We start from the raw sequence: 121896 nt of genomic DNA, 5'->3' as shown, positions 1-121896 counted from the left end.
TCCCTGTCCCTGACTGAGGGTCTACTTGAGCTTTGACGAGACGTCAAGACTCCTGAATTCCTCTTCTACTCCCATAAAGATATGTGTTCCTTACCTCTTTTCCCATAATGGCAAGGACATGGTTTTTACATTTTCCCGCATGTTCTCTGCTGCTGAGCGGCCACTCCAGATAGAACTTATTGTTGTTGTTACGCCAGTACAGGGATACACGAGTCTATTTTATCCTGTATTTCACCTGAATACACCCAGGCCTGGGCAGCAGTGGTCCTGCACCTCCCACCAGCCACATCTCCCTGCAGCCCCCTGCTGAGAGGGTCACCATCTTCCTTCCTTGTCCTTCCTCCTCCCTCAGACTCCACCAGCTGGCAAAAGGCATATTATGGAACCCAAAGCATTTGTAATACCTCCCCCAGGAGCTCATAAATCTCACTTGCAAAGAAGAGAACATACCCATTGCCTAAAGTAATTCAAAGCCCTGCACTTAAATCTGGTGTCATCATCTTTCCTATCAAATCTTGAGGGAACATGGTACGGACATACAGACAAATAATTGCAACATAAACCTGAGGGAGTGAGGAGGGCAGGTTAGAGATGATCACCAAAGCCGAGTGAGTGGGAGTTACCTAGTCCCTAGGCTGAGGAGAGGGGCTGGAATGAGGAAACACATTCTCCTTGGACACAACAGCATGCGGGCTGGAGGTAAGGAATGGCAAATGCAAGCAACGGGCACAGGCAGTATTGTTGTGCTAGAGAGTGAATGCAGACAGTCACTGAGGAAGCAGCCCCTGCGAAAGGCACTTGCTAGATAGAGGGCCTCTTGTGCCAGAGGGAAAGGCTAGGCCTCTGGCTCTAAGTGGTGAACTGAACCACTGAAGAGTTTGATAAGGACAGTTTATATTCTATTTTTTAATTAAAAATTTTTCATGTTTATTTATTTTGAGAGAGAAAGAAAGAGAGAGAGAGAGAGCAGGGAAGAGGCAGAGAGAGAGGGAGAGAGAGAGAATCCCAAGCTCGATCTCACAAATGATGAGATCACGATTTGAGCCGAAATCAAGAGTCAAATGCTTAAGCGACCGAGCCACCCAGGCACCCCACGACACTTTATATTTCAAATAAGCTGCTCTTCCTCTAAGATGAAGGACAGATTTAGGAAAGATATTCCTGTGTCCTGGGAAACCAGTCGGGATGCTATTGCAGTAATTCAAGCAGGAGATGATGTGGCCTGAACTAGGACAGTAGTGAAGGCAGAGAGGAGCATTGAGAAGGTCCATATAAGAGGACCCCGTCAACCAACTGAATGTGAGGGACCAGGGCAGACCCCTAAGTGTCCAGCTTACAAGAGTAAGGAGATGTGGGATCAAGAGGGAGAGCTGATTTGGAAGGAAGGTGATAAAATAGGACGTGTGCATGTTGAATCTGAAGTGCTCAGAGGACATCCAGCTGGAGATGACCAGCAGGCAGGTGCAGCCAAAACCTGATCAAGGGCCTGGGCCAGCAATATTTATTTGGGAGATAGCAACAGATGAGTGTGGTTAATTTTTTTTTTAACGTTTTTATTTATTTTTGAGACAGAGAGAGACAGAGCATGAATGGGGGAAGGGCAGAGAGAGAGGGAGACACAGAATCGGAAGCAGGCTCCAGGCTCTGAGCCATCAGCCCAGAGCCCGATGCGGGGCTCGAACTCACGGACCGTGAGATCGTGACCTGAGCTGAAGTCGGACGCTTAACTGACTGAGCCACCCAGGCGCCCCCAGATGAGTGTGGTTAAAACCAGGACAGTGGATGACCTTGTTCTGGCACGGAGTGAAGAGGAAGAAAAGCAGAGGGTCAAGGAGTGGGTCAGTGTTGATTCCTTTACCATTGACATTGAGGGGATAAGTAGCAAAAGAGAAGCTATTGGAAAGAGAAATCCATAAGGGAGACAGAGAAGAAATGGCCAGGGAGGTGTAAGTGGGAGCAGGAAAGTGCTTTGCAATAGACTCCAAATGAATAGAAGGAAGGGGTCAATGCATTCAGTGCAGCAGAGAGGCCCAGCAAGGGGAGGAGTGTGGACTCTCCACACTGTCTGGTGACGGGGAGGCTGCAGAAGACTGATGGCAGCGGACTGGAGAGCCAAGGGAGCTTGAGAAAGTGGAGACAGCGAGGGCAGATTACCTTCTGGGCGCACTAGCTGAGAAGGGGAGGAGAGAGGTGGGCGATGGGGTGGTGGCCCTGGGATGGGGGCCTAGCAGGGCTGAACTGAATATAAGGCAATGAAGCTTCTGTTACTTGCTTGATTTTAAAGTACAGGCATTTATTTTTTACCTTGTCTTTTGAAATCATTATAGATTCACAGGAAGTTGCAAAAACAGAACAGAGAGATTCTACGTGTCCATCACCCAGCTTCACCCAATAGTAACAGCTTACTTTGCTGTCGTATATATTATCAAAACCAGGAAATTGACATTGCTAAAACCTATAGACCTTCAACAGTTTTTACATGCACTTATGTGTGCATGAACAGTTCTGTGCAACTTTACCATCAGTATAGATTTGTGCCACCACCACCGCAATCAAATACAGAACTGTTCCAGCACCACAAAGGACTCCCTCAAATTATCTAACCTCTGGTGACCATGAATCACTGTAATTGTCATTTTGAAAATATTAAAGGAATGCCATTACATAGTATTAACACTTAGAGACTGTCTTCTGTCACTCAGTCTAATGTCCTTGAGACCATCAATGTTGTTGCAGTTATCAAGAGTTTGTTTCTTTTTATTATGGGGTAGCATGCGTTATATGGGAATATCACCCTTAGTTCAGCCATTTACTTCTTTTGAAAGAAGTAAAGGCATTTGGGGTGTTTTTAGTTTGGGATTATTAAGGATAAAAGCTGCTGTGAACATTGTATAGAAGTACGGGAGACATTTTTGTGATATCAGTTTACATTTCTCTGAAATATTTGCCATATTTGTATCGTATGTTAAGTGTATGTGTAGTTTCATAAGAAACACCAAACTATCTTCCAAAAGACTATACCATTTTGCGCTTTCAATAGCAATTTATGAGTGATCCAATTTTTCCATATTCTCACCAGCACTTGGTATTGTCAGTATTTTTCGTGTTAGCATTTCTAATAGGTGTAGGATATAGGAAGCTTTTGTCTGTGTTGTGTTTTGTTTGTTTGAAGGTTTTTTAGCAAAGGTGAGCCTTCGGCATGTCTGTGGGCAGAGGGGAAGCAATGAGCAGTGATAATGGATCGGAGGTCCAGGAGAAAGGAGATGAGCGGATGTAGTCCAGAGAAGAAGGAAGAGGCGGGGCAGGATGAGCTTGGACAGCAGGATGTGAGCCTTACTCTCCGACACCACAGGAAAGAATGTCAGGATGGCTAAGTGGGTAGAGATAAGCTGTAGGTGAGAGGGTAAAGAGTTGACTCTAAGCAACACGGCAGATGAGACAAGATTAGAGGTGGAAGGCCCTGGAGAACATTGTCACCTGGTGGGTAGCAGCGTAGGCTCTGGAGTCGCGCTGATCTGGACTCCAATACCAGTTCCCCCAGGGCTCACCAGCTATGTGACCTCGGGCACACTACCCTATGTCCCCAAGTACTCGGTGTCCTCATGCATAAAACGGGACAGTAACAGGCCCTCTCTTATAGGACTACTGAGAGAACTAAGGTTCTCTGCACCCTACCAGTGTAGAGTGGCAATGATGATGGTCATGCAGCAAATCAAAGAACTACATATGCCAGAGAAATTCATGGTCCAAACAGTTTGATAATTCGGGGTTTCTCTGTCTTTCTACTGCTTCTCACCAACTAAAAATAACTTGAGGGTAGGCAGCATATGTCTTCCTTTTCTTTGTTTCCTAAGTATCCAGTTCAATGCATTCCTCCTAGAGGGCTGTCAGTAAAATGCGTTAGGTGATGGAATAAATGGGTGGCAGTCATCCGGGCAACAGCTCAGACTCCTGACTCTCAGGCTGCGTTCTCTTTCCACCACACCACCCCTCCTGGTGGGGCTCTCACTTCTGTGGTTGCTACCCCGACACACTAATCTCTCTCTGTGATCACCAGACGAATAATGAGTCCTTGAGCTGGGCTCTAGATCAGTTCTGAAGATGCAAAACTCTATTATTATACACGATTAAAGTCAAGTGACCTATTTGTGTTGGTTACAAATTACCCAGTATTAAAAACGAAAAAGGAAAGACAGATTGTTGGACAGACTTCTTTGAAATTCCTGTTTTTTTGTCTTAAGTTTATTTATTTTGAGAGAAAGAGAGTATGAGCAGGGGAGGAGCGAAGAGAGAGAAAACCCAAGCAGGCTCTGCACTGTGCGGAGCATGGGGGGGCTCCAACTCACAAACTCGTGAGGTCATGATGTGAGCCGAAATCAAGAGTCCCACGTTTCACTGACTGAACCACCCAGGCGCCCCTTGAATTACCTGTTTTTAGGACCACTTGCATCCTGGGAGGGCTTTAACTTCAGCAAGTTCAACAGGTTCAATGTCCGAGGGTTGAGTAGACCCAGCTCGCTGGGTTGCATCCTCAGTGGGTTCAGGTGCGCAGACAGGTGATGGCCGAGTGCGGTCTAGGCCAAGGAGAGAAAGGCCGCGGCCCGAATATAGCCGAACCCATGCACACCTGTGTCGAGTTACGTTTTTTCAACCTTCATCCCCACCCCAACCTTCAAAAAAGTTAATGTCTTGTAAAAACACCCAACTTCCTGTCTCTGTCTCTCTGTCTCTCTCTCTCTCTCTCTCTCTCCCTCTCTCTCTCCCTCTCTCCCTCTCTCCCTCTCCCTCTCTCTCTCTCTCTCTGCCCCCCCCTCCCTCCTCCCTCGGATGAGGGAGGGATGCAGCTAAAATGCCGCCTGCAGGCGTTCAGGGGAGAGGGACTCCGACAAAACGCGTAAGCAATGGAGGCAAATCAAAGAAGTTGGAAAATCCACAAACTGCAGACCACCCCCTCCTCACAACGTTCCAGTCTTGTCAATAGAGGCTCCGCCGGCGGAGGTGGAATTTAACTTTTCCCGGGACTCTCTACAGCCCCAAAGCACCGAGTCCTGCCCAGCCAACCACTCGCTCTGGCCACCAGGGGTCAGGCTGCGGCCGGGACACCCCCGGGCTGAGCTCCGCCCCCGCTGTCCCCCAGGCCCCGCCCGCGTCCCGGAGAGCTCACCCACACTGGGCCCAGCGCGCCCAGCCCTGGCCTGTGGGATTCCTTTCCCGTTTGTCACAGAGGCTGCCTGGGGTTGAGTTAGGTCCGCGAGGGAATCGTGCCCTCATTTCCATTTAAGTTTGAGAACCACTCACCTAAGGATCACTTGGGGCGGGGGAGGGGGCGGAGGCGGCGCTTATTTTGGGTCCTGCTTATGGAGGCAGACTCGGTAGGAGGGTTTGGGCCCCAGAATCTGAGTTTTAGCAAACTCTTTTGAGTAGTTCTGAGGCGGGTGGTGCAGGGCCACACTTTGACAAGACGCTGCTTTAAGCGATTGTTCAAACGAGGGCAATCCCTAAGTGGAGGGATTTGGCTCTGTGCCTTGCCCTGGACTTAAGTAGGCAGGTGGGGTGAGGCATCAGATGTGTGGTCTCTGGCCACTTGAATAAACAACCAAGGTGAGGGGCGCCTGGGTGGCTCAGGCTGTTGGGCGTCTGACTTTGGCCAGGGTCATGATCTCGCGGTTGGTGAGTTTGAGCCCTGCGTGGGGCTCTGTCCTGACAGCTGGGAGCCTGGAGCCTGCTTGGGATTCTGTGTGCACCCCCCCCCCACCCTTCCTCTGCCTGCGCGCTCTCTCTTAAAAATAAATAAATAAACATTAAACACACACACACACACACACACACACACACACCACCCAAGGTGGGATGAAGGAGGGTGAGGATGAAGGAAAATTCTTACTCCCTGGTGCCAGATGAAGACCACCACTGTCGCTGCCTCTTGCCCTCTCTTGATGTCCTTCATGGTCTGTGTTCCTTCTAATTTCCGGGCACCGGTTTCCTTGTTTCATCCCCTTTGATGTGCCTCTCTCCTCCTCATTGCTCAGCAAAAGCATCCTGGATTAGAGGCAGCCAAGCTCTCCGCTCAGGAAAATGTGTGTTGTCCTCATCTGGTGCTAAGATACAATTTACTCCCGGAGCGCCCTGATGTCCTAACTGCTTTGCAGGGCGGAGTGGGGGGTGAAATACAGCATCAAATATGCTCATCCATGGTAAGATGCAGCTCAGTTCCAGAAATCAATAAAAAAACAATATATGTTTTAGAATTGAGAGAAGTTTCTCTCTTCTTCTCATCATCTGATGTTACTGTATTCATTCAACTCAGATTCACAGAGTACCTTCTGTGCCAAGAAGCTGCTCCAAGCGCTGTGGGAGAGTTAAGCCAGATTCATAGTGTGGTTGCCCTCACATGGCTGAAAATGAAAGAATAATAAATGAATTAGTGAATCAGAGTTGGAGGTTGTGACCGGTGCTATTAAAGAAATAAATAGTATTATGTGGCAGAAATGCCATGGAGGGACCCATTTCAGCTGGGTGTTCGGGAACTTTCTGCGGAGGGGTCATGGAATTGAGGTTGAAATGAGGAGAAGGACTTGAGGTAGAATATTCCAGGTAGAGAGTACTTTCTTGTGGTTCCAGCTAAGCTCACCCGGCAGCTTGGCCTATGGTGGCAGAATTTCAACTCATTGCTTAACATGTTTTGAGTCACATGATGCTAGTTCGTCAGGATGCAGCTGTGAGCAAGAATGCCATGGTTTCTGCCCTCCTAACACTGATAAATTGGTGCAATTTTTATTTGTTTATTTTTAAGTGTTTATTTTGAGAAAGAGCTTGAGAGAGCAGGGGGGTAGGCAGAACGAGAGGAAGAGAGAGAGAATTCCAAGCAGGCTCCATGCTCAACGCAGAGTGTGGGCTTGATCTCAAACTGTGAGATTATGACCTGAGCCGAAATCAAGAGTTGAATGCTTGATTGACTATGCTACCCAGGCGCCCCTAACCTGGTGTAATTTTTTTAATTTTTTTTTTTTTGAGAGAGATTATGTGAGCGGGGGCAGGGCAAAGAGAGAGGGGCAGAGAGAGAGGGGGACAGAGGATACGAAGCAGGCTTTGGGTTGACAGCAGAGACCCCAACGTGGGGCTCGAACTCATGAACTGCAAGATCAGATACTCAACTAACTGAGCCACTCAGGTGCGCCACCTGGTGTAATTTTTAAAGATAAGGTTCTGCTGATGTTCAGTTTCTACATTTACCATTTATCTTCTTCATCATAGAAAATCTATTTTAGTTTGGGACAGTGTGGCCCTTCTGGGGAGGCCTTTGTGACTACAAATACCAAAACCCAATGGGAAAATCATCTGTTGGAGGTCTCCAAGAAACTGAATACAATGTCTGGTGACTCATATTAAAGAAAGAAAAGCCACGGATCACAACCTGCCCATTTTGGGGGGAAGCAAGCTTTTCTTTGCTCTCTAGCATTCCCTTCATACCATCCCATCTCACCAGTTCTGGGTGAGAAGAAATGTGTTCCCAAAGTAGAGCTCATATCTTCCATAACTGAATTCAGCCCATTCAGGCATTGTCATTTTGGGAGCCATCTATTGGAGCTGGGCAAAAGCACAATGGCCACGCCTGCCCAGACTTCTCAGACCTCGGAGGGGAAAGAACTCTTTGCCTTTGAATCCCTCAGTTGCCTTTCTGAGTTTCTGACTGAAGATTAGTGATGGGATAAAAGTAGCAACAATCAATAGCAGAGCTTTGTTCCCACCCTTCCCAGGAAGCCCCGGCTACTCCTACAGCATGAATTGGTAACTGACAGGTGCTGTCAACCCCCTGGCAAAAAGCAGATTTTTACCTCTGGGTTTCAGAAAGTTCCTGCTGCTTCTGAATTGCTAATAAGGAAGAAGAGAAAGCTGAAGTAGGGAGAGGACTGCCCCGAGGCCACAGGCAGGCCAGGCTTGGTCTGGAACTGGCACAGCGGGGCTTGTGGGGGTGGCCGTGGTGGAGGAATGAGTGGGAGAAACAGAATCCTGGGCCTTAAAACGCCTGCAGGTTCTGATCAGCTGGTGTGCTGCGAGGCCTGGAAATAAATCTATCTTAAAAAAAAAAAAAAGTCTTTGGAGCTTCTGAAAATCATTCAGGTTTGTGAACACTTGAACTAGGGGATAGACTGATCAACAATCTCCTGCTTATCATTGTCTCCCATCCAGACAGGCTCCGTGTCTCCACCCACTCCCTCCCAATACAAGACCTCCGGTTCCATCTTCTGCCCCACTTTTTGTCTTAGCCCCCTGAGACTGGAGGCTGAAACCTGAGTCAGCCCCAAGCCCATGCCAGGTGGAGGAATTGCCTTGGTCCGTTTCAGTAAAGGCTTTGAGTTACCAGACACCCATCTGCTGGCTGTTCTCACCAAGGAAACGGCAGCCAGATCACTTTCACTGGGCATCAATCCCACATGTCCCAGTGTGCAGGGAGGAAGGGAGATTCGTCCCACCTTCTGGCGCTTTCACTACAAACAACTCCCATGTGGCTGCCCAAAGCCTTTTTCATTAATAGGCCAACACCTCCCAGAATAGCCTGCAAGGCGTTGTCAGGAAGAGTCCATGCCCAAAGGAAAAGCCTCCCTCTTCCATTCTACCTCCTGGGCTCACATCCATACCGTGTTCATTGGAGATAAACTTAACAGCCCGTTGCTCAAAGCGAAGACTGACGCCCACCACACTTGCTTCCATTTGCTGATTCTTTTCTCTTTATGGTCTCTGGGAACCCAGGGTTCTGTGCTAGTGACTGAAATCACTTTTTAAATTCTTAAAAAGAATTAAAAAAAATTTTAAGTTAATAAGTCTACATTATTTGAAAGTGCTATCATGCCTCTAACAAAAAATAGCAGCTTCCTCTTCCCTCCCCAGATGCTAACACTTTCAGTTCTTAAGGTGGTTCTAGAAGTAAAGTATTTACCTCCATATTTTAAAGTAACATTCTCACAAATATTTGTACACTGCTTTTTCAATTTGGAATGTTCTCTGTCAACTTCTTGTTATGAAAGTTGAGAAGATACCACTTGTATACACATTCACTCTGTCTTCTAACACTGAGGGTTCTCTGGTCCTATCCAACAGAGCTTAAAAAGCAAGCCTTTAAATATTGAAAGAAAAGGGCTGTTCAGTACTATACCCAGCAAAAATCTCTTTCAAAAACAAAAACGAAATTAAAAAAATGAAAAATGGAAATCTTTCAGGCAAAAAGAAAATACCAGATGAAACACTTTATCTGCACAAAGAATGAAGAACCCTAGAAATGGTATATATGTGGGTAAAGATAAAACACAATTTTTTTTCGTATTTTAAATCTCTTTAAAAAATAACTGGCCATTTTAAGCAAAAATAAGAACAATGTATTATGAAGTTTATAACATACGTAAAAAGTCACATGTACTGCAATAACAAAAAGACCCGTATAAATTTCTTATACTATATTTGAAGTGGTGTAATATTATTTTTTTTAAGTTTATTTTTAAATTTTTTTTAACGTTTTTATTTATTTTTGAGACAGAGAGAGACAGAGCATGAACAGGGGGTCAGAGAGAGGGAGACACAGAATCTGAAACAGGCTCCAGGCTCTGAGCTGTCAGCACAGAGCCCGACGCGGGGCTCGAACTCACGGACCGCGAGATCGTGACCTGAGCCGAAGTCGGCCGCTTAACCGACTGAGCCACCCAGGCGCCCCTAAGTTTATTTTTGAGAGAGAGAGAGACAGAGCATGAGTGGGGAAGGGGCAGAGAGAGAGAGGGAGATACAGAATCCAAAGCAGGCTCCAATGGTCCGAGCCATGAGCACAGATCCCGATGTGAGGCTCGAACCCAAGAACCATGAGATCATGACCAGAGCTGAAGTCGACACTTAACTCAGCCACCCAGGCACCCCTGACGTAGTGTAATATTATTTGAAGGTGGATTATGATAGCTTAATGGTGTATACCATAAACTTTAAAGAAACTACTAAAAATAAACAAAGAGGCATAGGAGAGAAAATGAAATAAAAATCACTAAGCCCAAAGAAGGCAAAGGGGAAAAAAAAAAGAACAAATAGGACAAGTGAAAGCAAAGAGAACATTGGAACATTTAAACCCAATCATATCAATAATCAATTAAGTGCAAAATTCACCAGAGACATTTACAAGGAATAGCCTAGAATTTTTTTTTGAAATACAGACCCAATGAGAACACGTTCACTTTTCCAGATGCAGAAAACACCACAGAATTCCTGTTATTAATGGTAGTGATGACGAATTGGCAAATGTTTTCTACAAAGGCCAAACAGTAATATTCAGGCTTTGCAGGCTCTATGGCTCCGCTGATAGCTACTTCTCTCTGCCCTTGTAGCCTGAAAGTGGGCCTAGATGATAAATCAGCAAAGTGCTAGCCGAGTGCCGCTGAGGAGGGAGAGAAACCAGGGCTTGCTCTCTCCATTTGCTCTCCCTCTCCTGCTTCTTCCCGCTCTGTGCAGCTCTTTTCTGGGACTCAGCCCTGTGAACTCTAGCTACCTTGGCCTCCTCAAATTCCCACCCTGTTTTCTCAATTCTGGGAGACCACTGGGGTCTGCTTGGTTCCTCCTCCCTCATTGAGGCCTGGAAACCCTCTCTGGGCCGTAAGCTGGGCAGTGATAACTTGTTTGTCCTTCTGGGGCTTCCTCTGCCGCACTACGGTAGAAGGTTTAAACATTTTTTCATACATATTTTTTCTCTTTTTAAAGTTGTTTAAGGTGAGAGGGTAGCACTGCTCCTATTTCTCCATCATGGTTACGATGTTTCATCGTTGGGATTTTGATTGAAATTGATGGGAAAAAATGATATTATTGAGTCTTTCCTTTTAGGAACATGGGGTATTAATTTAGGCCTTTTTAAAATTTCCCCAGTAGCTTTCGTGGTCTTCCACACTCTGCTGTTGCCTTTAAAGGCCCCGATAGAGTCTCCTTCGCTTCTCTCTTAGCATCTTATTTATACCCTGTAGCAATGCAGGGACAGAGTTTCAACAAGACCCTGGGGCTTCTGCTTCTTCCCACCTGTAGATCAGAAGAAGGTCTGTGACTTGATCTTAGGGGTTGGCTTCATTCCAGCTGACTCTCATGATGGCAGAGCAGGATTGAGCAGCTCTGGACTGGGGCCTGGCTTGTGGATGGGAAAACCCTAGAAACATCCCTCGTGGAACCGCAAGGCAGAAACTGGCTTAGAGCTGCTTCGTTTTGGCATAGCTTACCTGAAGCCTTTTTCTACTTTTAGCTACAGTTGGGCATGGATGTACCCTGAGACGTAAAACCTGAAGATTGAATTATTGGTCTACTGGGGGTGCTATCTTCTGTATCTGGTTGTCAGGTCACTCCATCTATCTTATTTATACTCTGGGGCTCTTTGTTGGTGGTTACTAATGCACAGGAAAAAATCATCTCTAATAATATCTCTGGGATAAACAGGCATTTGTGGGCTAGTTAGGGAACTTGGCCACGTTGTGTTCTAAATACCAAACAACCAATTTAGAAGCAAACTTGGAACATAATTCCTTTCTAAGTTGGGAACTATCTGTTTTTATAAAATCCATCTCTCGCCATAATAACAGTAATAAAGTGAGGAGACCTTCACAGACTAGGGTTCACACCAGATGGGTAAACACCCATCGTAAGTAATGAGTTGGTTAATTATAGCTGTGCCCTGTTTATAGACCTTCGATTAATCTCTTGAGTGTACATAACTCCATCACCCACAATGTCTCACAGCATTTGAGGAGGACTTTCCAGAGGTCAGGCTCCTCCATTAATTCAAAATGAATGTGTTAAGAATCAAAGAGCTAGGTGGAATTTAGCTTACTTCTTTCCATTATTCTCAGTAGCGATCAACTCATACAAAGCACCAGAGGAATGACAAGGCAAATGAAAGTGGCAGGGAGGAGATTTGGAAGTATTTTACTGTACTCACATAACCTCCACTCTCATACTTAGCAAAATAGTTATGTGTATGTAACGCCCAGCTCTCTAGAATGTGGGTGTATTCAGACTTCCTGGGATGGTGAGTTCAGTGCCTCACCTGAACATTGGTCCACTCTCTGACCTCTTTATCAGTAAAAACATTATCATTCTCACAAAATGCAATATGCTGGGACACTCTGGAGACCCAACGCACCCCAACTGTGGATCATGCTAGTTCAGAGCAAGTAGCCTGCTTGGTCTGTATTGCTGGGGCTCACTGTAGACCAGTGGGTGCACATTAGCCTCCCTTGCTGAACTTTTCCTAGTACCGTATGCCCACCCAGACCAAACAAATGACAAGCTCTGGTCTGGGCCCTAGGCATCGCTGTTTTAAATTCTCCAGGTCAGTCTTCTGTGCAGCCCAGCTTGAGGACCTATAGACTAGAGTAGTTGTGGCCATTGTGCCAATTTTTAACATTGGAAGCATCTGTGCAGAGTAGATTGTAATTCATTCTATAAAGCAGTAGTGAGCTTTCTGGTCTTCCCAGGGACGTTGCCAAGTATGGAAACTTGCCTATTTCTCCAGTATTTAGCTTAGAACATAATGTGTGTGTGTGGGTGAGAGGGAGACATGAGACGGGGGGGGGGGGGGGGGGGGGAGAGAGAGAGAGGTGAGTGAGGCATAGCTACATAAGTTTTGAATTTTTCTTCTCCCTGCTGCCACATCCTTGTTCAGATCATCATCTCTCCAGTCCTGCTCCCCTGTCCCTATCTTCTACTGGCACTGATCCCATTATTTCTCTCAAATAATGTCTCTCAAACATGTCTCTTTCCGTTTATAACCCCCTTCAATGGCTCCCTGTCCAGAAAAAACAAAACAAAACAAAACAAAACTCAGTGTCCTCCTCTGGGCACCCAGAGCCTTTCACAACTAGTCTGGAGAGAGTCGTTACTCAAGCCTAAAGGCCCCTGAATGAGCACTGTCGTCCAAGGCTTCTAATCTTTGCGTGGACAGTTTGTACCTCACTCCCATCTGCCAGAAGGCCCCCTTCAAGGCTCCTCTATGTTCTTCCCACCTCCCACTCCCTACTACCCCCCCCCAGGTCTCCACTGCTTCTGTACCAGAGTACTACCCAAATAATGCTTCTATAGGTCTGGCATAGGGGTGCTTTAAAAAGGTGGGCAGGGGTGCTTGGGTGGTCAGTCGGTTAAGCATCTGACTTCGGCTCTGGTGGATGGTTGAGTTGAAGCCTCACATCAGAGCTCTGTGCTGACTGCATGGGGCCTGCTTGGAATTCTCTCTCTCTCTCTCTCTCTCTCTCTCTCTCTGCTTCTCCCCTGCTCATGCACTGTCTCAAAATAATTTTTTTTTTTTCTTTTTAGAAGTGTGCAGGGACACCTGGGTGGCTTGGTGAAGCATCAGACTTCAGCTCAGGTCATGATCTTGTGGTTCATGAGTTCAAGCACCACGTCGGGCTCTGCGTGGACAGCTCAGAGGCCGGAGCCTGCTTCGGATTCCGTGTCTCTCTCTCTCTCTCTCTCTCTGCCCTCCCCTGCTTGTACTCTCTCAAAAATAAATGAAACATTAAAAACAATTTTAAAAACAGTGTGCAAATAAATGTCATTTATCACATTATCCAAATCGTAAGTCTGTCTTCCCTATTAGATTCTGAGCTTTCTCTGAGTGTAATGGATAACGTGGTATGTGTAGTAGAAAAAGCAAAGCTTTTGGACATGGATTTGGGCTTAAAACTCTGCTATTTACGAACTGTAGGATCTTGGGGAAGTTTAATCGTTTCCTCAGCTGTAACATGAGTTGACTACCTGAAGGGCTGTGAAGGTTAGACTTGACGTGTGTAATGGCAGATACAGAGCAGGTGACCAGAAATGTTTTTCTTCCTTGACTCCAATTTACTCACAATTTACCAGATACACTGCAAAATTCATGAGTTAACCCCTCAGCAGAAAGCTTTTGTTTTGGACTGTAGGCTTCCGAATGGCCACATGGCTCAATTCTACACAAGTTAAAGGCTCGTTAGAAGATCGGAAAACACCCACCCTCCTTTCTCCCACCTTAGTGATCAGGGGCATGTTATAACTATTATGTTATTAATCCCCCAAATAGTCCTTTGAATTATTAATCCCACGAGAGCCAAGAAAACTGGAGTAACGAGAAGATAATGGACGTTCTTTCACAAGGATGCCAGGCTTTTTGGTGCTTTCGACGCCTGTCTACTACTGACTGCCAGCTCCAGCCTCTCCCCCTGATGCCGCTTTGCTCTCACGCCCAGCCTTGCGATAGGCATGCTTTTAAATGTAACCACTTACTTTTTTAAAATTAAAACTAACACGCCAATGATGATTATTTTGAGGGAAAAGTTAAAGTAGTCATTTTAATTTAAAAAAATAAAATATTGTATCTTATCGAGTGCTTTTAGCCCCACAGCTCAGGCCTGCACAGCGGCTGGCTGCCACTGCCTCTCTCAGCTTCGGTTCCTTCGTCTCTAGGTCGAGAATGAGAACAGACCCCGCCGTATGTAAACAGGAGGATGAAGGAGTTAATATGTGAACTCCTCACACACGCAGAGCAGGAGCAGGGGCAGCTCAGTCCCCACCAGCTCTGCCACGGGGGGCTCCGGGCTCAGAATCCTACCACCGTGGACCCTTACATTGTTCCTCAACATGGCCTATTATAAGAAAGAAGAACATAAAGAAAACATTCACTCTTTAATGCTTCTTGCTTAATTGAGAAGTCTAAAAAAAAAAAAAAAGGCACTTTAAAGACAAATAAAAAGTAACTTTATTGACTGCTAATCTTACCATGAAATGCCTATAAGAAATCATTACAAAATAATGCAGTTTTCTTTTACACACTTTTGGTATCTTCCTGATATGATGATCCTTTCACAGAAAGGATTATTTACAGTTTATGTAGATATAAAGCTCATTGTTGCAAATACAAATGTCGCTGTATCGAGGCAGTATATACCAAACTGGTATACCGACTAGCGATGATATTAACAAATGCAGAATAAATAACAGCTTCATACGTTTCTTTTCCTTTTTTATTTTTTAAAACAGTTTCCAAATACAAAACGTAGATAACCAAAATGGATTTTCATATACATATATATAATTCTGCCGCAAATAGAGGATCAAAAAGCAAAAATGTTCCTTAGCATGTTTCATTTTTGAAAACCCACAAGACTATGCATAAACCCAATTAGAAAGAGGGTGTGCAAAACCACCAATAATGCTGGCAAAACCCTGAAGACCTGATTCTGGCTGAAGCACAGAGAAACTAAAGCGCTACATACTGAATTAAATATGCTTTTGCCTCGATGTTGCAAGAAACACTAAGAGCTAAGGAAACGCACCACATTATGATCTGGGCTCTTGAGAGTTAAACTTCCTAGGATTTGTCCCTTAAGCATCTATAAGAAATGGTGGACTATTTAACGACTTACTTATAAGTGAAGCTGTCATTAGATGATCCTTCTACCCTTTCATACAGAAGACTGAGACACTTGTACATTCTGGTATCTGAAAACTTTGGTTCTTTTAAAACTTTTGATAAAAACAAAATAATCACATGACTACAAAACTCTATAGAACTTCTGTTCCTTTTTCCAAGTGTCGGGTTGAACTGATTCGATTGGGATTGCAGTGTCCACACTGGCCTGCCCCATCCGCACGTGGGCGTCCGAGCACAGCACAGGTGAGGCTTGTCCACACTCCCCTTATGTTCATAATACTGACTCCCGCCCCCGGGGAACACTGCATGTTCTGCTGTACCCTAAATCGATTTCTTTGTTACCTGAAAACTTAATTTTGTATAAAAATATGACTGTTTCTTTAGAAAATAATATATAGTTTTTTTTTAAGAAAACCTGGCAGATAGAAAAAATGGTGTATCAAAATATGGTAAACAAATGTTGTTAAATACGAAATCATTACAAACATCTCGTAGAAAGACATTGTGCTAAAGTTCTCTCCTGAAGTGTGAACAACATTGTTACTGTACATCTAAAGGTTGATCAATTCACTCTCCTGACGAGGTTTCATTATATATCCTAATAGCAGTGGCAGTAACTGTCTTAAAAATGGTCCTTCCTCAAACACTGACATTTTCTGTATACCTTAACTTCAAAATTAAGAAAAAGACACCCTCTGGAGCAGTGGTTTTAAACCCTGTAGCATATTAGCTCCATCTGGAGAGCTTTAAAGGAAAAGGCAATTCCACCTGGACCTCACTGCAACAGACTGATTTTATTGGTCTGAAGTGGGATCCAGACAGTGTTATTGTTTTTAAAGCTCCCCAAATAATTCTAGTGTGCAACCAGGGTTGAGAATCATGGCAAAAGACACATGGGAAAACAGTTGTTCTTAACTCTGCATATATTAACTGATTGTCTGTAGGTATCATTCATTCAGTGACACCTCCTCCATATTAAACAAGAATGACTATGTACACAAAACAGTCATGGAAGCCAAAATGAAGCGTTAGTAAGCTGTAAACACATATGAACACATACAATCTCAGGTATTTATATATGTATAACATATATGTATAGTTAGGGTGTTTTGCTTAAGCAGAAACAAGCATTACTACAATTTGTTGTTGATTTAAAAAAAACAAAACAAAACACCAAGCACAAACATTTTCTAAGACGTTTCCATAGTTTTAACAGAAACTGGTTTTACAAACTCTACAAAACGCACGAAGACGTGAACACAACTGATGAGTTACTCGCACGAGAAACTAGCTGGGTCCCAGAGCTTTCTCGAAGAGCAGGAGGAGGACAGGGCACTGACCAGGCATGAAGGAGTCACAAGGCATCACAGCACACATAGCCTTCTGGTTATTGCTTCATTCATGTCTTCTTGGCCCCGGGCTGCATTTCTGTTATGTACATATCTTTGGCTTGCTAGAACTACAAGATTTTGACCACTTCATTAGTGTTCACTTTGGGACAGCCCCAGCGAGGCGGCAATGGCTATGTACCAGGCAATGGTTTCTCCCTTAAGAGGAGAGACTCTCCTTTCTCTCCTCCCTCAAACGACGTGCATGAGGGAGTGACACACACACACACACACACACACACACACACACACACATTTACAAGCAAACAAATCAATCTAATAACATCTTTCACATGATAAAAAATGTGATGTCTTATGATCAAACTGAAAAACAACGAGGGACAAACACACCACAATTCAATATTCCGAAGGCTTGGTAACCAGTGAAGCGCGTTTCCTTCCAAAGGGTCACGAACTTCCGGGCACTTGTCTTGCTGTACCTTCTCTGCAGTTCTTTTCTATCTGTGTAATACTTAAAGTGCAATTGTCCCAAGGCTTTTATTTCCATTGCAAATATCATAAAGAAAGAGCTATGTGGTGGGGTGAAGAAAATATGGCACGATACTTAAAGAGAGAACCCGTGGCTTCTCCGGCCTCCAGCAGACAGCAGGCTGCCTGTGTGGCTAGCTACACGCAGACATACTTTATACAACGAACTCTGGAACTTCGTCATGAGTGAGATCCAGAGAAAAGTACTTGCTGGTTCTTTTGACTGGAAAAGCATCTTGAATGTTGACACACTGCTGAGCCAAGCAGCTGTTGCAGTAGAGGCCTTCCTCATCCAGTTCGTGGCCACACCCGAAAGTGTAGCTCTGAGCAGTGTCTTGACATAGACCTGCAATGCGCAGGAAGTCTTTCTGGTAAAGCCTGATGTCATCAAGGCTCAAGCTGTGCCGATCGGTGGAGGTCTTTGGTTTTCGACATATGGTCTGAAAAATAAAGTAAGGTTAAAACCACTTCAAGAGGATGACTAAAGTGACAGGTTAGTGCTATTTTGCCCTTGTAAAGAGCGACACTGCAAAATCATAAAAGGTTATGGAATCCTTATATGTTAGAAAGTGATTTCTGGTCTGAGGTCCTGCGGGGGAAAACAGCACCACTACCAACAGTCAGAGTGGCTAACATTTACTGAGCCCTGATTATGTGCAAGGCTCTCACCTAAACACAATATTATGTATTTACTTGTTTACTCTTCCCATCTGCCCTATGAGCCCAGTGCTATTATTCTCCCCATTTTACAGATGAATAATCCAAGGCAAAGGAAGTAAATGCAACAGAAGCCTGTCTCTAGCATCTCAGAAGTCAAGAAAATGTCTTAAAAGGAGGCTAGATACGTACAGATATAGTTTCTTTTCTTTTTTCTTTCTACTAGAATATGACAATTCAACATATTCTATACAGTAATACTTTCATGCTGAGCTCTATTATTATTTTCATAAGAAATGCGGAAATGAACCAATTACTCAAGGAATACAATTTGAAGAACGTGTTTTTGGGGTTTTTTTTTTTTTTTTTTTTTTGGTTTTTTTAAAGCTAGAGTTCTTGGATAGAAAAATAATACAAAGTACGGAAAGGTTGGGAGGCAAGAGGCAGCTCCCAAACACTGTAGGAGGTGCTGTGCCAAATACTCCACACAGCGGGCAACAGACTTACAGAACTCATTATCCCCAGAAGTGGTACTGGCTGAAAACATAAATAGGTTAAAAAATGGCTCAGATAATTACATGAACGAAAGACGCTTAATGGGTTATTTAAGGAAACAGGGCACTGTACCTCTCAGCTTTTGCTGCCGAACACCACAAAAGCCAACCTCATTAGAATAAGAGATCACTTTTTGCTAAAGGCAAAAGCACCAGGAGGAGAGAACAGGGTCTGAGCCCAAAACCATTTTATTCAGAAGTATCACATCCGAGCACTCCCTGAAGAAGGTCCCCTGGACCCACACGGCTTCCCAGGTACCAACGGGCTTTCCCACACAGAATTCATTAGGTCATCCTCACAAATCCACACAGCAGGCACGCAAATGCGCTTCCCATTTTGCAGGCATGGAATCTGATCCTCAGCTGTGCACCACAAGCACTTACGTACAGGAAGATCTAACACCGGGTGACAGAACTGGGTGCAAACCCGGGCAGTGGACCCTGGGATTTGTAATCATCATGCTACACATACTGCTTTAGAAATTATTCACTGGAGTATTCAAAAAAATACGTAATAAAACATCATGTGCACATAGAAATGAAAAAGAAAAAAGGGAAGAGAGAAGCACACACAGAAAGCAAAAAGACAAAACCCAAAAAAGACAGAGATGGACCAAGAAAGAGAGTCATAAAGGAGAGAGAAAGAGAACGCACAGGAAATAGAGGTGAGTATATCAGCTGTGGAATAGATCCAGACGCTACAACCATGAATTTCAGAGTATTTTATCTTTTGATATTTTAATAGTCTAGCAAGTGATCACAGGTTATCAAACAGTCTCACTCAGCATACTTTGAAAACGCAATCTGAATGGAATAATCAGCATGGAAACGTTTCTGCCATAACACGCCTGACAAGAAAATTACTCTCTCAGTTGTTGAGGTTCACACACACAACCTGAAGTCTGAAGTTACACACTTCCCACCTCTATAAAGTGGGAAACAAAGTATATAATTTATCCAAATGAAAATCAACTCAGAGATGAATGGAACTAGCAAACACAATGGTTATCAACTGAGGATAAAACTAGAATGTACCTAAGAAGAATCAATGCCTTATGGTTCTTAATTTTTGCTCATTTATATAAATATAAACGTTAAGTTCCAATTTAACATTTTCTGTAACTTCAGTGCACAACTTAAACATTTCGATTCCTTCTGTACCTGTGGAAGAGAGTCCGTACTCTGGCCACGAAGCTTCACAACTGTTTCTGAGGAGCTAGAGGTGGAAGAACCAATTTCTTTCACAATCAACCCTGAAGTAAAACACAGAAAAACAACAACAATGAAGACTTCCTTATTCATACTTTTTGCCACCTATCTGACACATGCTACCACCAAGACTGAAAGGTCAAGCATTAACCGTTCCTGAAAAATCTCACTGTGACTCATCCGTGGTAAACAACCAGCCTAGGACACATCCCATCTCCTGTCTCACAGTAAATAGGGGGGGAGAGGGATAAATGTGGGGTCAGCGTACAGGAAGGAGTTTAGAGCCTGCCTTTTCTAAGGTGAACTACAACTTCTAATTAAGCTATTTATGATGAAATTAGTAACAAAAACAAAGACCGTAGATGTAAAGCAGTCTCCCTCCTAAAGCTAAACTGTGACACGGCCGTCTAGGTTTGGGTCCCTTTATTTACTTTAAAAAATTTTTTTTAACGTTTATTTATTTTTGAGACAGAGAGAGACAGAGCATGAATGGGGGAGGGTCAGAGAGAGAGGGAGACACAGAATTGGAAGCAGGCTCCAGGCTCTGGGCCATCATCAGCCCAGAGCCCGACTCGGGGCTCGAACTCACAGACCGTGAGATCGTGACCTGAGCTGAAGTCGGACACTTAACCGACTGAGCCACCCAGGTGCCCCTAGGGTCCCTTTAGATGGACGGTTAAAGTGTAGTGTGGGGCTTGACCTCCAGAGTCACACGGATCTGAGCCGGAAGCAGGCCCAGAAAAGTAATTAACTGTGTATGCTGGCCAGTGACTTAGCCCCCCTATGTTTCGGTCTCATCTTACAAAGTGGGCCTGACAGCAGTGTCTATCCAACAGAGTTTAATGACGACTGAAGAGTAAATGCATGGAAAGGGCGAGGTACAGGGCCTGCACATGGGACACACCCAGCTCAGAGCTCCTCGGGCTGACAGGGGCCCTGTGGCACTTGCCTCCTACAACAAATCCTGCTGGGGAGAGGCCACGAGTGGGAGGCCACCCTAAGCATTCAGTTCTGGATCTCTGAGAGTGACAGGGCCCTAAATCACCCCAGTGCCCAGGAGTCACCTCCTAATACTTTGGAAACAGAAATCCAGGGCTGAAACTTCCCTCTGTGGCTCTAGCATGTTGAGTGAAGCACCAGGAAAAAATGTTTCGTAAGATAAAACTGCTAACAAGAATTGGATATGGAAGTGGAGATCACTGACATTTTTCTTGCAAATAGATGAAGCAGGTCAGTCAAACCCCAGATTCTTAAGGCCAAATGGCTTCTCAGATAAAGCACATTCTCACCTTATAAAAAAGGAACCTGGAGTGCAATGTGATTTTTATTTAGCTACTTGCTGATAACCTCAGAAATGGCCTTTTGTGTTTTATCCCTTAACTCTTTAGAAGTGACGCCTAATGATTCAGTGACGAGTATATACCTTGTATATATTAAGTGTTTGATATTTTGTTCAATTGAAACATGGAAGGAGGACATTCTTGGTTTACATGTAGACAGTTTAAAAGCCTTCAGGTGGGTACTTATGTTTTGGGGGTTGGTACAGACTGCTTTAGTAGGGGGTCTTTCTTGAGAATATCTTTATCTTTTAAAAAGCTTTAAACTTTTAACAAATCCTCAGAGGATGATGTGGACTGGTGTCCTTGGTTGGCACTTGGGATGGGTCCTTCTGGACTTCCTGGTAAATGTGTCCTTGGCCACCATGTCTGTAAATTATGTGCTCCCAAACCCAAACTCCGCATTAGACAAGTCAGCAAGTCAGCAGCAAGTCTGGTGCTGAGAACACTAACCTGACTTGTACCAAACTTCCATCCCTATTCAATCTCAGCTCCATGCTTGAGAAACAATGTTTAAATGCTCAAATTGTAGGGGCACCTGGGTGGCTCAGTCAGTTAAGCATCCAATTTCAGCTCAGTTCATGATCTCATGGTTTGAGTTTGAGCCCCGCATTGGGCTCTGTGCTGACAGCTCAAAGCCTGGAGACTGCTTCGGATTCTGTGTCTCCCTCTCTCTCTGCCCCTCCCCTGCTCACGCTGTCTCTGTCTCTGTCTCTCTCTCTCTCTCTCTCTCTCTCTCTCTCAAAAATAAATAAATGTTAAAAAAAAGTAAATGCTCAAATTGTAGAGAATTTGGAAGAGGAGGATGATGCGAGGAAGAAAATAAGATCATCACAACCCCATCATCCAGAGAAAGGCTATTAATATTTTTATGTATTTTTTCATATACATATATACATTTTTGTAATTTGAGAGCATCCTGATTATACAATTTGTGCTGTTTTTCTTACCTATCTTTCTTATATTATTAAATATTCTTTAAAAGTGTCATTAGTTAATGGCTGTACGATATTTCACTATATGGACAGCATATAACTGCTCATTGTTAACCATTCAGGTTCTTTTTCAATAAATAACATTTCAGAAAGCATTTTTTTTTGTATAAAAACCTCTTTAAACAGCCACCCTATTTATTTAAATTTTATTTCTATTTAAAATTACAAAATCTTATTATAAAAATTAAACATAGAAATATATAAATAAAAAGCCAAAGTCTGTTTCCCTCATCTCCCCTCCTCCCATGGACACTTTGGTGTATATGGTTTGGACAGTTTTCTTTCCACAAAAATACACATGCACATATCGAGTGAGAGCATGATATCCATGTACATATAATGTGCATAAAATTGTAAATTTATATTTAATATATGTGTTAAAATGTATTTGTGAGGGAAGACATCTAGGTAAGAAAGTAAATGGGCAAAGAAACAAGGGTAAAGTTTGGTTTGAGAACTCTAAGCCTGAAGCATGACCAGAGCAAGCAGCCTGACGGATCTGTGTTTGCTTAGGCAGAGCGGTTCTCTGTAACCACTGGCAGGTCTATTCCCCGCAGAGCATCTGGAGGCCATGCTTCTGCTAGGTGAGCAGAGGAAATTCTGCAATAAAAGGAGCCTTGTGCTCTTACAGATTCAATGCCAGGATGAGGGGACCATGTGTACTGTGGTCTTGTTTCTCTCTCGTTCCCAGCACCTGTTGCATGGGAGAGGCTCACTTATCAGGGACCGTGGGTCTTGACACAGCAATGGCAGGTCACCCCAGTTGTAAACAGGGTCTTTCACTCAAAGCTCAAAGCGGCTGATCAGTAAGTACCTGGGCCATTTTGACTTCATTCCTAAGGTATGTTTTTTAGACAGAACGGAGACCAATTCATAAAATGTGGCGAGAGCAGTTAGGAGTGACTGAGGTTTAAAAACAAAACCTGGGGCGCCTGGGTGGCTCAGTCGGTTAAGGGTCTGACTTTGGCTCAGGTCATGATCTCGTGGTTCGGGAGTTCGAGCTCTGTGTCGGGCTCTGTGCTGACAGCTCGGAGCCTGGAGCCTACTTTGGATTCTGTGTCTCCTTCTCTCTCTGGCCCTTCCCCTCTGGAGCTCTGTTTCTCTCTCTCTCTCAAAAATAAATAAACATTAAAAAAAAATTGAAAACAAAACCCATACTGTGGTTTTTTGCAGTAATATTGAAGGGTAATATCTTTTATTTGATAGAAATAGATTATTACATATCATATTATATAATCCCATAATAGGTTTACAGTGAATGCAAGTGTCCTAGTAGAGTTAATGAAATACAGAATATAATAGGAATGCCTTTTTACGCCAACATTTATTGACACTTTTTCCTCCACACTCCCATACCCACTCTGATCTAGTTGGGGAAAAACAATACAAACTAAACTTGGAGACCTGACTTCTGTTTCTAGCCACCTAAGCGTCTGTCCCCCTCATCTATGGGTTTTCTCATCTGTAAAAAGGAGGTCTCCGAGGTCCCTTCTAGATGTATTCTAGGATTCTCTGATTATCATTTGTAATAGCGAAACAAAACAACAGCAACAAAGAGAAAACTGTGTTTTACCACTTTGTGCTGAGCACAGGGGAGAAGATGCTAACTCCCCATCCTAGATGCTTCTCCCCTTCTGTTCTCTTTTTTCCTCACGAAGTACTCGACCCTGCAGTCTATGGCACTGACTTGGAAAGGTTCTGATTCCAGCCCTGTTTGTGATCGAGAACCCCACCCTGACCCTTCTGTTTTCTGAGGCACCTGCTCCTCAGTCCAAGACCATCCACTAGCTCAGGAGAAGAACTTCCCACAAGAGCTCACCAGAGTGTCCATTCAGCTTCCGTGACATGAGCATGTCCTCGGTGATGTAGATGCACATGTCTGGGCTGACTTCCAGAGACTCTTCATTCATCTGTTCCAGGTCCCTGGGGTCATCAACCAACATCTCTATTTCTGACACAGAAGAAGAAAGAGACCTTTAGTGACACGAAGGGAAATGGATGCCAGCATTTGTAGCCACACTTTGCGGAAGGCTCTGTAATTATTCAGATTTTAAAATACATTTGCTAATGAGAATCTACAATAGGAAACTCTAGGACAATTCTCAACTAGATGTATTTGCTCTCTTTTTTCACAGGGTTGCTGTGTTATCTACATGTCTTCTAATGCCACGATTGAACTGTGTTATTCTTTCCTCTGTGAGAAAGAAGGAAAGAGCTATACCACCTTGCTGAGATGACAAAGGGCAACTGAGACTGATGGGCCACATGCCTAAGCCAGAGCAGACTGCTGTCACCTGCACAAGGAGTAGTTCATGAAGCTCCCCATTTCCAGACCTGCCTGCCTGCAGGGCATTCAGTTGACTTCACTAGAGATCCACATGAATTCTACAGTAAGCAAGCAAATGGGCTTCCTTAATGAAGTCACTACCCTTTCCCCAAACCCGAATGCTATAGCACTTGAGGCATAAAAATAATAAAAAAGATGCCCACATATGTTAAGTTTGGCTGAGACAGTCTGGTTTTTCTCTCCTTAACAGAGTTAAGCATCCAGGTGCTAACTTTCTTTTACATTCCCAGAGTTCTGGCTGCATAGGAGGAATTGAAGAAATACTAAATAACCAATGGCCTGGGCTCAAGTCTTTTTTTTTTTTTCCCTCTGCAAAGTTTAAGACATTTCTGTCGCTATCACTGCGTCTCTGCTGTTGTCCTCACCGATGCCTATTTAATCTGGGAACCAGAAATGCAGACACGAGTTCTGCGGCACCGATCTCTCCTCTACTTGGGCTAAACCGCCAGGACTCAGCCTCCACTGGCGTCCAACCCTGTGGCGGCAAAGGACCAGAGGGATGCTTTGTTCACTGACACGAGCAACTCCCCCAAATCACGGGGGAAGGTGCAGGACACCTGTCCATTACTACCCCCCGGCTGTGCCCTACACAGCAGTTCTCCAGAAGGGATGCTTGGGGAAAAAAAACCAGAAACAAGACGAGGCAAGAGGAAGAAGGGGGCGAGCGACAGCGGCTCAGCGCTGCCAGCTTGGAAAGCCGCGGCGAGAGGCTTACCATCGTCCTGCGAGTCCTCTTCCGGCCGGTCCTTGCCGCTGCTCTCCACCCCGGAGGTGTGGGAGCTGCCGTGGCTGGTCGTGGAGCTGCAGGTCTTCAGCTTGCGGTGGATGGCGCTGCCAGAGTAGCTGTCCTCCGGCCCTGCGTCTCGGGGCTTGGTGTCCGCCTCGATGCCCGACGTGTGCGAGCTGCCGTGGCTGGCGGTGGAGTGGCGGGACAGGCGCTTGTGCTTGGCGCTGCCCGCGCTGCTGCCGCTGGCCCGGGACCGCTTCTCCAGCTGGTCCACGTCCAGGTCCAGGCTGTCGCTGATGTAGGACTCCCGGTACTGCTTCTTCTCTGCGAGGTGAGGAGCACATTCACGCAGGACGGCGGGAGGGGGGGAGGGGGAGACACGCCTGGTTAGCCTACAGGGCACATCAGGCTAAGAACGCGTACAAGTTCACACCCAGGATCTAGTTAAGCAGGATCACACCCAGGATCTAGGCGCCGTGAGGGTTCTGACCCGGGTGGGTGGGAGGGGGTCAATTAACGAAGATGAGCAAAAACCAGTACAACGGATTTGAGCGAGTACTGAGACTACTCAAAGGGTTTTGACGCTTCAAAACTCGGAAAAGTGCTATTTGAAGTAGAGTCGCCAGACCACCTCTTGTCTGCAAGTTGTTATTGGTCCACAGCGATGTAAGCTCAGTAAGTGAGAATAAATACTTATAGATTTTCAGAGCAATCTGACAGTGCCGTGACAGCCACTAAGGTGATTTTGTATTTTGTAAAAGTATCAGTCCATGGTGGATGAGGAATGTTAAAAATCTGGTCCTTCCCCACAAATAGTTTCAGAAGCACTGCTATGGAAGACTGTTTGATAAATATAATTACACTAATTGCCAATGATTTCATTTATTCAATTTGGCCCATTATTAGCTCAGTTCTGACTGTTGAATATAATTTAAAATAAAACTATTCTTCTCTAAATTTCCTTCAAAGAGTTCTAACATTTAGTTTTTCATTAGTGGAAACTGCTTTTCTCCATTTGGGGTGAACTAGTGAGGTTTTACCATCTACTTAGAAAACACAGTCATCACTACTGGTTTGATGATTTATACCTATGTGGCCTCTGACTGACAAAACTGTTCTTTGATTTAACATGTCAGTGCCATTCTTTAACACCAAGACGCAATGTTAGAAAGTCCCTTTTATCAAATGCTAAAGCAACGATCACATCAAGGCACAAAGTTACAACTGAGTTGCAGGTATACAATACTTTTGTGTCTCAGGTCAGAACTGTAAAACAGAGAAATAGTTTAGATTCTTTGTATTCTTAATACTGATGACAAATAACACATTAGAACAATGTTAAAGATGGAGAATGCATTTGAGGAATGTTAAATTGATATTATTTCAGAAATTGCTAACTTGTAGACTAATTGGGTTCTCAGAGGCCTGCTGATGAATTTAATTGTCTTGTTTCTTGGGTAAGTGAAATCACCTGCACTCCTGGTGTCTGAAGTATAATCTACACAGCCTCCTCAGGGAGGGAAGAAGCATTAGCAGAAAGAGAAGATGCGCTTTCCAGGATGCAAAATGCAAAAATGCTTGCAGAAGGCGATGTGTACATTTTTGGGCTCCAGCCATTCATGTCAATTCTAGGGAATCAGGCTGCATCACAACAGCAAGAATGCACAGCCACACAGAAAGCAGACTGGGGCAGGACACCAGAGCCCAAAACACACATCTGAGACAGATGTGCATCATCTAAAATCCATGTTTTAGGGCTAGACTGGGTTATAAACATTCCTGTTTTCTGAAGACAACAGGGGTTGAGATGAAGACAGAGAGATAAAAGGGTTTGCAAAATTCTCATACAATTTCTATTCACTGTGGTTTCAAAATACTAGCCACGTGGCACTTGGAAAGGTGGAAAGTGAAAAAAACAGTTTTCTAAAAAGTTCTTTAGGGTGCCAGAGTTCTAAGACAAGTGGGAATTGTGGCTCTAATAACTTAAAAGCTTTCTGCCTCTTTACAAATAGCCCTTTTACTCCCAACCCTTCCCAGCAGGTTCGGAGTCTATTACGGTTACTCTAGTAACAGAAGGCAAGCGCTCGCCGAACTGTGGTCTACCTCACTGGAGCCTAGCGTAAATCTGCTTCGTGTCAGCGTGTCAGCACGGCCTTACTGTTCTACGTGGCTGGCCAGTGTTCCCTTCCCAGAGCTGTATCACTTAGACCTGGTACAAATAAAAAGTGTCATGAAGGAAATGCTGACATGATTATGAAGTTTATTCTGAGACCTGGGAAATGCAACCTCTTACCTCCCTAGTAATCACCGGAGTCAAGAGCACAGATTACCAATGTGTTGGTATTCTTTGGATTCCCTCTGTTGTAAAAGCCCGGAGACCACAGACCTTTTCATATATTATTTTGGAACAGAATGCAGTGTGACCTCTTGGCATATGGCCTAAGAATAAGCTCCCACTGTTGAATAAAGTTGGGTTAAAAAAAAAACTTTTGTTTTTAAACTTTTTTAATGACAAAGGCATTCTCCCCCTTCTAAATGCTATGGAATAATTCTTGTGATCATTTTCTACCATAAGATGCTAAAAGAGTATCTCAGACAAGATGGATCTAAATTAAATTTAAGAAAAATACACTCTCTTTCTGTGCTGTTTTTTTGCTAAGAAAAGGGCTTTATTGTAAAAGTGAGGAAGACTTTAAGCGTGAGTGAAATAACTGGCATCAGGCCAAAGCTGGCCCAGAGAAACTTAATTTTGGGTGTTCTTTAGACTGTGAGGGATCTCTAAGTAGAAGAAAAGAAGTATGTTTTCTTTAGAAGAAAAAAAAGAGATATCCGCCCAACTCTATCTACATTTACCCAAATAACAAATACAATCCACACCTTTATCATTCCTTCATTGCCCTAATCGCATAAGCCCCCAAATGCACTTGATACTACTAGGCGCGGTAACAGACAAAACCCTGCCCTCTAAGAACTGAAAATTCTTTGTCGTTTTACCTGAGAACCTATAGGGGTTCTGGAATTCATTCAGGCTCTAAAGGGCTCCCCTTACGGTCATCTAAGCAAGAATCTGCTAAAATGCTGGCAAAGCTGATGAAATAAAGAAACTTCTCAAGGCGCTATAAGCTGGCCATTTAGGAATGTGACCCATTTGGCACATGATGGGCTCTGCACATAAGTCGCCTATTCTTACAAGTTCCCTTGGCGCTTCTGTCCCATCTCGAGTCCTCCTAATAATCATGTCAGCATTGGAGAGAGGTGCTTCTTATCGCAATGAGTCATCGTGGGGAAGAAGGGGCAGCCTGGCAGCAAAGGAAGCCCATACACCTGGTGGTTATACACCAGTTCTCTCCAAAGACAAGAAAGCAGTTTGGTGGCAGACTGTGCAAAATGATTCATGTTCTAATGGCTACTTAAGATGCAGTGGCATCCCCAAACTGGGTCTCATTTAGTTAGAGAGATAGGTTTTGAGAGAAATTGATTAGATGTGCAAGCTTCTTTCAGGTTTTTTCTTAAGAGGACAAGTATTTGTGTTTCTGTGAGAAAGCTGGGGTCTGAGAGGTCGAAATCTGTTTCAGACACGGACCTAAGGATATGAATCTGCATCCAAATGTTCATGCAGATATCCTAAATCTAATCCAATTGAATTATAAGAACTACCACAATGGGAATCTACAAAACAAATGGAAGACATTGAAATAGGCAGGGGCGCCTGGGTGGCTCAGAGCCTGGAGCCTGCTTCTCATTCTGTCTCTCTCTCTCTCTGCCATCTCCCCACTCATACTCTATCTCTCTGTCAAAAGTAAATAAACATTAAGGAAAAAAAATTTTTTTTAAAGAAATAGGCAAATGAGCACAGTAGCATTTTGGGGGATCAGAAGTTCGTATGTGTTAAATGGAATAACCCTGGGTGCCATGACTTAAGATGAAGGGCTAACCAGTAGAGTTGAAGCCTGCTCTGAGAGGCCCCAATCCCTGCCTTCCTCTTCCTTACCGTGACTCATTCTCCTTTTCAGGGGCCCCAAATGTATCTCAGCAAAGCCCCCACAGGACTGGCTGATATAATCCTCAAATGGAAACTTCTTTCAGGACGCTTAGGTGGCTCAGTTGGTTAAGCGTCGGACTCTTGTTTCAGGTCAGGTCATGATCTCACAGTTTGTGGGGTTGAGAACCGTGTTGGGCTCTGTGCTGTCAGCGTGGAAACTGACTGGGATTCTCTCTCTCTCCTTCACCTTCTGCCTCTCCCCCGTTCTCCCTCTCTCTCTCAAAATAAATAAGCATTAAAAAAAAAGAAGAAAACTTCTTTCTCCTTTGTCATTCCTGCTGACCCAGACCTGGGGTCCTCTCAGCAGTCAATAAGAGAGACTGGAGACATTTCTGTCTCCCACCTTTATTGTTACTTTAATCTAAGGAGTAATTGCACTGGAAAAAATTCCAGATTCCAAGGTGCTCGGAGTCGCAGATAAATCTTGCCCTGCATCTTCATGTGGTGGCTTTTTGCAAGGATTTTCAAAGCAAATGTGGGGAAACGTTAAAGAGACTGTACTCGGGGATAGCTAAATGATAGGGATGACCTCAGATATTTGGGACAGGTGCTGGGACAGTGGTGAGATGTGAGGCGGAACACGGCCCTGAATCTGGAGAGGCTCAGCCCTCGAATCCCATTTTGCAGGGGTCTAAAGCCCCAACTGATGGCAGCTACAGACTAAGGGGCCAGAGGTGGCCAAGGCACTGTGTGTGCTTCTCCCCCCCCAACACTCTGCCATACCTTCGTTCTCCTCCAGCTTCCGGATGTGGCGCAAGACAGGCTGCAGATTCATGTAGAGGCGGTGGCTGTTACTCAGGAGCTGGAGGAGGTGTCGGGAGCGCATGGGGCACCCTGTGTAGTAGATGAGCTTCCTGGCGGAGGGCAAGCCATCTGGCAAAATCTCAAATTTCTTACCCTGTGGAGCAAAAGCATGAGTCAGCTTTTGGAAGGTAAGTATCTAATTTGCCAAGGTCCCCTTCATTTTCTCTTTAGTAAGGAGAAGTGCAGATTCAAAAAGAGATGTATAAAGCTGCATTCAAAATTCAGCGAGAGATAAACTGCTGTTTTCCTTTTCAAAAATGTCCCAGGACAAGGATTACCAAAAACTCAGGGAAGTGTCTAGCCGGGGTCATCCGGTCGACACCGACTGGGTATGACGGTGGAGGAATATCTTTGGTTTCTCTGGCTAGTCAGGCCATTTATACAATGGAGAAGAGAAGGGCTCATCATGAAAGCATCTTCAAATGCAATTCCAACACCCTAATTCAGCAAACAAGATGACATTCTAGAAGCGTGATGTATTCAAATATTTGTGAAACACTAGGTACCAAACACTGTGCTAGTCACCAAGAAAATAACAGTGAATAGGACAGACGAGGTTGCTACCTTCACAGAAATACATTCTGGTGGGAGAGATGGCAAATAAACATAAATATATAAAATAACTATAGTTTGTGGTAAACTCTGAGGAGGAAATAAATGAGGAGTTGTAAGAACAAACACTATAAATATCTTTTTAGGGTTAAGAAAATATGGAAAACTTCTTCAGCTGGATAAAAGAGGGAGGCTGGGTGGGGGGCACCTGGCTAGCTCAGTTGGTAGAACATGAAATTCGTGATCTCAGGATTGTTAAGTTCAAGCCCCACACTGGGTATACGGTTTATTTAAAAAAGGGTGGTGGGGGTGGGAGGGGATAGGTGGAAGCTAGAGGGACAGCTCAAGGGATGAGACAGGAAAGAGAAAGGAAGAGATATAAGTACCGTTAAGTATTTCTATCAGAGATACCAGGAATCTCATTGTTTAAGTTTGGGATCATTAACATAAAGTTCATTAACATAAGCTGAGGGTGAGAGCTTGGCAGTTTTTTATAGTTATGGAAAACTGTAAGTTTATTTATTTTGAGAGAGAGAGCACACACATATCTGAGCTAGGGAGGGGCAGAGAATGTGAGAAAGAAACCCAAGCAAGCAGGCTCTGCACTGTCAGCACAAAGCCTGGCCTGGGGCTGGACCTTACAAAACTGTGAGATCATGTGACCTGAGCTGAAATCAAGAGCTTAACCAACGGAGCCATCCAGATGCCCCAGAAATGGAATTATTAATTCCTTCACCTTTCCTATGAATGAACAGGGCAGCAGGACTGCATAAGGAATACTACGGACATAATGATTCTCAGCCAGAAGGGAGAAGTAAAGCAGAGAGAGGCATCTTCTAACCACACACTTAAAGTCAATAAAAAACAATATGGCTCTGTGTATCTCGGTTGGGAATGGATTTTTCACCTCTTGATTTTTCATTTTAAAGGAACCACCAGTGGATCCCAATGCTCGAATGGTAATAACTGACACTGAATGAGCACTAGGCAGGTATTGACTCATTTAATCCTCAGAATCAGTCTATGGGGGAGGACCAATTATCTCCATTTGGGAACAAAGAAACCAATGCACAGAGGTTAAGTAACTTGCTCAAGGTCACACGACTGGGGCAGAACTGGGCTGGCTGTGAGAAGAATCATCTGGGAAGTTCATTAAAATAGATGCCTGGTCCTCAACCCACACCCTCTGAATCAAAACTCTCTTAGGGGAGGAGGATGAGGCCCAGAAATCTTTATCTTAAACCAACTCCTCAGATGAGACCGATGCAAAACTAGATTCAGGAACCACTATGTCCAGGACCCTTAAGACACTCAATTTCATAAATGCATTTTATGTCTACTCAATTTGGGACATGACTGGGGTAATGGGCTAATAATTTGCTCATTTTCATACAGCTCAGATCCTTTCACAAAGGGCCTAAATGAGAGAGAGCAAGTGAGGAGGAAGCAGGTAGGGCCCCATTTGATGTATGAGTGAAGTGAAATCAGATTGAACTGGGCCCAAGTAATTAAAATAATGTAAAGTCAGGAACAGGTCTTTGACTTCACAGGACAGTATGGAGTCAGAACCCAAATGCTCTTTGCCAATACAGCCCTTTATTTATATAGGCCATCTTCTTTATTTGCGTATGTGTACAAATCCTTATCTTCCTCCTTTGTGTATTTTTTTCCAACAATTTCTGAACAAAGAAAAAAATATGGATTTTAATGACCACCAGATATACATATTATTAACTGTAATTCTTTGAACCCTGCCCCAAACCGGATAGAGCCAGCAAAGCAGAGAAACAGCTGGGAAAAATCATGAATTTGCTCTTATAACAAAAAAGAGGATACTATTCTCAATATTCTAAAAATAACACCATTTTTTTCCTGTTAAGAATTGTAGACCTTTCTTTATAATGATGAGTTTCAAAGAGTTAGATATTAATAGAAACATCTTTTTATATCACTCTTTATTCTTTGCTCAAAAGAAGTAACTTCCAAAAGAACTGGCCTACCCCCACGCCAAGAGTAATTTATCCTGTGATTATGGCTTTCCGTTTTCTGATCCCTCTGATGTAGGCTTTTGAAAATCATTCTCTTTGCTGAAGTCATCTTGCACATTCCCCCACTACATTTCTTCTGCAACTAGAATAACTTAGGATAGCACGGTGGGGACCAGACTCACAAATTAAATAAATAATTTCTTTTGCTGTAAAATTCCTTAATTTTAGATTCATGACCTATGAGTGGCAACGAAGAGAGCACATACATAAGAATGTAAGAAAGTGAGTTGTCTTCATTTTCAACTTTTTAAAAAAAATATCAGCTTTTGTGCCTGTCACAGCATTATTTTTAAAAACAAAACAGGTTGGGGTGCCTGGGTGGCGCAGTCGGTTAAGCGTCCGACTTCAGCCAGGTCACGATCTCGCGGTCCGTGAGTTCGAGCCCCGCGTCAGGCTCTGGGCTGATGGCTCGGAGCCTGGAGCCTGTTTCCGATTCTGTGTCTCCCTCTCTCTCTGTCCCTCCCCCGTTCATGCTCTGTCTCTCTCTGTCCCAAAAATAAATAAAAAAACGTTGAAAAAAAAAAAAAAAACAAAAAAAACAGGGAACGAAAATCCACAAAAACAAACAACTGAGCAATTTTTCTTTAGTCAGTTACTTTAAACTTACCACAAATACCAACTTTCCAACATTTGTCCAGGGGAAATCATAAAGTAATTGTTTCTCTTCATCTAAATTCTGTGGAAAAAAATTTTAATGCATACAGAGTTACTGAGGAAACTGCCAGACACTTTAAAATGGCTCTAACTTCTCTCCCAGAAAACTAAAATACAGTAATTAAAATCTGAAAGAGGTCCTCAACTCTCTTTGGAGATGTTCAGACAGTAATTAAAAGATTAGTGAGACAATTCTGTAGCTTTGGGTTCCTGAGTGACTGCATTAACTGGCCTTTCAAGGCAACCTTTTCCCTTTGAGCCTATCCATAAATTTAAATAAAAAATCCAAAAAGACTCAGGCATTGGAGAGATAAGGCACTCAGACTTTCATAATTGGATATTGTGCCTACATCAAGATAAGAGATGCTTATATTCTCCCTGGTCTCACAGAAAGAGGGATTCTCTCTTTCTTGTTGATGGCTGTGGTATAATACCATCCCACCTGCAAAAGCGTGACAGGGACAGGGGACAGGCTGTATCGGAAAAGTGTAATGAAAATTAAAATACAGTGGTCTGCCACTGTATTAAGATGTCATTTTTTTTTTTCTTTACACAGTTGTAACGCTCCAGAGGAGCATTATAATCAGGATATTTAAAATCAGTAACACACAAAGAAAAATGTTTGGATGTTAATGATCTGTTAGTGATGAACCTGAGCCAATCTTGAGCTTATTACTTTCTATTCTAGAGGACTTATTACTGTCAAGGTTTGGTCTGTATCACTTCATTTATCCTACATCATCCCCATTTGTACTAGACAAATAGGAAGTAATGGCCAGTCAATGGCCAGAAATGAACCAGTGCACCTGTCCAAGGACCACACAGGTACACTGTCAACATGAGACATGGTGGATGCCACTTGACAGTCATTTCTCATTTACTGACCTGAAAAATCTGTATTCCCCGCATGGTCAGTCCAAGCATCAGAGAAGCTTCAATTTCCCTTTTATCCTATAGAAAGAAAATAATATGAAACAGTAGTGTTTTTTTTTTTTTTGTACAATGGACAATTAAACACCAAAGGGAAAAAACAGAAGGAGAAATCCGATTAGAAAATTTTTGATTTAAAATAACTTCATTCAGGGGCATCTGGGTGGCTCAGTCCATTAAGGATCCGACTTCAGCTCAGGTCATGATCTCACAGCTCCTGAGTTCGAGCCCCACATCAGGCTCTGTGCTAACAGCTCAGTGCCTGGAGCCTGCTTCGGATTCTGTGTCCCTCTCTCACTCTGTCCCTCCCCATCTTGTGCTCTGTCTCTCTCTCAAGAATAAACATTAAAAACAAAATTTAAATAACTTTGTTCATCTTTTTGCATCCCTAGCTTACCATAAGCTTTAAGAAAATCATGAGCACATACACATGAGCAAGGATATATTCTACTTTTTAAACCACTGAGATTTCAAAGGATTAGTGTTTTTACTATATTATATACACTTTCATATCTGACAATATTCTAAAGACCGCCATCGCTGAAAACTCTAGTAAACAATACTATTTTTGCTGCTTATTTATTTATTAGTTCTCTTCCTTTTCCCAGATGTCAGAATCTTGAATCTAATATCATAGATATATTCTGAGATGCATTCGATTTTATAGGTTTCAAACTATGTAACTCTCCTGCCTCTGAAGCCAAAATCAGAGGCACGCCTAAATATTTAAGACTGTCATCCCATGAGGATAAAAAACTGTAAAAGCTTTATATTCAGTTTGTTTGGAAAGAAAATACTTATTTCTAAAAAGTTCAATTGTCACTTGCCAATATGATATACATTCTACCAGCTAAACTATAAAAAATCAACTACAATGAGTGTAGGGGAAAAAAAACCCTGAAATGTTCTCTGAATTTTAAATGTACTCTGAAATTTGACCACATCTTTGGAGTGCTCATATGTAATAATGGGATATAAGGTATGAAGTTCAAAATAGAAGATAAATAAAATCACAAAGTAACTAAAATATTTTCATTATGAAATTCCTCAATAAAAATAAATGAGTATGTTTAGTGCCAGCATTCCCAAGAATATGGGAAGAAATATTTTTAGAAAATGCATCCTCATCTGGTATAGTAAAGACAAGATATGGCCTATTTTCACTATTTGGACTGTTTTCTCCAACTACTATGCTTTTACATCAAGAAAGGCACATACAGCAGGAGAAATCAATCTATCACTGTGAGTTTAGGTCAATTTCCTCTTCAAGGCTACTCTGATTGCTTCCTGAAATAAGATTGTGCTCATAAAAATGCTGGCTGTGCAGGCACAAGGCATGTACTACTGGGAGAGGGACACAGAAGTTTTTCCCCCCAGAATGTTTCCTGTCCTCTGTCTACCTTATTTCCACTTTACGAGCAGTTTTAATGGCTGCCACTTGATTTCTCTAAAGAATGAAAACTCCGCCCATGAGGTAACAATATCTATTTCCCCACTTCATTCAGTTTCATTATTATTATCTTGCTTTAAGAAGATAAGAAAGTCATTTTGTTTTTTTTTAATTTTTTAACATTTATTGATCTTTTGAGAGAGAGAGAGAGAGACAGAGCACAAGTGGGGGAGGGGAGAGACAGAGGGAGACAGAATACGAAACAGGCTCCGGGCTCTGAGCTGTCAGCACAGAGCCTGATGCGGGGCTCGAACTCATGGCCTGTGAGATCATGACCTGAGCCAAAATCCAACACTTAACACGGACTGAGCCACCCAGGTGCCCTAAGAGAGTCATTTTCTATGCCATGTAGAAGTACCACATCGTAAGCAAATAAAAGATAAATCTTTTAAGCAAAAGATAAATTCCTAACAGGATTCTTTAAAATACTATGTTTCCCTATCAAATGAGAAGCACTTGATATTTATTGAGCACTGATTAATGTACCAGACATTCCACCTGGTTATTTCAGATTCATTACATCATAGAATTTTCCCAACCTTGTGAGATGTATTGAACCATTCCCACTTAATAGTTGGTCCAGAATTATAGTTCTATCTGCCTAGGATCCCATAACAGTAGTGATGCAGGGTTTCTGATATCTGACTCTAAAGCTATACTCACTCCTTCTTATACACCATTCATATTTCCTGTACATTTTAAAATATAAACTGATTGTCAAATGCCATTTATTTGCATTTTCTCATATAAACTGAGGTGTCACAAATGAAATCTCTCAAGGAAACAAACAAACAACTCCGTCCTTCAGGAATTTGGCCAAAGAGATCTTATAGAACTCAATTATGCCTCTCAAGGATGACAGGACATTAACAATTTCATCTCTTGGGCACAGAAGTGAGAAAAAAAAAAAATACCATTCTTTGGTACCTAATTAAGTTTTCTGAACCAGCCAAGAAGATCATCCAGTAACATATCCAAACTACAGCCTAGTCTCCAATGGTCTAGTTAGGCTAAACTTACCACAAAGGGTATAGTAGTAATAAGAAGCACATTAATAACAATGATAATGGTAACAACTTAACATCATTCTTAACATGTGCTGGGCACTATTTTTATCCACGAATTCCTTTAGTCAAGTAGACCTGGGTTGAATCCTGGCTCTGCCCCTTGCTAGTTTTGTGGTCTTTGGTCTGTTTCCTCATCTGTACAATGAATATTACAGCTTCTATTTTATAGAACTGTGAGGATTTAAAAAAGAAAATAAAGCGTGCCCCATAAAAACAATACTCAGTAAACACTAGCTGTTGTGGTCGTTCTTCTAATTAATGGATACAGTGCAGGTACGGCTTCACTTAGAGGAACTTTAAAAATTACTGATCAAAAAAGTTGCAAATGTTAGTCCCCAAGGCAGAGATGCAGATTTGGAAAGGAGAAAAATAACTATTTCATAGTCACTGAAAAGCCAGACTCATGATTTGAAGCCACTTGGCATCTCAGTATTAGAACCATTATAAAGGGACTCTATCATGCTCCCAGGCCTGAGGAAAAGCATCATTAACTCGAAGACTGAACTACCATGAGAAACAGTTCACATGAATCCTTTTTAAAAAAAAAAAAAAAGCAAAAAAGCCCACTAAAAAATGAAATGACAACTTTTAATAAAAGCTTCTTTAAATCATGAAGGTATTTTGTCTTCAGAAGCTGCAGACTTGGGTGCGTGGGTGGCTCAGTGGGTTAAGTCTCTGACTTGGGCTTAGGTCATGATCTCACAGCTCTTTAATGAGTTCAAGCCCCACATTAGGCTCTTTGCTGTCAGCGCAGAGCCTGCTTTGGATCCTCTGTCCTCCCTCTCTGCCCTTCCCCCACTCACTCTCTCTCAAAAATAAACAAACATTTCACAACAACAACCAAAAGCTGCAGGCTGACTGCAGTTTTGTACCTTATACAATCTGTAGTAATGAACGGCAACATCATCCAGTCGGACGGCCTCTTTGATGTATTTAAGATGAGCCTCGGAAGCTGTCAGCGCAAACTGATCTTTGTGCATGTTTGGAATGTGCTTCAGGATGTAGTCCTTCCCTCTCTTGGAAACAACCTGTTGGAATACAATGGGTATGCACTGCCACATCTGTTGGAGTGATGGGAGACCTACCCTTGTCCCCCAAATGATGAAAGGACAAGGACCTAACATAGGTCATGGAAACTGGCTAATTTCCACCAGGAAATTTCCCACTTGTATTCTGTTTTCACCATCTGTTATGTTACTAGGCTGAATCAGCTAGTACCAGAAGCTCCAAAGTCAATTTAGCTGTATATCTGAGAAGAAAAATCACAAGAAATGAGAAAAATATGTTCTCTTGGCTTTAAACTCACCAAGAAAAAAAAAAACATGCAAACTTGCAAAATTTTGTACACATCACTGTTTATACTTGCAAAATTATTGGTACTATGAAATACATCTACTGTCAACACATCTTCAGGTTCTGGATCCTACTTAACTCTTCTAAAATTACAGCCACAGAGTGGGAGGTTCTAAATGTTAATCCAAAGAAGGCAGGGGACTGGGAGGAATTCTCTGAAACATTTTTGGTTTTTGCATAAAAGGCTGATGTGAACACTCTATTTGAGTATTTGTGAGGAAACAATTTCATTCAAACATTCATTGCAATTCACTATGGCTTAGTTTTTCAACGGACAGTAGCCTGGGCCTTTCAATGCCCAAAACATATAGTATCCAGCAGCTGCAGGCTAAGATTAGTTAAAAATCTTAGCCGAGGGGCGCCTGGGTGGTTCAGTTGGTTAAGCGTCCAACTTCAGCTCAGGTGATGATCTCATAGTCCGTGAGTTCGAGCCCCATGTCAGGCTTTGTGCTGATGGCTCAGAGCCTGAAGCCTGCTTTGGATTCTGTATCTCCTTCTCTCTCTGCCCCTCCCCTGCTGATGCTCTGTCTCTCTCTGTCTCAAAAATAAATAAAAATATTTAAAAAATTGAAAAAAAAATCTTAGCCAATTTCATAAGGATTATAAAACATGGAAAGGATTATGCAAAGAGAGCAAAAAGAGTAGTGCTTAAAATCATCAGAATAAAAAATAATTAAAGAATTTTTAGTTTTAAATGTTTTTATAGATATTGACATTTTGTTTCTTCCTATTGTTTAAACATGATAGATTGCTGGCTATTTAATATTGCTGAGAACTCAAGGTACAGATTTTTCTTTCAGACTCCTCTTACATGGAGATCACCTAAATTAGTATTTGTTAACTTTTCTCAGCTCAAAGAACACACAGAAAATAATATTTGCAAGGGCACTGAAGTAAGTGGCTTTGGTGATCCCAAAGGTTGAAGAAAACTTGTATCTCAGTGCTCTGGAAGCTATGGCGCACTGACTGGGAAGATCTGATTTAAAAGACGGAGATTCAGCAAGTACGTGATGACAACTTACCGGATGTAAACATAGGCTAATTTGGGTTCCACAGACACTGATATGTAAAAGCTTGATACCTTTTGTGGTTTCTCTTTAACAACTGACATGCTGGCAGTCAGTTCACAAAAATTTATATTGAGCACCTCAATGTGAAGTGCTGAAGAAACAGAAAAGGTGTAGTTTAAGCCTGTCCTTTAGAATATACTAATAAACAGTTCACTGGAGGCAAAAGATAAACAGAAAATAAGATGTAAAACACTATGCGTAGCGGGGGCTTCTAGAGCCCAGAGGAGGGGCACTGGGTACCTAGCCAGTCTGCCCAGAAGGAAATACATCTGAGCAGAGTCTTGGAGAATGAACAGGAGTTGGCCAGGTCAAACAGGGAGAGGGGTTCTGTTGGCTAAGGGAACTTCAGGAAGAAAGGCCAGAGGTGCAAAATACCACAGGGCGTTTGGAGACATAGGGATTGTTGGATGTTGTTAGAGCATAAAATTCAAGGTGCAGGACAACCTGAAAGGAAGCTGGAAAGGCTGGCAGAGATCAGATCCTGGAAAATTCCTCGGTTATGTGTGGGAGCCTGGCTTTCACTCTGTAGGTGAGAGGGAAGCCCCTGAAGATTTAAATCAGGAGCAAAATCCACTCATCTGCAAGCTCTAAAGACAGAGGCAAAGACAACAAGCCCCCTCAGCAGTGCTGCTGAGTGCTGATGAGAGCTGGAACCTGGGGGACGGGAGCAAGGACGCTGGGGAGGGCACACGACAAACATTCAGGAAGTCTACCACAAGGAAACTTCAAGAGAATTTGATTTCTTAAGCTGGTGACGGGTAATCAAGTATTTTATGTTCTAGGTTGTTCCGGTTGGTTTGGGCAGGGCAGGGAGAAAGAAGGGTGATGGGGAGAGCTCTGCAGGAGACTCAAGTTTCTGGGTGACTGGGTGGATGGCAGTGCTACTAGCTGACATTAGGGACACAGAGGCAGGAATACATGAAATCAGGTGGGAGAAAGATGAAATTGACTTGGGACATTTTGAGTTTGAGGTGCCTATGGGTAAACAGCTGTCTCATGGACACAGAGGAGAGAAACAGATTTGGGAGCCACCTGGTTGTTAAAAAAAAAAAAAAGCATTCATTTGGAGGAGATCTCCAAATGAGAGTGGTTCTATGTCAAATGCAGCCGAGAAAAGAAGTGGAAAGTGTCCACAGAATTTGGCAACTTAAAGGTCACTGGTGACCATAGGGACAGCATGAGGAGTGGAGGGGAGCGTCGGGGACAGAAAGCAGATGGAATTGTGTTGAGGAGTGTATCTGGGAAATAAGGTAAAAAAATCAGATTTTCAACAGAGGCCTGGAGGAAGGGTGGGAATAGACATGGGCAGGGTTGGGCGGAGAAAGGACAGTTGAGACAGTTCGAATAACCTAAATTTGCCCGCTGACGCTGACGTAAAGGCGTGGTTCCTCTCTCGAGAGTGGAGGAGATGGCGGTCAGGGCAAAGTGACTACTTAATTTGTTTTCTCAACATAAGAAAAGCTGTGAATGATGTTACTTTTCAAAGTGTAATGTTTTTCTCCCTTCAAAGGGAGGAAAACGATGCTTGAGTTAAGAGTAAATAAGAAAGTAAAGACCAAGCAACTGCCAAAAGAAGGCTGGTAAGTTCCAAGTTCCACCACATTTAGGATGGACAGAAATCCTCTTCCCCTTTAACTGGAAGGAGCAGATCAAATATATCAAGAGATCATGTGTACAATGCTCTTAAGTGTTAAACTTCTATCTGGGCATCACGAAGGGTTTTACTGGCCACAAACATCTGTGTTCCCATTTCTTGAAGCAACCTGAGTAGCAGCATAATGAACTAGAAATGTGCTAGAGAAAACACTTTATAACTTGAAAACAGTGCCTACCCAAGATGGGAAGTAAGCCTCCGGCTCAAAGTATTTTCCATAGTGCTTATTCCTTTTGAAGTTCCCAAGATCAGCCTGCAGGGCAAAGGCTGCCAGCAGGAAATAGGCCTCTTCTCGGAGCACACACTGAGAATGAAGAACTTGTTTTCTCAGGTGCCAGTAATAATAGTATCTTGCTGCTCTGTCACTAGGAAAATAAAAGAAAACAGAACTCACATTTGATGGAACAATCCAATGGCGTGTAAACAGAACCCAAATCCTGCTATCCATCTGGTGACAAGAGCTCTTCTGTTTCTGTTCCCTCTTCCTCCCTCCACACTCCTTGAAAAAAAGTGGGTGGGGGGTTGAGGCTAATACCTGATTGCTGCCCCACCCAGGTTGCAGGGAGGTAGGACTCCCAAGTCTGACTACCCCAACAGGCAAAAATAACATTTCCTGAGGCCTATAACATTTAATTCATTCAGAGAATGGAAGCAAGATCTGAATCATCCATTCCAACATGGTAAATATTTCATTGAAACAAGTATTACTCTAGAAGCCTGGGCATTTGTTGTCTGCGTTAAAGTAACTTTGCTGCAATAATGCGGCACGTATGACAGAAACAAGGACAAATCTGAGGGGACAATCCTGGCTTTAATGTTTTGCTCCTCTGTTTTGTTTTGTTTTTCAGCTGAGCACATTACAAATACCCTAAGGTCCTTATAAAAAAATTTCTGTTTAAATGCCCATTAAAAAAAACTATAGTGTTTTGTTTTCTCAGAATGAACTGGAAAAAAAAAGCTTGCTTTAAATCTCTCTCTCCCTCTCTCTTTCTCTTTTTTTTTTTTAATTAAGTGGATGTTACTTTATGGGTGTGGTTTTATAGGAACATGTTATGACAGTCATGATACTCCTCACAGATGGAAATCCTACTAGTGCACTCATTACAATCCGTTGAAGTCAGAAATAAATATAGTTCCCATTAAATACATTGAATAAGAAGTGCTGACTGGGGAAAAACATGGTCAAGCTCCAAAAAATGTCACAGGCAAATGGGATGCCTTTGTGATCAAAGTAAAAATGCAAGAAAAAAAAAGTGTGTGTGTGTGTGTGTGTGTGTGTATTTAATGAGCTTACTTGCCTCCCCTATTAGTTTAAGTCAAAGGTTTACCTGAGATTTATAATGCATTACCTGATGACAATAAAAACATGAGTTTATTTTAACTAAGATCATGTTTAAGTATGATGAGTTTAAAAATAAAGCATTTATGTAATTTTTTCCCCATGGGACAGAGTACTTTTCAAGGCATTTCTTTTTATAATGCTGACCACACAGTGTTTGGACTAGTTCATCCCTGGGGAAAAGAGCAGAAGTACAGGGATGAATTAAACATTCATTAGCCCCAGGGGGTTAATTTGTGGCTAAATAATGTATTTTCCTTCTTTTCAGCACATTCCATACTTAGTAGGTAAATTGAGCAAAAATTTTACATAAACTCCAAATAACTAAGAAAGTTTCTTGGCCTTTAGAAAAAATTATTTATGGGCTAATATTTTTTACTTTTTAATTTACATATGGCAATAACACAAATATTAAGAGCAGATCTCACATATAACTTATTAGCCAAATGTATCTTTGTATCTTTTAATGGAGTTTCTCAGAGTTTGAAAGTAAATAAGGAAAACAGAGTTCACATTTCTAGTATTTTCCATCAGCATTTTCTATCCATTAACAAAACCAACTTTGAAAGCTTTCCAGCACTGAATCCTCCTATACAAATGATAAACTGAGCTTTTGAAATGGTAAATTCTGAGTCTGTATCAGTAGCATAGAATTGCTCATGCACCCACCTCCAGAAGAAGAATCAATTACCTGCCCTTGCCAAACTGCATCTAAGATTCTCACAGGATAGCTCCACTGGGTGTAATCTTAGCTTTAAGGCCCCTGCCAAGAACAGAAGCAAGACCCCAAAGGTGGAAAGAAAACCAGGCTATATCGACACCATTTTTACAGGAGAGAGTTCTTGCTGCTGCCCTACTCCCCATCTCACCACCAGAAAAGAATACAGTCCTTTAATTAATTTCTCCATTCTTCACAAAAGTGCTAGTTCCTTCTTGAATGAAATATCTTCTTTTTGGTGAATGACTGGTTATCGAAAATGGGGAGTACAATGTGAGGCAGTGACATTGTTAACATTTTCATCAATAGTCTAACATTATCATTCATCCATTCATTCATTCATTCATTCATTCCACAAATATTTAGAGCGCTTACTGTGCCTCTTTTCTAGGAACTGAGGATACATGAGTGTACACAAAGATTTCTTTTAAAATCCTTGCTCTTTTGAAATGTGTATTCTAGCAGATGGAGACAAACACACACAAGAACTTTATATGGTTATGTTAGAAGGTGAGTGCTTGTGGAAGTGAAGGTTTAGAGTCTCTCCCTGTCCTCATACCTGATCAATCTGCCATTTTCCACATAGTACTGCACACGGAAGTGAATGATCATAGGAGGTCCAAATTGGTCAATACCCTAAAACAAGGACACATATAAAAAGAGAGCTATTTTTGGTAACTGCAAAACGGGTTTTAAATGCAACAAAATACCATTACTTACAAGATACTTTTAAACCTTGAAAGGTTTTGTCTACTTCTAATGCAGCTGGGTGGTGGTGGTGGCTAGGCAGAGGGTAGACAGTTGTCCGTTATGGATATTAAGTTCATACAAAACTGGGAAGTTATAAAGCACCATCATGTATTTGATACTCATTCACTGTAATGCCAATGACAACATAAGGGAAGATAAAAATAAATGCCAGTGGAAATTTCTAGTTGAGATCCAGTTCCTCTCTCAGCTCTATCCCCTGTGGTGACCATTTGCTCCTCATTACAAATGTTCTCTTGTTCCTCTGACATTCCACATACCAAATTCTAATATGCTGTTTGTTTATTTAGACTTTAATGTTCCTTACTTTGTAGTTAGCTTCCAAGTAGCCTTCCCGTTTATTCCAAGAATTCTTAAATGCAAATCGGAGGATCTAGGATTAGACATTGGGGACTTATTCTTGATTAATATGGTGGAAACACTAGGCAAATTCCCTGTGAATGATGTCCCATGTAAATGAAATTGATGTTTATTAAATAAAGGCACCAGTATAATAAAGTAATAAAGTATCAAAGGTAAGTACAGTAAAAGTAGATTTAAAAATTAGGAATAACTTCTAGAACATCAGTTTTGATGGCTAACATAGCCACAGAAGAGAAGCAAGTTCTTTTTCCATGGTTCTTGTTTCAAAGTATTATCCCCAAATTACTAAAAAGTTATTATCCAACATGATTTAAACAGATACCCAAAATCTATCATACACTATAAGCTATTAATACTTTATTAATGTGACATTTTAGAACTTACACATTTCCCTTTTTCATTCTCTACTTCATAGTGTTTTTATGAATTAAAATTTAAAAAATTAAATATTTTTCTAATGTATAATAGCTAAAATAAACCTTTTAAAAAAATCAAAATAGTTTTGCTCATAAATGTAATCTCACCCAAGTGACTTCGTATTGTCGTACCTTGCTGGCCTCTTTCTTCCATTCTTTTGGACAGTATTTATACAGCTTTTGTGACAACTCCATATAGACATGTTCATTATCTGCACATTAAAAAAGGAGGTAATATGAAAAAGAAAAGATGATTTTTTTTAAAGAAAATACACACAAAAACGGGTTCTTTAAAAAAGCCTCACAATTTGTGAATGTGCTCTGAATTCACACACAAAACGTGAACAATCAACAAGATACTAAAAGTCAAAAAGTTGGCTAGACATTAATGAGATTCTTTATAAACTATTTTGAGTTCGCAATACAGAACACATCTTATTAAAAATATGTAGTATTTAGAAGAAATACTAGCTTCCACATCCTGCTTTTACTAAGTTTCTATGGTCAATCCTAATGCATAGTCAAACTTCCAACTCTGTGCTTACTTGCTCTTAGAGAAACATGCTTTTGCTTAGCTCACAGAGGACTCCTGTCATAGCTGCAGAATAACGAAACAGGGCAGAAACACCATCCTAACTGCTATGTAAGAAATGAGACAACATTGAGGATAATTGACTATTTCCAAGTGACAGGTCTGACCCACGCTTCGTGAAGAACATTCTTTAAGACAATTTCTTCTCTGTGTTTTCCACATAAAACACACCCTGGTAAAACACAGTCTTTGGACTGATCCCATGGAAAGATGAGAAGAATCTCATGCAAAAAAAATAATGCTAAAGTATTTCTTCAGGGAGATGATGTTCTTAAGATGAACAGAAACCATGATTGCTAAAAACCCGTGTAAAAATGATCTAAACATATGAAGACAAGTTGTTAAAAAATATTAAAATTTTCAGATTTCCCCAAGAGAATATTTTAAAAGAGAGATATTTCACAACAGAAACCTTCAGCATTCCTATCTTGTACAAAGTTGTAAATCTTTTTAAAATAGTTTAGTCCTTTTTCTCTAACCATCACTAAGGCAGCATCCTCATGGAAAGCTCTGCATAAAAATGTACTCACTCTGGAGGGGAAGGGTGTCTCTTTGACTTCTCCAAGGATAACAGACCTGACTACACTGTCACTCCTGACTGAATGCTGGAGAGGTTTGCTTGAAAAAGAGCCATAAGAGAACAGGAAGGGTAGAGTTTCTCTGTCTATAAATGGCATATTAAGCCAGCCAATTTGAATGAAAGGGATAAGAGGTCCCAGAGACCAAAACAAAACAAAAACAAAACAAAAAAAACCCCCAAAAGGATGCTACTTAAATCCACTTATCAGATCAGCCAAATTATCTCCCATATCTCACATGCTACCAGTTAAACATGAAGTGAACAAGACCAGACAACCTTCCTGTTGAATATGGTTTGTGTTTGGCTTGAATTCCCATCTGAAGAAGCAATATAATGAACAGAATGGAGACTGTTCACCGTAATAGCACATACTTTTAAACTACCACCGTATCTCTGCCATCTGACAGTCTGATCATGGCTTTATATTTTAAGAATTCTAAAGCATATATCAGAAGTCTGCAAAGTGGGTGAAGTAATCTCCAGCTGACACCTGAGAAAACTGAAGTCGAGAGAAGTCAAGTGACATTTCTAAAGCTACATAGCTAGCTAGTGGTAGAACTAGAATTGGAACAAGGTCATCTGTGTCCTTTTCCAATGTTCTTTCACCACACTACAATCTTTCTTTTAAAAAAGAGATCTTAAAATCTAAGGAAGCCATAAACTGGTTTTATTAGACTGACTTGTTAAACAACACAGATCAACAATCTGGCTGTCGTGGTAGTAAGAAAGAATTAATTTTGAGTTTAGAATAAAAGAAACAATTTTTGGAATCTATAGAGCATCTTATTTCTCCCAAACTTTTCCTTGAAAGAATGACTGAGGGATGTACTAATAGAAACACGGAGCTAAGCATCTGTGCTTTTATTGCTTTAACTACTACAGGAAAAAAACTGAAGAGCAAATGGTTGATTCATTGGTTCCTAAGGTGTTCCCTGCTCCAAGCTCTCTGGCTTCTCCTAAAAAAAGACAGCTGAAGATGGTTCATATTTTGGAGGAGAAGGGCTGATCATGATACACTTTTCAACTTGGCAGATCTAAGCTTTTTATGGTACTAACCAGATTCTCAAGATGTCATAAGCCTTTAAATTTAAGCCGATTCCAGTAGTAGAATATGATTCATCTACAAGTATAAAATGTAATTAAATACATTTCACACAAAAAAAGTATTCCTGAAAAACTGAGCGAGGATAGAAAAGGTTTTTTGCATAAGGGTAAATTAGAGAAATTTAAACATATGACTTGAAAGAAAAAGCTTATAAGGAAAGGCTGCAGGTAAACCCTGGGAACTTAACTCTAAGGTATTATGGGAGTGGGCAGGTGGAGGAGGCTTCATGTGAAGAAAGCCTTCACATAAAGTAAAAGTAGAAACTGATCCCCCATCTTTAAGTCTTATAGTCTGATTGGAAGAAAAGGAGAAGGTGTTAAGAAGGAAAAACAGGAAACAAGAGCAAATTAATAGATCACTTTGTTATACTATATGGTCAACAGCAAGAAAACTTGAATAGACGAAAGCCATTTTTCTTATGCCTAAGTTTTTTAATGTCAAAAATTATGAAACAAATTACAAAAACATGCAAGATAATTTCCTACTAGCTACAGCTGTTCCCTGAGTGCAAGGAAACAAAAATCAAGCATGGTTCATTAAAACAGAAAAGAACAAATACAAAATTTAGACTCCTGAAAAGGAACCGATTTTTAAGTTCAAACTATGATACACAGCCTAAAATTCTAAGTCTTGTAAGAAATACACAACAGTTAAGATCAAAACACGAATAGTAGACTAAAAATGATGATGAATTTATGGGTATTTTGCCAATCACAATCTTATCACAATACACCCAAATCAAGTCACAGCCAGCTATAAAATATCACTTCCTCGGTGACAGCTGGCTAAATCTATCAGAGATGGGACTAAGACCTACTTTGTATAACACTGAGTCCAAACAGGTGACAGTCCTTTAGCCTGAGTAGGTCACACACCTGGACCAGCAACTGGTGACACAGAATTTTAACCTGTAGAGAAAAACAAACAAGCACACAAAAAACACAACTTGAGACAACAAGTCACTCAAACCCAAATACTGAGCCACAATCAGGCAATTTAATACACCCTGAATATATGCCTTGAAAGGACAAGCCGACACTAGCAAAAACTGCTGTTGGTTCATGGAAATTGCTTTAATCTGCGTTGTGTTTCAATACTGATTATCACAATATGAATTTTTACAACATGGCAATAAAGTACCAATGCAATCTTGTACAAGACTCATAAATCTTATGACACATTGACGAGGCCTTAATTCTAAACCCATGGCGCATGGTAAATATTTCAGAAGGTACCCAAAACAGCCTATTCAGATTATCAGAAGCATGAATTAGGCAGGTATCTTTACAAGGAAGGTTTTCTTCTTGATGGTCTAAGCAAAATACTTAGATATTATTACAATGAGTGAATAACTAGCTTTTATTTATCTTACTTTTATTGTTTTATACCTTTTAAGTACCTAAACAAGGGTCCTTTCTAAGTCCTAGTATAATTCAACCATAAAAAATCATATCAATTTGGAACTCTGAATAGGCTATCCTGAAAAGTCACATGTTGAATAATAACATAGTCTTTAACAGACACAGTTTTAATGATTTCTCCAATATTTAATAAAGTATTTTGGGGGACAGTAATTCTGTTGGGTCTGTCTCATTGAATTCAGAATCACTAAAGCTTAGAGCTGACTTTAAGAGACCATACAGGTCAATTTCTTCATGTTATGGATGATTTCTTCATGTTATGGTCAATTTCTTCATGTTATGTCATGTTCTTCAGTAGGTTAAATGTCCAACTGGTGATTTCAGCTCAGGTCATGATCTCATGGTTCATGAGTTCAAGCCCCGCATCAGGCTCTGTGCTGACAGTGCACAGCCTGCTTAGTATTCTCTCTCTCTGCCCCTACCCTGCTCTCTCTGAAAGAAAGAAAGAAAGAGAAAGAAAGAAAGAAAGAAAGAAAGAAAAAGAAAGAAAGAACAACCCACAAAGCTTAAAGTCATATAAGCTAGTAATGGCAAAAGCAGCAACTCACAACTTTGCTCATTTAAGTATTAAAATATTTCCAAATGTGTATTTTAAAATACATACAACATGACAGTTTATCATTTCAGCTATATATATTATGTGGGGCATTTGTCCCTCACTTGTACTATACTTGCAATGATACTGATGCCACTTACAGTTTTAATAATAAATTCTAAATTAACTCTGAATTCATGACTTTTTATCATACCTTAATATGTGACTCAGATTCAGAAAATAAGAGACCCCTGAAACCCCTTGATAACTGAAAGCCAAACAATGCAGAATGGTGATAATTCCAAGTGAAGGTTTACTGCTTTTTCCACATTATTAAATGGCAACTAATCTGAAGCACCTTATCTAATGGAAAGAGCAAAAGGTATTTATTTAAGACCAAAAGCACCAATTCCACTGCTTAGAAGCACCAGGAACTCAATGAAGCTGGGATCGTGTCTTATCTTATTTTTAGGATATATAGTTGGCACTCAGTAAACGTCTGATGGATGAAAGCAGGTGTCTGATGCCCATTTGGGCCTCTTGCTTTTGTTCTGTACCAGGACTATGGGCTAGTCTCTGGCCCACTGAGCACATCACTTTATGAATGTGCCACTGAAGAATTTAGGGAAAATGAAGAATTGCAAACTCACAAACACCACTGGGAGACTATATTTGCCAATAGGAAATCATCCTCTTTGTTCATTAAAAAAAACTGTGTATTTTTGAGTTCTATATTGTCTTAATTCTACTTTACAAATAAGCTTAACCAACATGATAAAGTAAGGGGAAAACTATCAAACGTTATATAAAGTTGAAATACACACTGCAAATTTGAGACTTAAGATGCCATACCATCTAGGATACCTTTAATCCTTAGTTTTTACTGTATTTTAAAATGTTATAAACAAAGCAATTGGGATAAAATGTGATAAAAAGTTAGCAGAAAACTTCCAAACCACAAACCATACATAAAACAAACCATGTTGTAACTGTAACTGTTGTTCAAATAATGCTGTACATTTCTTCCATATATCCCATATACTTATTATTGTTCTGCTAATTTAAATCAAGTATCTGGGGCCTACTGATAAAGCTCTGTAACAACTATGGAGTAAGTAGTGTTCTTGTTTAAAATTATGACTCTTCTTTGAAAAAAGGCTTGAGTTTTTTGTATTTGCATATTATGAGTCTTGAAGGCTACATTTTAGCTGATTGTGAAATTTTCTTAAATTTTTTTTTTTTAACGTTTATTTTTGAGACAGAGACAGAGCATGAACGGGGGAGGGTCAGAGAGAGGGAGACACAGAATCTGAAACAGGCTCCAGGCTCTGAGCTGTCAGCACAGAGCCCGACGCGGGGCTCGAACTCACGGACCATGAGATCATGACCTGAGCCGAAGTCAGACGCTTAACCGACCAAGCCACCCAGGTGCCCCTATTGTGAAATTTTTCAAGTTCTTTAACCTTCAGGAGCAATGGAGCTTTAAAAAGTGCTACAGAGTATATGAAGTATTAAGAATAAGAATTAAAATATTATCTAAAAATATCCTCTATATGGACCTTTTTAATAAAAAAAAAAAAAAAAGCATTTGGTCCTAAATGTCAATGGTTATTGAGCAAGCACATTTAAAATATATTCCAGGGGCATCCGGGTGGCTCAGTTGGTTAAGCATCCGACTTCAGCTCAGGTCATGATCCCGTGGTTTGTGGGTTTGAGCCCCGCATCAGGCTCTGTGTGGACAGCTCAGAGCCTGGAGCCTGTTTCGGATTCTGTGTCTCCTCCTCTCTCTCTGCTCCTCATGCTCATGCTCTGTCTCTCTTTCTCTCAACAATAAATAATTGTTAAAAAAATTTTTTAAAATATATTCCAGAAAAAAAAGAATTGTTTACCTTAGTTTTAGTGAACAAGTATAAACTCTTGGCCACTATTTATATCACTCAAAAATTTTGTGGCTCTTACATTTACCATAATTTTATTTCCAAAATTTTCCAAGTTTCCATATTTAGTATTTCTCTGATGATTAAAATCATTTAAAACAGCCCCTATTAGTTCAACCTCATGGAGAAACTAGAATGATCAGACATTAATATACCTCACATGTAGAAAGACAACATTCTACCAACTACACGTCAAGGAATAAATCATCTTTGTGTAAAAAATATTTAGAAATGATGAAACAAATGAAACCATTGATAAAACTGGTTTTGTTACAGTTAATTTGCTATGTTACAGCCATACAAATAACAATTACTATTTTATGAATGCAGAGATAACATTGGAAGGAAAAGGCAGAGCTCTGGCAGTCCTGCACTGGCTTTCCAGCAATGAGGGGCCTCCATACTACTTAACTGAGTCCCTCCTCCCTCCTTTGTTCAATTACTTGCTAGAGAAGGGTCTGGACATGGCAGCGGGGTCTACATGCCCTGGAATAAGAAGATCTCAACAGGCCCACAGGGGGTTCGGATTCTCTATTTGAGTTTCATTAACAGAGCTCCCAAATGAAATGCACAAACATAGCTCAAAGAAATGAAAACAAGTGCTACTCTGTTAAGGGTTCACGTACTGAGCAATGCTCAGCTGCCACACACTACAATGAACAGTTTATTCATGTCACGTCTTTAAATCCTTACAACGACCCTGATGAGGACAGTAAGATCATCTCTACTATACAGAAGAGGAAACTGGAGTAAAAAACCAACTTGCCCAAGGCTGCAGAGTATGTCAAGGAGTAGAGATTTCAACTTCAGTCCCTGTGACTCTAAAATCCTCCTTTTTTTTTTTTTTTTTTTAAATGTTTGTTTATTTTTGACAGAGAGAGAGAGAGAGAGACAGAGCATGAGCCGGGGAGGGGCAGAGAAAGAGGGAGACATAGAATCTGAAGCAGACTCCAGGCTCTGAGCTGCCAGCACAGAGCCTGACGCGGGGCTCGAACTCACCAACCGCGATATCATGACCTGAGCCGAAGTCGGACGCTCAACCGACTGAGCCACCCAGGCACCCCGACTCTAAAACCCTCCTTAATGATGATGATGTGTGGCTGTGCAATTCATGATCACAGTCCTGCCCATCCTGTAGGGGTATTACACTAATGTTACAAAATAAGGAAAGTGAAGAGATGTAACATGAATCTCTGATGAGGAATTAAAGTAATAATAGCAGCTACTATGTTGGGAATGATGCTATGCACTAACAATATACACAATTACATAGTATGATTGTAGTATGGTTGTTATTCATAATTATCTTCCTTAGCTGAGATTTTAGGACAAGTTAATTTCTTTGAAAATTCTAGCTGGCTCTCGGTATTCTTCATGAAGCCAGATTAGTCTTCCTTCCACTCACCTGAGGTCAGTAAGGTTTTGTTCCGTATCCTGTATGTGCGCATAGATGCACACATGAACACAAGGATATACAACTCTCTGGGTGGAAACATATAAATGGAACTGAGAGAAGTTTCTTAACTTCTTATAGCTTAGGCTATATGCCCTGGATTTTGAATTTTAAAAAAATTTAGTATCTCTTTATATAACTGCATATAAAAACTGAAATAGCATATTCACCTGTATAAGAAAAATTATATTTCATATATTTTGACCATGACCACACTAAAAAAGATAAGCTGCCAAGTTTTATTAGATTAAAAAAAAAAAAAAACCCAAATGTTGTAAAAATGATAGCCTATCACTTCACATACTCAAAAACAACTTTGGGTACAACATTGCAATAGCAATGTTGCTGATGAACAGAAATTCTGCCCCACAGATGATAAAATTCATCCAAGAGGTAGGTTTGATGCTCAGACAATCCCTATAAGCAAAAACGAGGTTATATCAGTAAATCAAGAAACTAAAACCCAGAAACTGTGGTGGTTGTCAGAATAAAACCAAAATAATTACGGTGATAAGCAGAGCCATTTCCTGTGTAAATTTTGTAATGAAGCTATTTAAATGCCATATATATTCAGTATAACACTTAGAAATATTCTTTTATATAGCAATTGGGTTAACAAAGAAAACTAAGGGGTGCCTTGGTGGCTCAGTAGGTTAACCATCTGACTGTGGCTCAGGTCATGATCTCGCAGTTCGTGAGTTTGAGCCCCACATTGGACTCTGTGCTGATAGCTTGGAGCCTGGAGCCTGTTTCCGATTCTGTGTCCCCCTCTCTCTCTGCCTCTCCCCTGCTCATACTCTGTCTCTGTCTCTATCAAAAATAAAGATCAAAGAAGAAAAAGAAAAAGGAAAAAAAGAAAACTAATTTAAGGCATTGCACTGAGGCAGTATTTTTCCTAATTCCATCTGAATACAATCAGTAAAAGGAAGAATATGAAAGTCGATAACAGGGAGAGGAGCTGAAAAGTGCTAGGCATGATTCTGATTACCATAAAACTGTTTGGCAGTGTCTACCAAAGCTAAACACAGGTATCCTTTATGATTCACAGTTCAGCTCTTAGGTGAGGCTCAGAAATGTATACACATGTGCATATACATAAAATGCTCTTAACACTTTTACTCATAGTAATAGCCCAATACTTACAACAACCCAATATCCATCAACAATAAATGGATAAACAAATTGGGCATATTCATACAATGGAATATTACACAAGAATGAAAAAGAATTAGTGTTATGTGCAATAACATAAGTGAATTTCATAGGCCAAGTTGACTGAAAGAAGCTACATATAAAAGAAAACACACCATGTAATTCCAGCTGCATGAAGTTCAGAAATAAGCAAACTACTCTATAGGGGAGGGAATACTTATTACCCTTTGGGTAGAGATGACTGACAAGGAGAAGTCATAAAAGATCTTTCTGGGATGCTGGAAATATACTGTATCTCAAGCTGGATGATGGTTATAGGGGTGTATACACTTGTAAAAATTCTCTGAGCTGCATGCTTATGATTCCTATACTTTGCTGTATGTAGATTACAACTCAGTTTTAGAAGTTAAGAAAAACAGTACCATATTCCTCAATGTCCAGGTCAACTAAGAGAGTTACCCTTGACTCCTGAACCATAGCAACAGCTTAGTGCTCAAGTGCACAGCCTGTCCTTAAAATTGGCTAGACTTAGGCTACGATTAATGATCAAGATGCATATTAAGAAGCTAGCAATTATTACCTTATCATGTGTGTGACAACTCAAAAACATTTAAAAAGCAAAATCATATTATATATTCATAAAAATTTATATTTCAAGACACAGCTTTAAAATAGCAAGGTGTTTGTTTTTCTATAATATAGTAACCAAAATTCTGTAATTCCGCCCTCCCCAGGTGAAAGAATATTGAGGGCAGTCGCTCTAAAGCCATAATTCAAAGTTTGTAGACAACTTTAACCCCCCACTTCTGTCACATTATTAATGGTCTCATTCTGTAACGCTCTCACCCTTCACCAGGTAATAACTTGAATGTGGCCACTGGTGGGAACAGGACATTCAAACATTTCTCAAGTCGAATCTACTTACATTTATGATGATGTTCAGAGATTCATCATTGGGAAGGAAGATACACACACTCCGGCGGTCTTGCATGACTCTGTTGTTGTGGAAATTCAATTTGTTCATCGTGTTGTGGGCTCTCCAGTGGTCAGGGCTGGGCTCCGAGTCCTCGGCAATTCCTCTGGTTCCGAGCACTCCAAAGCCAAACTCCGTTCCTCATCACACGCCCTACGGGAGAAGCAGCGTGATGTTCCACTACGTAGGTTTCATAGCTGTAAAAAAGCCCAAAAGCCAGCCATAAATGAAGGCAGTGAGATTGGTGAGGAGAGAGACAGGGACATGAGCAGCAGCACAACTGCTTCTGTTGGCACAAAGACAGCACGTCTCAACGCGAGGGCTGCCTGCTTTAATAAATGAGAACTCACTGAAATTCATTCTGTATTTTGCCCACTATCAACTCTTTCAAAACTTTCATTCATCGTCATGAATTAAACATAGAGCCAATGAGCGCCTCATACATTCGAGGCTGTGCTGTGTCCTCCAGGGCTCACAGAAGCAGAGAGAGCCTGCCTTTGAGAAGTTTCCAGTCTCGCATGGGAGATAACAAAGGGTTCCATAAACAAACAGAATGACAAACCAGCAACAACAACAAAATTCTCAATCTTTTTTCCCATCGCAAACTCAAATAAATGCCTTGGCTCTTACATCACATTCCTTCTTTAACTGCTGTGGTCTGGCTTTCACTTCCTTCACTTCACCACCATGGCTCTGCCAAAGGAAGCCAGTGACCTCCAGACCATCAGCAGAATCTGGGATTCACTTCAACCGATCTCACTCTTACCAAGGTTAAGCCCTCCTGACAACTTTTTTTCTCCCTGAGATTTTATGGTGCTGCTCTCTCTCCCGATTCTTTAACCTGACAATGCAAACAATTTTTCTGTTTCTTTTCACCAACCAATTAATACCTAGAAATAACAAAACTATCTATCAAACCATGTTTGTATACAAAAGAACTGTGGATTTTGTAGATACCCTCTCATATCTATTCAGTTTATTAAACACATTTTTAAATTTCTCTCAGGTTTTCAATATATGCAATTTTTTTTTGCAAGTAATGAAGATTTTATCTCTAATCTCAACACTCACACCCTTTGTTTCATGTCTTATTGCATTGGCAAGACTTTGCAGAATAATTTTAAAACAGCGGGGGATATATTCTACTTTTAATGGGTGTGTCTACTTTTTCATATATTATTGCTAATATAACAATATTCAGCCAAGATTAAGACTAGTTGCTTCTCAAACAGTAATTATTTTTCCCCAATAGTAATTATTTATATTGTCTCTTTCCAGCTATATTTGTATGATGCAGAAAAGAATTTCTAAGAATACAAAATTGTTTTGCCAGAGAGTATAACCACACATTTTCTTTCTTTTTTTATCATCACTTATATTCAACACCCAGTGCTCATCACAAGTGCCCACCTTAATACCCATCATCCATCTAGCCCATCTCTCACCCACCTCCCACCATCAACCCTCTACCATTAAGAATCTCTTGGGGTTTGTTTCCCTCTCTCTTCTTCCCTACCCCCCTTCCCATATGTTCATCTGTTTTGTCTTTTAAGTTCCACATGAGTGAAATCATATGGTATTTGTCTTCCTCTGATTGACTTATTTTGCTTAACATAATACATTCTAGCTCCATCGACGTCATTGCAAATGTGTGTAATACACCCCCCCCCCCCCCACACACACACCATCTTCTTTATCCATTCATCAGCTGATGGACATTTGGGCTTTCTCTGTAGTTTCACTATTGTTGATAATGCTGCTGAAAACCTTGGAGTACATGTACCCCATTGAATCTGTATTTTTGTATCCTTTGGGTAAATACTTAATAGTGTAATTGCTGGATCGTAGGGTAATCCTATTTTTAGTTTTTTGAGGAACCTCCATACTGTTCTTTCGAATGGCTGCACCAGTTTGCATTCACACCAAAAATGAAAGAGGGCTCTCCTTTCTCTGCATCCTCACCAACATCTGCTGTTTCTTGTGTTGTTAATTTTAGTCATTCTGACAGGTGTGAGGTGGTATCTCATTGTGGTTTTGATTTGTATTTCCCTGATGATGAGTGATGTTGAACATGTTTGCATGTGTCTGTTAGACATCCGGATGTCTTCTTTGGAAAAGTGTCTATTCATGTCTTCTGCACATTTCTTAACTGGGTTATTTGTTTTTTGGGTGTTGAGTTTGGTAAGCTCTTTATAGATTTTGGATACTAACCTTTTATCAGATATGCCATTTGCAAATATCTTCTCCCATTCCATAAGCTGCCTTTTAATTTTGTTGATTGTCTCTTTCACTATGCAGAAGGTTTTTATTTTGATGAAGTCCCAATAGTTCATGTTTACTTTTGTTTCCCTTGCCTCCAGCAATGTGTCTAGTAAGAAACTGCTCTGGCCAAGGTCAAAGAGGTTGCTGCCTGTGTTCTCCTCTGGGATTTTGATGGTTTCCTGTCTCACATTTAGATCGTTCATCCATTTTGAATTTATTTTTGTGTATGGTGTAAGAAAGTGGTCCAGTTTCATTCTTCTGCATGTCGCCGTCTACTTTTCCCAACACTATTCATTAAAGAGACCGTCTTTTTTCCATTGGATATTCTTTCCTGCTTTGTCGAAGATTAGTTGATCATATAGTTGTGGGTCCATTTCTGGCTTTTCTATTCTGCTCCACTGTATCTATGTGTCTGTTTTTGTACCAGTACCATACTGTCTTGATGACTACAGCTTTGTAATATAGCTTGAAATCCGGGTTTGTGATGCTTCCAGTTTTGTTTTGTTTTTTTCAGGATTGCATAAACTGTGTAGATTGCTTTGGGTAGTATAGACATTTTAACAATGTTTGTTCTTCTAATCCATGAGCATGGAATGCTCTTCCATTTCTTTGTGTCCTCTTCAATTTCCTTAGGCGTAAGTATTCTATAGTTTTCCGAGTACATAACCACACAGTTCTAACAGAAAAGCTACTGTCAGTGCTCACATAAATCAACGCATAAATGAGATATAATCTGGTCTATTTGCTTAAGGTTAAATGTCCATCTGTTATAAGCAGGAAGATGGGAGAGAATATAATCTTATATGGCACTATGAGTAAATACAAACTAGCATTTCTTTTTTTTTTTTTTTTTTTAAACGTTTATTTAATTTGACACAGAGAGAGACAGAGCATGAACAGGGGAGGGTCAGAGAGAGGGAGACACAGAATCTGAAACAGGCTCCAGGCTCTGAGCTGTCAGCACAGAGCCTGACGCAGGGCTTGAACTCACGGACCGCGAGATCATGACCTGAGCCGAAGTCGGACGCTCAACCAACTGAGCCACCCAGGCGCCCCTAGCATTTCTTTTTAAAGTATGAATAAAATGCCACCAACAAGGAAGCTACTTAAATTAAATAAAAACAAATGGTAATCTTACATACAGTATTTCCTTATTAGGAAGGTGACTGAAAGCCCCCTTACAATTCTATTCTGTTTTTCTTAAAGGATAATAGCAATTCTTTCACATTAAGATTGTAGCCAGCACATCACCCTATAGGGTCACTGGAGGTCAACACTGAAGTTTATCTCCAGTATGGGATGGTTAGCCCATGTGTTATACGACCACAAACTAAGTACACGCCAAATCCAATCACTGGTCTGACAGATGCACACTTTCAGTTCAACAGTTCCAAAGCACCAATTGGAAGACCCATTTTGGCTGCATCAGAATCACTTCAGTGTCTGTAAGAAATACAGAATCCTGAGTGCAGTGACATTTCTACTCACTCAGAATCTCCCAGGTCAGGACTCAGGAATCTTAATCTTTTAAAAAAAGCTCCCAGGTATTTCTGACACATAGTAATGTATAAAGACCGCACTTGAGTTAACAGAAGGAAGGTACTGTGCAAACAGCTGAATATAATACTTTCATAGCATACACTGGGAAAACATCATGAGGTACAGAATGAGGAATAAGCAACATATAAGGACTTCTGAAAAGTACTCAATATTTTCAAAGGTATAAATTCCTAAAACAGGTCAAATTTTTGTATTAGAACACTTCCCTGAAAAGTGTTACTAGGTGACCTAGGGATAAATAAGTTGGAGAAACAGAGGACCCTATATATACCTTCTCTGAAACAAAGTGTTTAAGGCTCTGAGGAATACTGCAGGCAACTTCCTAAATTTGTTTAACTTAATATTTCTCATATTTACTTGGTCACCGAATACTTTCCCCACCTCTAAGATTTATCTATTAAGGTTCTATAGAATAATATTCTTAAACATACTATTTGAGAAATATGGTTGTAAAACAATCTCCTTGTCAATTTCATGGCAAATTTTTTTCCTACATATTGATCTATTCTAATACTTAGGTCTCCTCTCTGCTATTAAAATCTTTTCAAGAAGAAATACTAAGCTATGACTAAACAAATCTTATTTAAATTCAAACCCTTAAGTGATATTAATCCCAGTGTAATTCTTATTTAAATCTACACTTCAAATTGAGTTATTCCTATAATTTTCCATTCCTAATTAAAACAGTTAAAAGAGGGATATTTCTACTGACCTACTTTCTAGAATTTAAAAAATAAACTAAGGAAAAAAACATCTTCTGGTGTTTGAGATGTTTCTAGAGCTTCATTAAAATAATTTTCAAATTTCATTTGAGTACAATTTTTACTTATTTTATGATTTAAATAATGTAATAAAAAAAAGGTCTGGAAGAGGATTACTGAAGAAAAATTAATGAAAAGCAGTCTTTAAGAAGCAGCACTGCCTCATTGCTGCCTTTTCTGCTTTGAGGATGGCAAACTAAAATGTCCTAAAAGAGAGATAGGATTACGTTTTTATTTTACCCAGGACTGCATTAAAACTGATTAAAAGATTCCAGTGAAACAGCAAAATGCCTATGTCTCTAATACACTCCAGTATAAAATTTAATCTGAAATTGGACATTCCTAGGGAAAAGAATTAGGCTAAATTTATACCAATTTGAGTTGTTGAAATTAGCCTGTGAGCCATTGGCTACCTCTGCTGTGTCCTCAGCTAAGTCCCAACTCGGCCCCAGGAGGGCACATTTCCTACTCCAGGCAGTCCTTTTCTGCCCAGTGATCTTAGGATAGATTATTGATTTTAAGACAGGTATCCATGAACATACCATGTTGTAGGATCAGATTTCCAGGCAACAAAAACACACCTTTAATAATGATCAAACCCCACATCCTGTCGTCTTTATTAATACCCAACTTACAAATAAAATATGTTAAGCTATTAGATTCCCCCACTTGAATTTTAAACCCACGTTATTATAAGTCCCTTACTTCCTGATAAGCCGCACTGGGTAGTTACTTTGTTTCTTTTAAGAAACAGGAAGCTACCACCTGGTATATGTGTACAATGAATAGAGATTTTCATTTTTTTTTTTTTTTTTTAGAAATTATTAGAATTAACCTTTAAAACTGGGTCATCCCAGAATGAAAGTATGACCTTTAGTTTATTATCATGCATCAATAATGGTTATTAGTTGTGATAAATATAGCACACTCATGTAAGATGTTACCAACAGGGGGAAGTGGGTACATGTGGGTATGTAGGGACTCCTATACTCTTTGCAACTCCTATATATTTGAAAGTATTCTATATTAAAAAGGTTAATTAAAAATAAAAGAACTAAGTTACCAGAAATTTCCAACACACATAATATAGTCTCACTTTGAATGGAAGCAAAGGAGGATTCTCAATTCTGAGACTGTCACCCTGAAAAAAGTGAAAGGTGGTAATGTGCTACGGTGATTACTATAAGGCAAGCATGGTTAGTAGTCATATTTCAACAGTCAATAAGGTATCTTTACTACCTAACAAAAACAAGATGAAAAATTATCTTGGAAAGCTGGATCACAAAAAGCCCTTTTAATTTAATGACTATACATTTAGGAAGCTCAGGTTACACACACAGTATTGTATTTATTTGCTGAAAAGCAGAATACAACAGCAATAGAAGACGTGCCCCTGCATCCTTGAGTTGAAATGTAGTTAGGAACATACCACTGCCAAGAAACTTAAGATGATGATATTGCCTCTGCTTCCCAAGAACACACGTATCCTGACGGATTAACTCTCATGGGATGACATAATAGCGGACAGCATTAAGTATATGAATACTGTGGCTAATATCATTTTGGAATAAATAGTATATGGTCTTTCAATGTATGGTATCCTAAAAGTGATATCAAAATGCCTTTGGTAAAATGAGTTGGGTTTTTTCCTCATTCATTTATTCATTCATTCATTCCATGTATATACATTGAACACCTACAATGTACTAAGTGTTGTCGTAGGCACTGAGTATATAACACTGAACAAAACAAATATCCTGCCATGATGGAGAAAGACAAATATATAATGTAGATGGTGATATGTACTGTGAGGAAAAATAAACTCAGAGTAGATGACAGAGTTGATGGAGATAAGGTGGTAGTGTAGATGCTATTTCATACAGGGTAATCAGGGGAAGCATTTCTGGTAAGTAGATATATGAACTGATAACAGAATTAAGAGAGGGATGCCATTTTCTTCCTCCCTTCCTTCCTTCCTTCCTTCCATTTATCCATCCATCCATGCCTCCATCCATCCACCTCGGGAAGACTTTTCCAAATAGAGGAAACAGCAAATGCCAAGGTTCACCTACTGTTCAGAAAAGGCACTGATTATAGCTAACATTTAGTACACACTTACTATGTGCCAGGTGCTCCTGTTAAGGACTTATGCTATATTAAAGAAAACTGTAAACTCTTTGCCATGCTTCCCATTAAGAGATGGGATCTATTTCCCCTTCCCTTGAATTTGGGCTGGCCCTGTGACTGACACATATTCAGTTAGAAATACTGCTTCATGGATGACTCATTTGCGCGAATACACTTTGTTATTTCAAAGCACTATCTTTACACTAACAGTTCAGTAGCTTATGTTTCTTGTCTGTCTCCCCTACTCAGACTTCATTTAACCTCCGATTGGCAGGTGTAGTATATGCTCATTAAGGGAGGGATGTTTCACTTACTACATACATGTCCTTGGACAAGGAAGATTCTATAGCAGGGTTTCTTAACCTTGGCATTATTGACATCATGGGTAAAATATCCTTTGCACTGTGGGACATCCTGTGCATTGTAGGACGTTCAGCAGCATCCCTGGCCTCTACTCACTAGATGTCAGGAGAATCCCCCCACCTCCCAGTTGTGACAATCCAAAATTTCTTTGGACATTGTCGAATGCCCCCTTGGGGAAAAATCCCCCACTGTTGAGAACAAGTTTCCTTAGAGTCATTACTTTTTAGCATCCAGTTGTTTTTAAAATACATACACATCTTGTTTTATTGCACTTTGCTTTACTGGACTTCACAGATGATGTTTGTGTGTGTATGGTTTTGTTTGCTTGTTGACAAATTTAAGGTTTGTGGCAAATCTGGTTGGCATCACTTTTCCAACAGCATTTGCTACCTTTGTGTCTCTGCATCACATTTTGGTAATCCTCACAATATTTCAAACTTTTTCATCATTATTATATTTATAACGGTGATCTATGATTAAAGATCAGTGATCTTTAATGTAACTATTGTAACTTTGGGGGAGGGGTGCCATAAACTGTGCCCAGATAAGACAATGAATTTAATCGATAAATGTGGGTGCTCTGACTGCTCCACCAACCAGCCATTCCCCATCTCCCTGGCCTCTCCATTCCCCATGAAACAATATTGGAATAAGGACAATTAACAATCCTACAATGGTCTCCAAGCGTTCATATGAAAGGAGGAGTTGCACGTCTCTCACTTTAAATCAAAAACTAGAAATGATCAAACTTAGTAAGCAAGGCATGTCAACAACCAAGATAGGACGAAAGCTAGGCCTCCTATACCAGTTAGCCAAGTTATAAACGCAAAGGAGGAGTTATCAAAGGAAAAGTGCTATTCCAGCGAACACACAAATGATAAAAAAGCAAAAAAGCTTTACTTAGAGGTCTGGATAGATCAAGCCAGCCACAACATTCTTTTAAGTCAAAGAGTAATCCAGAGCAAGGCCTTAACTCTCTTTAAGTCTGTGAAGGCTAAAGGAGCTGAGGAAGCTGCAGATGAAATGTATGAAGCTAGCAGAGGTTGGTTCATGAAGTTTAAAGAAAGAAGCCGTCTCCATAACATGAAAGTACAAAGTAAAGTAGCAGGTGATGATGTAGAAGCTGTAGCAAGTTATCTAGAAGATCTAGCTCAGGTGGCTACACGAAACAGATTTTCAGTGTAGACAAAACAGCCTTCTATTGGAATAAGATGCCATCTAGGATTCTCATAACGAGAGAGGAGAAGTCAATGCATGGCTTCAAAGCTTCCAAGGACAGGCTGACTCCTCTCCAGGGGCTAATGCAGCTAGCAGGTGACTTTAAGTTTAAGCCAATCCTCATTTAGCATTCTGAGAATCCTAGGGCCCTTAAGAATAATGCTAACTCTACTCTGCCTGTCCTCTATAAGTGGAACAACAAAGCCTGGATGACAGCCCATCTGTTTACAACATGGTTTATGGAGTATTTTAAGCCCACTATTGAGACCTACCACTCAGGAAAAGATTCTTTTTAAAATATTACTGCTCATTGACAGTACATCTGGTCACTCAAGAGTTCTGATGGAGATGTACACTGAGGTTAATGTGCTTTCATGCCTGCTAACACAACATCCTTTCTAAAGCTCATGGATCAAGGAGTCGTTTCGACTTCCAGGTTTTATTATTTAAGAAATACTTCCCATAAAACTAATGTTACCATGGATAGTGAGTCCTCTGATGGACCTGGGCAAAGTCAACTGAAAACCTAGAAAGGAGTCACCATTCTAGATGCCATTAAGAACATTCGTACTTCATTGGAATAGGTCAAAATATCAATAAGAACAGGACTTTCGAGGCAGCTGATTTTAACCCTCATGGATGACTTTGACGGGTTCAGTGGAGGAAGTAACTGCAGAGGCAGCAGAAATAGCAAGAGGACTAGAATTAGAAGTGGAGTCTGAAGATGGGACTGAATTGCTGCAATCTCAGGATAAAACTTGAGCGGATGAGGAGTTGTTTCTTATAAATGAGCAAAGAAAGCGATTTCTTGAGATGGAACCTATGCCTGGCAAAGATGCTGTGGCAATGACAACAAAGTATTTAGAATAGGATACAAGTTTAGTTGATAAAGCAGCAGGAGGGTTTGAGAGGACTGACTCCAATTTTGAAAGAAGTTCTACTGTGGATAAAATGCTATCAAACAGCATTGCATGAGACAGAGAAACTGTTCGTGAAAGGAAGAGTAAACTGATTTGGCAAACTTCATTGTCTTATTGTAAGAAATTGCCACAGTCACCCCAACCTTCAGCAATCACCATGCTCATCAGTCAGCAGCCATCAATGCAGACGCAAGACCCTCCAGCAGCAAAAGAATTACGACCTGATAAAAGCTGAGATGATAATTAGCATTTTTTAGCAATAAAGTATTTTTAATTTAGGTGTGTATATTTTTAATACATAACAATATTGTGTACTTAACAGACAACAGTATAGTGTAAACATAACTTTTATATGACCTGGGAAACGAAAAAGTTCATCTGACTCACTTTATCACAATATTCGCTTTTCTGCAGTGGTCTGAAACCTAACCTGTGATAGTTTGAGGTAATGTATGAGTAATATACAAGTTAGAATAACTACATTTGAAATGTAGTTATTGAATTGATAAAAATGATAAGCTTGTAAAGTGGGGATATAGTAAGAGTTAATATGATGTGCTACTTAAGAGCATGGAGAGGGGCGCCTGGGTGGCTCAGTCGGTTAAGCGTCCGACTTCAGCTCAGGTCATGATCTCACGGTGTGTGAGTTCGAGCCCCGCGTTGGGCTCTGTGCTGACAGCTCAGAGCCTGGAGCCCGTTTCAGATTCTGTGTCTCCCTCTCTCTCTGCCCCTCCCCTGTTCATGCTCTGTCTCTCTCTGTCTCAAAAATAAACAAACATTAAAAAAAAAAAATTTTAAAAGAGCAAGGAGAGACTGCCTAGATTTGGATCCACCTGAAACACCGGAAACCCAGGTGCCCGTGGGCAAGTCTCTTTACTTCTTCGTGTCCATTTTTCTCACCTCTGAAATCAAATTGTCGTGAAGATTATTAAATTGGCTACTCATTTACTACCAGGTAACATTATTGACATCATATTACAGAAAGTAAGTGGAAGAATGGCTTTTTGTGTAATACGTGGTGTTGAGTTCTAAAAGAAATTGTGTTTTTCTCTTGTTCGTAGCTAATAGATTATCTCATTTCTAAATTTAATGATGACATTTGCTAGACACACCGTGGGGCTGGGAATGGCAAAGCACCTTCCAATTAAAGTGGACTTGAATTGGTGCCAACTAATACTTAACATACTCTAAGGAATAAAACTATGCAGCCAGTCCTACAAATGTTTGTACCTTTGACCCAAGAATCTGACTTCTGGGGACAAAATGTGTAAGAAGGAAACAACCAAAACACATCACACTTTTGATCAAAATTACTCACTGAACTATTATCCATCAGAGTAAAAACTGGGAAAAAAACTAAATAGTCTAACAATAGGAATTGATTAGTAAATTATAGTACATCAATAAAAAGTACCATTTATTGAACACATTCTTCCCAAATCACAAATACCCACTGTAGCCCCAAATTACTCTTTAACTACATTTTCAGAATAGAACTAGCAGGAATAAAGAAAGCCCCTAAATCAAATAGGTACAAAGAAAGACAGTAAAAAGACAGTAAGACAAGGAAGGAAGGAAGGAAGGAAGGAAGGAAGGAAAGAAGGAAGGAAAGAAGGAAGGAAAGAAAGAAAGAGAAAGATAGAAAGAAAGAAAGAAAGAAAGAAAGAAAGAAAGAAAGAAAGAAAGAAAAGGAAACAAAACAAAATGAAACAGGGAGGGAAGGGGGGAGGGAAGGGGGGAGGGAAGGAGGGAGATCCAGAGTATTCTGTTAGTCGGACAGCATGTAAACTAACTGGAATTTGAGTCCTCCAGCACTTCGTTTAAGTATGCTTCTTCTCGTCTCTCACATCATTTCTAAATTCTGGCCTTAGAGACCTTATAATCTCTATTAACACAGTAGGAACAATAGGAAGGAATACAACTGTATTTTAAGTTCAATGCTAAAGTGTGTGGTAAAAAGAAGATTGTATCTGGATTTGTGGAAAGGCTGTGAACAGAGGGAAGTGCAGCACAGAGGAAAAATGTCACAGAGGGAGGTAAAATGGCTTGTATGCAGTGGGGAGAAAAAGAAAGAATTACAAGGGTGTAAAGTCATACAGATAAGGGCCCCGGCTAGGGAGGCAGGACAGAGGACCGAGCCCCTCAAAAATTCAGTGTTGCTGTCCCATGATGCAAACTCAGACTGGACAGATGAGAAATCAGGCTGTGGAATGTTCCCCTCAATGATAAGGCATTTCCTTCAGTACCCTGACCAGGTTTCTGAGGAGACTCAGAATGAGGAAAAGACAGTCTCTTCAGTAAACAGGGCTGGGAAAACTGGATGGCTATAGGCAAAAGAATGAAACTGGGACACTTTCTTACACGATACAGAAAAATAAACTCAAAATGCATTAAAGACCTAAATGTAAGACCTGAAACCATAAAACTCCTGGAAGGAAACTTAGGCAGTAATTTCTTCAACACTGCATTTAGCAACATTTTTCTAGATGCCTCCTAAAGCAAGGGAAACAAAACAAAATTAAACCATTGGGACTACACCAAAATAAAAAGCTTTTGCCCGGTGAAGGAAACCATCAACAAAACAAAAAGGCAACCTAATGAACGGGAAAAGATATTTGCAAATGATATATCCAGTAAGGGATTAATATCATATATAATGAACTTGTGCAACTCAACACCAAAACCCTCAAATAACCCAATTAAAAAATAGGCAGAGGACCTCAATAGACATTTTCTGAAAGAAGACATATAGTGATGCTCAACATCACTAATCATTAGGAAAATACAAATCAAAACCATGAGATATCACCTTACACCTGTTAAAATGGCTAAAATCAAAAAGACAAGAAATAACGAGTGTTGGCAAGGATGTGGAGAAAAAGGAACCCTCATGCACTGTGGGCAGGAATGCAAACGGGTACAGCCACTGTGGAAAAGAGTATGGAGGTTCCTCAAAAAATTAAACATAGAATTACCCTATGACTCTGTAATTCCACTACTGGGTATTTACCCAAAGAAAACAAAAACACTAACTCAAAGGGTGCAGTCATGCACCCTTCTGTCTGTTGCAGCACTATTTACAACAGCCAAAATATGGAAGTAGCCCAAGTGTTCATCCACAGATAAGTAGATAAAGAAGATGTGGTACATATGCATACAATGGAGTAAAAGCCACAAACAGGGATGAGATCTTGCCATTTGCAAAAATATGGATGGACCTCGAGCGTATTATACTAAGTGAAGTAAGTCAGACAGAAAAAGCCAAACACCGTATGATTTCACTTATGTGTAGAATCTAAAAAACAAAACAAACAACCAAAAAGTAGAAATAGATCCAAAAATACAAGAACTGGTGGTTGCTAGAGGAAAAGGGGGTGGAGGAATGGGCAAAATGGGCGAAGGAACATGGAATGAACAAGTCACAGGTATAAAAGGGACAGCATACCGTAAAAGCATTGTATAGTGACAGAGGATAGCTATGCTTGTGGCGAACATAGCATAACGCAGAAACTTGCCGAATCACTATGTAGTACGCCTGAAATAATGCAACAGTGCATGTCAACCATACTTCAATTGAACAGAAAAAGCAATGGGATCTTTACAATTATTTTAGATATTTCAAAACCCCTGATAAAAGCTGGTATATTTATCCATGGTAGTATTTCAAAGAAAACTAAAAGATCATTCACTTAAGTCATTTTCATACCAGTTTTCAAGTGCTTATTTTGACGGCACATTTGGTTTTACCCGCCAGATTTAAAAAATGAAAATTCACTTTGACAGACAATCTTTTCATAAGGCCCAAGGAAGGTGGGGGAGAGGAAGGGCGACAAAAATGATCCCAGGGGTCGAAAGGCTGTGATATAGTTGCTACATATACACTTAAAAATACTCTTAGTTACAAAAAATGTATATATATTCTTCCTGTGTCTAGTCTACCATTCTAGTGCCTTTCTCCTCTCCCGTACATCGTCACTGTACTCTCTCCTTTGGATTTCTAACTGTTCGGTCTTGTTTCACTCTTCAAGGCCGCCACCCCCTCAAGGCTGCCAAGGTGACCTCATGAAACTGCACATTAAATTTTGCATATCACATCCCAGCTCGCACATTCTTTCATGCCACAGCACTTCCACAGGACAACTCCTAAACTCTAAGGCACAACCTTTCACCTTCGCGTTGTATCCAGCCTCCACGTGGCCGTTCTGTCAACTCGTGTTGTACATTACTACAGTTGTTTTCCTCAGAGTTCTCTGAACAAATCTTACTGTCATATGTCTATGCTTTTGAGCATCCTGTTCCCCCTGCCTGGATATCCTCCCTCACATAGTATTCACCCATGTCCAAAAGAAGAAGAACAAAATACTGTATCTTCGTTCTCTCCAGAAAACTCAAGATACTTGTCCGGGCAGCATGCCTCCACATGGCTAGGCAGCTGAGGGGCATTTCACTTGCACTCTTATCACCCTTGTACTTGTTGGCAAGTTGTCCCCCCCACAGAGAACTGGAATGTCCTCCAGGATAGGATGAATGTCTGTGGTAGGCAGAGACATTGGGTCTCTAATAGGCACACAGCAGGACGCCATGAGTAAATTATTTATCAATTCACCAGAAATGTGAATTCTCTAGCAATTAAGATTAAAATTATGTTTTTAAAGAAGCACTCTCCAATCCCCACCCTAGAAATGGGAGTCAGTATTGGTCACAGCTTCTTGAATATTTTCTGCATGTTAGTTACAGAAGAAAAGGTGCATATTTTTCCTCATCTTTAAATGTGATAGCCAAACATAAAAGAAAATAATCTCCAAAACTATCAACAAAATACAGTTTCTAGGAAAGTCTCCCTGTATATCAAGTTAAGCCAACTTACGTGAAAGCAAATATATAGAAAGATACATTGGCTGGGATGCATTATATTGTAAGTACCAAAAATATCAAACTGAAACTTGAACTCTGTAGCCAAGTTGCCTGGGTCTGACTATTAGCCATCTACTTCCTAGCTATGTGACCTTGGACAAATGCCTTTGCCTCTCTCTACATCTCAGCTTCCATATCTGTAAAATGGGAATAACAACAGTAACTACTTCAAAGGATGATATAAGGTATATGGTATACACTACAGACATGTTAACTATTAGTAGTTAGGCTAGTTAAATGCTATAAGGGAAATTTATAAAAACCAAAGTAACTTGAAGGCAACAAGCAGGATGAAAGGCCCCGTGGGTAGTTTGATGTGGTAGTTTGAGATGTCATCCAGAACCTAGTTTCCTCTTGGTACCTTGGAATCACTCCACTTTAAGGCTTGCTTCTCTCAAAGTGGCCAAATAAACCAGAATGCGGAGGCAAACAGGAGTAATGATACTAATCCTAACTGAATGTCTCAAGTCACCAGCACGCACCACCCCCCCCCCCCCCACTCCTGACACACACACAATATAGGGCAGGGGCCTGCATGGATTAGCTGAGGCCACCCAGGGCCCACCTCTAGAGCTAGAGGTAGGATCAACTTCCCCTCAAGTACATAGACATCAAAACAAAAATCTGAGTACATTGGAAAGCCTGGGAGATGAGGGGAGATGCTAGATAGGAACCAACAAGAAGAACAAAGTCAAGGGTAAAATTCATGAATTTTAAGCCAGAGAAACTTGATTTTGCATAGCCATCTGAATTCAAAAGTCATATCGGGTTTAGCAACCAGGCACAAAAATTCCTTTCAACCAAGATGGATTTCTAGCATGACATCGCCAACAAAAAGTGCTGTTCTCAGGGAAAATCCTCCAACTTAGAAGCATCTGCTTCTAATTTCCACAATGAAATCTTTGATTCCTTCATTCATGGGACTTGCGCTCAATTCTCTCTGACAGTGGAACTGCAATTTTCTTGATAATGATTTTGCTGTGAAATTCTCATTATCTGGTAGAAATATAGAAATCCTTCTATTACATAGGAACCTTAACATTAACTTTACTTATTTTTCCTCTGAAATATATATTTTTTTTTTCCAAAGAGACTTTAGCACCCCTCAGAAAGACTGAATTAAGGATTTGGAAAGTTTCTAGCTTTAACACTGCAGAAGGACTTTTCATGTTATTAAACAGTTCTTAACAACAACAAAGTAAACACACACACCAGAGAGGCAAAAGTCCATTGACAGAATAAATAAAATACGGTACATTAAGGCAATTCAGCAGTGAACATTAATGAACCACAGCCACACGTGAACAACTGTGAATCTCAAAGACAATGTTCAGTGAAAAAACAAGTTACAAAAGAATATATACAATTCTTTCCTGTGAATAGAAGTTCAAAAATCAGGTGATGAAACAATAACTCATTCAGGGATACAGAATATATATTGGTAAAACTGTTAAGAAAGGTAATGAGTAAGTTCAAAATGGTGCTGGATGGGGTAGTCTGGGAGCAGGAGATGTCTTCAGAAAGGGACAGGAGCTACAAAGGAGCTAGAGAATTATTTTTCTTATACTTGATAGTGGATATAATGGTGTTGATTACTATTACTGTTTAAAATGTACACAGACATTACAGGCATTTTTCTATGTGTGTATTTCATAATTAAAAAAAATTATCAGAGGTACTGTTGTTTAAAATGCTGTAAACAACTACATATTGGTGACTAAACTTGAAAAAGATATATAAAGTACGACAAGTATGCAATCCTGTTAAAATAAATAGCCTGTTACTTTTAACATAAATTGAATCCTTTGAGGATCCTATGCAAAGACTTTACAGCAAACTAAAATAATCTTTATAAAATATTATTGTACCCACTACATAAGTGTTTTCATGGCCCAGAAGTGGGAAAAAGCCTTAGATATTCTGGTGTTGTTAATGAATTTTTACAGTATTTACAAGTTAGTAGTAGGCATATGTATTAATTTCTAAGATTCTATCTACTACTAAATGGAATAATAATGCAATAGAAGAACAACCAAATGAAAATTTGACCACTGTATCGGATCTCACAGATGATCTACTCCAATCCCTTAATTCAATTTTATTTTGTAAGTTTATTCATTCATTTTTGAGAGCCAGCAAGTGAGAGCACGCACAAGCGAGGGAGGGGCAGAGAGAGAGGGAGACACAGAATCCGAAGCAGACTCCAGGCTCTTCTGAGCTGTCAGCACAGGGCCTGATGCAGGGCTCGAACTGACAAATTGTGAGATCACGACCTGAGCTGAAGTCGGACACTTAACCGACTGAGCCACCCACGCACCCCCCAACCCCATAATTTTATAGGTGAAGAAACCAATGTGGTGAGAGAATGATCTGCCAAGGTAATACCAGTTAGTTTTAGGTACCCAGTATCCTTTTTTTTTCCCCAGGATTTTTCTTCTCTAAATTCTGTTCAAAAACTCCCATGAGTAGGAAACAATTTAATTTAATCTAGTCTCTCTTCAAAAAGTTCATTTTGATATAAAGTTAAGAAATATGTTAAAATGATTTACTAAAGTGAATGTACTCAAATGCTAATAAGACCTGCCTTCCACCCTGACAGTTGTAGCATTATATGTAAAGAAGTTTATGAAGCCAGAAAAAGAGTGTGAGGTGCTAGGAATCCAATTTTTACCTTGATACACATAAATGATGGGCTGCAATTACTCTGTTAACCAAAGGGTAGCATTTGCATCAGGGCACACCCTCACACATGTGCCCATACTGTTCATGTGCCAAACGTGCAGAAGGGCATGAAGTAAAACTCATGGGTCCAGGTACTCTTTACAGTAAAAGATCAAAAGCACAATCTACAGACTTCAAAGTAAGCAATTCCTCTGGACATTCTAACAAGGCTTTATACTGCTACAAAAGTTCTTATTCAACACCTCTTTGGGGGTTTTGCTGTGAGTAAGGTAGAGACAAAGTTGTCACGTAAACTTATAAAGATATCTGAAAATACCAATTTAAAAAGTCAGAGAAAACAGCTATTACTATTATTATTATTATTTATTTATTTTTTTTTTTTAGTGAGAGAGAAAGAGAGAGCACACATGTGCACGCAGAAGCAAGGGAGGGGCAGAGACAAAGAGACAGAGACAGAGAGAGAGAGAGAGAGAGAGAGACAGAGAGAGAGAATCCCAAGCAGGCTCCATGCCCAGTGTGGAGCCCAGTGTAGGGCTTGATCTCACGATCACAAGAGCACGACCTGAGCTGAAATCGACAGTTGTACGCTCAACTGACTGAGCCATCTGGGCACCCCAACAATGATTATTTTAATCATTAAAAAAAAAAAGTCTAAAACTCTGACTTACAGTTTTAAAAGTCCTTGCTTAAGAAAACTGATAAAAATGTTCATTTTATATAGGGCTTCCCAGTTATATATAGCTACCCCATCCCCCCTGGGGCATCATCCAGTCATTAGCTAATCTTCTCCAAGGAGACTGAGGTGATTTGTGCTATTCTGGAGAAACACAAATCCAAGACTGTTAAGATGAATGTGAGGAACATCACTGGGAGCCACGGCTGCATCCCTTAGGTTTTCCCCAAGGTAACCTTCAATCAGAAGTTGGCTCTCTTCTACCTGTCATCCAGCGTTTAATTCCCTTAGCTTACTTGTAGAAGATAACCACCATAAATTTGCCAGGTCCATCAAGTGTGAAATCTCATTTTCAAGTAGTATTTACCTATATAGTAATATTCTATTTCCCATACACCAACTCACAGACCTTGTTTCTAGAACTCTTCTCAACCAGGTTTTGAAATAAGAGACCAAAGCCAACCTGAGTGTTACCTTATATCCCAAAGAGAATAGAAAAAAAAGTCATTTAACAGTGAATCTCTGCACTCTCTGGTGAAGTCCACACTGTCGAACAGTGAGTCACTGAATAGCCCAGTCAAGTTGTCTCCATTTGACCTACCTGTTCATTGGATTTTCTGGTTCTGTGATGTGCATCCCTCTGCATACTGCCAAAAGACAACATTCCTCCTGATACTAATCATCCTCTAATGCTGTGAGAGAGACTTAAAAGCCTGATTTTTAAAGGGTGTGGAGGAAGGAAATCAGAATTACAAGTTACCCTACAGTGACAGGGTTAATCCTCCATGAAAAATGGAACCACAACTCAACGCTGAAGTTAAAAACAAACCAATCAAACAAAAAACAGAAACCAACCTATCTCTGTTTAGCATTGCTTTTTTTTTTTTTCCAAATGGCTCTAATCATCCTGGAAAGGCAGCTAGTTCTGAGGCTGACCTACAGACTATTATCCTGAGTAAACCAGAAGAGCAGCCTACTCCAAGGTCAGCCATTCTTCATGGAAGGACTACTGCCCAATACCAGTGGTCCATCACTGTCCTCCTACTGCCTTAATTCTACCAAGAAAATGTTACATACTGCCAACAAATGCCATAGAATCATTATCACCTCAGATCCAGAGGCAAAACTATTCAAGTATTCAAAAAGTCCTCATTAAGAGATGAGTGCCTATTTTCCTTCATGACCTTCACATTTGGAAAAGTGAATTAAGAAAATACGTTGTTGGTACTAATCATGGGCTCTCTAGGGAAAGCTGGATGAAAATTCTTTTTCAGATAAGATTTGGAAAGTTGTAGGTTGTCTGCTGGTAACCCTCGATACAGTTGGCGATAATGAAGAGACAAAATCCTGAAAATCCTTCTAAGGAGTCTTTCAAAAACATCTTCCAATTGCGTTACTCTGTCTGGAATTTGGAAATTACTTGCTCCTAGAAGTCATGACAGTTTAAGAAAAATCTACAGTTAATATTACACTTAATGGTGAAAAAGTAAATGGTTTTTCCCTAATATTGGAACAAAGCAAGTATGTCTGCCCTTTCGACTCAAATTCAAAGTTGGAAGACTTAATATCTGATTTTTCAGACTTACTGTAAAGAGTACATACATTACTTAAAGCAGTATATATTTTTACTTTTTTTTAAGTTTATTTTGAGAGAAAGAGAGCATGTGTGCATGTGTGAGCAGAGGAGGGGCAGAGAGAGAGAGAGAGAGAGAGAGAGAGAGAGAGAATCCCAAGCAGGCTCTGTGCTGTCAGCATGGAGGCCCATGTGGGGCTCAATCTCATGAACTGTGAGATCATGACCTGAACTAAAATCAAGACTCAGACGCTTAATGATAGCCACCCAGGTGCCCCTAAAGCAATACAATATTGGCCTAAAGATATGTCAGTCGATGGAATAAAGAGTCCAGATACAAACCATATATCAAAAGTCATTTGATTTTTGATAAAGGTGCCAAGGTACTTTACTGAGGGAATAAACTTAGAATTGATTTCGGCCCTAATACAAAGATTAACTTGAATCATAGATCCAAATATAAAGGCTAAAACTGTGAAACTTACAGAAAACTTCTAAGAGATCTTTGTGATCAAAAATTTTTTTAAAGGAAAAATTGGACTTCTTTACAATTAAAATTTCTGCTCTTTGCAAGTCAGTTTAAAAATGGCAATGCAATCCTCAGACTGAAAAAAATATTTTTAAACATTTATCTAATTAAAGACTTAAATCCAGAATACATAAATAGCTCTTACTAACAGAAGAAAACTCACTTAAAAATATGGCCAAAAGATTTAAACAGTCACTTCACAGGAAAAGATACACAAATGGCAAGTAAGCATTTGAAATGATGCTCAATATTATTAGTCATTAGGAAAATGCAATTAAAAACTACAGTGAGGGGTGCCTGGGTGGCTCAGTTGGCTGAGTATCTGACTCTTGATTTAGGCTCATGTCATGATCCCAGGGTTGTGGGATCAAGTCCCACAGTGGGCTCCATGCTGAGCACGGGGCCTGCTTGGGATTGTCACTCTCTCTCCCTCTGTCCCTCTCCCATACTCACACATGTGCGCTCTCTCTCTAATAAAAAAATAAAAAACAAACTACAGTGAGATACCACAATGCACACCCCTAGAATGTTTAAAATTGAAAAGACAGAGAATACCAAACCTTGGTGAGAATATGGAGCAAATAGAACTCTCAGACACTGCTGGTGAGAGTGTTAAATGATATATAACTACTTTGGAAAACAATTAATAGCTTCTTATAAGGTCAAACATTCATTTATCATAGAACTCATTCTTAGGTACTTGAGTAAGATAAACGAAAAGATACATCCACCAAAGACTTACACTTGCAACCCTTATCAAAATACCTATAACACTTTTCACAGAACTAGAACAAATAATACCACATGGAACCACAGACTCCAAATAGCCAAAGTAATCTTGAAAAAGAACAAGGCTGGAAGCATCACCATCCCAGATTTCAAGATATACTACGAAGCTGTAGTAATCTAAACAGTATGGTACCAACATAAAAACAGACACATAGATCAATGGAACAGAATAGAGTCCAGAAATAAACACATGCTTATATAGTCAATCTATCACAAAGGAGGCAAGAATATACAATGAGAAAAAGACCATCTCGTCTCTTCAATAAATGGTGCTGAGAAAACTAGAATGTTACATGCAAAAGAATGAAACTGGGCCACTTTTTAACACTATATACAATAGGACTAAGGACCTAAATGTGAAGCCTGTAACCTTAAAGCTCCTGAAAGAAAATATAGACAGCAGTTTCTTGGACATCAGCCTTAGCAACATTTTTCTAGATATGTCTCCTGAGGCAAGAGAAACAAAAGCAAAACGAAACTACTGGGACTACACCATATCAAAAGCTTTTGCAGAATGAAGGAAACCATCAACAAAACAAAAAAGGCGACTTAATGAATGGGAGAACATATTTGCAAATGATATACCAGAGAAAGAGTTCTATCCAAAATATACAAAGAACTCATACAACCCAACATCAACCCCCCAATAATCCAATCAATCAAGAATGGGCAGAAGACATGAATAGATATTTTCCCAAAGAAAATATGCAGGTGGCCAACTGACACATGAAAAGATGCTCAATGTCACTAATCATCAAGGAAATGCACATCAAAGAAATGTCAGCTTACACCTGTTAGAATGGCTAGATTCAAAAGACGAGAAGTAAGTGTTGGTAAGGATGTAGAGAAAAAGGAATCCTTACGCACTATTGGTGGGAATGCAAATTGGTAGAGCCACTGTGGAAAACAGTATGGAGGTTCCTCAAAAAGTTAAAAACAGTTAAAAAAAAGTTATTATGACCCAGTAATTCCACTACTGGGTATTTACCCAAAGAAAACAAAGACACTAATTCAAAAAAATATATGCACCCCTATGGTTGTTGTAGCATTATTTCCAATAGCCAAGTATGGAAGCAACCCAAGTTCCATCCATAGATGATAAAGAAGGTGTGGTATATGTGCACAATGGAGTATTACTCGGCCATAAAAAAAAAAAAAAAGAATGAAATCTTGCCATTTGCAAAAAAATATAGATAGACCTAGAGGGTATAATGCTAAATAAAATAAGTAGGACAGAGAAAGACAAATACTGTGTGATTTCACTCACAGAGAATTTCATTCATGGAATTTAAGAAACAAAACAAACAAAGAAAAAACAAAAAGAGAGAAACAAAAAACCAGACTTTTAAATACAGAGAACAGGGGAGCCTGAGTGGCTCAGTCAGTTAAGCTTCTGACTTTGGCTCAGGTCATGATCTCACGGTTTGTGAGTTTGGACCCTGCATTGGGCTCTGTGCTGGCAGCATGGAGCCTGCTTCGGATCCTCTTTCTCCCGGTCTCTCTGCCCCTTCCCTTCTCTCTCTCTCTCTCTCACTCTCTGTCTCAAAAATAAACAAACACTTAAAAATAAATAAATACAGAGAACAAACTGGTGGCTGCCAGAGGGGAGGTGGGTGGAGGGATGGGTGAAATAAATACAGGGAATTAAAAGTACACGTATCTTGATGAGCATTGAGAAATGTATAGAATTGTTCTATTATATTGTACACCTGAAACTAATGTAAAATCATATATTATACTTGAATAAAAATTTTAAAAATATAAATGAACTGGTGTGCCTCAAATTAAAAAAAAATTTATACATGAACATTCATAGTAACTTCATTCATAATAAACTTCCATTCCCAACTGGAAACTATCCAAATATCCATTAATAGCAGATGAATGAACAAGTTGTGACAACTTAATATTACCCAATTAAAAAAAAAAAAAAACTTGATATATGCAACAAAATGCATGAATCCAGAAAGCATTATGCTAAGGGACAGAAGCCAGATACAAAAGCAAAGCACAAAAAAACTACAGGTCACATGATTCGATTTACATGAAATTCTATAAAAGGCAAAACTAAAGATCAGTAGTTGTCATGGATAACTGGGGTGGGAGGAAGGAGAAAAAGGAGAAAGTGGTGGAAGAGAAGAGGACTAACTAAAAAGGGGCTGAAGAAAACTTTTTGGCATGACAAAAATGTTCTATATCTTGACTTTGACACTGGTTACATAATTATACACATTTCTCAAAAGTTACCAAATTATCTACTTAAAATTTGTGAACTTTATTTTTATTGCATGCAATTTATATAACTAAAGATTTAATTTAAACAAATATAATGAATCTACATGTTCATTGAAGCGCCTTATGTGTTTAAGTAACACCACATTACTTCAAACCCTTTGCTGCATGATGCTGGTATTATTACCTAAACTGGCTAAACCCATGGCTTCCGAAAGTTTAAACTTGACCTTAAAAATTGAAAGGTAGGAATTCATGGTGATTTGGAAAAAACACTACAATTTTAAACGATACTAAGTAAAACCAAAAGTTAGGGCCTTTTGATGTTTACCAATGGTATTACCTAGCAAGAATTCCGGAGAGATAAAAGAAAATTTCTTGTTAAACAAAAATAGCACAGCAGAGTTTTAAACAGGTAGCATTTCACATATCACATGGTTTAAGTGTTCACTGGTTTGTCTGTCTCCCTCATCAACCAGGCTCTAATTTCCAGAGGACAGGTCCATGCCTTGTTCATCATTGAATTTCCAGCAAAATGCTTGGCATATAAATAAGAGTTGAATGAAAGAAAGATTTGCAGATGTTCTCATGCTAAATTCGGGTTCATTTACAAAGTCCACATGTCTAAAACTTCCTACAGAAAGGCCTGTAGTATGTTTCCATAAAACACTAGCACTTAAAGATTATAATGTTCTAAAGGGAAATCAAGCAAATGTATTTAATGTCTCACCTTTAAATGTACAATGTGCCATCATTCCAAAAACACCTTTACTCTAATTTTCCTTTATTAACCAATCCTACAAATTACTAGAGGTTTTTTTCAAGGTAACAGCTGCTCTGAACAAAGGATTAATAGTGTGAAATTTTATGCATGTCTTGCTGTCTTCTAATAAAATCCAATGATCAGGAATTTTGTGTCAAGTTAAATGCATTATCACAGGAAGTATAGTATGTTTGAAAAGACTACCCTATCTAGTTCGGACTGACACAAAAAATTCTCTACGGCAACATCAGTGTAAGCTAATTAAGGAACAAAAGTTGATTTAGCATTGGGCAGAAACCAAAATTGACTTAAAAAAATACTAAAAAAAAAAAAGAAATCAAAATGTCACACCGTATTTTGCAAATACTCTAGAAATATTTTATCAACAGGATGACTGGTAGCAAGAAAAAAGAGCACAGGCCTCAGAGTCAGAAGAGTATCATGTTCTGGTTTTTCACCAACTATTTCAGGTAAAGTTGTCAAGTCATACAAATTATTTAACCTTCTCATCTGTAAAACAGGGACTACTACTCTGAGGATCAAATAAAGTAACCTACAAAATGTCACATAGAGATAAATTATGATGATGCTGGAATATCTAGTTAAAGGAAAGACATGCTCACCTTCCTTTAATTTTTGAGAAAGGTAATATATACAAATCATGGTTCTTAATCTGATAAATACCATGTATCCTTGCCCCACAAGTACGCATCAATGTTTCATTTTCCAGTGTCAGAGTCTCCCGCTCACCACCTGCAGTCCAGGGTAAACGCTGTAACAATCGCTTCTTTCTCCTGCCCACACCTATGGGTAGTAAATGACCACCCAGATAACATCTATGATAAGACCCTGAGGTGTCTCCATGGGATACCACATTTACAGAGCACTTTCAAATGCATTATTTCATCTCAGTAGTATATCCCATTATCTAACAATACTTTAAGATGTGTGACCTTGGCATCTGCGTGGCTCAGTGGGTTGGGTATCCCTCTTGATTTGGGCTCAGGTCATAATCCCAAGGTTGTGAGATTGAGCCCAGTGTCCAGCTCTGCACTGAGCATGGAGCCTGCTTAAGATTTTCTTCTCTCTCTCCCTCTGCCCCTCTCCCCTGCTCATGAGCTCTCCCTCTCTAAAAAATAAAAAAAAAAAAAAAATCTGTGACCTCACTCAAATATCAGATGTAATTCAACTTCTCAACAATGACTTATTATAATACCAAACTCTAATGACAGAATTCTTAATCGTGCTGTATAGCTACATTTCTATCTGCATTTAGGTAGAAAAACCTTATCAATTAATATGCATACACCATTATGAAATTCTATTATTTTACTTTACATTTTAGCATCTCAAAGAGAATTGAGAGAACACTATTTATAGTTATTCTTATGATTACATAATTATTCCCATAATCAAATACTTATATATATGTATATATATACATATATATACATATATTTATATGTATATTTATTTTTAAATAAATAAATATGTATATACATATATATACACATATATTTATATTTATATATATTTATATTTATATATATTTATATACATATATACATATATTTATATGTTTGTATATATATACACATATATATGTATATATATATATACATATATATGTATATATACATATATATGTGTATATATATATATACATATATATATAAATTATCATAGGAAGCTAATCAATGACATCTTGATTTGTTTCTTTGAGGAAAATGTCCTACTTCATAACTACACTCTATTGGTAATTTTCAAAATTCAATCTTTGTTTAGTTTTTGAAAACTTTAAATTTATATTTTTCACACAGATACAATTTATATTTTTCAGTGTGACATTAAATCTAACTACATATTACTGTTATGAAAGTTATATTTTGTTCATATGTCAGATTTGGGAGATACACAACATGGATTTTTATAAACACAGTTTTTAGTTTGTTTTATGGATCAACTGCTCCTGGCCTGTGAAAGGTTTAAATTCATAAAGATACTTATAAAATAACTTTATTAATATCCTCAGGGGAAACACACACACACACACACACACACACACACGCACGCACACGCACAATTTGAGTAGAAAAGAAACTAGGAAGGAGTAGAATCCTTGTACATGATTTTAGTTAAATTCTTGTCTGTGAGCCTTTTCATCCCATTATAGAACATACGACATGCAGAGTTGTTTTTTTCTTTGTAATAGAGGATACATAGGCGATCAGATGAAGCAGGAACAGAACACAGAGGGTTGAAGAAACAGAAGGCAGGGGAAGTTAAAACTCACATTCATAAGGAGGTCAAGACAACAGCAAAGATGGGTGGCGCAGCAAATATAAAAATTTCATTTAGAAATAATCCCAACTTTTTGACCCCACCCCCAATATGAAAGTAAGATAAGACTATATCAACTATTTTATAAGAAATTATGAGGTCCGTTATCATCTCGCTCCTAGGCACAGGGCCAAGCACATCAACTCAAATGGTGGGAGGGTCGTGTCATTTCAGGACTACCTCCTCACAGGCAATTCGATCATCACAACGAGGGTGGACACCACCACATGTCAAACCAAGGAGGAAAAACTGCAAGAATGGTTGAATGGGCGTTTCCAGTGGATTAGGCTCGTGTCTTGGGCCCCAGTGCGTGGTGTACCATCACTAAGAAGACATCTGGCATGAGGAAACAAGAAACGTTGTTCTGATGCAGGCTGGGAGGAAATCCCTAATTGAGGTATTTCAAGAGACCTTGTTTTCTTGCACTGAGAAATCACATAATTTCTATTGCTGCATTCTATTATTAATGCTTAAAATCCAATCTGTATTTATGGTCTTTTGAAAGTTTACGGAACAAAATTTGTATTCTTTATGGCCTTTTGAATGTTTAAGCAACAAAATGTGTATTTCCAACGCCAATATTAAATATGAATACATGTCACTATTGTGCTATTGATATACATCATTTATACATCAGACTCGGGAGATACACACAAACACAATTCTGTTAACTTTTTTTAATGGGTCAGATGCTTCCTGGACTTGCTGAAGGCTTAAATCTAGACGGCAGCTCTCTCACATCATACAGATCAGAAAGAATAAAGCCACAACACTGTTGGGCTGAAGTCAAGAGTCAACAGTTTTATAGGAGCTATGAAAGAATTCAAGAGAGTAGAAATCACCTCTTATGTGTCCTCAAACAGTACTGCCTACCTGGGAAGACATGACTAACATCCATAACACAGACAATAATATCATACCAGAAAAAGATACACAAACTCAGTCACCACTGCAACATGTCTGGTCAGGATTCAAGCACTAGAAAATGGAATTCAGTTGACCACAACCAGGCTACACAAGCCCCCAAACATTTCAGAGCCTTTCCCAACCCCTTGGCAATTGAGAATTTGTTTCAGGCCCCTCAACTGAAAATAGTTCATACATTAAAATGCATTAATTTAGATCCTTTATCTATAATATGGTGACTACAAATTTCCTGAAAACGTATTGGTCAATTACGAGTCTAGTTCAAGAATACATAAGCCAACCAATCATTAAAGGCAACTTTGTTTTATAAGTTAACTAACTTTCATCAGCTTTCCCTGCTAGTTTTTACTCTACAACTAAAATTCATGAAAACTTCTCTTTATATTTCTGTAGGCACCAGTAAAAGCAAATAATTTAGTAAATAACATATCATCTGTTAAACACCCTCTTCACAACTTAAAACTGACATGGGCTCAGTTAATGAATATTTAAGGTTAAAAAGATTTATCTGGTACTTATTTTAAATTCTACATGACATTTGACATTTCTTAAAAACTATTTCCTGATCTGATTTCCTTAAATTTCCTTAAGCTCACATCTGAAAATCTTGGGTGAATTTGAACTAAAACTTACTTCAGTATGTTAATTTTTCTGAGTCTCTTTCTATAATTACCAGTAACATGAGTTTCTCAACAGAAATTTCAGACATGGCACCACTACAGCTGACCTTTGTTTCAGTGTGATGCAAAGCTATGCAAAAAATTAACTTTACCACTATATTTAGATGGATTTAGTTAAGTATAGAATTCTATTTTCTTTGGGGGGAAAAATGCCTAAAGCATTTCTGATTGCTGTGATAAAATATATACACCACACAAAATTCCACTCTATTTTTTGGCTCACATATGCTACTAACGTTACCTCTGAGGTTTTTCATAATACCCTATTACATCACTCCAAGATCATACTAATAAACTATTAGTATTTTTTAGTCACGGGCTTGGAAATATAAAATAAAGGTACGATCCACTACTCACTCTTGAGGGAATAAGTCAGTTTATTTTTTATATCCTACTTTCGGAAGCCATAAGAAATGTCCTCACTGTAAACATCTTTAAAATAATTACAGTTTCATAAAATAAAAGTTAGTTTACGAGTTAGCTATATCTGAAATTTCTAGCCCAAATTCCTTTTTGTCTTTCATTTACTTATTTAAATAGAGTTCAATTCAGGTACCAAACAAAGTAAACTCTAGAGTTATAAAATATAATTCATTCTTCATGGGGCACCTGGGTGGCTCAGTCAGTTAAGCATCCGACTCCAGCTCAGGTCATGAGCTCGCAGTTCATGGGTTTGAGCCCCGTGTGGGGCTCTGTGCTGACAGCTCAGAGCCTGGTGCCTGCTTTGGATTCTGTGTCTCCTTCTCTCTCTGTTCCTCCCTCACTTACACTCTGTCTCTGTCTGTCTCTCTCTCTCAAAAATAAAGATTAAAGAAAATAAATAATTCATTCTTCCTCATTAAAGTAATGACTGTAGCCAATGGTAAGTTCCTTAGAGATTTTTTTAACTCTTATTTTGTCACAGAAATTACCACTTATTTGTTTCTAAGGTTAATTTTTTTTTTTAATTTTAACGTTTATTTTTGAGAGAGAGCGAGACAGAGCATGAGCAGAGGCGGGGAGAGAGAAAGAGAGACAGAATCTGAAGCAGGCTCTAGGCTCTGAGCTGTCAGCACAGAGGCAGACACGGGGCTTGAACTCACGAACCGTGAGATCATGACCTGAGCCAAAGTTGGACACTTAACCGACTGAGCCACCCAGTGCCCCTCTAAAGTTAAATTTTTACATTTAGAGTATTTTATAAACTGCTATGGCATTATGAGAAAGTCAAGGAGTTTAGAATTCAGTTATGTTATACTCCCTATTACAGCCCCACCCTCAGACCAGACTGCTGTTAGGAGGTCTCAGAGAACCCCCCAGTTCTTGGTAATACTTACCAAAATTAAACAATTATACATTCTGTTTTCTGATATCTGCCTTTCTGGCTAATGGGTTAAAGCTTCAGGAGAGCAGGTACCATCATGCCTGTTGAATTCATACTATCTCCAGGGCCTTCTACATAGGGTACTCACTATTTGTCAAATGAATGAAAAAATAAGACATTTAAAACAGTATTAGCCTTAGAAAGAAGCATATCTAAAATTATAAAATGGTATGTAATAAAGTTCCCCTTATTTGGAAACGTCATCCACCTACATAACAGAATCTAAACTGGCAATACATGAGGTGGTGACTTAATACTCAAATAAATGATATAAATCTTGCTACAAAGAAATCAATATAGTAAATTAAGATTGCCCTGTCTGAGGAAATAGATTTTATACGAGTTTTGGGTATTTTCTAATTCTTCTCAATCACCACTATAATTATATATACCTTCCACCATTACTGGAAGGTAACTCTAAACAATAATTAATCTAGTAAATCTAGAGTAAATTTGCTAGGCACTAGTAAATAAGATATGGTGGTTGTCCTCGAGAAACTTCGAGCTGGTAAGTTAGAATATATAAAAAGATGACAATATAAAGCAGGATGTACTAAGTTCCAGTGAAGTGACACAAGCATTCTGCAGCTCACTTGAGTGCAAGAATAGCAAGCATGACCCAGACTAAGTATGTATGTCGTAGTTAGCCTGGTAATGGAGACAACTGGGGACTACGAGGAGAACTGGGATAGACTGACGGATCTGTGAGATGACATTATGAAGAATCCAAGTGACTACAACACACGGATAGTCAATTCCCATGCCTACAGGGGCAGGCAAGAAAGGAGTGAAGCCTGCAGGATGAAAATGCCGACAGCAATTTGGTCTCAACGTTGGGGCCAAGAGGATCTCTTCTGGGGAGTATGGTGGGCTACAGAGTACAAACCCCATATAAAAGGGGAAGTTGTTACCTTGCTCCCCAAAACTCATTGCCAGGCCTTCCGGCTTTTCAAAAGAAGATATAAAATTCAATTTTTTTTAAGTGAAAAGTTTCAACTTTTAAAAGTTGGCAAATAATTATTTTCATGCTATGTTAAAAACCAAAATACGTCTGTAGCCAGTCTTCCCGGTGGGCCACAGGTTTGGAGCTCTGGTTTGGGATATTGAATTCCATGCTCAAGAGATCTGGACTTCATCCTGTAGTCACTGACTTAAGAGACTTAACGTTTATTCCAAAATTTGCTTAGTTTTATACCTCTGCACACTCCAGTATTTTACCACGTACAACTCTCAACACTGCCAAATTATTTCACAGTGGTCTTGTGTATTTCTCCGTTACAAGCCAATTATGTTCATTTAACAAACTGTAGAGTGACTTATAAGTTTCAGCTGAAAAAACATTCAAAATGATACTAATAAAGCAGTGTTGACAGAGCAGTGCCTAAGAGAATGCTGACATTATGTTACACCACAACCCACTAGAAACACACACGCACAGTCCCTGGAGCTCCACTTCTCAAAAAACATGCACCATAATCCAGTGCAAAAGAAGAGTCTTTGCTCTTTCCAGCATTTTCCCATACTTAGCAACTTTCTAAAGACTATTACTACACTTTCTTTTATCACCAAACAACACTTGAACACATGTAGCAAAGTTTTAATTCTACCATTCACTGTAAGCTTTTAACTATCCAAAAACAATATTTAAGTACTAAAGGCTGATGTGTTAACATTTTAATAAGCTTAGGGAAAGAAAAGATAATTAGTATCAGAGACTTGTTGATTCGTTTTGATGACAGTATTACAGAAAGTTAGCATTATAATTCAAAGGTAATTCCCAGAAGAGAAAATTCTTGGTGCATAATTATGATATACAATACAGAACTATGAAAATTGCTTAATCACATGCTTTGAAATAATATTCAGAGTGGAAGCTATCAACAAAGTATAAAAGAACTATTAAACAAGCAATGTTTCTATTACTTAAATTCTTCTGGCTCTTGGGAACCCCTACCCTGAGCCATCCATTCTGTGAACAAAGGCCTCCAGGTTCGTGGGGCACTACGATGTGTGCCTGGTCAGCTCAAATCTATCACCATTGCCGAAAAAGAGGCTAACTCAAAGCACATGTCTCACAGGAGCTCTCTTATACCCTTTTCATGTAAAGGATCAATGGGTTGAAGTAAGGAACACGTCTTTACTAGAAACAGAAAAGTCTCAACACAAAGTGACAGTGCTTCCAGGATATAGTTCTTATCTAAAGGGATGCAACATAGAATAAAGACACTGCATTACAACTGATTTTCTATTTCAAAAGAAACAGACTACAATCTATACGCTGGGAGCTTTCCCAATAATAACCAGAGGGAAGCTCAAAGGCTCCCCATTACCCCCATCCCTGTCAGAGCCTGCTGAAGACCCCTCATGGCCTCTAGTATTCTGAAGTTCTACCCCACATTCTATCAGACATATTAAAAAGTACTCACATTCAATACTGTTTATAAGAAACTGAACAGAAAATAAGAATTATCAGGGTACCTGGGTGGCTCAGTGGGTTGAGTGTACAACTCTTGATTTCAGCACAGATCATGATCCCAGGATTATGCCATCAAGCCCCATGTCAGGCTCCTAGCTCAGTGTGGAGCCTGCTTAAGATTCTCTTTCTCTCTCTCTCCCTCTCTCTGCCTCTTTCCCCTGCTCTCATGCTCTCTCTCTCTCTCTCTCTCTCTCTCAAATAAATAAATAAAAGGAAAATTATAATTCTCTTTCATAAGCTTTTTATTCTCTCTTGAGCCCACTCCAGTCACGTTTTGCCCCACCCCTCCACTAACACAGCACTTGTCAAGGTAACCAATGACTTCCCTTGCTAAATCCAATGAGCAACTCGGTCCTCACCCTACCTGACCTCTCAGTAACCTATGACGCCACTGATTCACTCTCTCCTCCCTGAGACACCTCCTTTACTTGACTTCAAGGATATTCTTCCCATTTCCCTCCTATCCATCTGGCTGCTCCTTCTCATTCTCCTTTACTGGTCCCTTCTTACCAACTCAATCTTTAAAGGCTGAAATACCTCAGGTTCAGCCCAAGTGCCTTATCATAGAAAAATAACTCTCAGTTCATTCTTCCCATTTTGTGGGTCAACAGAAATAAGAGTATCTTCTAATAATAACACTTATTTAGGAAATGGAGACAATTAGATCCACTATGTTAGAAATGTGTGCATAATTCCTATGTCGTAAGATAATTTCTTAGGAGATTTCTTCTCTTCTTCAACAAACTGTAAATACTAGCATGACCCAAAGCTTGGTCCATGGACTGTTTTCTCTGTCTATTCACATTCCCCAAGGGATCTCATCCAAATTCTCTCGGCACCTGCCAAATTTGAATCTCTAGCCTGGGCATCTGAAACTCCAGAATGCTATCGAACAACACACTCAACCTCTCTACCTGGAAGTCGAAGATAACGTGTTTACAACAGCTCCTTGTTATCTTTCCCAAACCAACCTCAATCAGATCCCCACCTCAATTCATGGCAACTCCATAATTATGCAAAAAGCCTTGATGTTATCCTTACTCTGATCTCTCTCATATTCCTCAAACAGCTGGCCAAGAAATCTAGGTGGTGTGATCTACAAAATAAACCCTGGTTATTTCTCACCACCTCCTCCACTGCTATTGGCATTTCTCAACTGGATTGTTATCAACAACTGCTAACCTGTATCCCTGATTTTGCCCTTGACCGACCACCCTGCTCCATTTTTCTACCTCAACACAGCAGCCAGTGATTCTATTAAAATGTAAATCAAACCCTTACTCCTCAGCTCAAAGCTTTCCAATGATTCCCCATTTCACTCAGAGTAAAAGCCTAAGTTCTTAAAATGGTCCACCAAACGGGCCCTACGTGACATGCCCCCTAAACTTCTCTGACCTCATCTATTACTGTTTTGTGACCTTCTCATTGTTCCGGGAACACACCAGGCACACTTCCACCTGAGACCTTTGCCGGTCTCTCTGCTGAACAATGTTCTCCAGGTATCTCTGTGTGGCCAACTTCCTCTCTCGAGTCATCTTCTCGGTAAGTCCTACTGTGGCCATTGTATTTCAAATCGCCAACACGGTCCCAGGATACTTCATAGAGACATAAAACCTATTTCTGATGGGCTTAGGAAACTTAATGTTTTAAAAACATTCATAAGTTCAAGATATTATTCAACACATAACAAGCATGGGTTGTGCAGGGTAGGTCCTGCTTTTAAAGAACACAGTGGGATGATACATCACAATTATTCTGGAGGATCCTGTGCCTATTTTGACTGGCTTCTAATTATGCTGTTTAGATGTAAATGTGTCTTTTTCTAATATGCTTAACTCTTTCTTAAATGTTCCTTTTGAAACTTCCAGACTATTAATTTCCATTGAATGAGTGGTTTAAAATCTTAAGCTTTGGGCCTACTGAGAGAAAATTATAAAGGGGTCTGACCCACATTATAGAAACTATGCCAATGGTGGGGATGGGGAGGGGAGAAATAAACAATAATTGCTTTATACCAATAATAGTGGTTTTCTTTATTTTTTTTTATGTTTATTTATTTATTTTTAAGGTGGGGAGAGGCAGAGAGAGAAAGAGAGAGAATCCCAAGCAGGGTCCACACTGTCAGCGCAGAGCCTGATGCGGGGCTTGAATTCACAGACTGTGAGATCATGACCTGAGCTGAAATCAAGAGTTGGATGCTTAACTGACTGAGCCACCCAGGCAGGTGCCCCAGTAGTAGTTTTCTTTAAAAGCACATGTAGTTTATAGGGTACAAGAGCAAAAGACATGGGCCACTGGTAGTCTTTAAGTTTAAAAATACTTTGTTCGGCCTTCATTATCATAAAGAGAGATTATTTTTTAATCTGTAGATTTACTTTTTAGCATCTGGAAAGGCATATATATCTAGCAAGCAGAAGCTGAGAGCCTGAGTAAGACTACTGGAAATCAGAAGAGAAATAGGAAAAATAACTCAATCAATTAGTGGTCAACGGGATAGGCCAGCAGATATTCTCAGTGCTGTGATATAGACTGCCCAGTATCTGTAACTGAGAAACACTAGGTTTTGTTGCCTGTTGAAGGTCATCGAAAACAAAATATAATACCATCCCATGAGCTGCTTATAAATTAAAGGCTCAGGGACTTCCAAAAAAACTGTAAATCCTATACATCATTTTTTTTTTTTTTTGTCTTAAGTAGTAAGAGCTAACATCAGTTGACAGTTTGCTATGTGTCAGACCACGCCATTGTTTTCTACGTACTCTTTCATATAGTAATCAAAACAACACTGTGGGATAGTTACTATCATTATCCTCATTTTACTGGTAAGAAAAAAGAGGTTCGGAGAACGAAGTAACTTCCTCAAGGTTACACACAGGAAAATAGTGGAGCCTGGATCTGTGCCCCAGAGGATTGATTCAAAGATCTTGTTGTTACCGTTAGACTTTTCTGCTTCTCTTCCATGTTGCCTCTGAAATGTACTATTCTTTTCTGCAGTAATTTCAGTGAGGAACTTGTCAGAGACATGACCCTATGGTGAGCACATTTTTTTAATTTTCTAAGATTGCACATGCTAGGTTTTTGCTGTTCTAAGCAGTATTTCATTGAGCAGAATATATTTACTACCCATTTGTAACACTTCTGCTATTTTACTTGTTTTTCACTTTCCTCATGAGCCTAAGTCAAAATTCTGAGCCTTTTCTTAAACCATGAAAAATGCCCTTTTCCCCTTTAGGGAAACATAAAAGAAAAAAAAAAACATCTACATCATTTGTTTTCCTTTGTAAGCACTTTATCTGTTAGATTTCTCATAATCCTCTGTTTTACAGTAAATGCTTCCTGGAGACTGCCACAGACATCAGCATCAGAATTTCACTGTTGTTTTAGGTAGAGACAGGATGTTTCCACAGATATTTATGAAAAGATAACTTGAAGGAGGGGGAAGCGTGTCCAAGGGAGGAGAAAAGTGTATAACCAGTGAGGACATAATGGCAGGAAGAGGCAAACAAACAAAGACTTTTTCATAGTATCTTCTTAAGAGTGAACTACTCTGAAAATATTTAGAAAGCAGTCCTTTGAAACTGAGTTCCAGCCTAGATCACTTGTGGATCAATGAAACACTGAGTCAAGAGGGACCTCAAGATGTCACCTACCTGGCACCTGACACCCAACCTCTCACTAGAAAGTCCTAGAACACAGGAAGAAGGAGAAAAGGGCTCTGCATGGGAGCAGAGGCAGACCAGCCTAGAGGAGGTAAAATTCTTCCTCACTGGACCACTGCCCTGTTTTCTCCGGGCAGGTCTGAGTCTATCTGAACAAAGCCACACAATCCCTTTGTGTTGACAGAAAAAAGCACCCCATCCTGAGGCCAGTGGACTCACTGCAGAGCAGAGGGCCGGCTGTCAGCCCTCAGATGGCGCGAACCTAGACCAGACTGAGCGTGAGAAGGAGCTTGTTCACTTGGTGCTGTCATTACCTGTGAGACTCTGAGTCACTCAACCTCACAGGGCTTCAGTCCCTTCACTTCTAAAACCTGATGAGGCTGTCTGCCACCTATGGCCTCCTCCCTCTTTCCAGTTCTCAGTTAAAATCTGGCAAGATCCAGTTGGTATGTTCCTGTGTCCCTGAAACAATAGGATTCCGTGGACTGAGCTGAGACTTCAGTGTTTTTGTAATGTTCCTTTCTCTTTTTTTCCCTTACGTTTTTGAAGTAATTTTCTCTTTTAATCTTAAGACTATACTCTCCTTTCAACTCCAAGGTGCTCGACTTTTCTTGAGCCTTCAAAAGGTCCTACCCCACATATTAGTCCCATCCCCAAGTGTCCATCGACAGAATGGATAAATACACTGGATATATTCATGCACAGAAAAAAAGAAAAAAGAACGGCTACCTGCATCAATGTGGACATGACGCTATGCTGAGCTGAAGAAGACACAAGAGAGAACTTCTATTTGATTGCACTTACGTGCAGTCTGAGTGGGGCGGCTGGGTGGCTCAGTCAGGTAAGCGTCTGACTCCTGATTTTGGCTCAGGTCATCATCTCAGGGTTCGCAGGTTTGAGGCCTGAGGGGCTGCCAGAGTGGAGCCTGCTTGGGAATCCCTCTCTCCCTCTCTCTCTCAAAATAACCATTTTTTAAAAAACCATCTAAGGGGCGCCTGGGTGGCTCAGTCGGTTGAGCGCCAACTTCGGCTCAGGTCACGATCTCGCGGTCCGTGAGTTCGAGCCCTGCATCGGGCCCCTGTGCTGACAGCTCAGAGCCCGGAGCCTGTTTCAGATTCTGTGTCTCCCTCTCTCTGACCCTCCCCCATTCATGCTCTGTCTCTCTCTGTCTCAAAAATAAATAAACGTTAAAAAAAAAATTTTTTTTTAAAACCATCTAACCTATGGCAATGAAAGAACAGTGGTTATCCCTGGGGCAGGGACTGTGAATGTAAAGATAGGCTTCTGGGGAGCAGATAATGATGTTTTTTCGGCTTGGATGCCAGCTGCCTGCATATGACCACTTCGTGATATACTTCTGATCCGTGCATTTGCCTGGTTGTATCTACTGAGACTGGATAGTACAAGTGCCACTACTAAATAATTACTCATTTGATGTAAGTACACAAAGAACTACCCAAAAAGCTAAGTGAGCTTTTCATTAATTTCCTAAAATCTTCATCCGGAATTTGCTTAATTTTTATAATCATTTCCTCCTTCATATGAAACTGTGGCTAGAAGACAGTATAAAATAATTGTTTTTCTCTCTGTCTTCATGTACCTATAAAATGTTACTACTCAAAGTTGTATCGTATCTATGTACAAAGGCAGAGTTATTCGAAAACAGCTGAAAATATCCCTGGATAATCAATTAGGAATACTGAGGTTCTAAATAGATCTTTTTGGTCCAAATTATCCCAGTTACCACATTAATGAAATACACTGGGTCATGGCAAAAATCTCTTAGTTTCTTGCTGTGCAGACTAAACTCTGCTAGGAAAAGGCCACACGAGTGGGAAAAGGCATTGGAGAAAATGCTGTGCTACACACAGCTCCAAGAAAGCTCTAGTCAACACTGCTGTCTCCTTTGGCCTGTAACTGGTTCATCTGAATTTGATGCAGTGCTACATTTTTCTCCTCCTGAGACGATTCTTCATGTCAGATCAGAGATTTCTTTCCTTTCCCCCTCCCACTGTTGTATGATATCGTTTTGATCAGTATGGTATACTGCATGATTGATTCCACTTGATACGTATCAAGAGTGATATCATACTCTGATGCATTACTTGCATCCGAAGTAATTACACCACCAAATCATGTCAGATAATCTGGAAGCACTGATAGCTTGTTTTCACTCAAAATCTTATCATAACTATGGCCATTATTACTGTAGAGCCCCTCTGGTCTTACAGCATGGCAGGCAGGCTGTCGCTCTCACAAATGCTGGGGGAGTAATTAAATATTTGTAGAACCAGGGGCACCTGGGTGGCTCAGGGAATGACCTTATGGTCCGTGAGTTCGAGCCCCGTGTCGGGCTCTGTGCTGACAGCTCAGAGCCTAGAGCCTGCTTTGGTTCTGTGTCTCCCTCTCTCTCTGCCCCTCCCCTGCTCCCACTCTGTCTCTCTGTCCCTCAAAAATAAACATTAAAAAAAAATTAAGTATTTGTAGAATCATTAGAGTTTAGACAAAAAAATGTTTTTAATCTTCAAAATGAGAAGTGGCATGGGTGGTGGTGGGGCACAATAATAAGCATCCAGTCCCTAAACACTATTTAAGACCAAAGCAGCAATTTAACACAAATGCACACAAGCTTTCCAGGATGAGTAGCACATAACAGCACCATTTCATATTGTATGCAGATTTTGTAGGGCACTTTAACATGAATCCTTTTTTTCTCTGCTAAAAAAGATCTTGCTTTTTAATTTCCACTTTTAAATACAAAGTTTTCTCTACTTCAGCCTTGTTTTAAATATGCATCCTTCTAAGTTCAGATTTTCCTTGCAACTCATTGTCCAGTATTCTACTTCCTCCTTCCTCTCAAATTATTCCCTTAACCTGTTTCTACTTATTTTTATAGGCCCCCAAAGCCTCTTCCTCAGGATAATGTGCAATTCAAAAAACCCTCTCAACTACCCCCTGTATCAAAGTTTAACTGCAGAAGCCAACAATACTATTTTTCCTGTTTGGGTTTTAGGAAAGATATGTTTTAACTAAAATTTCACCACTCATAAAATTCCATCACTATTTCTTTTCCATTCCCCCCTCCTACATTCAACTGTTTAATATGCAATCACAATGTAATCAAACTCTTAAATGTATAATTACATAAACAAAGACTTCTTAAAAATATATAATTTTAAGTGTGTAACACACACCCTTAGTAACACTTAGTAACTTTAGTGTTGGAAGTACAGATTTTTTTTTAAGTACTGAAGTTTTCTTCTAAGTTGTTTGTTCTTTCTTGGTGTGGGAGCAGGGTACAGGATCATCATATGAGGACCAACTGCTTTATCAGAAACCACAAACTGTGTTACAACAGGATCCTATTAAAGACTGAGAACGCACTTATAACTCTTTATAAAAATAAAGTTGGAATTGGGGCGCCTGGGTGGCTCAGTCGATTGAGCATCTGACTTTGGCTCAGGTCATGATCTCACCATTCATGAGTTCAAGCCCCACATTGGGCTGGCCACTGTCAGCCTATCAGCTCAGAACCTGTTTCAGATCCTCTGTCCCCCTCTCTCTGACCCTCCCCTGCTCATGCTCTCCCGGCAAATAAATAAATATATTTTTTTAAAAAGTTGGAATTGCATAAATGAAAGCCAACGTTTCTATGCTTTGTTCATAAGGATACACAATACTGAATACCTCTGGTTTTCCTACTTATGAAACACACAGGCTCATTTACCAAACCAGGGCATTTATAAGGTTTGCATTCATGTGGAATAGGAAAAACCTATCTCTGCATAAATAGAGAAAACTTTCTATCCTTGAGAATGCTTAAAACAATTTTCAAGTGACTTTACAGAAGGCCCCTAAAATTTAGTTCTGAACTCAGAAAACCACCTAAGGGACAGTTTGTGAATGCCATCTGGGATCCAGGCAGTTTCATCAACAAAAGGGAAAACTTGTTGAGATCATCCAAATCTAAAATTCACATACATTTTTACATCTGGACTGAATTAATCTTTTCTTGGTACTGGCTTTCATGTAATAAAATAATTGTTTGCAGGTTTTATTTTTTTTTTTTAAACCCACAGTCTCAGAAATCAAAATGTGCAGCATCCACGCTGAAAACTACAAAGAACTCCTTTATCAAAAAAGTTAGCTGTGAGACAGGACTCATTTACACTAAACTCTGAACTTGACAGTTCAGTCAAAAGCAATTCTGTTTGAAACTTTCATTTCAAGCATCTGCCACAAAAGGCTACACAGTCTATTATGTCATAAGTTCTGAAAGCCAAAGGCTTTATAAGTGTAGTTAAAAGTGAAAACAAAGTCCAGAAACCAGAAAAGCTCTACAACCCCCTTCTCTGGATTCAGCTAGCCCAACTGGATGAGTTTTTACAGAACTTGTTGCCAGAAGTGATCACCTAGCACATGGGCACTTTGCTTTCAAACAAGCAGGGTCTTCCTCCTAGCTCCTATTGTTTCACTGCAGAGCTAGGAGCATCTTCAACCAGCAAGTTCAAATTATGTACTTGAAGCTGGTAGCTTACCCAGGGTGCCCCCCAAAAAGGAGGGAGTGGAAACACGGAAAGATTTCCTTTCCCTTAAGATGTTTTGAGTTCTGCAAGGACTGCTGATTACTGTGGTCCATCAGTGTCAGATCTCCGGCATTTTTACAAGCAATTCAAAAGGGGGAAAATTAGTTCCTATTACAGTCAGTCTGCTTTCTGGAGAAGATATCCTGCAGATAACTTGATAGAAGATATCCCCTGGGGGACCCTTCTCATCTAATGATCCCAAAGGTCCATTTTAATTTGAAATATAAATCCAATATGTTTACAAACATACGGAAAGAGCATTTAAATGTCAGCTGCCTCATATTGTGCAGTATTTTCCTTTTTAACGTAATACTTTTATTTCTCAAAACCACACCCAAGGAAAATGATTAACTGCTACAAGTTTTGTACTACAAAGGACAACAGCAAAAGCATCTGTTTTCCTGTCTCTCTCCTCTGGTCTTCTCCCCTCCCCCATCTCGATGGTGCAGGCTGTAAGTCTTGGTGGTTGTTAAAATTACTTTCTACAAGACTCTCATAATACTGCAGTTTCTGACAAACTTCTTATCCTTCAACATTGCTGAGCCTAAATTTATGTGCTGCTCTAAGAAGACAAAATCCAAAAGTCAAAAGCCTTTTTAATGACAGATGTATTACGGAAAATTTTCCCCACAAAGTTTTGATGCTGTGAAATATCAACTCCCTGAAATCACAGAAAGGAAATGACTTACATTCTTGGAAAATGAAGCCACTAGCAGCTTTCTCCAACAGTATTTTCTAATCCCTAAACTACACCCTGTGGCAACGGGGAGTATTTCGTGCAAAAACTGAATTTAAATAGATGCTTATAAACCCAATAAACAAACATCGTCGGATCCCAGAGAAAAACAGAATCAGACACTTTTTCTGCACACTCAAAAAACCTGGAGAGCACAGGCTTGAAGTCAAAAGCAACCTGAGAACGCTTGCTCAAGTTTTCCTGCCCCACTGTGGGCCATGCAAAGCTCCTGAGGGAAATTCTGGCAAAACAGATTTTTGCCAAAAAATAAAAACGAAAAGGGTGTAAAAGAGCTAATATTTCTTTGGACACTTAACTTCACAACTGCACGACCTGAAAATCTGCCAGTTTTCGTTTCAACTTTAAAATATGCTTATTTTGACACCTTTCCATTTATTCATGCCCTAAAGAAAACGCCCTCACTATTAGGTTACGCTGTCCCAGGACTCGAGGTACTGTTATTAAGCCCTGTGGATCTCACAAGGGTGGCCCCCAGCGGTCCATACGTGACAGTTCCCGGTCCTCCTCGAGGACAGGCTGGTGGTCTCTGCTGCCCCGGGCCGGGCCTGCGCGCCGCAAGCACCTCCAGGAACCCAAATTCTGCAGGCCGCGCCCCCCACTAGCATCCCACCGAGGCCCCCTTCTGGCGCCGCCGAGCCCCAGCTCAATCTCGGGCTCCCCGATTAGACACTTTCAGGGTCCGTGGGGCAGAGGCTGCTCTCGGGTCCCTTCCCGCAGCCGGGCTGCCCTCCCCCGGAGCACGCACAACAGGCGGCAGGGCACCCAGGAATTCAGGGTTCACGCGCTGGCCCCGGCGCCCCGTCAAAGTGGCGACCGATGGGGCGCAACCGACAAGCGCCCCCGGAACAGCGCGCCAGAGACCACTGGGGAGCCGAGCGCGGCACCGTGAGCCCGGGGAGCAGCCCGCAGCCCCGGCCGGCCTCCCGCCCTCGCCGCAGAGGCGGCCCCGGAGCTCCGCGCCTCCCCCGCTGCCTGGCTCGGCTGCCCCGGGGCCCCGGCCTCCCGCCCCGGCGTGGGCGAGCTCTGACCCGCGGAGAGGCGACCTTCCAGCCCGGTGCCCGAAGCCCAGAGTCGAGGAAGCAAAAAGAAGGCGAAGAAAGACGCAGGGAAGACACTGCTTTGGCTAGGGCTCTCGACTCCCAGAAACCCTCCCAAAGTCCCGTCCAGCCGCCGCCGCCGCCCGGCCGGCAGGGGGCACAGTGGGTAGCCGGGGCGCGGTGGCCGGGCCAGGGGACAGACTGGGAGGCCCCCAAGCGCCGAGCTCCCGCTCATACCTCCCAGAAAGCCCGGAGCACCAGGCGTCGGACTCTTCCCAGGTCCTCGTCCCTTCCTGCCTGCGCCGCGCCAGCCCGGCTCCTCTCAGCCCCTCTGCCCCGGCAGCTTGTCGAGCGCTCCGCGTCCGCCCCGCCCCCCCGCCCACGCCTCCCGCCCCGCCCCCAGAGGCTCCGCCCCCACGCCCGCCCCGAGGTGGCGGGGGTGGCCGCCGGGCCGCGGGAGCAGAGCGCCTAGCTCGCGGCCGCACGTGGAGTGCCTGTCGGCCCCGCCCCGGACCCAACCAAGCGTCCCGCGGAGGGGTGCCGCGACACGAAGGTGGGAGCAAACGGAGGGAGCCACTCCTCTCGGGTCCTGAGGAAGGAGGAGAACCCAGAAGGGCACCGTACGTGGACCACTGCCATCTAGCCCTTACCCTCACGCGACAGATGCGGGAGGGGACACTGTCAGCTCCCCCCTTCTGGCCGAATGGCCCTCTCCGACGCTCGGCCCCGCTCCCCGGGAACCCTCCCTCCCGAGCCCAAGTCTGGGTGGGCGGGGGCGGCTGTTTGGCCTGAGCACCGTTTTACTAATTCTGAACGACGGAGTGGAGGGAGGCCACTCTAAGAGGAGGCGATCCCAGCGGAGGAGGCTTCGTGACTCCTAGCTTCCCTCCCGTCTTTCTGTCCCGCACCCACCGGCCCACCCACCACTCGGGACGCCGCGCCCTCGCGGGTTTTATCCTAGATGGTGGGGGCGCCGCCCGGAAGCCAAGCCTCCCCTGCTGAGTCTCTCCAGTTGTGAAGGTAGACACAGCCTCTATTGGCTGTGCTTTTAGTGTCCGTGACCCCTCAGAAATTTTATTTGCCCGCTCCTGGAGGTGGCTGGAGAGAGCGCCGGGTGATGCAAAGGGCCCCCGGAAGGTGTTTTTACGGAATTTTCTTGGGTCTGGGAAAGAGCTACGCCTCTTTGGTCAACCTGTGCCCACTAGGACCTGCTGCTGGGAACTGGAGCCAAGGGAGAGTCACGTCGTCCCCAGACCCCTGGTGCACAGTGCTCCCGCCTCTCGGGCTTCTGCCCTCCTAGGTCTTATGTTGATTGCTGACCCAGTGACCCCTGGCCAGTGTAGCAGTAATACCCCACAGGGCCCTTCACTAAAGGAGTAAGGCTGTGTATGTTTCTGGGTCTGACAAATGGGTGAAGAGACCAGAAGAGGAGGACCTGAGAAAGGACAATACCCAAAATCAGATTTATGCTTACAGAAGCCAACTTAAAAATTGCTCTGCTCTTTTAGTCCAAACATAAATATGTAAAGCTGGCTGTTACTGGTCGAAAGTATGCCTGTCTGTGTGCCTCGTTTGCTTGGCAAAAGAAATTCACTTTTGTGTTCATTAGGGCTGAAGCTAACTTGGAATAGTTGCCTCATTGACAGCTTTTACAATGGAGGAACTATGACACTGGAACTGAATCTTAGAAGCAGCTGTGATCTTTTTTCACAATTGATAATACATTCAGAGCTTATTTCTGATAAAGCAAAGCAGCAGTGTCTAAGGGTATTGCATTTAAAGTCATAATTCCGTTATGGAAAAAAGGACCAGAACTACATTTCAATGACTGCCTTCTAAAGTAGTTGTATTTAATTAACAGTAAAATTAAAAATTGGCTTACACTGGTTGACGACAATGTAGGCATTTAAACGTGGAGGCTCACACTTTTCTCTCGCTTTTTTAGATGCATTCAGAATGAGTGCACAGTAAACACTGGTTGATAAGATCTTAAATTAATTTGATGTCTAATGAGATAATCCAGCATTTCATAAGTAAAGATAAACGAGATAAAGGAGTAATACATTACTATCTTGGAAAACAGTTCCTAAATCTGATTTCTTTTCAGGCTTTCTGCATCTAGTGGATAAAGAACAACATACTGTAGGGTACCTGGGTGGTTCAGTTGGTTAAGCGTCCGCTCTTGATTTTGGTTCAGTACATCTCACAGTTCAGGAGTTGGAGCCCTGAGCCCCACATGGGGCTCTGCACCGACAGTGCGGAGCCTGCTTGGGATTCTCTCTCTCTCTCCCTCTCTCTGCCCCTCCCCAACTTGCACATGTGCTCTTTCTCCCAAAAATAAACTTAAAAGAAAAAAGAACAACATGTTGTTAGATTGTGAAACATTGCTGCAATATAAAGTAATTAGGTAATCCAAGGAGCAAAATATTTTAAACAGCTTTTTAAAAAACATGTTTAAGATTGGGTTTATTGTCTAGAATTAGCTTGTCACAAAATTTACTGTGTGGGTATTTTTTTACTCATAATGATCATATTAATAGTGAATACCAATAAACATACATTCTTACATAATGCATTTTGTAAACTAAGTAACACTCTTAAAAACCACTTTATAGCCCCGTGAAACATAAATTTCTGAAAGGATTGCTTTGGAAAACAACACATAATCCACTCAAAATGGAGGTGGAGCTGAGAAAGGATGGGTTGTTTTAGATAGTTCTTACCACAGGACATGTTTTTTTGCACTTATTACAGTAAAGAATGCAAATTCATAGGTAAAGTTATATTTTATGGTTCTTTTTGATGTTTAGGTATGGATCTATTTTCACCAATATGATGTTTTCCTAAATATGAGACATTGCCCATCAGTGAAACATCACCTTGAGCACATCTGAAATGACAACTTTCTCCATGGCATGTAAACATTAACATAACTCCATATTTTTGCTTTTTTTTTAGGGGGAAATTATTCATTCCATAAATTTATTGAGTACTTCCATACACCAGGCACAGGGTTAGACTCTGGGATCTGAAGGTAAAAATACTCCTGAATTTTACAGTGGTTTGAGGGAGCAGGCATGTGAGTCAGCAGTTACAATATACTTTAATGCTTGCCAGGCTAGGGATATGCAGGAGGCATAGTGGGAAGGCCTGGCCCCTTCAGGGCAGGCATCAGACCTCTGTCTGGGTGAGAAGGATGAACTGAGATGGGAAGGATGAGCAGAAGTTTGCCAAGGAACAAGTTGGTCAAGGTGGTGGTTCTCAAACTTGGAAGTACCCTGAATCACCTGGGGACCTTCAAAAACTGTGTCCCAGGTATGTGAGTTAATTGGTCTGAGATGTAGCCTGGGGTTGGGAATGTTTTTAAATCCCCAGATTATTTTAAGTGGAGACACATGTGGATATGGTATCCCAGGTAGAGGGCACAAGAGTGAGCACGTGTACTGGGGTGTGAGTTTAAAGCATGATGGCCATAGCCTCATTTTATAATTCAAGAGGCTTAAGCTTTGGTGGCTGATATTTACACATTTTTGGTATAAAGAACACAATTACATAGAAGGGAAAGAGCCGTAAACTGCTATAATTCACACCCCTTTACAAGTATCTTCCAAACACTGGAATAGTATTTTGAGAATTAAGATCATTCAGAATATTAAAAGACAAAAAAATTAGTTCTTTTTAATCCTTTCTATACAATTCAGGGTTATTTGGGACTCAAAGTATGTTTTAATGCTGAAATATAAGTTCTAGTCAGAGAAAGAAGTCGGTCATTTGACATACTGGCTTTTAAAGAAGACCTTCCCCAAGTTAAATACTGTTCATCATTCTGGATGAAGGTCATAATACGGAAATTAGGTTCATTTTTCTTTTTGGTAATTGCTGAAGTGCAATTTAAAAAGCAAAACAAAATGCATTTGAAAGCATTCAAAATACATTTAAAGTCCTACTCTGAGGTCTTAAATCTCCACTTAGTTAATGTATATTACTTTGAGAGACAAACTAATCACATATGGAAACTTAACAGTGCAGTGATATAGTTTTGGTTTTCACTGCCTAACATTTAAAATGCTCTTTTTTATTATTCTCATTGGTATATCACTATATTCTGCAAAACAAAAACACCAAAAGATTTTAAGGGGTGCCTGGGTGGCTCAGTTGGTTAAGCCTCTGACATTGGCTCGGATCATGATCTCACAGTACGTGGGTTCAAGCCCCACATTGGGCTCTGTGCTGATAGCTCAGAGCCTGGAGCCTGCTTCCGATTCTGTGTCTCCCTCTTTCTCTGCCCCTCCCCTCTCATGCTCTGTCTCTCTCTGTCTCTCAAAAATAAACATTGAAAAAAAATTTTAATAAAAAAAAAGATTTTAATACTCAGGAAACTTGCTTATCAGTTATTTAATCCAGCTGTCTCATTAGTATGCACCAGGAGCCCCTAACCAGGAATGCAAATAATTATTTTGCAGAGGTAGCACAGCATAGCAATATATTAGCATGCATAACATATTATGTAGCAATCTAACACAGATGTACCTTTCCCCAATTTAGAGACACAAAGTTACAAAAATTAAATTAATTGATTCTGCTCTTTTGGCCATCAAATTTTGAGAAAATATTAAAAACAGGATAACTTAGGGGCGCCTGGGTGGCTCAGTCGGTTGAATGTCCGACTTCAGCTCAGGTCATGATCTTACTGCTCGTGAATTTAAGCTTCACTTGGGGCTCTGTGCTGACAGCTCGGAACCTGGAGCCTGCTGCAGATTCTGTCTCCCTCTCTCTCTGCCCCTCCCCTGCTCACACACACTCTCTCTCTCTCAACAATAAATAAACATTAAAAAAAATTTTTTTTAATAGGATAAATTAATTATCCTAGTATAAAGTTTGGTTTTAATGCAACATGTAAAACTCTACAGGAGACATATTCAAAGAGCTACTTTTCTTTCCATTCTTTTAAGGCTCTAGTTTTGCCAAAACATCACATTACTATTCCTTGAGGGCTTACATACTTGAACACTCCAGACAAAAGATTTGATAAGACTGGGAGGGTCAAGCCAGGCCCTTCACTCTTGAGAAGTGGGGCAGTGAAGGTGTTAGCTGCACAAGGTAGGATAACTGAGTACTGAGGTCTTGGAGGTGAAAGGCATAATGGCAGAGAGGCCATGCTTTTTTGGGGGATACTGTTGTGAATTAAAATAGAGTGAGGAATTAAGTGTGCGCATAGCATTTCTGCTTTTGCATGGGGCTTCACATTCCAGAGAAGATTGAGGACAAGTACAGAAAAATGTCTAGTAGAAGGGACGAGACAAGGGGTAGACTCCCTGTAGGATAAAGCTTCCTGATGTATACCATTTGTGTTTATACAACAGGCCTCAATGTCCCAGAGCAGTTTTTTGGCTCTGATTCCTTGATTACTCTCTGAAAAGCTGAAAGAAAACATTCCTACCCCCAGAGATGAAGGCGACTCCCTCCATTCCCCACTGGGGGAGACAGATGGGAAAGGAAAGGAAGTAGGACCAGTTACTCCAAGTTAGGCCTCAGGCACACTCTGATTATCTTTATCTGAGATAATATTCCTGGAAGAGTCACTTTCAAACACAAATGACACCATTACAGATGTCACTGAAATTCTCTTCAGTATTTTATGACGTCTTACCAATTTGTGCCAGAGACACACGGAACTAGAACAGGAGATGTGAATATCCATCTTCCGGAACACAGGCTTACAGCCTAGCTGACACTGGTTTTCTTGAGAATACCCACAAAAGCTTCATTTATGAAGAGGATTCGTGAAATGTATCCATTTGGTTTTAATTCGGTTACCTTGAGTCATATTTGAAGCACAACAAACGTGCCCTTAAGCTTCTTTTTAGTTCCTTGAAAAGGAAGGATGAACAAAAATACAAGTAAGAAATGCTGGTTCTGGAATCCCACGGGAAGCTCACTGACACTAACGGCCTCTGTTGGCGGGGCCTCCAAGGAACACCCTATCCATCTGTGGTGGCTGGGATTTTGGTTATAACACAAAGTCCTGATCCGCTGGCTACATTACCCAGTTGTACGCAAGGGAAAAAAACATTTATGAACACCCGCATTAGATCCCTGTTTTCCTCTCACCCGATCCTAGATGAGAAACAAAATCTACATTCGCTCTTGTTTGGATTGGCTATGGAACCAAATGCCAAAAAAAAATCTTAAGGAATTCTTCCATAGGCAAGGCAGTGGTTATATTTTTCTTTTACAAGAGTAGGCTAATGTATCATTCAATTAGCCTAAACAGAATTCTTATGCTTTAGTTCTTTGAAGAAAGAACACTGGTAATTAGGCATGGAGTTTGAATTAGAAACCGAGGATTGTAAGATTGTTCTCAAATGGCCTCAGATTCCAATGTTTAGTTTTGACAGGCCTGGAGAAGAAAGTGCTGGGTGATAGCATTCTTAACTAGATCTAGCTTGGAAGGTAAGACTCTTGGGGTGGAGGGGTAGGGCCAGTCCTTAAACATGCTTTTCTTTAAAAACTTGATTATGTATTTATAATTCATCTGTGTGAGTTCTTGAGCAGAAAAATAGAATCAGCAAATCAGTGATTTTCCATTCTGCCCATAGTTCTGTATTAGATAATAATTTTTGTCCTTTACACCCCAATTTCTTAAGAGATAATGGGATATATACTTAATATATTATTTTATGTATATATAGACCTCATATTATATATGCATCAATATATTTTATCACATCACTTACTTTTTTCATAGCACTTTGCTCATTATCTGAAATTATTTATAAATATGTTCACTTGTTTGTCCATGTCTCTCCCTTTAGAATTTAAGCTTCATCCGAACATAGACCTAATCTCACTAACCGCTGTGGCCCCGGCATCTAGAACAGCGTCTGGAGTATATCTCTTGATATTCCTTAATGGGTATTTTATTTCTGTTTGCACCTTTCCCTCTATCTTTAACTACTCAGACTACAGACTTTTGAAAGTGTAAGAAGAACATGAGAGGGATCTTACTAGAGCAGTGAATTATCGAATTCCTTGCCAGCAAAGCATTTTGATGAGATACCCTTGGGAACAGAGTGGTTTGAGTTGAGCAAGGGAAAAAGAAGTGGCCTTGCTTCCATTTGGTCAATGTCCTCACCTCCACGTGAAGGTATCCTAGTGTCGTCTGGAGCTGCTCTATCTCTAACATATGAAGCTGCTCTGTCCACCACGTCCTGCCCTTCCACCCCTCCCACCAGAGCTGTTGTTTGGCTTGAGACTTCCAGTCACCAAAAACCCTCCCAGTTCTTCCCGTTTATTGGCCGTTTTTGGCCTCTCTTCTTTTATTTTGAATTTAATGCCTAGGCTCACCATTTTGACTTTATTTTCCCCCGTAGTCTATGCCCCATATCTCCTTGCCCTTCTACTACAGCTTTCTTAACAGCCCTAACAGGTCAACTCAGTTGCCCATTTTCTTGCATTTTGCTTTAAAGTCACCAAGGAAGACTACAGAAAATAATGAATGCGTTGATCAGTCACATCACCAAGACAATGGTTGTAGCAGTGGAGCACTTAACACAGATTCTTATGTCTCTCTTCAGGTCCCTCATCCCAGTCCAAAAAAACCCTGCTGCTGTGAAGGCTCAGCCTAGCACGTCTCTCATGGTCACTGGTCTGAAAGGTTTATAAGTATTACCTTGTTGAATCCTTACAACAGCCCTTGGAGGGAGGCACTGTCATTATCCCTGGTTTACAGATGCCTAAGATCTTCAAGAAAGTAGGTGCTGGATCTGAAACTCAGGAAATCTGTCTCTAAGCTCACACTCTCTCCCTAAACTGTCTTGTCAGTGACTTTTTGTCAGCGATTTAGGAAGGTTTGGAAAACTAACCCTTGGCCATTACTGACTGATTGACTATTTGCACTTTAACTGAAATTATTCCCACCAAAGTTACCTCAGACTGGTACCTGTGGTTTAAGCCTTATAATCTATGATTGTGAAAAGAAAGACACAATCTGATTAAAGGAATTTCAGCATTTGTAAGGGGCGGGGGAGATATTTGTAAAACAAGGCACTTTTTAAACCCATATTTTGCAACTTTTAATCTAGTAGTTCTCTGGGCACCTGGGTGGCTCAGTTGGTTGAGCATCCGACTCTTGATTTCAGTTCAGGTCATGATCCCAGGGTCGTGGGATCAAGCCCTGTGTTGGGCTCCACGCTAAGCATGGAGCCTGCTTAAGATGTTCCCTCTCTCTCTTTCCCTGCCCCCTTCCCCACTCCCTCTCTCTCTAAAATAAATTTTTAAAAAATCTAGTAGTTCTCAACTAGAGGGTGATTTTTCCCCAGAAGAACATTTGGCAGTGTCTGGAGATGTTTCTGGTTGTCCCAAGTCAGGGTTGGGGGTAAGTGGGTCATTGCTACCAGCGTCTAGTAGATAGAGGCTAGGGATGCCACTAAGCATCCTACAACACAGGCACCTCAAAACAAAGAATTAATTGCTCCTAGTTGATAACCATTGGTCTAAACTTGACCGGAACATTTAGCTGCCCTGTAAGTTGGGTTGAAGGAAGGGTCCCTTTGGGGATTCTGGCTAAGCCTGCTGAAGGTCTGTCGAAGAGTGACTAGAGATGAAGAATCATTTGGAACCTACAGAGTAAGCTGTTTGGGCTGAGTTTCTCTGTCTGCTCTCCCCCAAACTTTACCTGAGTCTTTCTCTTAGTTCCAAGACACTTCATGCACATTTTATGATGTCTTGCATCACCTATTTTAGTGTATGGGGACTTGGAGAGGGAGAAGTAAGTAGGATAATCCCTGTATCAGACAAAAGCATTTTTTTACATTAGCGAAATTTCTACCTCTGGCTATAAAATTACCAATGTGGTAGAACACCATGCTCTTTGTCAACAGAGGTATAGCAAGATTTATCTCAATCCAAATTAAACAATAGGCCAAAGAAGAAAAAAGCTGGAAACACTAAAGCTTTTCACTGACATCAGTGAAGAATCAACTTTTGAGCAATTTTAGTCTTACGGATATTATTAATAAAGTATAAAGTTTATAATTTAACTAGACCTGACTAGTTATTAGCTCTTATAGTGAATAATAACTGTAATTGCTTAAATAATTCACGAAATTTTATTTTTAAGTAGTATAAATGCATATGATAGAATAAACAAATCTTTTGAACAAATAGCCACTGCCAAATATATAGAAATAAACTTTGAAAGGATCATTAGGGCTATCAATTACTTGCGGGAATCATATTCATCACATTTATATTGACTAAAGCCATTTCCTAACCCTATACTTCCATTATTCTTCATATTACTAGCATTTATAATAAAGGATATATGTATGTATTCAAATATATTCAAATTTCATGAAAGCAAACCCAAGAATAGCTATAAGAAGTATATCGTTAACCACCATTTTCAAATATTACCTGATTTCCACTTAGACTTATTAGCTGATTTCTTTTATATAGTCATTTGCAAACCTATAAATGTATCAGAACCATTTAAGAGCCGATGGCAAGGTTGGGAATCTCAGTATAGTGGCAACAAACTCTTCAAATCATTCCTACACCCATTTGTGACCATATGTGTAGTTGCACTGTTAATGCTTATACTAAAGTAAGATTTAAATGAAGAGGCCAGATTAAAGATACTTTAGAAATATTTAATTTGACGCCCCAAAATGCTTTAGGTACTGTAACTCCCCCATCCCCTTCCAATGAATAAAACTAGGTGGGAGGGGAGGTGGAGGGAAAATGTGTTAAGATGTGATTAGTAATATTTTATCACAATAAGGACGGTGACATCAGTGCAACCCATTCAACTTAGGGAAGGGTTGCCTATTTTTGATTCTTTGTGATGTAAATGGAGTTACTAAAACTATGATTTTTAATTCGGTCAATAAGAAGCCATTCAGCTAAAGATAAAACAATGGAGACTACCAGTCTTAACTGAGTAACATAATTGCATCTAGTCCCCAGAAACTTCCACATCAATCTAATAGTGTATAAATGAATCGGAGTCTTAATTAACGTTTCCATAAATACGCTGAAGGGCAGCTCTGAGAAAATGGAATAGAGACTGAAGAGAATATGTAAGTAACCCAATTTCTACTTCTTCCCATTTCACAGCTTTGCTCTTCTGATGCTGCCTAATAAACACATATATATTTCATCCCCACGGCACTGACTCACTCAGGACTTTGGAAGGTGACACCTCATTGATAAATTCAAAGTTGCGTGGATAGATACTATTTTGTTCTATGAATGACAAGTAACTTCAGAAGAGTAGTTTCCAGGAATACAATGCATTTAAAATAATGACAGGTGATTGTTTATTGATCATTTACTGTGGTTTAGGTACTATGCCAAATGTTTTAAGTTTACTATCATAACAGCCACCCTATGAGATAGATACCATCACAATTCCTATTTTACAAATAAGGAAACTAGGGCACAAATTTAAATAGCCACTAGTATTGGAGTTTCTAAAAAATTTTTGTAAAAAACAAAATAGAAAAAGTCACATGAAAATAATGGAAATGCCCAGATTTGATATATTTTTTAAGTTTATTTATTTTGAGAGACAGAGAGGGAGAGAGAGAATCCCAAGCAGGCTCCACACTGTCAGCGCAGAGTCCGATGCAGGGCTCAAATTCAAACTGTGAGATCATGACCTGAGCCGAAACCAAGAGGCAGACGCTTAACTGACTTGAGCCATCCAAGTGCCCCTGATAAAATTTTTAAAATCTAACACCAAGGTGTCCACTTTCTTAGCAGAGAGACTTTCAGACAGCAAGCTATGGTATTAGAAAATGTGCAGAAGTACCCACGATATGGACCCACTCAAACTGTATGTGGGACAGGAAGGGCTGGGAACAAAATTCTCAACCCTGTTTTCAGTGGGTAGAATTACATGAGGTCATTTGGCAAGAAGGCACCCAGAGGGCAGTGCTTGATGATACCTTTCCACTCCACCAGCTGTAAATTGGCCTGTGTTTTAAATTGATCAGACTAAAGGAATGATGACCAAGGCTCTCAGGTAAGTAACTACACCCCTCTGCATTCATCTGCAACTCCACTTTTTCCTTTCAAGGTTCCAGTGACTTCATTTGAGCCACACCACTACATAAAGGAGAGAGGTGGACAGTTCAGGGGAACATTTGAGGAGCCAACTGGCAGTCCCTAGAATCACCTCTGCCCTTAGTCTCCATGATTTTAGCATTGCTAGAGCCAGGTTGTAAAATCTAGCATTCGACATGAGCCTCCTAGGTCAACTGTGGCTCCCAGAACAGTGGCTGTCAACCCTGAGCCTCCAGGAGGAATTCAAACAATGCAGAACCACCCACAGCTGGAGGCTCCCAGTCTGAATGAGGTGGTAGAGACCAAATTACTGTTCCCACTGGCACCGAGGCTTGGGCACCATGCTATCCTGTCTCATTCGACTCATTATCCATGGAAAGAACTTGGCAAATTTTTTTATTTCTTAAATCAAAGATTTCCCTACTACTCTTCGCAACTTGGAGAACTCTTGAAGAAAATGTCCTTGAGTTTCAAGAAAAGCCACCCATCAAAATCTTTTGGGGATTTAGGGAGAGATGACTTAATTGGGATGATTTTTAAAAACTGTTTTAGGGTGGGGCACCTGGGTGGCTTACTCGGTTAAGCATCTGACTTTGGTTCGGGTCATAATCTGTTGGTTTGGGAGTTTGAGCCTCGCATCGGGCTCTGTGCTGATAGCCCGGAGCCTGGAGTCTGCTTCAGATTCTGGGTCTCCCTCTTTCTGCCCCTCCCCTGCTCATGCTGTCTCTGTTTCTCAAAAACAAAGAAGCATTTAAAAAAACATTAAAAACTGTTTTAGGTGGAGGGTGCCTGGGTGGCTCAGTTGACTGAGCTTCTGACTTTTGATTTGCGCTCAGGTCCCAATCTCACGGGCTGTGAATTCTATCTCCACATCAGTTTCTGCACTGACAGCGTGGAACCTGCTTGTGATTCTCCCTGACCTTCTCTGTCTGCCCCTCCCCTGCTCATGTGTGCATGTGCTCGAGCTCTCTCAAATACATAAACATTAAAAAAAAAAAAAACTTTTAGGTGGGTAAAGGGATGGGTAAAACAGGTGATGGGGATTAAAGCGTGCACTTGCTGTGATCAGCCCTGGGTGATGTATGGAAGTCCTGGATCACTAGGTTGTACATGTGAAACTGATATTACAGTATCATTGACTGTATTCCTTGGGCTTTGCCTTTTATTTTCGTGACTTATTCACGAACTGGAAGCCTGCATCTCCCTCTCCCCTTCACCCATTTTGCCCAACTCTCCAGCCCCTTCTCTCCCTCTGGCAACCATCAGTTCTCTGTATTTATAGGTCTGGTTCTGCTTTTTGTTTATTCATTTATTTGGGGTTTTTTTTTTTTGTTTTGTTTTGTTTTGTTTTCGATTCCAAATCGAAATATGAGTGGAATCATATGATATTTGCCTTTCTCAGTCTGACTTATTTCACTTAGCATAATACCCTCTAGGTTCGTTTTTAGATACATCAAGCGTTGCAATTGTGTGCGGGCAGGATAAAATGTTGTTGCTAATTGTACTGGTCTGCGGTGCTGATAACATGCCATTTGCTTTATGTCAGTTTTTCCCCCCAGCAACTATTTCTAGCCAATGGTATCACTTTTATGTGTAATGCTTCCAAAAATTAAAAATAAAAATTTGCAAAAGTATGTTCCTAAAGTTAGGGAATTACACATATATTTAACATCATTCATTTGCATACTAAATGGGGACACATCAATTATAGAGTAAAATTAGTTTTTAAAGATCTTTCACTTAATGGTTGCTATATAAAATGCTTATTCTTCTCCTTAAATAGGAAGCACATCCATACAAATAAAGTCCCCTGCCAGTTATCTTAAAGAAAAACAAAACTTTATTTTTTAAATGTAAAAGACACCTGCTCTTCCACGTAAAATGTGTAATGCAGGTGAGAAGGTGGTTCAGAATGAAGCTGGCCTTTTCTTCCCTATGGTTGCTTCTGTCTTGCCTTGGTCAGCCCCCTGGGTGGGGGCAGTCTCTCCTACCCCTCTGGGCCTCCCTCTCCGGGTGCAGAATCAGGACAGAAGAACAGCTACTCCATGGCCTTTGGGAAATGATCACTGTACCTTGTAATAATGACAGTCCTTTTGGAGGTCACCTCCCACATCATGGCCTTTTTCCTCTAGATTTGATCTTCAAATTGGACTTCATATATAAAAAAGTGGCATTTGAACAGCATTTCGCAGTTTTTAAACCACAAAGCATCTCATTTGCCTCTTGGCAACAGTACAGGGACTTGAGGACCATCTTCAACACAGGTCAGCATTTCACAAGGCTGCTTCTCCATAGCTGCCCAGAATGGGCCAACAGCACATAGCCAGACAGGGAAATGGTCAACTATAGGCAAATATGACAAATTGACTAAAGCAATTCAATTAGCTGTGGAGAGGCCTAGGACTGCAGGGTAGGGGTGGGCAGGAGCAGGCAAGCAAGGCCCTCCCACCCCCCCACCCCCCCCCCCCCCCCCCGCCGCCTTCCTCGTTTATTCTGCAGATGTGAGCATAAACAGGTCAGAGTGAAGAGACAGGTACACAGCAAATGTTTTACTGTGTTCTTTAGTAGGGAAAACAATGTTTTCCCAGATAAAGGATATTTGGAAAAGACCAGTTGTAGCTGCTTTATTGGGTGATTACTACATGTCAGGCGGTCTCCTAAGTGCTTTTGTTTTGTTTTGTTTTCATTTAATTCTTATGCCTCCCACAAGCCTGTGAAGTAGGTAGCATTATTATTATTATTTTTTTTTTGTAATCACTTTAAAAAGATGAGGTAACTGGGTCATGGAGAAGTCCCTTGTCCTAAGAGCTATTTTCCCCCCAGCTTTATTGAGATATAATTGACATATAACATTGATGATTTGATATACACATAAATAGCAAAATGATTACCACAATAAGATTAGTTAACACATCTATCCTTATCTAAGTTCTAAATCCAGGATTCAAACCCAAACAATCTGACTACAGAGAATATGTTCTTAACAGCTGGATATGCTGCCTTCTGATAAAATTTACTTCAAATATTAAAAGAAATGAGAGCATGTTAAACGGTTTCCTAAATATACTCGTTTAAAACATGAACAACAAAGAGCCTTTACTTATATGTGAAAGTTTTTTCTGGCCAGCACCTGGGCTCATATAATTCAGAACGGTGCTGAGTCTGTGCACAGGGCTATGCCAGCCTCTGTCTACTTCATATTGGAAAAGATAGGAAGCTTAACACAAGGCACTGGTCAGCAGCCTCTGGGAGAAGAATAATTTAAAAAAAAAAAAAGAATTTTAGAGCTGGAAGGAAACCTAGATAATTTAATCTCACCTTTTCATTTTATAACTCAGCAAGCTAAAGCTCAGATTAAGTGGCTTTACCCAGGGTACGAACAGCTAAATAGTAGCAAAGCCAGGATTCCAACCCAGGCTTTCTGTCTGCATTCTCTGTTACTCTAAGGTGCCTCCAAATTTGTGAGAGAGAATTTTCCATTTCCTTTTCAAATGTTTTAAGGAACGTCAAAAGCTAATATCCATGTATTTAAGTAAATTTATCTGAATTTATTTTTGCCTCTATTATATACATTGGTAAATGGAAATGTATTTGGATTTCCCAAGGGTACTTGAATTTCATGAGTTTTACATTTCCTACAAAGGGGCCAGGCTCAGCAATTTAATTTTCATGGGCTAAGAGCTCTGATTAAAGCCTTTACCTTGACAAATAATTGGTTTTGAGAATAGGGGATAGAGCTAATTCAGAGATATGATAAGCATTCATTCATTTACTCAGACATGTATTACATGCCTATTATGTTTTAGGCACTGTGCTAGGTATAGCTCATACAAATATAATTATGACATAGTTCTTTCCCTTTAGGTATATGTTTTCACTTTGTTTCCTACTAGCAAAGGATCTGATATATTCTTGATGTTCTCAAATGAGGCTGATGTCTCCCAAGGTATATGAAGAGTATTAATTGTGGTATACACCACGATCATTACCATGATTTTTGATGGTGAGAGACAAGCATTTTCAAAAACTAGTTATATGTTCATTTCAATGTATTTTAGAAAAACCAAAACAGCTCAAAACCCATATTTAATAGATGTTATGGCTTAGGACATGGCTAATTATGCTCATGATCCATTTTATACAGACCATATGAACTATGGGTATGAAGCTCAGGCATGTTCCGTAAACCCTCTTCCATAACATTTCCAAAGTATGAAAATACGGATTTTTTAAAGTTTATTTATTTATTTTGAGAGAGAGAGAGAGTGCACATGAGTGCCTGAGCACGCACGCAAGCAGGTGAAGGGCAGAGAGAGGGAGAGAGAGAGAAACCCAAACAGGCTCCGTGCTGACATGGGGCTCAATCTCACCAACTGTGAGATCATGACCTGAGACTAAATTAAGAATCAGACACTTAACTGACTAAGGCACCCAGGCACCCTGACAATATGGATTTTTGAAAGTACAGATGATATGGAGGCACCTGGGTGGCTTAGTCAGTTAAGTGTCTGACTTTGGCTCAGGTCATGAACTCAAGACTCGTGAGTTCGAGCCCCGCCTCAGGCTCTGTGCTGACATCTCAGAACCTGGAGCCTGCTTCTGATTCTGTGTGTGTCTCTCTCTCTGCCCCTCCCCTGCTCATGCTCTGTCTCTCCTTCAAAAATAAATAAAAAATATTTTTTTTAAAGTGCAGATGATATGGATTAATAGCATAGATTCTGCATGTACTAAATTTCTGTGTTCATCACTGCATTTTTTTAAGAAGATGTATCAAATTGTGACTTCTGAAGTTGACTCATTTAATATGTGAAGTATAATATGTAACTTTATTAGGTTAATTATGCATAATGCCATTCTCTAAGCAACTTAGTTTTAGCTACACATATTAGAATTGATTAGTTATTATTATTTATATTGTTTGCTTTTATATGTTTGACTTATGAAATGTAACATTACTTTTGATTATAATTTTATGGTTACCTTATAATTATGACAAGTTTTTCACTTTTTCATTCTTAATTCAACTATGTGTTTGCATTACAAACAGTAAACATCAAAACTAATTAGTAAAAACAAGCCACATTACACTTACTTGTTTAATGAGATGGTTGAGCTTTTAGTTAGCATCTGTAGCTTTAACCTGCATATCTGCGCAACAGGCTTTTTGCTATATTAAAACTCTCTCACACGCCTACATCACTGCTTTGTAAGCTCTTAAAAAACAACATACCAGGCCATGAATGACTAGGCGAGGTGTAAAGGCTATAGCATTCCAGAGGAAGCTAGCATCTCAGCCTTCGTCACTAAAAACCGCTGATAGTAGGATTGTTAAAAAGAGCGAGTGACAGAGAAGAGGAGGGAAACAACAGAGGACTCTTAGGACCAGTCTCCAGAGAGTCTGATTTCATAGATTGGGACTGACTGATTATTCTGCATTAAAAAAAAAAAACTCATCAACACCAAAATATTCAAACCTACAGAAAAATATTGTATAAAATCCTCACCTGTCCCATTACTCAGATTGAAGTTATTAATATTTTGCCAAATTTGCTTCATCTATTTTTTAAAGGATTTTACAGCAAATCCTTAGCATCCTAACATTTCATACAAAACACTTGAGTATGCATCCTTAAAAACTGGCATTTTGTTCATAACCAGATACCATTATCATACCTAACAAAATTAATAATTCTTTAGCCTTCAAGCTTTCTATGTATCCCCAAAATGTCTTCTTATAGTTGGTCTGTTGAAATCCAGATCTAAATAAGTGCCATGCACTGCATTTCATTATTATATGAGTTAGGGTTTTTTTTTTAAGTTTATTTATTTATTTTGAGAGAGAGAGAGAAAGAGAAAGTGCTTGTGTAAGTGGGGGAGGGGCAGAGAGAGGGAGAGAGAGAGATAATTCCAAGTGGGCTCCACATTGTTAGTGGGGGGCTTGACGTCATGAACTGCGAGATCATGATCTAAGCCAAAGTCAGATACGTAACCAACTTTGCCACCCAGGCACCCCTAGTTTGTTTTTTCAATGAAAAATTCCCGTTTCACATGAAACTACCATTAAGCAGTGCTCAGTCAGGTTGGCCCTTTAGGCTTTTACAAGAAAATTCAGATTTAGAAAGGTCATAGATTTCATTTCTCCTTTCACATATTTCTACGCTCTATGGGTTTACCAGTCAGGGTCCTTTTATGGGCGATATGAGATGGAATGTGGGTGAAATGGAAAGAGGTTCCCGTGTGTGTGAACTTTGAATAGACAAGAAACCGTACTCCTAAAGCAATTGCAAATTTTCTGTCTTTCCCCAAAATGTTTTACAAAATGTTCCCGTGATTAAGTTTTTCTTCTCAGCGTATAAACTTGAGGAATCACCATGTTGTACACTTGAAAGTAATATAACATTGTGTGTCAACTACACTTAAAAAAAAGGTTTTCTTTTCAATTCAAGCAGTTCAGGAAATACTCTGTGCAACATGCCCCTCTTGGAGGCTCATAATGTACATTTAACATATTAAAGGCTCTTTGGTATTACACAAATTTTACTCCATGTTTCCCAAACTTATCTGATTATGGAGTCGGGTCTCTTTTCCCCACAGATCCCCTATTAACATCTTTTGGAACATAGTTTGAGAAGTGCACTGATCTTTGCTACAATTATTACTGTTTTGATTAGGTACACCAATAACCATCTGTTCTGGCAGAGCACTTTAATAATCACATTTGTTAGTTTTCCTCTCACTCTTAGATCCTGTGGTGTAAACTGGAATTTTTAATCCCACTGAAAGATAAGTGCTATTGAGTACATGATATGAGCCCAGTAACAAAATGCTGCCAGTTAGGCTTTAACTTAAAGCCTTAAAATTTGAAGAACTTAATTGGTAAAAATTAAAATAATCCCCAATTACCTGTGTTGGCTGTCGCTAGAGAAAAAGTAATTTCAGAATGTATCACTCATATTCTCATCTCCCATCCCCTGTCCCTTTTACCACATTTCTAACCCTTGCCTGAACAACCTCTAACTTGGTGCTCTAAGGAATAGAAGAACTTCAGGAAATAGGGACATTTCCGTTGAAACTAGGCATCATAGGGGCGCCTGGGTGGCTTGGTCGGTTAAGTGTCCGACTTCGGCTCAGGTCATGATCTCACGGTCCGTGAGTTCGAGCCCTGCGTCGGGCTCTGTGCTGACAGCTCAGAGCCTGGAGACTGTTTCAGATTCTGTGTCTCCTCTCTCTCTGCCCCTCCCCTGTTCATGCTCTGTCTCTGTCTCAAAAATAAATAAACGTTAAAAAAAAATTAAAAACAAAAGAAACTAGGCATCATAAAGATGAGTTCTCACTTTTTCTTTCATGGTGATCACATAAACATATATGAAAAACAAATGAAGTAAGAAACACATAAATCAAATATTCCTAAAGACAAAGATTAAGGAGGCCTCCACTCTGAAATCTGTAAATGTATGTTTTTGTTGTCTTGAGAGAGAGAGAGTTCCTCCAAGCACCCTGTAGCATCTTCTAACTGCTCCTCTCCATCTATACACTGCTGTGACCGCCACCATGCAGGGATGCCAGGTGGTGGTGGGTGGCAATGACATCAGTAAAGATTCCACTCACCCGAGGGAAGCAGAACTATTACTCAAAAAATGTACCAGTTTAATTCTGGAACTTCTTAGTTCCTCACTCTGGGTGGTAAAAATGTCTCTGTGGATTTTCGCTGCACTATCTGGGCAAGTACTTGGGATGAACAATCTTTTCTCAGCTGGGGGAAAAATCAAAATGCCTATTCAATAAACAAGAACACCATTTCTCCCCATTCCTCCTGAAGCTGTGAGATTGATTCCTCCTCCCCAAGGTTTGAACTTTGTGTGTATGTGTGTGTGTGTGTATGTATGTATATATATATATATATATATATATATATATATATATATATGGCACCCAACTACAGAAATAAGGAAATAAGGCCTGGACCACAAGATAATTATTGGCTGTACAATGTAGTTATAATAATTGACCACTGACCACTGTAAATCTCATTGTTATATTTTCTCATTAGTTAGCATTTACATTAACTTTTCCCCCTGCTCATCAGAATTTTCATCCTTTGTTTTTTTCCTCTCAGTTGGCACAGTGAAATAAAATTGGATTCCAACTAGGTGACCTGGGCTTAAAACCCAGCTTCACTTACTAAGTGTGTGTCCTTATGCTATTTACCTAACCTCTCTTCACCTGTGGAATGGTGATTGTAAAATTACCTCAAGGATTATGAGAATTTCACCATATGAAAAATATGAAAATGCTCATCTCATATCCAGTATGTGGGCAATTGGCAGATGTTGAGCTCTTTGCTTTCTTTTCTTTTCCTCTGCTTGCATTATTTATCACTCGATTCCATCATTTCAGGAAAAAAATCAAGAATACATGACTTCCCTGAATGTGTGGGCTTTTCTTTGACATGATACCAGGATATAGCACCATGAAAGGCTTATCCTAAAGGGATCTGCTTCAATTTGTCGGAGCAGATGAGAATCTATTGGAGAATCAGCTGTCCAGGTAGCTGGAGGAAGAATACAGGTGAGCACGGAGCCTCTACTCCTGCCCACATCAAGTACTAGGTTTTTGCTTTTGTTTTTAACTTATTCTAATTGGCCAAAACAAGTAATGGAAACTAAGCATTCCTTTTCTGCTTGTATAGACATCAAAGGGCCTGTTTCGAGTTGTAAGGAGACTCTGGTCCATGAGGAATGTTTGTGATGCTACTGTATGAGCATAATTGAAGTGACTGACAATAGCAAGTGTTGACAAGGATGTGGAGAAACCGGAATCCTCTTATGTTGCCCACAGGTGGGTAAAATATATTTTTCAGTTTGAAAAATAATTTGGTGGTTTCTTAAGAAGTTAAACCTACCACCTCACCCAGCAATTTTGTTCTTAGGAATCTACCCCAGAGAAATGAAAACAAATATCCACACAAAGGCATGTATGTGACTGTTCATAGCAGCATTATTTATAATAGCAAAAGACTAGAAACAATCCAAATGTCTATCATTTGGTACATGGACAGTGGAATAGTATTCAGCAGTAAAAAGGAACAAACGACTGCAACAAGTATAAAATTCAAAAACATTATGTTAAGTGAAAGAAGTCAGATGCAAAAGACCTACTGGATGATTCCATTTAAATGTCTAGAAAAGGCAAATCTATAGAGACAGAGAAGATATTGGTAGTCACCTGGGGTCAGGTGTAGAAATAGGGATTAACTGAAAACAGAGATAAAAGATTTTTGGAGAGATGTTGGAAATGTCCTCAAAGTGGATTGTGGTGATGATTAAATAACTCTAAGCTTATTAAAAAGTCATGAAATTATAGATGCACCTAAAATAGATTTTATAATATGTCAATTATACCTCAATAAAGTTGTTTAAAAAAATATTTATCATTATGCAGTTAATGAGATGATCTCCACATCAAAAGTAACAGTCAGAGATTGTAGAGGATATCATCAACAGGCTGTATTCTTGGAAACAGTCCCACATCTGTCTTTAAGCTCAAATATTGGAGCGCCTGGGTGGCTCTGTTGGTTATGCAGCCAACTTCACCTCAGGTCATGATCTCATGGTTCATGGGCCCCGCATGGGGCTCTGTGCTGACAGCTTGGAGCCTGGAGCCTGTTTCAGATTCTGGTCTCCTCTCTCTGCCCCTCCCCTGCTCACACACACATACACACACACACACTCTGTCTCTCTCAAAAACAAATAAAATATTAAAAAAAATTTTTAAGCTCAAATATTATTATTTCATGACTTTGATTATAAACAACTCCAAAGCTCCAACTTTCCAACTGGGTAAGGAATGGGGTGGTGAGCAAGGGGAGAAGCAGGATTGGGTGATGGTAGCCACAGGAGAGAGATGAGCATTCCAGAGCTACTTCTGTTTATCAATAGCAGGAATGGAGACAGTAGGATGCCTGTATGGTCTGGTCTTTTGAGGACCTGGACCCAAGATAGCCATCCCACCATTTTTCATCTTGCCCAGAAGTTTCTCTTTGCCTCACCTCTCCCTCACTCTTCCTTTTCCTTGATTTCCAACCTCCTTGGGCTGTGCTTTGCTATCTGTTAGTCCTTCAGTCATCTGTGCACCAGGGTGTCCTATCTGACTAGACCTTCTGAAGTATCTTAACCCTTACATGTAATAGTTTAAACCAAGGAAAACCCTATGCTTCAATCATTATTTTCCTTATACTAATGAAATTCATAAACCTCTTTCTAGGTCTCATTCACAAACTTATACCTGAGAAGCTAAGGTTATTAATTCGCAACTTACATTGTGGAAGAAAGTGAATGTGGATGAGAATCTCAAAGAATAGTGAAGCTTGACTATTTTGGAACTTGATAATTTAATAATTCTCCTGTTCACTTCATTCAGCCCCAGTATTTCAGAGTAAAATTATCCAGAGAGAGGAAGCACTGTTTTCATGCAGATAAATGTGATATACTCCTAATACTGATGGTTGCCATTCTACAGTCATATCAAGAATAATCAGGAATGTATGAGTCAACTAAACCATAATTTGGCATATGGTACTTATTTAAAGTAAAAGCCTATTTAAAATCTACTTTTTAAAAAAAATTTTTTTAACGTTTATTTATTTTTGAGACAGAGAGAGACAGAGCATGAATGGGGGAGGGTCAGAGAGAGAGAGGGAGACACAGAATCTGAAACAGGCTCCAGGCTCTGAGCTGTCAGCACAGAGCCCGACGCGGGGCTTGAACTCACGAACCGCGAGATCCTGACCTGAGCCGAAGTCGGACGCTTAACCGACTAAGCCACCCAGGCGCCCCATAAAATCTACTTTTAAAAAATTGAAAATACCCTCCCAAACCTGTACCTGCCAGGTGAATAATTCAGATATTGAATCATATGGGCTTCTTTTCTATAAGAAGCTTATAGTATTTTACAAATAATAGCTAATAGTAACTGATCTATTCCGATGTCTCAGGCACCTTATTTAATCTTACGAGTAGGAGGAATAATTACTCACATTTTTTACAAATGAGAAAAATAACACAGAGGTTTTCTGTTCAAAGTGACAGTTGATAAGTAACATAACCAGGATTCAAGTCCAGGTCTTTCTGACTCCGAAGCCAGTGTCTTCAGTCACTACACCGTACATCTAAACAGACCTCCTGATAATATCTTGCAAAAACTGTCACCCTCATTTTTTAAAAAATGGAGAAGCCACAGGGGACATGGCATATGTCTCACTCAAGAATAGCCAATAAGTTGGTTCTCTGTACATTTCTGTCCTGGGCTCCTCTTCAGCGCTTTATAAATTGTTCACCAGGTTATAAGACTCTCTTGAACAGGACTCTCTTCTTTTATAGGGTACTTACCTGAGCTCTAGCTATAGGCTCCAGACAGCCAGAACAATTCAGACTCTTCATTTTCTGGAAATCACTGGAGTGGCTGAAAATAAAAGGACCATTTGTATTTAGCTTACCAGGTCATCAGAGCCAATTAAGGAGCAGTTTTGTTTACTTTACATTTAATGCAAAGATTTTGGCATCACTTCCACTGAAGAAGAGACATGAGATGATGGATCAGTGACATTATCATGTGGTGGATACACGCATGTATTTCAAGTAACTAAAACTCATCCTTTTACTTAAGGCACGTCATTATATATCAAATCCCTTTAAAATCTCTCTTCAGTATGTTTCAGAATTGTTTATCTTCTTAATCTGGCATCAGGCAAGAGTAGCAGAGGAGAAATCCTGAGAATGGAATGAATGATTTACAGAGGAATATGATTTAAAATCTTTCATTGTGGAGATGTGACTGCTGCTATATTAACTGTGCAAAACAACCCAGTCCCCAGATTAATGATGATAAGAAGTTACACAGGCAAGCCTGGGACATACTGCAATCTTTCCCATTTTCCCTCTAGAATTCTCTGATCGTGAGTGCAAGTGATGGCACTCAATGATTTTTATTTTCCCTAAGTAAAAGAAATCTCAAAACTCTTTAATCTGTTTGGTAAATTAACAGAAAATAGGATCATTATTTCCAGGTCTCGGTTTCATAACCAGTAATAACTCCAATTTATTGAGAACCTACTATATAGAAGGCGCTGTATGTGGAATTTCACATTTCTTATTTCTAATCCTGATAACTAGGCAAGTTAAGTCTTCTTATTCCTATTGACGGGGAAAAAACCAAATACCTAAGGACAAGGGAGATTAAAAAATTCTGTCTGACTCAGAACTCATGTGCTTTCCATCATGCTATCTTGCTCTTCACCAAATCTGGGAGTATCATCAAGGATTAGTTTTTTTTTTTTTTTTGGGCCACTTAAACAAACACTGTCAGTTGCCTACTTCATGCCTAAATAAACCTAGGATATGACAACCCCTCCCCCCAAATAAGACATGAACCTTGTTCATCAGGAGCTCCTAATTCAGTAAAGAGAAAAGAACAGAATTAAGTGATAAAAAGAATGACTTAGACAGTATATGCTAAGGGAATATAGAGAGGGGCAGTTATGAGCTGATGAGAATAGGTATAGCTTCCTCAAATGAAGCCAGGCCTAGGTGGGCCTCACAGAAGGCATGGTTTGGATAGCAGAGAAGAGAGACAAGAGCATTCTACAAAGACCTGGAAGTAAGAATGGGCATGTTGCATTGAAGAACAGTGAGGACACCCACCTGTGATGGGTCAGTGTGATGGGGTTTCTGCTGGGGAGCAAAAAGATTTGAATGTTACAGTGACATATCCTATGGCAGCCTGTGACACTAAGGAGATTCCATTCCAGTCAGGGTCCAGGGAATAGTTACTCAGGTACGGCTTCCTGTCTTGGGTAAAAATCTGTCTATTTTTTTTTTTTTTTTTTGCCAGCATATAAGAAGAAGAAAAGAAAAGAAAGGGAAAAAAAGAAAGGAAAGGGAAGGGAAGGGAACGGAACGGAATGGAACGGAAGAAGTCAGGGGAATCCCAGAAGGGTCATAGGACAAATGTAGGGTTAGAAATCAGAATTTCTGGGTTTTGTTTTCAGTTTCAGTCATTTATTCTCTGAAAACGCAACAGCAGAAATTATTGAAGCTCTTCTGAATTAGTTTCAGCTAAATGGGAAAAATATATAATCATCTCCCCCTCCACACACACAAATTCATCCCATTCTAAATATGTGGATTGTTGGAAGTAAGACACCAAGTGTTCAAATTACTGATCTGGGTAATGAAAGTACTCCCAAACTACTCTGTTTCATCCCCTTCAGCACACACAATGCTGGCGACAGGGTGAGTGGCAAATGATGTTTTAAAATTATAACAATGTTGGGAATTTTTAGTATAACAGGAGAGATGGCATTAACACTCTTTATAGTTATCAAGTACAGTTGCTAGATATAGTGTAATTTTTTTTACTGTCATTATAGTTTTCCTGCTACCTGGACAACCTGAAAAATCTCCAATGTGTTTAATTATAGTTTCGATCGAGCAAGATGGGGGTGAGCAATTATTTTAGTGAGTTTAATGAAGGCAAGTTAGCATTCCAGACAAATGTTCCCAAGCTCCCTCAGCTCTAATTTGGATTTAAAAAATTCATTTTACTAACTTGCTGAGCTTAAAAGATTGGTGCTGATGTTTAGCTGTCTCAGAGCTGCAGTTTAGAAGGGCAAGTAAAGAACACCACTCTGGGCCCCTAAGGCTGGACTGAAGCAGATCTAGACAGTGCCCATGTCCCTGGCTAAGCAGAGCCTAGCAGAGCCATTTTATGAAAGACAGAGCAGTAGGGGATGCCTGGGTGGCTCAGTCGGTTAAGCGTCCGACTTCAGCTCAGGTCATGATCTCACGGATCTCACAGTTCATGAGTTTGAGCTGCACATTGGGCTCTGTGCTGACAGCTCAGAGTCTGGAGCTTGCTTCAGATTCTTTGTCTCCCTCTCTTCTGTCCCTCCCCCACTTGTACTCTGTCTCTCTGTGTCTCCCCAAAATAAATAAATGTTAAAAAAAATTTTTTTAAAGATGGAGCAATGGAATAGACATATATATTCCACAATGGGATAAAACAATCATATACACTCATTCCACAAATTCATCTTGCTTTTAGGAAGGCAGCAATATATATTTTTTAAGTTTATTTATTTATTTTTTGAGGGGGAAAGGCAGAGAGAGAGAGAGGGAGAGAGAGCAGGCTCCTCACTGTCAGTGCAGAGCCTGATGCAGGGCCTGAATTCATGAACCATGAGATCATGACCTGAGCTAAACTCAGGAGTTGGGCACTTAACTGATTGAGCCATCCAGGCACCTGTAGGAAGGCAGCACTAATACGGGCAGGAATGAAGGCGGTAAGGGAAAGTTTCAGAAATTGGAGATTCTAACTTACCCTTGATAGATCAAAGGTCTGGGAGACCCTTGAAATTTTTTACCCCAGCTGGTGAATAGTATTGTCCATATGGTGTTCCCAATAGGGGCTACTGTTTCTAAGTTGGGAAACACCGGAGTAAGGTTCATAGGAAATTCTTTTAATCTATTTCCGGAACCACTAAACCACAGTTCTTGCCTTATAAGTGCTCTCTAATGCCATCTTGCTTTCATTCACTTGTTCATTTATTCAACATTTATTGGATGTCTACTGCAACTACAGTAAATGCAGTGTTTACTGAGATTGCTCATGGTCCAGTCAATAAAACTTGATGATACGGTATAGAGAAATATGATATGATCGTGAACTAGGTGTTAACGGTGACGGGAGGAAGACAGCAACGGTGAAGTCTTCCCGGAAACTGTGATAGCCGGGAAAACTCTGAAGGACAACGAGGAGTACAGTCCAGGTGGAGAAGAGGTAAAGCAGCTTTCTAATAGGAGAAAAGCATGTCCAGAGGGATGAGAAAATGTGCATGACCTTCACAAAAATAGGAAAGGTGACAGAGCTGGGTGACAGAGAGGGCTGAGTGATTGTCAGGATTTAGCTCTGAGTCATCAGCTGTACTCTGGTTATACAATATAATGAATTTTGACTGTTTGGACCTGTGGAATTCAGGAGCCCATTTTAAGGACAGGAAACACGATGGCAGACGGTTCAGAATGCATAGCTCTTTGAGGCATAGATTCTCCAGTGTACCCAGGTGGTAACGAAATGAGAGCACCTCATTTCATTTCTTTTTTTTTTATTTATGTTTTTAATGTTTATTTATTTTTTAGAGAAACAGAGCATGAGCTGGGGAGGGGCAGAGAAAGAAGGGAGACACAGAATCCGAAGCAGGCTCCAGGCTCTGAGCTGTCAGCACAGAAACCGATGAGGGGCTTGAACTGACAAACCGCAAGGTCATGACCTGAGTCAAAGTTGGACGCTCAACCGACTGAGCCACCCAGGTGCCCCTGATTTCTTGAAGTATGAAAAGGAATTCTGCCAAGATCATTTTTGTGTTGTTCTGTTTGAACAATCACCTATACCTTTCTCACGGTCCATAGAGCAAAGGTATTTTAATATGTGTGTAGAGGGCAGCTGATTTTCAGATCTGACCTATTTTTTTTGAGGAGCAAAATTTGAT

General features: G+C 40.3%; 1 protein-coding gene across 5 annotated transcripts; it reads right to left on the bottom strand.

Moving 5' to 3' along the window:
- Positions 1–14712: 14712 nt before the first annotated feature.
- On the bottom strand, positions 14713–95610 carry FRMD6 (FERM domain containing 6). 5 transcript variants are annotated; one of them, XM_042989692.1, is made up of 15 exons: positions 95520–95610; positions 82721–82854; positions 54044–54288; positions 47438–47528; positions 44452–44555; positions 43356–43432; positions 40918–41104; positions 37535–37690; positions 34101–34166; positions 33169–33237; positions 29881–30055; positions 25104–25439; positions 23861–23992; positions 19662–19753; positions 14713–17729 (listed from the first exon to the last, which is right to left on the bottom strand). In XM_042989692.1, exons 3-15 carry the CDS (start codon positions 54140–54142, stop codon positions 17445–17447), a joined length of 1869 nt encoding a protein of 622 aa, XP_042845626.1. In that variant the 5' UTR covers positions 54143–54288; positions 82721–82854; positions 95520–95610; the 3' UTR covers positions 14713–17444. The 5 variants fall into 5 exon arrangements, with proteins under 5 accessions (XP_042845626.1, XP_042845628.1, XP_042845627.1 ...); XM_042989694.1 differs by lacking the exon at positions 82721–82854 and having other exon boundaries at positions 54044–54244; XM_042989693.1 differs by lacking the exons at positions 82721–82854; positions 95520–95610 and adding an exon at positions 78081–78292.
- Positions 95611–121896: the final 26286 nt, after the last annotated feature.

Source organism: Panthera tigris, chromosome B3, assembly GCF_018350195.1.
Source record: "Panthera tigris isolate Pti1 chromosome B3, P.tigris_Pti1_mat1.1, whole genome shotgun sequence".
Classification (NCBI taxonomy): Eukaryota; Metazoa; Chordata; class Mammalia; order Carnivora; family Felidae; genus Panthera; species Panthera tigris.
The sequence above is the reverse complement of the archived record's forward strand: the minus strand, read 5'-3'. Positions and strand labels throughout refer to the sequence as shown.

Coding starts and splice junctions, on each gene's coding strand:
- FRMD6 (XM_042989692.1), bottom strand. CDS start 54,142: ATGAACAAATTGAATTTCCACAACAACAGAGTCATGCAAGACCGCCGG. Junction 33,238..34,100: donor GGGGAATACAGATTTTTCAG/GTCAGTAAATGA, acceptor TTTTTTCCACAG/AATTTAGATGAAGAGAAACA. Junction 23,993..25,103: donor AGAGGACTCGCAGGACGATG/GTAAGCCTCTCG, acceptor CTTCTGTGTCAG/AAATAGAGATGTTGGTTGAT.